The sequence below is a fragment of the Corythoichthys intestinalis genome, chromosome 2 (assembly GCF_030265065.1).
Source record: "Corythoichthys intestinalis isolate RoL2023-P3 chromosome 2, ASM3026506v1, whole genome shotgun sequence".
In the NCBI taxonomy this organism is placed as follows: Eukaryota; Metazoa; Chordata; class Actinopteri; order Syngnathiformes; family Syngnathidae; genus Corythoichthys; species Corythoichthys intestinalis.
In genome coordinates, this window is record NC_080396.1 from 19,971,985 (window position 1) to 20,082,514 (window position 110,530).

Genomic DNA, 110,530 nt, shown 5'->3' on the forward strand with positions numbered 1-110,530 from the left:
CGCCCCGGGAGCCGTGCCATTGAGAAAAGTGTGGGACCCACCTACCGCCTTATTACTGTGGCTACCAGGTTCCCGACTAGCAACCATTACCCAGCACCGTGATGGGATTGTGTGTGCGTGTGTGTGTGTGGGGGGGGCCCGGCTTAGGGCAGCAGGAACACCGTGAGGAGCCAACCGTGATGTCACCCCCTCCAGTAGGTCCCACCCATCCCACAACCTCGGTGTGTGATGCGTTAAAATCAAGGAGGAGCCGGCACGGGACTGTACGGCCCCGTTCTGGCTCACCCCGGAGGTGTGATTACGATACCTCCTGGCCGCATCCTGATGAGGTGTTTCGGGCATGTCCTACTTGGACGAGGCCGCCTAGCTGACCCAGGACACGCTGGGGCGACATGTCTCCCAGCTGGCCTGGGAACACCTTGGGCCCCTTCCAGAAGAGCTGGACGAAGTGGCTGGGGAGATGGAAGTCAGGGCTTCCCTGCTGAAACTGCTGCCCCCGCAACCCAACCTCGGATAAGCGGGAGAAAATGAATGAGTGAATAAACACTTTATCCCCAAAGTATATTTCATGTCAAAAATACCTTATTGGGTGCCACTGATGTCGATAGATGTCCAAACCATTTTAGCTGAGTTCAAATGGATTAGATATAAACCAGAATCAAATTGCATCAAATAGAACAGTATAGAATAAAATAGAATTGAATAAAATAGAAAGCCTTTATTGTCATTGTACAGAGTACAACAAGATTTGAAGCTTCGCCATATCGTGCCCCACATAAAACAATAGTGCAATAAGGCTAATATTAAAAAACAAGTTACAGGGTACACAGGTTGGGAATAAAGTGAATAAATTACTAAAGTGAGGTAGTTGAAATATAACAGTGTGTATATGACAATTTACAGTACTCAAACTAGGAGGCAGATGGCTGACTTGATATGTTAGTGCAAATGAGTTTGTGCATAGATATTAATGTAACAGTGCAAAAATGCTATATTGTAAACGTGCAAATATGCAGTACCCAGATTGAGACGGATGTCAGAGAACATATTTATTAGTGGGATGCACGTGGCAATGTTGTGGCATTAGCAGTGCAATGAGAGTAACATTTAAGTGTAAACTTGAGTTAAGTATTCTGATAGCTCTTGGGAAGAAACGACATTCATTCATTCATTGCTGATTTTCCCAGTCAACATGGATTGGACCTCAATCATCATCAAAGCGTTTTAAGAAGAAAAAAGTTTCATCCAAAATTAACAATAACTTTATCCTATGAATATTACCACTCTATTCTTGAAAATAAATATTTTTTCAATCTGTAAAGGATAATTTCTAACATGAAATCAGATTATTTTAACACTTAAAAATATTCCCCTTGTTGTATTAAATACCGTCAACTCTCTTTTGAATGATAAAAAATAGGGAATTGGAAAGAAATTAGATTGAAAATCAAGGTTTAAAACGTGACATCTTTTATTTTGTAGCACAAAACGGAAGTAAGAAAAGGCTTCATGCTATCTACACGCTTCAATCCCGCAGATTACCATTTGTGTTTGAAGAGAGTGCAGAGATGACTGTCCTGTGAGCAAGTGGCGCCAGAGAGTTAAATTTGCCGCACAAATCTCATGTCAACTTTGGAATTAATGAAAAAGGAATGTCTTGCATCTGGGACATTGTCCTCTGCTTCTCTAAAAAGACGTTTTATTAGAAAGGGAAGAGTGTCTCCAAGGTCCAACTCCAAAGATGTGAACACTGACTGCCAACAGTGCAGGTAAACACTTAATTTTAATCAAACGTTTACTCGCACAGTTTAATTTAAAGGTGATTTTTTAATTTGATTTTCTTTTTTACATTATTTTTCATAAGCTTTAATGTCATTTTGTCAGTTATGCCAAATAATTTGCATTGACAATGCCCAGAATGTTATTTTTCAAGCTATTTTAGCTAGATTTAGCTCATTGATATGTGGCTGAGTGGATCAAATTTGAATATTTAATGTTTACTTTAACCGTGACAGACAAAATGGACAGGATGGTATCGTTTTTGAAGGCAGCAAATGAATTTAAAGGGTAAGACAACACCTGTATCATGAATCTTGCTTAATAATAATAATAATAATTAAAAAAAAAAAATAGAATTTCATTTTTCTGATGTGTATTTGTGGAGAAAAAAACTTACCTAAAACTACCTATTATTATTATTTAGGGCTGCCAAACGCTTAAAAATTTTAATCGAGTTAATCACAGCTTAAAAATTAATTAATCGTAATTCAAACCATCCATAAAATATAGCATATTTTTCCGTAAATTATTGTTGGAATGGAAAGATAAGACACAAGACGGATATATACATTCAACATACTGTACATAAATACTGTATTTGTTTATTATAACAATAAATCAACAAGATGGCATTAACATTATTAACATTCTGTTAAAGCGATCCATGGATAGAAAGACTTGTAGTTCTTAAAAGATAAATCTTAGAACAAGTTATAGAAATTCTATATTAAAACCCCTCTTAATGTTTTAATTTTAATAAAATTTGTAAAATTTTCAATCAAAAAATAAACTAGTCGCTCGCCATTGTTGATGTCAATAATTACACATTGCTCATGGTGCTGAAACCCATAAATTCAGTCGCACACAAGCGCCAGCAGAGGGCGACACAAAACACTAAAAAACACAAGTAACAAGTGGACATTACACTGTGCTGTCATTTTAATCTGTTTGAGCAGGGCATGTGCGTTAATTGCGTCAAATATTGTAACGTGATTCATTCAAAAAATTAATTACCGCCCTTTAACGCGATAATTTTGACAGCCCTATTATTATTTCCAAGAAGTGGCCACCCACACAAAATCAAATGAGAGTATGCCAAATTTCCCGACTCTTCTCATGACATCCTGTAACAAAAATCATCCCGTGCACCTGTATTCGGATCTATCAAAGTTTTAGTGCGTGGATATAACTGACGTCACAAAATGGTTGTGCCTTTAAGCGGTGTCATTTTTGTGTGTGTTTCATTAGTATTTTATTCATGATCAGAAGTTTGAGGAAGTTGAGAATTGCATACTTAAATATTTTGAGCAAGTCTTTCACATGAAGGTCATTTCTACTAGGTGAGTATGTCCCTTTAATAGTGTTTCATCCAATGCGTTATTAGCCTGACGGGCTGTCAGGCTTTGCTTGTCCCACCACCAGGCAAAAACAGTGGTACCAAAGAAAGTATAAACATAGTGACGTCCTGATCCGAAACTCAGTATCGTTGCCCTCTATGGCTATTTTTGTAGCATCGGACAGTATCGGATTTGGTCATAAGCTCGGATCCCATTCAGTAGTCACGCTTTTCGGCTGCTGTAAATCAAAGCACTAGCCAAACATGTCCTGTGTGGGATGACTTCTCTTTGGAAATTAATAATCGTAACAGAGCATCGTGTGATATTTGTAAACAGAGCATTTCTTGATGAGGTACTAACAGGGCTCACTTTAATAGAAAAATTATGATTTCTCATTAACTGACTGCATTTTTCACTGGTGTAAAAATATGGGTAATATACAGTAAGGGTAAGATAAAAATGTAAAATAAATGAATACATAACGAGAGAACATTTCATTTTTTTCCCTTTTCTACGTTAAAAAAAACAAACATTTAAAGTTTCAAAAACAGAATATTTACTGCTTGTTTGTTTTTGTTATTTAAAGGAAAATAACAATGGAGTGTGTTATTAAGAGGCGTAAATAAGGATTTTGACCATTTTTAGGTCTCCAAACAGTATATTGGTTATCAAAATAGATGAGATGAGTCAAATTATCATAGCAGCCCTGGTTTTCCTGCCATTGACAGCGCTAGACGTCCAATCCATTTTGACTGGGAGGTAGCGCCGTCAATGTCAACCACACGAAGCAAGTATTTATTAGAGATAGACTGATATATCAGGCCGATATATGGAAATTTGACGTATATCGGTATCATCTTTTTTTTTAATCCGACTGGCCGATATGAAAAAATTAGGGCTGTCAAACGATTAACATTTTTAATCGAGTTAATTGCAGCTTAAAAATTAATTAATCGTAATTAATCGCAATTAATCGCAATTCAAACCATCTATAAAATATGCCATATTTTTCTGTAAATTATATATATATTCTGTAAAATAAATTGTTGGAATGGAAAGATAAGACACAAGAAGGATATATACATTCAACATACGGTACATAAAGACTGTAGTAGGCATTTCACTCTACTGTCATTTAAATCTGTCTATGCTGTCCTCACTCCGAAGCGTCTACTTTTTCCAAAGCTAGACAGCTAGTGAACGACGCCTTAATAATTAGACTTCTTCCTTCTTCATCTGATTTATTAATAAAATGGCCTCAAACCATTGTCCTCTTTAGACCGTCGTAAAACTACAAAAAGTACACAAGCATTGCATTAGCAACAACGTTAGCTTAGCACGCTATACAGGTTCACTAAACATAAACAAAAAGCGTCTCATACAAAAAAATAGAACATTTCGCTTACTAACATAATATGTACATTCTTTACAACAACCATACTTACGGACAAATCTTGTCCAAGGATCATATAAGCACAACATTATCAGCCCGAGACGTCGTGCAGCCATAATGAACTGGCAAGAAAACAATAAACCATGTCGCAAAGCGACCACAAGAGTTCGCTGTTGGACAGCATAAAAAGCCTTGCTGTAAAACTTACCAAAAGGCAAAATACTTTCTGAGCGGGACATGTGCGTTAATTGCGTCAAATATTTTACCGTGATTAATTTAAAAAATTAATTACCGCGCGTTAACGCGATAATTTTGACAGCCCTAGAAAAAATACATTTGAAATTAGGGATAGGGACTAGGGATTGCTCCAATTTTTAGAGGATCAAAATCTGGTGAAAAGGATCAGGTTTTTAATGATTTATTTTTTAATTTTTTATGTTTTTCTGCTTCATGGTCGTACAGCCTCACTCTCCTTCCTGCTTGTTAAAATGAACTATTAATTAATTAACTGATTGACAGGCATTGAAGCTTTGATCTTGCCAGAGAAGCATGGCTTTTTTACCTTCAAAGACGCCTAATGTGTCAATCATTGTTTAGCTTGTTAAACACCAGTGTGCTGTGGCAACTCATTGTGTGTGTGTGCACGGCTATTCTGACCAGTGAGCGGATTTGAGTGGACTCACTCAATGAAGCATTTAATCAAGACAAGCATTTTTCTACATTATTCTTGTTTAAAAATAATTCGCTTTATAAAGGCAGCACGGTGGGACAGTAACATGTTTAACACTTTTTTTGGGGGGGGACAACACATTTTTTCTGGAGAGCTATTTATTTAACATTTACAAGAGATATTTCTGAGTCTAGGGAATTTAGGCACTTCTGGAGCTATTATTTTTTTTATTTGTGTTATTCAATAAACAAGCTCTAGGCATTTCAATGAAGTTCACCGTTTGCATTATTCAATTTATTTAACGACAGTTTTTACACTAATCGGTATATCACATTTTGCTGCACTCCATTGCAGGTGTTTCATATTCTCCCAATCCGGCAGTGGCCGCACCGTTCAACGGGTTCTGACGGCGTGCCTCCTCTCTTTCCTGGCCTTGCTGGCTTCAGTATCCACTGACCTCAGCTCCAATTTTCAGTTGCTCCACTCCACAGAAGCTGCTTACGAAGCGCTAGCTTCATGCCGGACGGTAGCCATCTTGCACCTGGTCGGTAAGCTGCAAATGATGCGTCACCTGTTAAGCAAAGCTGGAATAGAGACGTTCAACGCCAGTGGTTCTACAGCTGTACTGCCTATGGAGAATCTGTGTGGTGACTTAGATGAGATCCATTGCCATGTTGAGGTGGCTGAATTTTGCCAAGACATTGAAAGGAGTGTCCAAGCATCACTTAATGTTTCATTTGATGCAAATGGAACAAATGAAAACGTCACTTCTTCTCTGAACTTGTTCATCGGAAGGCTTCTAGACATGTGGTCAACAGAAGAAGATACTCTAAACAAAGCTAAACATGACTCAAACTGGAGAAATGTTCTATCTGCAAGACTTCTTCTTTCATTTATAGAGCTCAACTTCCAGTTCATGGACTTCCCATTTATCATAGCTTTTCCTGCCTTTCAGGAGAAGTGGACTTTTGTCGTAATGCACCTGAGCTTTGCTGCTCTCATGACAGAACAACTGCATGACTGCTGGTTAAAGAACATTGATGGAAAGTTCAACACCAGCTTGTATTTCAAAAATACCTTTAACACCAATATTTGGGAGCTCACACATTCGGGCAAAGATCTGCCCGGGTCTCTTGCTGGCCTTCAAGCTCTAAATAACACTCAGCAGTGCTTGTTCGGTCGTGCGCTGCCTCTACTTAAAATGTCCTCTCGCTCAGTGTCTTCAGCCCTTAGTAGGAAGATCAGCTTTCTGACAATCGCCTGCCTCATCTACCCGGTGGTCATGTTCTCCTTCAAGCAAATGACTGAGTGGATTCAAAACTATGCGCACAGTTTGAAAGAGAAGACAGAGGACCTTAGGCGGCAAAGAAAGCTGGCTGAAGATCTTCTACACCAAATGCTGCCAAAGTCTGTCGCTAGACAGCTGCGCCGGCATAAACACGTAGAGGCGGAGAGCTACGAGAAGGTTGGTTTTAGTGTTCTTAACCCCCGATAAAGCGACAGATTTTTTGGTTAATTATAAAAAAATATATATATATCCTCATAAAGACCCAGTGTTCACAATCCACATAGGTGGCTATGACTTCTTGGGGCATGACATGTCTACTATGCCAAATGTTAATATTGTGACCTGGATTACCCAAAATGTAATGTCCCCGTATGTGGACGCCAGGTCTCAATTATCTGCCAATAGGTGAGATTTACGGATGGCAGAGGTTATATAGTGTTTACTGTATGTCTGTTTGTGTTCAAGATAACTCAAGAACAAATAATGGAATTACAGGTAGTCAAAGGTGGGTAGAGAAGCCAAAAATTTAACTCAAGTAGGAGTAGCGTTACTTCAAAATAATATTACTCAAGTAAGAGTAAAAGTAGTCATCAAAAAAATGTACTCAAGTACAAGTAAAAAAGTATCGTGTGAAAATAATACTTAAGTAATGAGTAACATTTTGAGTAACTGCTCATTTTTGTTAGATTCTTTATTAAACAATGGTATTTTTTCTCTCAGCGCAAACTTACCTATATATATATATATATATATATATATATATATAAATATATATATATATATATTAGGGCTGTCAAACGATTACAATTTTTAATCGAGTTAATTACAGCTTAAAAATTAATTAATCGTAATTAATCGCAATTAATCGCAATTCAAACCATCTCTAAAATATGCCATATTTTTCTGTAAATTATTGTTGGAATGGAAAGACACACGACGGATATATACATACAACATACTGTACATAAGTACTGTATTTGTTTATTGTAACAATAAATCCACAAATGGCATTAACATTCTTTCTGTTAAAGTGATCCACGGATAGAAAGACTTGTAGTTCTTAAACGATAAATGTTATAGTTACAAGTTATAGTAATTTTATATTAAAACCCCTCTTCATGTTTTCGTTTTAATAAAATTTATAAAATTTTCAATCAAAAGTAGAGTTAATATAATAATAAGAAGAATAAAAATAACAATAATAAAAATAGAGTGACCAAAGTCTAAGTTTTACGTGTATTTTGCATAGCTATTTTGATATGGAATGCCAGTTCATTTTGCGTTGTTGTTGAACTATGTCAGAATAGGGCCTCATTACTATAGACTGAAGTGCTTCTCTTTTTGTGAACATTATTTTTTTGGGGAGAAATAGGAATATTATTTTTGTTGTGCTTTCACTTAACGATACTTACAGTGAGGAGAACAAGTATTTGATACACTGCCAATGGGTTTTCCCATTGGCAGTGTATCAAATACTTGTTCTCCCCACTGTATGTTTGTTGTGAAGGAGTTGCCAATAAACGGCGCGGTCCAAAGAACGCCTGTGTCCACTCGCCTTTACTGTATAACATATATCTGTACATATCTTACCCAAAATACAACAAGAGACACATAATTGCCACTAAAAGAAAGAAAACTTACTGAAATATGTGTGGAGCACAAATAGCAATTTGCATTGCATTGTTAATACAGCATAAACGTCTCACAACTACTAATTCTCCCACGTTGAGAAGAAATAACATGAGTATGGAACGGCGCTGCCCCCAAGCGGCCGGTGGCATTCTCTTCACTCTTAATGTCCATAAACGGCCTCATTGTAATCTGTTTGAGGCAATATGGGAGATGGCCAAGCGCCAGCAGAGGGCGGCAAAACTCCATAACAACAAGGGAGCGTTTCACTGTTCTGTCATTTAAATCTGTCTGAGCGGGACATCTGCGTTAATTGCGTCAAATATTTTAACGTGATTAATTTAAAAAATTAATTAACGCCCGTTAACGCGTTCATTTTGACAGCCCTATATATATATATATATATATATATATATATATATATATATATATATATATATATATATATATATATATATATATATATATATATATATATATATATTACACACACAGTGGGGCAAATAAGTATTTAGTCAACCACCAATTGTGCAAGTTCTCCTACTTGAAAAGATTAGAGAGGCCTGTAATTGTCAACATGGGTAAACCTCAACCATGAGAGACAGAATGTGGAAAAAAAACAGAAAATCACATTGTTTGATTTTTAAATAATTTATTTCCAAATTACAGTGGAAAATAAGTATTTGGTCACCTACAAACAAGCAAGATTTCTGGCTGTCAAAGAGGTCTAACTTTTTCTAACGAGGTCTAACGAGGCGCCACTCGTTACCTGTATTAATGGCACCTGTTTTAACTCATTATCGGTATAAAAGACACCTATCCACAATCTCAGTCAGTCACACTCCAAACTCCACTATAGCCAAGACCAAAGAGCTGTCGAAGGACACCAGAGACAAAATTGTAGACCTGCACGAGGCTGGGAAGACTGAATCTGCAATAGGTAAAACGCTTGGTGTAAAGAAATCAACTGTGGGAGCAATTGTTAGAAAATGGAAGCCATACAAGACCACTGATAATCTCCCTCGATCTGGGGCTCCATGCAAGATCTCACCCCGTGGCGTCAAAATGATAACAAGAACAGTGAGCAAAAATCCCAGAACCACAAGGGGGGACCTGGTAAATGACCTACAGAGAGCTGGGACCACGGTAACAAAGGCTACTATCAGTAACACAATGCGCCGCCAGGGACTCAAACCCTGCACTGCCAGACGTGTCCCCCCTGCTGAAGAAAGTACACGTTCAGGCCCGACTGCAGTTCGCTAGAGAGCATTTGGATGATCCAGAAGAGGACTGGGAGAATGTGTTATGGTCAGATGAAACCGAAATAAAACTTTATTGGTAGAAACATAAGTTCTCGGGTTTGAAGGAGAAATAATGCTGAATTGCATCCGAAGAACACCATACCCACTGTGAAGCATGGGGGTGGAAACATCATGCTTTGAGGCTGTTTTTCTGCAAAGGGACCAGGACGACTGATCTGTGTAAAGGAAAGAATGAATGGGGCCATGTATCGGGAGATTTTGAGTGAAAATCTCCTTCCATCAGCAAGGGCATTGAAGATGAGACGTGGCTGGGTCTTTCAGCATGACAATGATCCCAAACACACAGCCAGGGCAACAAAGAAGTGGCTTCGTCTGAACCATTTCAAGGTCCTGGAGTTGCCTAGCCAGTCTCCAGATCTCAACCCCATAGAAAATCTGTGGAGGTAGTTGAAAGTCCGTGTTGCCCAACGACAGCCCCAAAACATCACTGCTCTAGAGGAGATCTGCATGGAAGAATGGGCCAAAATACCAGCAACAGTGTGTGAAAAGCTTGTGAAGAGTTACAGAAAACGTTTGGCCTCCGTTATTGCCAACAAAGGGTACATAACAGAGTATTGAGATGAACTTTTGGTATTGACCAAATACTTATTTTCCACCATGATTTGCAAATGAATTATTTAAAAATCAAACAATGTGATTTTCAGTTTTTTTTCCTTCACATTCTATCTCTCATGGTTGAGGTTTACCCATGTTATATATATGTGTATATATGTGTATATATATGTATATATATATATATATACATATATATATATATATATATATATATATATATATATATATATATATATATATATATATATATATACATATTATAGAGAGAGAGTCATTGAGCTATGTAATTTTGAGGTGTGTAAACACTGCTAATTAGTTTTGCGAACACACAATACACTTTCAGTTGGTTCTTATTTTTTCTTTTATTTATAGGTCTTATTTATTTCATTTAATGTAAATGTTTTCGATTCAATTCTAGTTTTTGTCATTTCGTTCGTTTTTGTTCACAATAACCTTGGCACGCACACATTAATAGACTGGAGCAGAGGTGCATGTCATAATGCGTATTTATGACATGCCCACTTCTCGAAAATACAGTTGTTTTTTTTTCTCTACTATTACGAATCACAAAATTAAAATTCTTTGATTTTTTTCCCCTCCAATTTATTAAACAAGATTCTACTGGGTTGCACATGAATAATGTCCCTTTAAACGTCAGAAAAACCTTCACAAGCCTGGAGAAGATTTTTAAGTTTCAGGTCATATTTACATTACAATGTAAATCCTGCCTCTTTTTGAACTCAATGAATTCTCCAGTTGCTGAAAAACCTAGTTGTTGTACTGAGTTCATCTTGAGGTTTTAGTATTGAGACTGCTGTAACAAGGGTACCCTTGGTCATCTGCAGAGATGCGAAATGAGTATGTCTTTGCTCCCTTTGTAGCTATTGTTGGTCTAATTGCCTATAATTGCCCTGTTTCATATTCATCAGAAGATAAAACAAGTTTATCAGGTGAAAATTACATTTGGGTAATATAAGAGGATGCTACAGCTGTGCCAAAAGCAATATGTGCAGATGAGCGCAGGGGGAGAAGAGCTTTAATATTGTGAAATGAACTGAAAGCTTTATTGCAGAGTGATCTTGAATGATCATCAGTTGAAATATAAAAACAACCATTCAGAAATCATGTCCTTATTTCGTCATCTTTGAGGAATAAGGACTGTTAGAAAAAAAATAAACTGAATTGTTTACGGGCACTCCAAAGTCTATGCTCATTTCTCTCTCTCTTCTAGGTGACCATTTTTTTCTCGGACATTGTCGGTTTCACGTCCATCTCCGCCTCCTGTACTCCTCTCCAAGTTGTGGAGATGCTCAACAACCTCTACGTTTGCTTTGACACACGAATCGACTCATATGATGTTTACAAGGTAAAAAATTATGGATGATGTTTTCCGAAATTTCCAGGTTTGCGGTGAATCAGTAACAGGCACACTTTTGCAAAATAGACAATGTTTATTGATTAGAAAATGCAGAATAAATGAGATTTATTGATTACAATCCCACAAGAGCAAGCAAACAAGTATCAACAAATGTCAACGATGACGCTAGATTTACCGTTACAGCAAAACGAAATGTCCCTTAGCAATGAAAATCGCTTACCGTGACAAATGAGCGGGGAGCCAACACACTCAGGTAAGGCGGCGAAGGAAAAAAGCCAGGCGATTCGTACGTGACCCGCTGGTGGACTTCACGGGTCGTCCGGAAATGTCCGGTTTTTGTAGGGACGCGCCCCGCGGAGGCAGAGACGCCAACCTCCGTCTCCGAGCGGCGCGGCCCTGCCCAATGAAAAGCTAATTTTGGTTCAGCCCCCTTGAAAAGGGGCTTTTCACATGGGACAAATGAGCTGTGCTGCAACAGTTGCAACAAATGGTAAATATTATGGGTGCAAGACAACTTATCTCGTGAGATTCCCTTCTAGCTATGGATCCAGGCTTGTAACTATGGGACCCAGGCGTGTAATAAAACAATACTATGGTGCAAAACAAGTTATCTTGTGAGATTCCCTACTCAAGCGCGTCTCCTAACTATGGGAACAAGGTGAAAAACAATAGAAGTTGTTCACAGACATAAAAACAATAGAAGTTGTTACAATCTATGTCACAGAAGCAATCATACATCACAAAAGCATAATGTAATATTTTCCCCCATCAGATGAAAAACATACAAATGCAAATACAAAGCGCCAAAGGTAAGAACCAATTAATTTAGATTCCATTCACCGCCAATCATAGCGGCTCTTCTCATTCCCTTAAAATTATGCACCAGTTATCGTAAAAGGCATGTCGTATATGAGTGGTTCTCCAAAATTTTACAGCAAGTATCACCTAAAAAAAGTTGGCTCACTGACTAACATTATCACTACAATTAACTCATTGGTGGCCATTTACGGCATTATATGTCCAATCCATTTCGACTGGGTCGTTCATGGCGCTGAAATATGAGAATTGCCAATCCCTCTAGTTCAGGGGTGGCCAACCCTGGTCCTCGAGAGCCGCAATCCAGCTTGTTTTCCGTGTCTCCCTCCTCCAACACACCTGAATCAAATTAGCAGGATTGTTATGAGGCAACTGCAGAGCTTGCTGATGAGCTGATCATTTGATTCATGTGTGTTAAAGGAGGGAGACATGGAAAACAAGCTGGATTGCGGCTCTCGAGGACCAGGGTTAGCCACCCCTGCTCTAGTTTAAATGAATTGAACGTTTATTATTCTCAATTCCAGGCAATAAGTTAAACGACGGCTTGAGAATGAACAAATAAGTTAAAAAAAAATTAAAAAGTAAAAAGATAGGGAATAATTTTTTCGTCTTTTGTTTCTGAAGATAGATAAATGGAAAAAATTATTAAAATATAGAAAACACAATATTTTTCCCCTTTTCGTTTTTTTAATTAAAAGAATACAATTACATTTTAAAAATTGTTCAAAAAGAGTATTTAGATTTTTTTTTTAAAAGTGAAGTTAAGTTTAAGTTAACTCTCTAATTCAGGGGTCTAATGGATGTGGCCTGGGGACCAACTGAGGCCTCTGGGAAAATAATTTGTGACCCCCAATTTGAAATCAAAGTGTAATATTAGTGTAACCAGTGCATATTTTGCCATGGGCAATGACATAAATAATATATCAATTAGAATAAAGTATTATATTAAGATAATAATAATAATAATAATAATAATAATAATAAAAAAAAAATCATAATTCAAAATTAAATAATTGAATTAAAAAAGAAAAAAGAGTGGCCAACTTTTGCCCTGGGAATTTCATGTTTTATAGTCTAACTTGGCACAAACAAATGATAACTTCTGGCAGTGTTTTATTAACTATTTAGCCAAAATGAAGTAGAAACATTAGTTCCATTTTGGGGTAATCTTGAGTCTGTTTCTGTTTTCCGAGAACTCTTCTCTAAATGATTTATAGGCATGTGCCGGTATGATATTCTGACGGTATGATTATCTTAAGCAAAATATCACAGTTTCACAGTATCATGATATTGCAATTACAGCTTTAATGTGCTGCTAATGTGTTACTTTAAGATATCTTGGTTTAAACAAAAAAATTAAGAAAACAACTTTTTCTATTGAGCAGAATTTTTTTCGAAACCAATTAGCAAATTGAAACACGAATATAATGTTAAGTTAAAATAAAAAGTTTTTAAAATATATATATAAAAATATAATAAATAAAATAAAAAAATATATATATTATATAAAATAGCCATAAAAAGCCATCCAATGCCTCTCGATGTTTATATGTACGCAGCCGTGTTCCCCAGGAGGATATCGGACGAACCGAGCCAACTGACGACAATGAGCCAACATGAATTGCTGGTCCATAGCACTGCCAATTACCAAGATGGCGAATTGGTAATGTAGGCATTTGTTAGAGCAACGATATTTAATGGAATAAGCGGTGGCATCTCTTTCAGAACTGATATAAGTATTGTGGCAAGCGACATGGGGATGAATTACTGGAGATGAACTTTTTCTTAACACCATGTATTGTACTCAACACAGAGAAGATTTACCATTTGCAGCAACCACTGTGACTCATGGTTGCTCAAATTCCCATCATGCATTTGGGCAGTTAAGAACATTTAAGTCGCTACAGTATCATTTAGTGAAAGCACAAAAAAAATAATATTCCTATCTCTCAAAAATAAAATAATGTTCACAAAAAGAAAAGCACTCAATGCAAAAAGATCTGGCATTCCCAATCAAAATAGCTATGCAAAATAATACTCAAACATTAAGTTTAGCTCAGCAAATACACTAGATGGCAATATTTAGTCACAATATACAAACTATCAAAATTACTATAACTTGTACTCACATTTATCTTTTAAGAATTACAAGTCTTTCTATCCGTGGATCCCTTTCACAGAAAGAATGTTAATGCCGTCTTGTGGATTTATTGTTATAATAAACAAATACAGTACTTATGTACAGTATGTTCAATGTATATATCCGTCTTGTCTTATCTTTCCATTCCAACAATAATTTACAGAAAAATATGGCATATTTTAGAGATGGTTTGAATTGCTATTAATTGCGATTAATTATGATCAATTAATTTTTAAGCTGTGATTAACTCGATTAAAAATTGTAATCGTTTGACAGCCCTAATATATATAAATATATATGGCACCCGAGACCATCACTGACTGTGGGTACTTGACTTCAGGCATTTTGGCATTTCATTCTCCCCAGTCTTCCTCCAAACTCTGGCACCTTGATTTCTGAATGACATGCAAAATTTGCTTTCATCTGAAAAAAGTACTTTGGACCACTGAGCAACAGTCCAGTGCTGCTTCTCTGTAGCCCAGGTCAGGCGCTTCTGCCGCTGTTTCAAGTTTGAAAGTGGCTTGACCTGGGGAATGCAGCACCTGTAGCTTCACAAAAGCAAAACATTGTCTAAAATTCAACTCAAAGTTGAAAAGGAAGATGATTGTCCTTTGGTATCTTCAAATCGGTAATACATGCATGCATTGTAGCCATATTATATTGTTTGCAGAGCGCTGTTGGATATTCGTGTGCAATTTATTTTAGTATTGTGAAAAGCGGGTGTTAAACAGAGGCTTATTTGCCCTTTTAGTTTTGCGGGGATTTATATTAATACACAGGTGCTTTTATTTCCAATACAAAAACTCTAACACACACTGTAGGTGAAATAGAACGCTGTCTTTGTAGTAGCCTAGTAGTAGTACGTAAACTATCCAGCATGCATGTGTAGTGCCATTGTGCAAGCCTTGTATGGAGAAAATGCTCGAGCGTGACAAATTTGGACCGAAATGGCTGTTTTTGAATGGCAAAACCTAAAAAAGATCATCAGCACCCCCTGGTGTGAGTGACTTTCAGCGTCCCTTTGAGCACCACTGTTATATGGTTTAAAAATCATTAGAGAGTCACTGTCCAAAAATGTGTAACTCAGTGGTTCCCTGCCCTTCCAACTAGGTAGAAACAATTGGGGATGCATACATGGTGGTGAGCGGACTCCCCGAGAGGAATGGGGACCGGCACGCTGACGAGATTGCTAAAATGGCTCTGGATCTTGTCGCAGCCGTCCGACAGGTGGCCATCCCTCACATGCCCAACCAGAGGCTGCAACTCCGAGCTGGAATTCACACAGGTCAAGGCATTTTGTTGACTTGGATTTTCTTGTTGCTTTCGCACCAATGACTTTTGTTTGCTTCCTTATCAGGTCCATGTGTGGCAGGAATTGTAGGCTCCAAAATGCCTAGATACTGTCTGTTTGGGGACACGGTGAATACAGCATCAAGAATGGAGTCTACCAGCTTGCGTATGTTGAAATCTAATAAATGTGAAGTCATTGTCAGAATGGACATTTTGAATGTTTGTTTGTCGTATTGTGACAGCTCAAAAAATCCACACTAGTTCCGAAACCTACTTGGCTCTTATCAAAGACTATGCTTATGAGCTGCAGCTTCGTGGAGAAATTGAAGTCAAGGTGAGTGCAATGTAGACAAGTTCAATCTATGATTTAATTTTTTTTTTTTTTTAAAAACTTTTACCGATTCGAATATTTACACGTTTAGTATAGATAGATAGATTTTATTAGTAATACATTCAACGTCCAAATCACAACAACACAACACAGCAATAGATTAAAAACAAAAATAATAAAAAAATAATAAAACAATAACAAGTGGACTTCGATACACCACACTGGATCTCCTAGCGACTGACTTTTAAAAGGCACATACACAAGTGCTTCCAAAACCGTGACTAGCTGTACCGTTTGACTGATAGGACTTGGATTAATTTCGTAAGAAATAGACAACAAATGGATGATCCGATGACAACAATTTTGATAGTCGATGAATGGTTTTGAGACATTGTTCACTTCAAAATTATCCTAATCCTCATTTTTAAAGCCTCTCAGTAATGAAAGTTCTCATTTCATTTATATTTTCAACTTTTATTTATTTGCATTTTCATACAAAAACCACAAAGGGAAAAAAGACGGACTTTAATTTTTATTTTTAATGAAAAAAAAAGTGAAAACAGTAACTCTTTTTAATAAATTAATTACTTTTTTTAAAGAAACAAAGGGAGAAAAATAAATATTAACTTTTTAAATTTTATTTATTCAATTAATTTATAATCTGCTTTTGTTTATTAAAAAAAAAGGCAGCCACTATACTTTAGTTTTACATTTAAAATAATTTGTATTTTAAAAAAGAGAAAGTAAAAAAAAAAAAAAAAATACTGTATATCTATATAAAAAACTTTTAAATATAACTGTGCATTGGATTGTAGTGAGAAACAATACACATGATTTACCGAGATGGGCCGCATAAAATTATTTGGCGGGCCGGATCTGGCCCCCAGAATGCGAGTTTGACACAGTGCACTATACAAGGAAACAACAACAAAAAATAAAATGAAATGTAAAAGAAAAAAATATAATACTTATATGAATATAAATATATACACTTTATATATATATATATATATAAATAATAAATATGTATATATATATATATACTTTTCTGTTAATTTCTTGTTGCTAATGAACTTATTTAATCATTTTTTAAATTAAATTTAATTACATTTAATTTTTAATTGTTTTTTTAAATTCAATAAAACAAAAAGAGAAATACAGTGATACCTCGTTTTTCGCGGTTAATGGGGACCAGAACCCGCCGCGATAAGTAAAAAACCACGAAGTAGCGACCCCCCCCCCCCCCAAAAAAAAACCCCACATTTTTTTGGTGTGTGTTCAATGTATTTATTCAGATTTAGCACTGGAAAGACATACATATAAGACATGTTTGATTAAAAAAATAAAATAAAATAATTGAAAAAAAATACTTTTGTGTCTATATATAATTTTGATGATTTTTAGGCACTTCAAAATCAATAATTAAGATAAGTTCCAAACATGTTACTGTCCAATTGAATTATTTTCAAACAAGAATAAAGTAGAAAAATGCTTGTCCTAATTAAATGCTTCATTGAGTGAGTCCACTCAAATCCGCTCAAGCTGCTAACTTACACACAATTAGTTGCCACAGCAACTGTTTAACAAGTTAAACTATGATTGACGCATGCGGCGCTTTGACGTCTCGGCTTCCAGGCATCTCTGGCAAGATGAAACATTAACGTCCGTCAATCAATGTTAACTTTAATAAGCAACTCCAGTGCACTGCCTGACCAAGAAAAGGAGCAAGAGTGAGAGTGAGATTACGTGATCAGATTGGGACATCTCATCTGTATTTATTTGTTTTTTTTTAATTGGAAAAAAAAACCGCGATGGACTGAGGGCGCAAAGTTTTAAGCGCGAAATAGCGAGGGATCACTGTAGTAAATATTCACTTTCTATCTTGTGAATAAACAATACAATTCATTAATTTATTCATTGTAATTTTTTAAAGGATTTTTAAAAGCATTTTCTGATTTCTGTAGCTACAGAAATTTTGTCAAAATTTTATATTGGTGAAAAACATGACACTTTTGCACTATACAAAGAAATAACTTGAAATTTTGCTCCTGTTAGGGTAAAGGCAAAATGAACACATACTGGTTGATTGGCCATAAGAACTTCAGTGTCCAGAATGACAGTTTGGTTTGCCACTGGAATCCTAACATGGCAAGAAAAAAGAAGACCTTAGCAAGCAGTGATGTCTCCATTGGACACGTGAGTGTGATTTTAATCATTTTACATTAGGCTCAAATCCTTCTAAAATTTGTCCTGTTTTACTAGATACCGTAGCGGTTTTTATATTCAAAACATGCTTCATAATGTAATAAGATAGCATGAATGTTGCATCCTGCCACATTAATTTCCTCTGTGTGATTTCTAAAGTGGTATGAAAACGTATCGGAACCTTTTGGAATTTCTCACATTTCTGCATAAGATCACCATCAAATGTGATCTGATCAAAATCACACAGATGAAAATGCAGTGTCTGCTTTCACTAAAACCACCCAAACATTTATAGGTTTTCATATTTTAATGAGGATAGCATGCAAACAATGACAGACAGAGGATAAATAATTAAGTGAACCCTCTGTCTAAAGAGCCTTAAAGAGCAATTGAAACCAATTTTTACCCAATTTTTTAAGTCAAGTGTGTGCCCAATCACATGAGAGGTTTAAAGCTGCCCTGTCCGCTATAAAACACACACCCAGTAAGAAATGTCTTGATGAGAACCATTGTCTGATGTGCATCATGGCTCGGTCAAAAGAGCTGTCTGAATACCTGTGATCAAGGATTGTTGATTTGTATGAAACTTGGAAAGGATAAAAAAAACATCTCTAAAAGTCTGGATGTTCATAATTCTACAGTCAGAGAAGTCAGAACAGCCAAAAAATAGAGTTGTGCACTGTTGCTTCTCTCCCAAGGAGTGACCGTGATGCCAAGAGTTCAGCGCCGAATACTCAGAGAGGTAAAAAAGAACCCTAGAGTGTCTCCTAAAGACTTAAAGAAATCACTGGCACTGTCCAATATCTCTGTGCACACTTCAACTATATGTAAAACTATGGCCAAGAATGGTGTTCATGGGAGGACTCAGTGGAGGAAACCACTGCTGTCTAAAACAAACATTATTGCTCATTCAATGTTCGTAAAAAGACACTTGGATACTCCACAGACGTTTTGGCAAAATATTTTGTGAACCGATGAAACCAAAGTTGAATTGGTTGGGGGTTAGACATAATGTCATGTGTGGAGGAAAAATGACACAGCTCACCAACAGCAACACCTCATCCCCACCGTGAAGCACGGTGGAGGAAGCATCATGATTTGGGGCTGTTTGCTGCCTCAGGGCCTGGACAACTTGCAATCATGAATGGAAGAATGAATTCAAAAGTTCATCAGGATGTTTTGCAGGAAAACCTGTGGCCGTCTGTCAGACAGTTGAAGCTAAAAAGAGGATGGATGCTGCAACAAGACAAAGATCCAAAACACAGAAGCAAGTCAACTTCAGAATGGTTTCAGAAGAACAAAATACACTTTCTGGAGTGGCCAAGTCAAAGTCCAGACTTGAACCCCATTGAGATAGTGTGCAATGACCTAAAGACAGTGATTCATGCCAGACATCCCGGGAATCTGACTGAACTACAGCCGTTTTGTAGAAAATAATGGGCCAAGATTTCTGATCGATGTGCCAGACTGATCTGTAGCTACAGTGCCCTCCATAATTATTGGCACCCCTGAAAAATATGTTTTTTAGCTTCTATTTTTTTTTTTTTTTTTTTAAATTCAAATAATATGGGGCCTTAATGGAAAAAAGAGAAAAATCCAACCTTAAATACAAGTGCATTCATTCAGTGGGGAAAAAATCCCACATAAAGAAAAAATTATCTGACAACAAATAATGTGTGTCACAATTATTAGAACCCCTGGTGTTAATACTTTGTACAACCCCCTTTTGCCAACAAACAAGGTCTGGGAACTGAGATGGCCATGGGAGGGGTTTGATTTTGTGTCTGGTGAACCATTTCTGTGTAGATTTGGCCATATGTTTAGGGTCATTGTCTTGCTGAAAGACCCAGTGATGACCCATCTTCAGCTTTCGGGCAGAAGGCAACAGATTTTGATTTAAAATGTCCTGGTATTTCAAAGCATTCATGATGCCATGCACCCTAACAAGGTTCCCAGGGCCTTTGGAAGCGAAACAGCCCCACAGCATCACTGACCCACCCCTATACTTCACAGTGGGTATGAGGTGCTTTTCAGCATGCGCATCTTTCGTGGCACGTCAGACCCACTTAGAGTGTTTGTTGCCAAAAAGCTCAATCTTGGTCTTATCTGACCAAAGCACACGGTCCCAGTTGAAGCCTGGGACCGTGTGTATTTTTGTGTGTCTTTCAGCAAGACAATGACCCTAAACATATGGCCAAATCTACACAGAAATGGTCACCAGACACAAAATCAAGCTCCTCCCATGGCCATCTCAGTCCCCAGACCTTGTTTTGTTGGCAAAAGGGGGTTGTACAAAGTATTAACACCAGGGGTGCTAATGATCGTGACACATATTATTTGATGTCAATTAATTTTGTCTCTATGTGGGATTTTTTCCCCCTCTGAATGAATGCACTTGTATTGAAGGTTGGATTTCTCTCTTTTTTCCATTAAGGTCTCATATTATTTGAATTTAAAAAAACTATTAGAAGCTAAAAAACACATCTTTTTCAGGTGTGCCAATAATTATGGAGGGCACTGTACAGGAAGCGTCTGGTTGAAGTTATTGCTGTCAAAGGGGGGGCATAAAATATTAAATGTGGTGGTTCACTTACTTATTTTCCCCCCTTCTGTCATTTTTGCATAGTACCCTCAATAAAATATGAAAACCTATAAATGTTTGGGTGGTTTTAGTTAAAGTAGACAGTTTTTTCATCTGTGTGATTTTGACGAAGATCAGATCACAATAGGTGGTGAATTTTATGCAGAAATGTGAGAAATTCCAAAAGGTTCAGATACTTTTTCATACCACTTTAACCACTTATTTCTAATGATGAGGCAGTATAGTAATGGAATGTATAATTTGTTTTGGTGTTTTGTGTGTCAGTCTTCAGCGACAGTGCAGAGCCTCAGTGAAAACACCACCACACCAGTGCCCAGTCACACACCACCGCATCTTCGATCTGATAAGACCGGCCTAAGCGTGGGGTCTCAGTTGGGCAGCAGCGAATATAAATGTGACATTCTACCTGGCTCCACAAACAACAACAACAACAACCTCAGTCATTATTGGAACTTGTATAAAAGAATAAGGGATTCATAAAGCGTAATCTCTGTATGTATACTTTTGCTTTTCTCTATTGATATTCTCTGCTTTTAAATTATTCTAATTTCCCCCCCTGCGTTGGTTAGGTTGTTTTTGCCCACTAGAGGGACCCGGAGAGCTCCTGAAACAACCACTTAGATGTGTGTCACATTTTCTCTTGTTTCTTTAAAACATCCCCCCCCTAAATGTTGATTTGCTTTTCTCGTAACTAATGATGTTTGATTTCTTGTACACCCACCAATTATCAAATAGGTAGCCTACTGAAATATAGCTTTATTATAATACGTTGCTGTTTTAGAAACGCTGTACTTTTGGATTGGAGAGCATTCATTTTGTAAATGTCTTGCGGATGGATGTTTTTATATTTCATTCATACCTGGTTTTTGGTGTAATAAAAAAAGATATTTCTTCCTCCCCCTGATATTACAATAAATATCAGTTAAAAGATGTGTCTCACCATAAGGAACTCATATAGTATTGATAAAGTTAAGCCACTAACTCTACATACAAACTTGTATATTTCAAAAATGCTTATTAAAAAATGTTGTGTTATTTTTTTAATTGTCATGCTAGTAAAACATAGTAGAAGGTTAAGTGTAAGACATTCACGTTAACATGATAAAATGTGGTTAAACGAACAGTTTGTGCTTACCATTATTTGTTCATGAAAAATCCTGCCAAAAGAGTGATTGCGGTGTGGCATCATGGGAATTGCAGGCATTTGGCTAAGGTGAAACACATCAACCATTTTAAAGACACTCCATAAATGACATTAAAAAATAATAAAGAGATGCATTTTACCTTGTAAAAGTACTGTAAAATACATATACGTATATTTTTACTTTTGTTGGAATTACATCTCATTAAAACTTAAAATTTTGATGTGGGGATAACAAGTGAATGCTAAAAAAAAAAAAAAAAAAGTTAATTAAAAATATAAAGTCCCTGACAAAAGTCTTGTCGCTTATCCATTTTGTAGAAACAACTACTCATAACCTGACTTTTAATTATTCAATTGGTTTCATAAATGGCTCATATGAAAGCTAAGACCCTCCCAAATGATGTTAAATGTACAAAAATATATTTGTTACACTGAAAAAAGATTTATCATTTAATGAAGACATAAAGGTCAAATTTTGCCAAGACAAAAGTTTTGTCGCCTTCAAAAAGTAGTGTGAAAATTGAACAAAAAATGTACTTCAAATACAAAAAATATGTTACATAATATAAGCGAATTAAGTTGTGGTACTGTGAGATCCAAATTTAATATTTTGTATGACTTCCATGGGCTTGAAGGACTGCATCCATGTGGTTCGGCAAGGATTCATACAATTTATTGATGAAGTCATCAGGAACATAAAAGAAAGCAGTCTTGCATGCCTCCCAGAGTTCATCAACATTCTTGGGTTTCGTCTTCCATGCTTCCTTTCATCCTGTTCATGTCTGGTGACTGGGTTGGCCAGTCCTGGAGGATCTTGATCTTCTTTGCCTTGAGGAACTTTGAGGTAGAGATTGAAGTATGCGATGGAGCACCATCCTGTTGCAGAATTTGTCCCTTTTTATGGTTAGAGGCAGAGAAAAGATTTGTTGATATTTCAGAATATTTCTCTCTCGGTGCAGACAATTAAAAAACTGTGTGGCATTGGCCAAGGCCCACAGTCTGTCAAAAGGATAGACGCTGGGAAAAGGTGGATTTTTCAGATGAAGGTAGAGATTGCAGTATGCGATGGAGCACCATCCTGCTGCAGAATTTGTCCCTTTTTATGGTTAGGATTGTAAGGGGCAGCTAAGATTTGTTGATATTTCAGACTATTTATGTTGCCTTCCGCCCTGCAGATCTCTCGCACACCCCCATACTGTATGTAACCCCAGACCATGATTTTGCCACCACCAAACTTCACTGTATTCTGAGTGAATCTCGGATCCATGCGGGCTCCAGTAGGTCTCCTGTAATATTTGCGGCGACTGTGGTGTAATTCAATGGAAGATTCATCTGAAAAATCCACCTCTTGGCACAAAACAGTGAAGCATGGAAGACGGAACCCAAGAGTGAATGCTGATGCCATTTCTGAAACCAATTAAATAATTAAAAGTATTATTATTATTATTAGCAACTGTTTCTACAAAATGGATAAGCGACAAGACTTTTGTCAGGGACTGTAATTTCTTGTGCTGGATCCCATTCAAGACACTTTAAACATATTATTTTTATTCATAGAAATACCATTTATCTTCAAGATGATATTGAAATGTAGAGTATATCCCTTGGACATAAAGGTTGTCAATATCCTGGAATGACCCCGATACTTTTTTTGTATAGCTTTTGCTGTTTGTGTTCTCAGTCGAAAGCCCACTAACAATTTCACATCAAATGCTTGACCAATCAAAATGCAGATAGCCAAAAATGGATTATGATATAGAATGGATTGGATTTTTTTTTTTTTTTTTTTTGCAGAAATTGTTAAATACAAAAGATTCATGACTCAAAGAGGAGTGACTGTAATAAAAAAAAAAAGAGATGCAGTCAAAACAAAGAAAATCAATATGGCGGAAGACACTCAGTTGACTTGAAGTTCCGCTCTGAGACCCCCAATTTGGCCAACTTTAAAATTTGTCCGATATGCATGTGTGATACAACATTGGAAAGCTTAAAATCTCAATTTTATGGAGGAAGAAACATTTTGAACAGGAGGGCATTTTTAGAAAAAAAAAAAAGTTTTTTAAACAGCAAAACCCTATCTGGAGGTGAGAACACACGAGAGCAGAATTACAGACGCCATGACTTAACAAGATATTATCGCGTACTTATCTTGTTTTGATCCAAAAACACCACGTAGCATGTAACACTGAGTGTCAAGACACAGCTGTGAATGGCCAAAGCTGGGTTTTTGGGGATTTTATGTGTGAAACACGGTCATATAACAAGGGTCGCGATGCAGAAATCGCAGACATCAAGGAGTGGTCGAGATTTTCTATTTCATATATTTACCCTTCTAAACTTTTTTCAATTTTTCTTTGTTTGGATCGATTATTTATCATCGAACATATCGGAGAAAATGCGACAGTAACAAAAAAAAAAATACAATTAAGCGATAGTTATGAGGTAGATATCTGTGACATTTTTACAGACGCCATTTTTTTTCATTGTGACATAATTTTTGAAAAAGTTTAAAATATGTGAGTGAATAATTTTTTAAAGTTTTTTTTTTTTTAAATAGCAAACATCAAGTAATAATTCTAAGCTAAAAACGACTGGCATTTTGAATAATAAATATAATTATTTCGTTTTGATGGCTGGGTTAAAACAAAAGCGGTTGCGCGACGTCTGTAAACGGGGGTTTTAAGGGTAAAACGGACAAATTAAAAATAGTTCGGGGGCTTAATGCGCCATGAATCTGCTATGGCAGCATTTAGACATATTGTTCTATCAAACACAACATTTGTTTTGTCTTAAAATAAAGCAGTTTCTTTTAAAGAGGAGTGCAAGAGCAGAAACTGCTTTTTCAGTCTTGTCTGTGTTTTCCGCCATATACAGACAGTATTACATAAATTCTATACTCCTACACTGTAATTTTCCACTCAATAAAAACAGACTGATTTGTCTAGAAGGCTTTCTAAAACGACTCTGTACTTACTTCCTTAGCGCTTAACTTGGGTGTCAGCGGTCGACATGATGTATGTAATACAAGTTGACAAAGCAGTGTGACCATCTTTGTGATGTAACCTACAAATAACACTTCTGTGGTGCTGGTTGTCACATTCATTCATTCAACTACAATAATGACAACGAATGAATCATTGCCACATTTAATCTAAACCTTAAAAGTCTAGGTCTCATTGACAAGATTATACACGGGAAATAGTGAAACAATGCTGTTCTTCATTTTAAGCATTTTTCTCATTGCAATGATTAATTAAAGTTAGTAATAAGGATGAATCGATTTATATATATATATATATATATATTAAAAAAAACAATATTTTTAACTGAGAGCAAGACACCAAGCTGACACCAATTTTAAAATTAAAAAAAAATTATTATTACAATTATTGACGTTGGCTCAGTTCTTGTTTACTTGTTATTTTAGGATAATTATGGGTTTCTTCCTAATGATTTTGGGGCATTTCCAGGCCATGCCTTTTGAACTAGATATAGCCCAAAATATCAATCCAAAGTCTTTTTTTCTTTAAATGTCTAAGGATGAATGAATACAGATTCCCTAAACAGAGGTGTTGCGTCTCATTAGGCAAACCAGGCAATTGCCTAGGGCCCCCAGCCAGCAGGGGCCCCCAGAGGGCCAACAGATTTAGCACACGCAGCTTTACTGCACTTCCGCAGCAACAAGTATAGGGAGTGTTTCAATGCCATGGAATCATTTGGCAGATTATCTAATGATTCTGTTATAAATCCCAATTAGCACTAGCCATATCTCGAAGATTGTACATATCTAAGAAATTTCAATCGGCTATTATTACCACATGATTGTTACAAGACTCAACTAGTACTCACTAGAAAGTCCTTGCCAGGTTTTTTATGTTGATTTTCACAGGCCACCTCATTATTCATGTGACTACTTCAAGAAATGGTTGTTTTTCAAAAAAAGTCTATTAATGGGTCTATCGTATTCCTCTATAAGAAAAATATAACATACTGTATATGCATCTAAAATAACCCTAAACAATTTTATTAGCAAATTTAATACTCATTTCGGTCAGTAGTCCACCAATCAGTGGTTTTTACGGAATAATTTGAATTTGGTGGGTCGTAGGGCCAATCTGACTACTGATTTCACACAAAGGTATATACCTCCGCATCCGATGGTGGTATTTTTGTGTTGCTACTCTTTCTTCTATTGCTCCAAGTCCAACTGTCCCCCTTACTTGCACACGCTCGAAGGTCCCCATGTTGCTTGTTGCCTGGGGCCTCCGGGAACCCTTGCTACGCCTCTGTCCCTAAAGCAGGGGTCAGCAACCCGCAGCTCTAGAGCCGTATGCGGCTCTTTAGCGCCGCCCTAGTGGCTTCCTGCAGCTTTTTCAAAAATGTTTGAAAATGGAAAAAGATGGGGGAAGGATTTTTGAAACTTTTTGTTTTATTATGGTTTCTGTTGGAGGACAAACATGACACATACAATCTAATTGATTAATATTGTACGAAGTGGTCGCAAGCATAATGAGGTCTTCTCCAATCATGAAAGGTTTTTTAGCTTTATCAATACGGTTCGCCATGAGGTATGATGCTCTCAGTGCATTCGCTTTTGTTGCCTCGTTTGCTAGCTTTTAGCCACATATCATGCAGAATAAACTTGGTTGTAGGCTCCTCTTGGTGTCTAGCTGTCCAAAGATGTCGCCGCCCGCAGCACACAGCCATCAGCAGCTCAAGTTACTGTTTACATTGACTGGCGCTGGGCTGCTATAGCTGTGCAAACACCTTAGTAATTGTGGCCAACTCGGATTAGTTGATAGCCGGGGTCCTCAATCAGCGGACCGCGGTCCACGACTGGACCACAGCACACAAACGGGGCAAAAAAAACACTTTTTTTCAACATATCTTATTTGCATGAATAGCCGATCTATCGCTAAATTCTGTTTCATTTTTAGTCAAATATCTTCCATGTTCCCACATCTGTTGTCATCTCTATGACAACGATGCGCTGATTGGCTGAGAGAGTCTGAATGGATGCGATGATTGGCTGAGAGAGCCTGCATGCTGCTAGCTAGCGTGTACGGACCACAGCAGTGTGAAACACGAGTCGCACCCGGCACTTTGCAATCTGTTTACATGAAGACCAGTTGAGGACCGAATCTAACAAAATGGCATGGTCAAAGTTGACCAAGAGAAGAAAAGTAGACAACGAAAATCGCCGTTACAATGAGGAATGGAATGACAAATATGCGTCCATTTTACCAACTGCAAGTACCAAACCTAGCTGCTTAATATGCTTAAAGACAGTTGCTATGATAAAAAGTGGAAATGAGAAACGACATTATGTTAAAGAGCACAGCTCTTTTGAAGATAAGTTTCCTCTTAAATCAGAATTTAGAAGGCAAGAAATTGGTTGAAGCAGTCATATCAAGAGTCAAGCAAGGCTATTGTTAAATCTATGACACAACAACAAATTGCAACGGAGGGCGCTGCAGCTGTGGCTCGTGGGCCGGGTGGGCGGACGCGGTTGGCGGTGGGCGTGGGGTTGTTTGGTGCGTCCCCTCTTGCCTTCCTTGAGGGCCGATTAATGGGTGCGCGGGTGGCCCGGGGTACCACCCTGGATCCCGGGGGGGGTCCGGGGCCCTGGGTTGGCGCCCGCGTGGCATCTCAGCTCGCCTGTGTGGCTGTCGCGCGCCTGGTGGGGCTTGCGTGCGGCGGGATGTGATAGGGCGCGCTTGGGTAGGGGGTCCCGGTGTTGGGATTGGCGATGGGGCAGGGTAGGGTCGGTGGCCAACGGCTTACACTCACAAAGGATTCACATGATTACTGGGTTCTAGATCACAGAGCTGATTTGTGTACACTCTACCCCTTTCAATCACTTAGCTTATAGACACCCCTACCCCCATCCCCCTCTCTCCCTGGTCAACAGGCCCCCACATTGTGTTAACCGGGAATACATCTAGCTGAAGATAGCACCAACATATTAGTAGTTAGTCTAGACGTTCAATGTATTTCTACTTGTAATTTGTGTTTCTTTTCTTTCTTCTATTGTGTTTCTTTTCTTCTGTCCCCCCATAACCCCTTCCTGTTCGCTGCTTTGTCATAATAAACGAGGTATGTTGAATGATCACAATGGGAGTATGTCAGACTCTCATTATGAAACATTAAAACTGTTCAGACTATCCACGCACTTAGACTTCCATTCTCTGTGTCAAACAGCTGAACAGGACAGGTTTAAAAAAAAAATTGCAACGGAGTGCTCACTCAGAGTGTCATGGGTATTGGCCAAACATAAGAAGCCGTTCTCTGATGGAGAAATAATAAAAGAGTGTATAACTGTAGTGATGACTACAAAGTTCAAAGGGAAAGAAAAGGAGGAAATGACAACAAAAATCAAACAAATCTCACTCTCAGATTCATCAACCACAAGACTCACTGAAGTACTGGCCGATGATGTGGGTAAACAGCTTTGTGACCCCCAAATGCCATTTCTCTTATTGAGCAGTGTTTTACAGTTAGAGTTACTGTCAATAATTGTTATGTTTGCACATTAATGACAGTGCTTTTTGTTTATGTTCTGGAAAAGTGACCATAATATGTAATAAAACCAATTCAATTTTTTTACATTAAGAAAACCACTAAATAATTGATTTGCCTTATTATCAGAAATTGGTTTGCATGAATTTAAATATTTCATATACCGTATTATTGCCACGACTCTGGTAATGAAACCTCATTAATTGTTCTCAACAGGATACTTTGGAACAAAAATGCAGTATTTTATGTGCGTGACAAGATATTTTGGAAACCACAGAAATATGTATGTAAAATAAGTTTTTATACATATTTTTTTTCTTTATTTATAAGCAGCCCACATGCAATTATGGTGTGCGATTGTTTTACAGCATACAGTACAATGTCATGGAATATTCAAATAATCCATTACAGTTTTTCAATATAATATCAATATAACATCTGTGAACAAACAGTAGGAGAATCAATGACGTATCCCATAGGAGAGTCTTCTTATCCTGAAAAAAGGTAACACACAAGAACAGAAATCATTATCAATAGCCCTGATGGTAGCATTTATTAACTCATTAGCTGCCAATCATGCCTCTCGGCATCAATGTCAGCCGATGATTAAAGCATCAGTAATAGTGAATAATCTCCTACAAAAATAGAAGGGTGTAATAGTAATTCAGTCAAATTAATGAGTACAGAAAAAGAACTACAAAATTGGTGCATCTGCAATAACTCAAATTTCTTTTACAGAATTATAGATAGAACTTACTCACCTCTACTCGTGTTGCAGCCCAGACCGCTAACGTTCCCTATTCGGTCCATCCTGGCACCGAAGCAGCCCGATGCCCTCTTTCTGGCTGTCAACAGCAGGTCCAGTAGGCGGTTCTTCTGAATCGTGGCCCGGTTCTGGCTCTCAACCACCGGTTGGGATCGTTCTGCCGTCGCGGGTTCTTGGTCCCTGTCCAGCTCCACGTTCCATCCTCGGTTGGACTGGGTGCGTTCCGGTTCTTGGTTCGTCGTTGTGTAGTCTGATTCAGAGGTGTCCTCTTGCGCTGCTTCTGCCAGAGTCTCCTCGAAGCGCTCAAGCAAAGACTGTTGGCAGAGAGCAGCATGGCAATGGAATTATGCAGAGGTGATTGTTTTTATTCCTAGGTATGACCAACAGTTGGCAATTGGCAGTAGTTATTATATGCTCATTTTACTCCTTAACTTGTGTTTTGTTAGTGTGGAGTTTTTCACTGATGTTTTCACGCGAGATGTCAATTTAATAATTTAAAGCACAGGTTCTACACTTGCGGCCTGAGGGCCAGATCTGGCCCGCAACGTCATTTTGTGTGGCCTACGAAAATATGTATGAAATATCACGTTTCTAGCTAAAATAAGATTGATATGAAATTTCTGTTGTCTTGTCAACGTAAGATCGAGGGCTTTAGAAATCAGAGAATATTTACCTTTTTATCATCTTTTTTTTTTTAAATGAATGAATACATTTTTAATTAAAAATATATACTTATTTTTTTCTTTTTAAATGAGAAAATAATATGTTAAAATCATCTTTATGAAAAATATGTAAAATCATTTTTATGAGGAAACATTGTAAATAATTAAGAACACTAAAAGAATAACAATCAAAGAAAATATGTTTTTTCCTTTTGTAAAATTTCTCAATTTTATAAAACAAAATGATAAAAAGGAAAACATTGATTTTTTCCCTATTTTATTTTTTAAATTAAACATCTACATTATAAAAAATGAAGTTGAAGTAAAATCAACACTAGGTAAATTTTAAACCTTTATAGATTTTCTTGGGCTATCAAACGATTAAAATTTTTAATCTAGTTAATTACAGCTTAAAAATTAATTAATCGTAATTCAAACATTTTCTGTAAATTATTTTTGGAATGGAAAGATAAGACACAAGATGGATATATACATTCAACATACGGTACATAAGTACTGTATTTGTTTATTATAACAATAAATAAACAAGATGACATTAACATTATTAACATTATGTTAAAGCGATCCATGGATGGAAAGACTTGTAGTTCTTAAAAGATAAATGTTACAACAAGTTATAGAAATTTTATATTAAAACCCCTCTTAATGTTTTCGTTTTAATAAAATTTGTAAAATTTTTAATCAAAAAATAAACTAGTAGCTCGCCATTGTTGATGTCAATAATTATACAATGCTCATGGGTGCTGAAACCCATAAAAGCAGTCGCACCCAAGCGCCAGCAGAGGGCGACAAAACACCAAAAAACACAAGTAACTAGTGGACATTACACTGTGCTGTCATTTTAATCTGTTTGAGCGGGGCATGTGCGTTAAATGCGTCAAATATTTTAACGTGATTAATTAAAAAAATTAATTACCGCCCGTTAACGCAATAATTTTGACAGCCCTAATATTTTCATAACATTTGAGCTGATATTTTGACTGAACTAGTTGAATTACAACTCTTTTATATCTTGAGAGGGTCTGTATCACTTTCACCATCACTACCGTAATTTTCGGACCATAAACTGCTACTTTTTTCCCTCATTTTGAATCGTGCGGCTATTAGTCCAGTGCGGTTATCAATTGATTTATTTGGGTTATTAGGTAACACTTTATTTGACAGCGGTGTCATAATAGTGACATGACTATCATGGGCATTAATGAATGCTTATGACAGATGTCATTAAGTATCATCCGGCAAATTATATCACTAACTCCATTTATGTCCAGCTTTTACATCTATTCAAAAGTGAGATAATATGCCGGATGACACAAAATGACATCTGTTATAAGCATTCATTAATGCTCATGGCAGTGTCATGTCATAATTACGATGGTCTTATGACAGTTTTATGGCCCCACTGTCAAATAAAGTGTTACCAAATACCAGAGCTTGAAAGTAATGAAACAACTGGAAGAGTAACTGAAGAAATAATTTGCGGAGAACATTATTATTTACATTTGTAGCGCTGCAACGCATGCTAAGAGACATGTTGGACGACAACAGTGTTGACAGCAGGTGGGAGAAGAGGTTGACTGTCTCCTCAAGAGAGCAGTGACGGCCAAATGAAGCTTCTAGAACCAATAAAGCTTTGCAGCCAATTGGTTCAAAGCTTCATGGTGGTTCATTTGGTCTTAAGAGGCTGCTGTCAAATAAAGTGTTCCCGGTTAAAATCGTTTGGTTTGTATATCCCATAATACAATGAGGACAGATGCGGCTTATAGTCCAGTGCGGCTTATCTATGAACAAATGTCGTTTTCGTGTCAGATTTGGTGGGTGGCAGCTTATAGTCCGAAAATTACGATAATTAACTTGTGAGGAGGGTGGCAGGAAACCTGCCACACACAAAAAAAAAACTACAAATGTGCTGACTGCTTTATGGCATACGTCACTTCCCGCTTTCCCCATTTGTTATAAAGACGGAAGTTGATGCGAACGCTTTCGCGCGAATTCTGCAAAGATGGAAGAGCAACAAGAGACCAAAAAGAAAAAGAAAAAGGCAGGTAAAAAGGACACTCAAGAATAAATATTTTGTCCACCTGCATCGCTAAAATCGACCAAAACTGAAAAGTTACCTAGTGTTGCTTTAAAGGCTCAAAAAAGACACATTTTTAATCCAAAATGTGTTTGAATCCAGTGTTGTTAACCTTACTTTAAAAAAGTATTTAATTACAGTTGCAAATTACTTTTCCCTAAAAGTAACTGCGTTAATAACTCAGTGACCTGAAAGTAAGGGTAATTAGTTACTTGGCAAAGTAACTGGTGATAATTTTCATGTTTTTTTCTCAAAAAAAACCCACCAACAACAACAACAAAAAAAACAAGTCACAAAATATGAAGTTGAAAGGGTTTTTGGGACAATTGGCCCTAGCCCAATTCTTTACACTACTAAACTTAACTAGACAAAGGGGTATTGCGGATATTGCGATAACTAGATAGTAACCTTTGCTATATTTGGAAGTCATTTAATTTTGTGACTCAACCGTTAAAATTGTTAAAATTGTTCCCGTAATTGCGTTAGTTCCCTTCTGTCTACTTTCAACATGTGTAAGTTTTAAAACTGTTTAATCATTTAAAGATAGATTTAAGTCAATATTTTGCCAATTTAGGAGCATTTTAGATAAAAAGTTACTGAGGTTCGCTAGGAAGGTTCTCTAAAACAGAGCCTTCCTGAGAAGTCTACTACTTTTAGATGGCGGCTGTTTACTTACGCATCTAGTTCTTTATACATGTTGCTAATGCCGCCGTGTCTGTCATTTGCATCTAGTTCTATATATATATGATATCTACCGTAGCATCATGTGGGCGTAGTATTTAGGCTATTGGCTACAGTCAGGTATCATTGGAGCTACCTAGCATTGCGTTTGCAACGGCGTCACATTTCCCTTGCCTTCTCACCCCTCCTGCTCTGCTCTCTCTTCTCCGTGAGTCCGTCTCGCTCCGACTTTTCTTGCGTCATTCAACCAACATAGTAACGAACAGTAACGCACACTTTTCCCGCCTCAGTAACGATAATGGCGTTGCCAAGATGAGAAAAGTAATTAATTAGATTACTCACTACTGAAAAAAATAACGCCGTTAGTAACCAGTGTTGTTGATAACGGCGTTAGAATATAACGGCGTTACTAACGGCGTTTATTTTTTCAGTAATGAGTAATCTAATTAATTACCTTTCTCATCTTGGCAACGCCGTTACCGTTACTCAGGCGGGAAAGGCGTGCATTACTATGCGTTACTAAGTTGGTTGAATAAAAAAAGTCTGAGAGAGAGGGACTCGCGGAGACGAGAGAGCAGAGCAGGAGTGGGGAAGACGCCGTTGCAAACGCGATGCTAGATGGCTCCTATAATACCTGACTGTAGCCATAGCCTACAAACTACGGCCACATGATTTTAAGGACTACATGCGTTAGTAAACAGCCGCCATCTTAAAGCAGTAGACCTCTCAGGATGGCTCTGATGTAGAGATCCTTCCTAGCGAACCTAAGTAACTTTTTAAAAAATGTTTTATCTAAAATGCTCCTAAATTGGCAAAATCTTGACTTAAATCTATCTTTGATGAAACAGTTTTAAAACTTACACATGTGGAATGTAGACAGAAAGGAACTAATGCAATAACAGGAGCAATTTTAACAACTTTAACGGTTGATTCACAACTTTAAATGACTTCCACACATAGCAAAGGTTACTATCTAGTTATCGCAATACCCTTGTGTCTAATTAAGTGGAGGGTAAAGAATTGGGCTAGGGCCAATTGTCCCCAAACCCTTTAAACTTCACATTGTGTGACCTGTAAAAACATGAAAATTATCATTAGTTACTTTGCCAAGTAACTAATTACTCTTACATTCAGGTAACTGAGTTACTAACGCAATTACTTTTTGGGAGAAGTAATTTGTAACTGTAATTAATTATTTTTTTAAAGTAAAATTAACAACACTGTTAGTAACGCCGTTATATTCTAACACCGTTATTAACAACACTGTTAGAATCATTCATCGACTATTAAAATACTTGTTGATTCATTTGACCACTGATTTGTTGCTGATTAGTCGATGAATGAACCTTTGAAGCAAGCCAAAACTACGATATGGCAATTGTGGCATCCCTGGTTTAAAGACAATGAGAGTAGAGATGTCCGGTCCGATCACGTCATTTTCAAAGTATCGGAATCGGCAAAAAAATATCGGCCATGCCTTTTTTTAATATATATATATTTTTTAATTACATCGTTTTGTAATTGTATTTAACATTACAGACATAATATGTTTCACTCTTCCAGAGTCTATAGTTTAGGCTTAAGGTAGGGTTATCAAATTTATCCTAATAACAGCGGTAATTAATTAAAAAAAAAAAGTATCACGTTAAAATATTCAACATAATTAATGCATGCGCTGCACGACCCGCTCACGCATTGTCTCGCTCGAACTGTAATGGCACCGTTTTACCTATATAGAGAGATAAAAGGCAGCGTAAAATGAGTAGAGTGTATTTTGGCAGCCTTTGGAACCTTTTTTTAATTAGCTAAATCCTTACAATCCCTCTCCCTATGATTAGAAATATCATGGGAAGCAATGTGGGGAAGCAAGGTAGCAATTGATCTTTTTCTTAACACCTTATGTTATTTCCCAACGCAGAGAAGATATATCAATTGGTAGCACTACGCACAGTCATGGTTCCACTTCCCATCATCCATTTGGGCATGGCTACAGTATCATTTACTGAAAGCTCAACAAATACACTAGATGGCAATATTTAGTCACAATATACAAAGTCACAAGTCTTTCTATCTGTAGATCCCTCTCACAGAAAGAATGTTAATAATGTAAATGCCATCTTGAGGATTTATTGTCATAATAAACAAATACAGTACTTATGTACTGTATGTTGAATGTATATATTCGTCCGAGTTTTATTCATTTTTTTCTTAATGCATTGCCAAAATGTATATGATCGGGAAAAATTATCGGGAATGATTGGAATTGAATCGGGAGCAAAAAAAAAGCAATTGGATCGGGAAATATCGGGATCGGCAGATACTCAAACTAAAACGACCGGGAGCAAAAAACCATGATCGGAACAACCCTAAACGAGAGCAATGATTGGAGTCAGCTTTCCTTACAGCCAAACTCAAATTGCTATTCTTTAAATTGGCATCATGCACTCTTAACGAAAATTTAACCCAATGTGTCATGTACAGTATGTTCTGTGACGTGTTCAAACAGACGGATATTCAACCTAAATAATGAATTGTGATTGTGTGATATTATACAACACTAGTGACTGTTGGAAAAAATGTATTTTAAACGATGATTAATGGTAACCCTTACACCCATTTTCTGTATAAACAAGATCAACTTTTCATTTTCCTTTTTTTTCCATTTGTTTGACTGATTCTCTGCATATGAGTCTTACCTTTAGCTGGGCCAAGTCATCAGCAGACGACGTCCTTCCCAAAACGTGGCCACTAACCGCTGTGTATTGACACAGCAGATGCAGAAGGCCCCACAGGACCACAACCCTCATGATATCCTTCAAATGCAAATCGCATGATAACCAACGCCGGAACCTGATTTTATACGCTCACACGCGTACACAATTAGTTGACGGCGTCAATGGCTCCTCCTCTTGCATATCAGCACAAGTGCATTCTAACACTTCGGCACGATAAGTCAGATGTACTTTCAAGTGGTGCTCGGAAGTGACTGCTGTGTGTGTGGGGGTCTACAATATTCATCCTTCCCAGCCAATGGTGGCATGACCTCAGAAGCCATCTCCAAACTGTGAGCTCAGATGTGGTGTTTAGACACAGGAATGCCCTCTGCATGCAGACACGCACCATAGTAGGTAACTGGGATCCTCCGTTCCAGGACATTGACTGGGGTTGGTCGTCATGACCTTGTCAATTGTGAATACAATCTATGACATTCTTTTCCTACTGTTAAATCATAAGGGACACGTTATAATTTTCTCATTATGCCTTGACACATTCACTACCAAAGACATATACAGTGGGGCAAATAAGTACTTAGTCAACCACCAATTGTGCAAGTTCTCCTACTTGAAAAGATTAGAGAGGCCTGTAATTGCCTACATGGGTAAACCTCAACCATGAGAGACAGAATGTGGAAAAAAAAGAGAAAATCACATTGTTTGATTTTTAAAGAATTTATTTCCAAATTATAGTGGAAAATAAGTATTTGGTCACCTACAAACAAGCAAAATTTCTGGCTGGTCTAACTTCTTCTAACGAGGTCTAACGAGGCTCCACTCATTACCTGTATTAATGGCACCTGTTTTAACTCATTATCGGTATAAAAGACACCTGTCCACAACCATAGTCAGTCACACTCCAAACTCCTCTATGGCCAAGACCAAAGACCTGTCGAAGGACACCAGAGACAAAATTGTAGACCTGCACCAGGCTGGGAAGACTGAATCTGCAATAGGTAAAACACTTGGTGTAAAGAAATCAACTGTGGGAGCAATTGTTAGGAAATTGAAGACATACAAGACCACTGATAATCTCCCTCGAACTGGGGCTCCATGCAAGACCTCACCCCGTGGCGTCAAAATGATAACAAGAACGGTGAGCAAAAATCCCAGAACCACACGGGGGGACCTAATGAATGACCTACAGAGAGCTGGGACCACAGTAACAAAGGCTACTATCAGTAACACAATGCGCCGCCAGGGACTCAAATCCTGCACTGCCAGACGTGTCCCCCTGCTGAAGCCAGTACACGTCCAGGCCCTTCTGCGGTTCGCTAGAGAGCATTTGGATGATCCAGAAGAGGACTGGGAGAATGTGTTATGATCAGATGAAACCAAAATAGAACTTTTTGGTAGAAACACAGGTTCTCGTGTTTGGAGGAGAAAGAATACTGAATTGCATCCGAAGAACACCATACCCACTGTGAAACATTGGGGTGGAAACATCATGCTTTGGGGCTGGTTTTCTGCAAAGGGACCAGAACGACTGATCTGTGTAAAGGAAAGAATGAATGGGGCCATGTCTCGAGAGATTTTGAGTGAAAATTTCCTTCCATCAGCAAGGGCATTGAAGATGAGACGTGGCTGGGTCTTTCAGCATGACAATGATCCCAAACACACAGCCAGGGCAACAAAGGAGTGGCTTCATAAGAAGCATTTCAAGGTCCTGGAGTAGCCTAGCCAGTCTCCAGATCTCAACCCCATAGAAAATCTGTGGAGGGAGTTGAACGTCCATGTTGCCCGACCACAGCCCCAAAACATCACTGCTCTAGAGGAGATCTGCATGGAGGAATGGGCCAAAATACCAGCAACAGTGTGTGAAAAGTTTGTGAAGAGTTATCCAAAACGTTTGGCCTCCATTATTGGTTGACTAAATACTTATTTGCCCCACTGTAAACAATGTTGTTAATGATGTTCAACTGCTCATAACTAAAGAACGAAAAACTCTAATCTTGTGACATGATGTTTGGTAGTAAATGAGTTAACTCATTCGCTTTAACTGTCTTAAAGTTACAATGGGAAAAAAAAGTAGATGAACACTTTGGTGTTTTACACATTGTGTTATTCTGAAGCCAATCTGTTGTTGAATTGCTTCTTCTTGAGAAACTTGTCAATTCACGCATTTTTTATAAAAGTTGGTCCAGGGCCAAGGGTAGCAAAGCACCGCATATACTATGGTGATCCCTTCATGATGTTCAGGAAAAAGGTTTTTTGATGTTGTGTGCCCAGCAAAAGAATGATTTAACACCTATTTTACGAAAAGAAAAAGGAAAATAAAAAGAATAACAAAAACAAAAGAAAAATGAATAATGCAGAGCTCAGAATCTGTGTGCTTTTGCCCTAATGAATTTCATGAAATTTTTGTTAGACCAGGAATGTCAACCAGTCCTTAAAGGGCCACAGTGGGTGCTGGATTTCATTCCAACCAAACATGATGGATACCTTTTCACCACTCTGGTGTCTTACAAGTGTAATCAGTTGTTTGTGGTCAGGTGTTGCTTGTTTTAGCAGAAACCTCATTGGTTGAACTGTCAGTGTTGGATCTGTTGGAACAAAGACCAGGACCCACTGCAGTCCTTTGTGGAATCAGTTTGAAACCCTTGATTTAGCCCATCTCTGACGGAAATTAGACTCCCTTCTGTGGTCTATCCATTTTCATCTAACAATTTTTTTTTTTTTTTTTGCTAAGCATTAGCATTATCACTCAAGACCGCACTATCTGAGACCAAAACTTTCCCATGACCATAACTCACCGAGACCAACAGACCGGTCTTGAGCGTTACTACACTACAAGATTAATAACAAGTTTGGAACAAATAAATTCACTTTATTCACAAATTACCGAGATACAAAGCAACTAAAGTGCAATCAAAGTGCCACACAACAAGCATAAGGAGTAAACATACCTACTGAACTTAAAGGGCAGCTGAAGACTTAGCTTCATTAGCGTTTTACTCATCTAAGTTGTGTTGAATGCATCATTCGCTGTCTGAAAATTCAATTACCAAATTTGCATTTGAATTGACCACGTAGTTTTTTAGTTACTTGGGAATTTTGATGTTTTCTTCAGCCCGTCATCTTTGTAAATCTCACTGGAACAGCACCAAGCAAAAGTTCCAGCATCATCACCTTGTCCAATGCAGATTCTTGACTCATAACTGAAAATAACCTTCATCCAGTCATTCACAGTCCATGATTGCCTCTCCTTAGCCCATTGCAGTCTTGTTCTATTCTGTTTAAGTGTCAATAATGGTTTCCTTTTAGCTTTCCTGTATGAAAATCCCATTTCCTTTAGGTGATTTTGCACAGTTCTGTCACATACCTTGACTCCAGCTTCCTCCCATTTCTTCTTCATTTGTCTTGTTGTACATCTTTTGTTTTCAAGACATATGGCCTTTAGTTGTTTGTCATGACCAGGGGTCCCAAAACTTTTTCCTGTGAGGGCGACATAACTTTTCCCTTCTCTGCTGAGGGGCCGGAGTCAGTTTGTAACATAAAAAGTGTGACGATTGCAGGAGTGCCTAAATGTAAAAATTAGAGCTGTCAAAATTATCGCGTTAACGGGCGGTAATTAATTTTTTAAATTAATCACGTTAAAATATTTGACGCAATCAACGCACGTCCCGCTCAGATTTAAATGTCAGTAGTGTGAAATGCCCACTTGTTAATTGTGTTTTATGGAGTTTTGCTGCCCTCTGCTGGCGTTTGGGTGCGACTAATTTTATAGGCTTCAGCACCCATGAGCATTGTGTAAGTAATTATTGACATCAACAATGGCGGGCTACTAGTTTATTTTTTGATTGAAAATTTTACAAATTTTATCAAAACGAAAACATTAAGAGGGGTTTTAACATAAAATTTCTATAACTTGTACTAACATTTATCTTTTAAGAACTACAAGTCTTTCTATCCATGGATCGCTTTAACAGAATGTTAATAATGTTAATGCCATCTTGTTGATTTATTGTTATAATAAACAAATACAGTCCTTATGTACCGTATGTTGAATGTATATATCCATCTTGTGTCTTATCTTTCCATTCCAACAATTTATTTGACAAAATATATACTCCATGTAATTTACAGAAAAATATGGCATATTTTATATATGGTTTCAATTGCGATTAATTGCGATTAATTACGATTAATTAATTTTTAAGCTGTAATTAACTCGATTAAAAATTTTAATCGTTTGACAGCCCTAGTAAAAATGTATTGTTTTTCAGAAAGTCACAATCAATTACCCCTTTCTGGATTATTCACGGAAAAAAGTAAATATAATATAATATAATATAATATAATATAATATAATATAATATAATATAATATAATATAATATAATATAATATAATATAATATAATATAATATAATAACACTATTAATTAAATAGATAATAACCAAATAACCCTCTCAGAGTTCTTCACATAAAAAGGCCAGGAAATAAATAACACTATTGAGGAAAAAAAAAAAAAATCAAAATGCTCTCTGGTATTGTTCAGGGGGCCGGACCAAATGTGGAGGCGGGCCGTATCCAGCTTACGGGCTATAGTTTGGGGACCCCTGGTCATGACGTTTGGATGTCTTCCTCGGTCTACCAGTATGCTTAACTTTAACAACCTTGCCATGCTGTTTGTACTTGGTCCATATTTTTGATACAGCTGACTGTGAACACCCCACATCTTTGGCCACCATATGTGTAGCGTTACCTTGTTCAAGAAGTTTAATAAACCTCTCCTTGGTCTCAAGAGACATCTCTCTTGTTGGAGCCATGATTCTTGTGAATCCACTAGGTCCAGCAGCCCTCCAAGGTGTGATAATTGCACTGTCTTTAACTGCTGAATAACGAGCAAATCTAATCTGAGGCAGGGGCCCAATTAAGGAAAGGAAATTGACTGGGTGTGTCTGTATTTTCTACTCAAAATGGAGAAATTCCATATTTTTTTCTTCAGAATGGAGTGATTCTATATTTATGCCCCTGCACTTGCTCTATAAAAGTAACATTTACTGACCACCACAATGTTTTTTATTCAGTTCTTTTAGTGTTTCTGAATGCCAAGGAGTTGCACTTTTGAACTAATTCATTATTTTTTCAAGCTTCTTAAGCTTCAAGCTTGTTTGTTCTACATAATAAAATGTCTGAGTGAGTGCTCGTCCGAGACTGGTCGTTGCATACTTTTTGCGAGGGGTTGTAGATTTATATAACTACTCGTCTGTTTTGGTTCAGAGAGAAATCTCGATGCAAGATGGCTACCATTCTGCCTTTCGTGAAGTGTCGATCTGCCAACCGGCGTCATCACCGACATCTGCTGTGCCGAGTAAATTGTCGTCATCTGACGCCTCAGGTTCAAACATGTAGGGATTAATTGTCAGTAATATTTCCTGGGAGCCTTTGCTATCACGAAAGAGCGATACTGAATGGTTACATTCGGTGGAAATATCACTGATATTGTTGCTACTGCTATGCTCGCTGTGGATATTCTTCTGTTGCGTTCAGGAATTTACGTCACACTTCCGGGACTGGGAAGGGACTATTAACGGAGCACAAACAAAAACGCAAATTATCCTCGCAGTTGCGTGTTAAAAATGACATGGTTGTTTTGACGAACTCGTCCAAAGTTTATATTTGTAAAACTACACCGAAATCCGAAAAGCTCTTCAGCTGCCCTTTAACAATACTGGGCATAGAATGTGGTAGGGACAGACCGGGACCACGACATGGACAAATCCTGAAAATGAAAGAAGTAACAGGGAAACTAAAATAGTGCTACACTCCTTTCCCAAGATGATGATAGACATCCAATCGTGTAGTGTCCAAACATCCTTCTGCTCTGAATTTAAATGAGTTTATCGTACGTAAATGTCAAATCCATTTGAATTGAAGGTGGCAGAAAATGGACGTTTACTGATTCGCCGCCACCATCCCACTTCAAATAGATTGGATGTCTATAGGCGTCATTGGGAGCCAATGAGTTAAGCAGTGTTTGACCAAGCCATGGTGAAATTTAACATTCAAGTGAGTGCGCAGTATTTTACATTTTTTTAATGGTATTTGTAAAATACCAGCCGATACCACACATCAGAATTGATATCAGGAGCCAAAAGATGGTATCCGTGCAACACTACTTTTTAAAAAGTCTAACCAGTGTGCTGTTAGTGCTCTCCATGGTGCTGAAATAGAATACCTGTACTTTACGCTTTAATCTAAGAAGAACACGTTTCATTGACAGATTGCCCTTGGTCAAATTATAGTTTACCGTGTGATGGTCAGAGTTTGCATATATTTCAAAAGATCATACAACTCAGATAAAAAGCTTGAAAAAAATAATGAATTAGTTCAAAAGTGCAACGCAGAAAGTGCAGGGAAATATATATGTAATCACTCCATTCTGAGGAAAAAAATATGCAATCATGAGAAACAAACAAAGAAATAACAATCAAAACACATCTCTAGTATTTAGTTGCACCACCTTGTGCAGTACAGATATTTGACTCTTGACAAGGTGATGATGCTGGAACCTTTGTTTGGTGACGTTCCAGTGAGATTTACAAAGATGGCTGCATGAAGAAGACATCAAAAATCCCTCAGTCCTTGATGATATGGGGCTGCATGTCAGGCAAAAGCACTGGGGAGATGGCTGTGGTTAAATCTTCAATAAATGCACAAGTTTGCATTGAAATTTTAGACCGCTTTCTTATCTTAAAATATGTCATTTTCCAAGATGACAACGAATCATGCCACAGAGCTAAAACTTTTAAAGCATTCCTTGGAGAAAGACTCATCCAGTCAATATCATGGCCTGCAAATAGCCCAGATCTCAACCCTATTGATAACCTGCGGCAGAAACTGAAAAAAATGGTCCACAGCAAGGCTCCGACCTGCAAGGATGATCTGGCAACTGCAATCAAAGAGAGTCGGCACCAAATTGATGAAGAATACTCATCAAGTCCATGCCTCAGAGACTGCAAGCTGTCATAAAAGTCAGAGGTGGTGCTATGATGTCTTCTTCATGCAGTCATCTTTGTAAATCTCACTGGAACAGCACCAAACAAAATTTCCAGCATCATCAACTTGTCAAGAGTCAAGAATCTGCATTGGACAAGGTGGTGCTACTAAATACTAGAGATGTGTTTTGATTGTTATTTCTTTGTTTGTTTCTCATGATTCCATATTTTTTTCCTCAGAATGGAGTGATTCCATATATATTTCCCTGCACTTGCTCTATAACATTAACATTTACTGACCACCACAATGTTTTCATTCATTTTTTAGTGTTTCTGAATGCTAGAGTTGCACTTTTGAACTAACTCATTATTTTTTTGTCAAGCTTTTTATCTGAGTTTGTTCTATATGATAAAATGTCTCAGTGAGCGCTCATCCGAGAATGGTGATTCCATACTTTTTGCTAGGGGGTGTATTAGTCTAACGACGTCACGGTAGATAATGGAAAACTACTGTAACAGTCCATACGTATGAATGTAAGCGCGAATTAACATTTGTCTATGTCACTATGTACCCTGCAACGGTCGGGTGACCATTTCAGGGTATTTACATGTCTCAACTGCATCTCAACTCGTGTGAAAAGAACACATAAAGTTAATCATGATGTTATGATATTATCTACTGTACTCAAGGGTGTAGGTTTGGTCTCAACAATGGTAGGGACGATATAACAGCAAAACCTACATGTACACTTTTTACTCGGGATGGAACATTAATAAGACCAACAGATTGGGTGAACGGGGGTCAGGGCTACATTTCTCATGAATATGAGCCTAATTAATTGATACGCTAAATCAGGGGTGCTCATTACGTCGATCGCGATCGACCAGTCGATGACGACTCTAGTGTGGGTAGCTCGTGGCAGCAAAAAAAAAAAAAAGTACTTTGTTAATTAAGATTCTGTTGTGTTGTGTGAGCAACACGTTTTTCTAGTGCTATAGTTTTTCGCAGTTTAATTCACATTAACAGTAGAAAAAACAAACGGAAGGACACTTCTCTCTAAGCAGCTTCCTACTCGAGCTTTGCCGGTTAGCAAATTCACACAGTTTAATGTTATGCTAACTCTAATGCAGGTCGGACTTTCAGCAGCAAAATTAGTGGTGTGTTTCCCATGTCCACAACACTGGTGTCTTTTTAAATTAATTACAGTGGCTGCTGCTGGTCGAAAACAACACCTAATATCCCTCCTCTTCGAAGGGGGTGGAGGAGACGGCATGTTGTCGACCTCCATTTCTGTCTGGGCTGTGTGAGTGTGAACATGCGTGCGTCGGGAGTGGGTCAAGTCATCAGCCAATCAAACATGCGTTTGGGGGGAAAAATGGACTGGCACATTCAGCAAGTGAAAAGGGGTAAATGTAAGTTTGAACATAATAGAAATAATTTAATAATGATGGGGTCAATTCTATCCTTATAACATCTTGGAAGACAATCTAAATGACTTGTATAACTGAACTCATTATATCATGCATATAAGGTTGCTTAAAAGTTGGTGGGGACAATTTGAGCATCCTTAAAAGTTGCTAGTGTTATGTCCCTACCATCCCTATGCAAACCTACGCCCTTGACTGTTACTGTATATGTGCTGCTATGGTTTGGTATTTTAATGACTGTTGTTATTGAAGAGTTTGATTGAAAAATACTTCCTATTTGTGGGTATACTTTGCCCAGAAAGAAGTACAAAAGTTGTATAGTTTTCTGAATTATTTCTAATGGTCCCATTCATTTCCAATGGCCGATATCACCAGGAAGCGAATTTAAAAAGTCCCAAAATCTACAGGAAATGAGCCAGAGATGCCCTGAAATTAACAGATATTGATCAAAAATGTAGGTAGACATCCAATTCATTTAAACTGGGAGGACAGGCTGTGAATGCTTATCATTTCAGTGCATGAGTTAACAAGGAAGTGACCTATAAACGCCCCAAAATTAAAAGGAAGTGACCAAAAATCTACAGGAAATGACACACGGGAGAGCAAATTTCTCCTGAAATTGCATTTTCTAATGTTTAGTGACAATGTAGATTTGCCGTCAGTAAAGACTCCAGTTTTCTGCAGTTGTAAACATTTATTGATACATTCATGGGAGAACTTTTTTACATACTTTTAAATAAATACACATGTAAGGCACAAACGACATAATAACTTAAATATTTGGTAATAAATTATGATTAATTAAATGACTTTTCTTAGTAACATTGGCATTCCACGAAGTTGTTGATGATAAGACTTCACAGTCATTTTGAATCTGCAAAGACAACACATCTTTAGTGTTTTTCCAAGTTTTTCAGCAATCCACCAATGAGGACTATGTCATTACTCTCTACTTACTGCGATTGTTAACACTGTTGCAGCCTAGGGAGCTCATGGAACCAATTCGGTCTATACGGCGACCAAAGCAAGCAGAAGCTCTCCTGGTGGAGTCGCTACGGACGCTCTTCAGGTTTTTGGCTGACAGGAACTCCCTGATTGAAGCTTCGTCCAAGGGGTCCTCTACCTGCTGGGCATCAGCTTCTGTGTTTGTGTCATCAACAGGGTTGACTGACCTTTGCTCTGGAAGCAACTCCTCAAATCTGTTAAGGAGAACCTAAAACGCCAAAATGGATATTAATAGGAAGCTAGAATCCATATCAGAGAAAATGTCTGTTCTTAAGCTTACCCTTAATATGTCCATGTCACTGGAGGTCAAGCTAGTGCTAACAGGATAAGTGCTGGATAGCTGAAGGTTGAAGACGCATAAAAGGCCGCAGACAACCCAGGAAGCAAAAGCCATATTTCTTTGTGGAGTATTTGAAACTTTTAGTGATTCTTTGCTAAAGAGCTTGTCAGTGCTGGAGCCCACATGAGCTCTTTTATACAGGAGCTCAAGCCATGAAGGTATGTCAGGAATTGGACTGGCATTCCTGACACCTGGTGCTGATAGCACAAGCTGTCGGAAACGGCTCCCTTTAAAGGGTTGACTCTCAGTCAGACATTCTTATGACATAGTGGCATCCATACACCACCAGAAACAGCCCTAACACGGGACATTGTTGTCACAGAGCTACGGGAAGTAGTAGTAAATGACCACATTGGTGTGAGAGAGACAGATAGTGAAAAAGAGAGAGAGGTTACTAATTTAGGATTACTCTATGTAGCTGTTGACACTTGCCTTAACAAGGGCAAACTGTTTGATTGTTATCAGGGAATGCGGGCAGGCAGGTGGTGTGTGAACCCAAGTGCAGGGAAATAGAGGTGAGGCAGAAAAAGCGGTGCAATAATGTTTTAATTAATGCCAACAAAAAAAAACAAAGAAAATGACCAGGGGATCCAAAAACTCTTAACAAACAAAAATCAGGCTAACAAATCAACTTACTTTCAAAGCAGGACGAGGAACTGGGGGGAAAAACACTGACATGAACGTGGACTTGCACATTGAAAATGTCGCGACAAGGAATGAAAAGAAACTGGGAGCTTATATACACACACAGATAAGGGGTAGCGAGACAACGAGGAACAGGTGGGTGGCACAGGAGGATGCAGATTGGAGGATACACGAGGAGCAGGCACAACAGGTGAAATCAATGGGCAATCACATGGACACACTAGGACAGGGTTCACTAAATCCGGACCTCGGTGCCACATTTCCTGTCGTGTTTTCCATGTCTCTCTCCCCTAACACACCTGAATCAAATGATTATGTCATCAGCAACCTCTCCAGAAGCCTGATAATGATCCTGATTACTTTGATTCAGGTGTGTTGGTGGAGGGAGACATGGAAAACACGACAGGAAAAGTGGCACCGAGGTCCGGATTTAGTGAACCCTGCACTTGGAGGTAACTAACTCAAAACCTAACAGATTGTTCATCATAATCTATACAAATACTGTATTTGGGCTGTAACTAACAGTTTTTTAGACGATCAAATAATTGTAGGGATGCTTATTTTGCTTATGGACAAGTTTCCGAGGTACTTACGCTTTACTTCCGCATTTCTGCCAGCGACTTCCATTTTATACTTTCTCCAACCAAAACAACAGTGGAGCTGGTGTGGAATTGCTCATCAAAATCCCTCAAAAAAGACAAGTTCAATTTGACTACAATTCTGTGTTGCGTCACAGCTGAGACATCATTAGCTTTGCATTAGCTTCAACGATAAAGAAATGGAAAAAACTCATCAACTACAAGTCATACACGGGCTTTTAACACTAAATTTATATATTCAAGTGTTACACGTTTACTGTTCGTTTGTTTACAGGTGGTAAACGCTTTTAGGCAAGGGAAGACAACTTGATGTGCCTCGCAACAACACTTACGTTGATGGACATATATCGAGACTACGTGCATTTTACCTTGATAATGGTAGGCTAGATTTATGCTCCACCTTGGTTAATATTTTTCTAATAATTTTATAAATTGTGAATTATTGACCTGTTTTGCAAAGGCACCAATTGTTTTAAATAAAACAAGAAATGGAATCACGTTGTCCAAGAGTTTTATTGCGATCAGTCTCTGCAATAAAAAAGAATGACATACTATTTATGTTTATACAGTGGGGCAAATGAGTATTTAGTCAACCACTAATTGTGCAAGTTCTCTTGAAATTATTAGAGAGGCCTGTAATTGTCAACATGGGTAAACCTCAACCATGAGAGACAGAATGTGGAAAAAAAAACAGAAAATCTCACTGTTTGATTTTTAACACTAGAAGTCCCAGAATTCTCCTACTAGTCCCAAACAATGGCCGATATGGCCTCCCCCGGAAAACCCAGAGGTGGCAAAAATGATCCAAGTGCTTTTGAATTGGCAAATCGTTGTCGGACAGACAACAGCCGTTCATATGGAAATGCAACCACTAGACATACATTAACTTCAGACAAATGACCACATTTTATACTCCATGCCCCTGATTCAGTCCTTCTAAACCTATAGACACAGTTTCTGCTTTACACTAAAATTGCAGTTCTAAAACGCTTTTTTTTCTTCTTCAAAACAATGTACACATTCGGGCCATTCTTTCTGTCATTATGTGTGGAGTATTGGAGAAGTGAATTAAAAAATGTGTAAAAAGTGTCAAATTTCATAAATAAATGAAATTAAATAAATGTAGCTTGACTTGAACTGACACAAACTATCACATGAGTCATGGAGGAGACGCCAAATCGGCCATTGCTAGGGAATATTAGGAGTGTTTGTCTTGGGAAAGGCCAAGTCGGCCTCTGCTGGGTTTTCTAGTGTTAAAGAATTTATTTGCAAATCATGGTGGAAAATAAGTATTTGGTCAATACCAAAAGTTCATCTCAATACTTTATTATGTACCCTTTGTTGGCAATAACAGAGGCCAAATGTTTTCTCTAACTCTTCACAAGCTTTTCACACACTGTTGCTGGTATTTTGGCCCATTCCTCCATGCAGATCTCCTCTCGAGCAGTGATGTTTTGGGGCTGTCGTTGGGCAACACAGACTTTCAACTCACTCCACAGATATTTCTATGGGGTTGAGATCTGGAGACTGGCTAGGCTACTCCAGGACCTTGAAATGTTTCTTTCGAAGCCTCTCCTTTGTTGCCTTGGCTGTGTGTTTGGGATCATTGTCATGCTGAAAGACCCAGCCACGTCTCATCTTCAATGCCCTTTCTGATGGAAGGAGATTTTCACTCAAAATCTCTCGATACATGGCCCCATTCATTCTTTCCTTTACCCAGATCAGTTGTCCTGGTCCCTTTGCAGAAAAACCGCCCCAAAGCATGATGTTTCCACCCCCATGCTTTACAGTGGGTATGGTGTTCTTCGCATGCAATTCAGTATTCTTTCTCCTCCAAATACGAGAACCTGTGTTTCCACCAAAAAGTTCTATTTTGGTTTCATCTGACCATAACACATCCTCCCAGTCCTCTTCTGGATCATCCAAATGCTCTCTAGTGAACCGCAGTAGGGCCTGGACGTGTACTTTATTCAGCTGGGGGACACGTCTGTCAGTGCAGGATTTGAGTCCCTGGCGGCACATTGTGTTACTGATAGTAGCCTTTGTTACTGTGGTCCCATCTCTCTGTAGGTCATTCACTAGGTCCCTCCGTGTGGTTCTGGGATTTTTGCTCACCGTTCTTGGTATCATTTTGACGCCACGGGTGAGATCTTGCATGGAGCCCCAGATCGAGGGAGATTATTAGTGGTCTTGTATGTCTTCCATTTTCTAATAATTGCTCCCACAGTTGATTTCTTTACACCAAGCATTTTACCTATTGCAGATTCAGTCTTCCCAGCCTGGTGCAGGTCTACAATTTTGTCTCTGGTGTCCTTTGACAGCTCTTTGGTCTTGGCCAGAGTGGAGTTTGGAGTGTGACAGACTGAGGTTGTGAACAGGTGTCTTTTATACTGATAATGAGTTAAAACAGGTGCCATTAATACAGGTAACGAGCGGAGCCTCGTTAGACCTCGTTAGAAGAAGTTAGACCTCTTTGACAGCCAGAAATCTTGCTTGTTTGTAGGTGACCAAATACTTATTTTCCTCCATGATTTGCAAATAAATTCTTTAAAAATCAAACAATGGGATTTTCAGGGTTTTTTTTCTATTTCTGTCTCTCATGGTTGAGGTTTACCCATGTTGACAATTACAGGCCTCTCTAATTTTTTCAAGTAGGAGAACTTGCACAATTGGTGGTTGACTAAATACTTATTTGCCCCACTGTATGTACATGTGCGATGAGCTCATAATACAGTACCATAACTATAACCTAGATGAAAATTACCTAATAGTATTTCATTGTAACAACAAAACCCGTGTCAGCCCTTCTGCATTCAACAACTGTACCATTGTTTGTAATTTCGCCTCATTTTGGTCACTTAAGTGGCGGTGTATCAATCTACACCCCATGTTAACACAGGCTGCACAGATTGTTGGAATTTTGTCAACGAATAATATGCCAGGTGTAGTCGACACAGGTAGCAGGTGTCGGCTATTTTGGATTCAGAGGATATTTACTTGCAGTTACACCAACTGACCACTGAATTGACCTCAAAGAGGATAGCAGGAGAGAGCACACTTGAGGTTGCTATGCAGTTAATCCATCGAAACCAATGCATTCAAGAGAAAGGTACATTTCGGTAGCAGTCCACTGTAGTGACCACTGACCACTATGCAACAGAAGATTAAAAATAATATCAGGAAATCAAGTCGCACAAAATTTGTGTAGTTTTTTTGCACTAAAATTTCCCTATCATTTCCAATGGTCCCATTTATTCCCAATGGGCTAAAATGACATTATATTAACTGGAACTGACTTGTAAAAGCCCCGAAATCTACATGAAGTCACCCAGAAATGCCTGAAAATCAAAAGAAAATTATTTAAAATGTACGGGGAGTAACCCCAGAACACCCCGAAATATGCAGGATATCTCCCCCACGAAGGCAAGTAACCTGTAAGTACACTATAATTACAAGGAAGTGACCCAAAATTAACTCATTACACGCCATTTACAACAATAGACATCCAATTCATTTAAAATGGGAGGACTGTCTGTGAATGCTCACCTTTCAGCGCCCTTGACGGTGCAAGACATCCAATCCATTTTTACTGGGAGGAGTGAATTCGCCCCGAAAATGACACAAAATGACCCAAACTTAATAGTAAGTGACCGAAAACCAGAGACCCATGGGACACAGGGTAAAGCATCTTCATGCTATTTCTCCAGAAATTCCATCTTCTGGTTTATTGTCAAGTCTTAATTTGATCAGATTATGAATAAGATAAAATTTTTAAAAAATTATAAATCAAACTATAAACATACTGCAGTAACGGTTAAATAATTTTGAACTATATACTGCATACGGGGGTGTCATATTATCTTTAAGTGTTTCAAGCTTGTTAATTTCTAGTCAAAACTTTACTTTCTAGAGGCTGAAGGTATATATTTCTTGTTGTTTTTCTTGTGTATCTAATTTTTATGTCCTACTACTCTGTCATTCATGAACCGATCATCTTAAAATTTGGTAACTATTAAGCATGGACCAGTACCTATTGGTCCTTGGAGCCTGATTTTAAAAAATCTGTATCAGGGATGATTGAATCAATTACGGACTTATTGGTTCCTGTGTTGCCTGTAGGTTACGAATTAGCCTATGAAGGACATGCAAGCACAGCCTTCAGCATGTTACGTGCTGAGGCACACTTGAGCTTGTTCTGTAAGGAATTAGCTTTTTGATGCAATTCATTTGAAATTGGCGAATTGCTGCCAGCCCACCAGTGGCGCCTCCAGAAATTTGTCATAGGGGTGGCCAGATGGGGCCACGTCAAATCTTGGGGTGGCACACCAAAACTATAAGCCATAATTTCAGGTTTTCATTCTATTATTGCAGTAAAAAGGCCAGGGGAAAACTGTCAGAAAGACTTAAGGACACGGCTACTGATATACTTTGTTGTATTGTGTAATATTTGATGATACTAATGATTTAATGTGCAATTGTGCTACCTTTTCACGCACACTAAACCATTGCTCGGAGCGCGCAACAGCAGCGGGGCCGGGGCGGGGGGACTACTGTGAAGGTGAAGAGCAGCGGCTTGCCTGGCTGTGCATTTGGGAAGAAATGCATAACTGATGCTACAACAATCTAACGATATGGCGGAAAACACTCAGGTGACTTGAAGTTCCGTTCTGAGACCCCCAATTTGGCCAAATTTCAAAATTGTCCGATATACATGTGTGATACATCAATGGAAAGCTTATAATCTCAATTTTCTGGGGGAGGAAAAATTTTGAACTGGAGGGCATTTTTTTTTTTTTTTAATGTTTTTTAAACAGCAAAACCCTATCTGGAGGTGAGAGCATGTGAGAGCAGAATTACAGACACCATGACTTTAACGAATTATTATCGCGTACTTACCTTGTTTCGATCAGTGGCGCCACCAGGGGGTGGCCAGGCGTGGCCACGGCCACCCCTATAAATTGGTTGTCCACCCCATTGGCCACCCCGCATGCCAGTATATCGTTAGATTGTTGTAGCATCAGTTATGCATTTCATCCCAAATGAATGCATTTATTTTGTTTTGTTAAAAGTAGGGCTGTCAAATTTATCGCGTTAACGGGCCGTAATTAATTTTTTAAGATTAATCACATGAAAATATTTATTGCAATTAACGCATTCGCGCTTTCGCGGTACGACTCATTCACGCATTGCCGCAAACAGCCTACAATGGCGCCGTTTTACTTATATACAGAGATTAGAGCAGACATGTCCAAAGTCCGGCCCGGGGGCCAAATGCGGCCCGTGGTCAAATTTCATCCGGCCCCCAGCCTCTGTCATAAATTCAATAACGTCTGGCCCGCACACAGACTTAATGAGTTGGTCAGCAGCACTGCTACCAGCATATGAAGTAGCTTACACACTAAATGCTGCTCCTCATTTACCCACTAAAAGGCAGCAGCACTCTAAGTAACATTACCTCGTGTGACCCTTTACTTACAATTTTCTAAAATGGCGATAATCAACAAAAAAAAAAAAGCTGACTGCGTTGGCCGACGCTTCAAGGATAGGTGGAAATTTGACTGTTTTTTCACTAAAATACGCAACAACAGTGTCTGCCTCATTTGCAAAGAGACACTCGCTGTTTTTAAAGAGTTCAATGTGAGGCAATATTACCAAACAAGACACACTGACATGTACGACAAGATTACAGGGAAGATACGCAGCGAGAAATTGAAGCAACTTGAAGTTAGTTTGCAAAAGCCCAAGACTCGAAAGAGAACGCCACACAGGCTAGTTGCGAGATTGTTGAAATGATTTTTAAAAAATAATAAAGCAAACGTGACACACAAAATGGCTTGCTAAAATTTGCCTAAATATATTGTTCTACGTAAAGGACGTCAGCCAAGGTCGGCCCCCCACATTTTTACCTCACCAAATCTGGCCCCCTTTGCAAAAAGTTTGGACACCCCTGGATTAGAGGCTGTGTCAATTGAGTGGAGTAGATACAAGCATTCATTGGGGCCGTGCTTTTAACTGGCAAAAGCTTTGTCATCTCTCCCACAGCAACTATAAATATTGTGGGAAGCGACGTGGGGAAGAATGACAGGAGTTGATCTTTTTCTTAACACCCTGTAGTGTACCCAACGCAGAGAAGATATAGCATTTGCAGCCACCACACACAGTCATGGTTGCACCATTTCCCATCATGCATTTGGGCAGAACAGTTAAGTCGCTACAGTATCATTTACTGAAAGCTCAACAAATACACTAGATGACAATATTTAGTCATAATATACAAACTCACAATTTATCTTTTAAGAATTACAAGTCTTTCTATCCGTGGATCCGTTTCACAGAAAGAATGTTAATAATGTTAAAGCCATCTTGTGGATTTATTGTTGTAATAAACAAATACAATACTTATGTACAGTATGTTGAATGTATATATCCGTTTTGTCTTATCTTTCCATTCCAACAATAATTTACAGAAAAATATGGCATATTTTAGAGACGGTTTGAATTGCGGTTAATTACGATTAATTAATTTTTAAGCTGTGATTAACTCAATTAAAAATTTAAATCGTTTGACAGCCCTAGTTAAATGTACACCTTATGCCTAATATATACATAACACAATAAAACAGAATTGTTGTGGAACTCAAAATGTTGACTGGACAGTTATGGACTCTGCACATTAAATCATTAGTAACATCAAATATTACACAATACACCAAAGTATATCAGTAGCCGTGTCCTTAAGTCTATCTGATAGTTTTCCCCTGACCTTTTTACTGCAATAATAGAATGAAAACCTGAAATTATGGCTTTTAGTTTTGGTGTGCCACCCCAAAATTTTAAGTGGCCCCATCTGGCTACCCCTATGAAAAATTTTTGGAGGCGCCACTGGTTTCGATCCAAAAACTCCAAGTAGCATGTATCAGTGAGTGTCAAGACACAGCTGTGAATGGCCACAGCTGGATTTTGGGGGAATTTTATGGGTGAAACATAGTAATATAACAAGGGTCGCGATGCAGAAATCACAGACATCAAGGAGAGGTCGAGATGTTCTTTTTCATATATTTACCATTTTGAATGTTTTTTTTTCAATTTTTCTTTGTTTGGATCGATTATTTATCATCTAACATATTGGGTTAAATGCAAAAGTAACAAAAAAAATATAAATTATAGTATTACATAGTTATGAGGCAGATATCTGTGACTTTTTTACAGACACCAAATATTTATTGTGACATAATTTGTATAAAAGTTTAAAATATGGTGGTGAATAATTTTTTTAAGTCGTTTTTTTTTTTGTTTGTTTTTTGTTAAATGAAATATTGGACATCGAATAATGATTCAAAGCTATAAATGACAGACATTTTGAATAATAAATATAATTACTTACCTTCTTTTTATGGCTGCTTTGAAACAAAAGCGGTTGCGCAACGTCTGTAAACGAGGGTTTCCAGGGTAAAAGGGACAAATTAAAAATGGTACTTAATGGGCCATGAAACTGCTATGGCAGCATATAGTCATTGTTCTATGAAACACAACAGTTCTTTTGGCTTAAGATACAGCAGTTTATTTTATAGAGGGTTGCAAGAGCAGAAACTGCTTTTTCAGTCTTGTCTGTGTTTTCCGCCATATACTGGCAAGCGGGGTGGCCAGTGGGGTGGCCAACAAATTTGTAGGGGGGGCCGTGGCCAAACCTGGCCATCCCCTGGTGGCGCCACTGCAGCCCACCCAGTTCAAATGCATCAGACGAATGGCAGTCAAAGAGAGTGATAAATGAAAAGCACTAAAGTGACTGAGAAAACTGTTTTGAAATATCTGTTAATAATTTTGCTTGCGTGTATATACACATATTTTTGCAAAATATATTGTATGGATGAATGGACGAACAGACACTTCACTTATATGCAAATTTTTTTTACTGCATTACAATATAATTGAAAGCAAACATTTTTTACAGCCCAAAATAATAATAGACAAAGTTCCACACCTTTCAGGAAGTTTACAGTGGTGTGTGAAGCGTTGATCATGGTTTAATACTTGCTGATGGATCGTCATCGCATACACCTGTTGACGGAAGAAAATTATATTACGATAAAGACTAAGAGGAAGATGGATTAGTATCAGCTCCACCCCTTGATAGCAAAATGTTATCATTCCCTCCCATTGACAATGTTAAAGATCAAATCCTTTTCAACTGGGATGGCTGCCATTGAGTGATCATGCTTCACTGCCATTGACGGCAATAGACGTCCCATCCATTTTGACTGGGAGGGATGGCAGCGACTGCTCGATTGCATTACTTGCAGCCATTAAGTTATTTTCTAATTTTATTTATAAAACAATATATATTGAAAAATAATAAATAATACAATGATAATAAAAAAATATTCGATATAAAGTTATAACTAAGACCTGGCATACACTACTGTCACAGTAGTATAACTTTTAACTCAATATCTATACTCCCAAAAATTGCTGGTACTTGGAGTTTCAACACTACATAAATTAAGAAAAAAAAAAGAATAAAAAAAGTCAAATTTTTTAATGAACTCTTTCAGTGCTTCTCCACTATTGGTACCGTAATTTTCATACTATAAGGCGCACCTGACTATAAGCCGCCATACACTAAATTTGACACGAAAACGACATTTGTTCATAGATAAGCCGCACTGGCCTATAAACTGCAGCTGTCCTCACTATATTATTGGATATTTACACCAAAAGATATTAACCGCTATCCATTTATTTTACAGGGGCAACATAAGACTGTCATAAGACCAAATGAACCACCATGAAGCTTTGAACCAATTAGCTGCAAAGCTTCATTGCTTCAAGAAGCTTCATTTGGCCATCAATACTCCCCTGTATTGACAGTCAACCTTTGCGGCCATTCGGCTGTCAACACTGTTGTCATACAACATGCCTCCTAGCGTGCATTACAGCACTATAGATGTAAATAACCATCAAAATTCAATGATATGTGCTAATTATTTCTTCAGTTACTGTTCCAGTTCTTCAGTTACTGTTCCAGTTGTTTCATTAATTGCTCTTTATGGTTTTTGGTAACACTTTATTTGATAGTGGCGTCATAAGGATGTCATAAGACCGTCATAATTATGACATTACACCATCATGGGCATTACTGAATGCTTATGACAGATGACATTAGCTGTCATCCGGCAAATTATGGCACTAACTCCATAATTTGCTGGATGATATTACATAACATCTGCTATAAGCATTCAATAATACTCATGTCCTATTACCTATTAACCCAAATAAATCAACAAAAAGACGCACTGGACTATAAGCTGCAGGATTCAAAATGAGGGAAAAAAGTAGCCGCTTATAGTCTGAAAATCATGGTAATTATTTTCGACAAAATAAAAATCCTCTAATTGCACCCAAATAACAATCAAATCAACATGAAGTGACCCGAAATCAACAGGAAGTAACCTGGAAATGTCTTAAATCACATTCAATTGTTGTGAACCCGCTCATTCAAAATGGACTGGATTGTGTCATCATTAATGGCAGCCTAATTTATACTGTAGTATGTTCGATGAAAAACCTCAATTTTTAGAGCAATTCTGGTTCATCTATTACCGTCATTGGCAGCCATGCAGTTATATAGCTGAAAAAAATGTGAATATGTAAATTTACATCAACAGTTTCCATCTAGCCTACTAATCAACAATACATTTGTACCCTCAACAGCCTAATCCGCTGAATGATCCAATCCTATCCAAGCGTACGCCGAAACAGCTCCTCAGCCCCCCTTTCCTGTAGCGGCTCCAGGACCGCTTGGCGGGTCGGAAGAGGTCTTTGAAAAGGAGGGCAAGGACGTCTGCTTTAACCTCCATTGCCAAGTTGCTGGGGTCAGAGGAGTCCCACGTGTGCCCCTCTGAATCAGCGCTCTTTGACTTGTCTGCATCGCCGCCAAGATCTTGCATCTCCTCTGAAGTGTGAGGAGGCACGTCTTTAAGCTCTTCCAAAATCTGAGTTAAACTCTGGCAAAAGAAAGGATTAAAAAAAAAAATCTATATTTGTATTCTAAAATGAAGAGATCATACCTGTAAATCAGAGGTGGGTTTTCCTCGAGCATAATCAAACACTAAAAGCAGGTTAAAGCAGCAAAATGACAAAGTGAGATTCATGTTTTTTTTCCCCCTTTCTTCTGGAGCGCGACTCAGCCTGTCCTGGTATTGGTGTCGTTGTGGTTCTCAGCATGGCCAGGTGAAGCCTTTATAGGCGACCTGTCAACGTCACCGTGGCTGGAAAATTAATGATGTGTGGTTAATGTTCTAACGGGTGGGTGTACATGGAGACACAAGTCAATGAGAATGGAGACGTTTGTAATGATGTTTGATTATTAGGAAGACAGCCGTGCATCCAGCCATTTGCCATCTGACATGAAAGTTTCCTGAGAAATACTTTGTGAAGAAATCAGAAGGAGCAGAACAATGAGTTAAATTGGATTATTAAATCATACATCACAAATGATAAAAAGAAAACGACCCGGAATTGATCTAAAATCAACAGGAACTCATCCGAAATAATAGTAGATGATCCAGAAATACCTGAAAATCAACAGGAAGTAACCCCAAATTAGCAAAAAGTGACCTAGGAACAGTGTTGTTAATCTTACTGAAAAAAAGTAATTAATTATAGTTACAAATTACTTCTCCCAAAAAGTAATTGCGTTAGTAACTCAATTACCTGAATGTAAGAGTAATTAGTTACTTGGCAAAGTAATTGGTGATAATTACTTTTTTTTTTCCTCAAAAAAAAAAAAAAAAAAAAAACATAGGCCACACTATGTGTTAATGCTAAGTTTTTTTGTGAAGGTTTTTGGTACAATTGGCCCGAGCCCAATTCTTTACCCTAATTTACCCTTCACCCTGAATCAACTGTTAAAAGTTGTTAAAATTGCTCCCATTATTGCATTAGTTCCCTTCTCTCTACTTTTGACAAATGAAAGTTTTAAAACTATTTCATCATTTAAAGATAGATTCAAGTCAAGATTTTGCCGATTTAAAAGTATTTTAGATAAAAAGTTACTTAGGTTCGTTAGGAAGGTTCTCTACAACAGAGCCATAATAAAAGGTCTACTGCTTTAAGATGGCGGCTGTTTACTAACGCATCTAGTGCCGTGTCTGTCATTTTGCATCTAGTTATATCTATATACAGGCTAGGAATGACCATAGGTGGAGTTTGACTTTTGGAGCAGGAGGGCACAACATGTTGATGACCCCGAAACGCAGTGTCAGCAATAAAATTAACTTACAAGAATATTTATAATAATAAGTTGACAATGAGCGTTTTTTGTTTCCCATAATTTTTTAGGGGAATGCTAAATCAGGCTGCTTAGGCAATCCTTTTCGCCAAGATCGTCAACCATGTAATATGGTATACCCGCCGGTGTCATGTCAATGTAGTTAACCCAGTCAAAAATTGTATCCCCTTATTCAATCAAAAAAAAAAAGTTGCTTAAATAAAAAAAGTTGCTTCAATCAAAATATATATTTTCAATTAAAAAAAGTTGATTCAATCCCCCCAAAAAATGTGTTTGAATGCGAAAATAAATTTGAAACAAACAAAAAAAAATGCATGTGAAAGCTATTTTTCTTTGATTTTTTATTTTTATTTTTATTTTTTTGATTGAAGCAACTTTTTTGATTGAAGTAATGTTGATTTGTGTTTGGGCCCCATTTTGGCTAGGACGTTTTTGTCTTTATTATTCAATCAAAAAATAAGTTGCTTCAAAAATTTATATTTTCAAAAGGAAAAATCATTTCAATCAAAAAAAAAGAAACATTTCAATCATAGAAATAAGTTTTTGAATGCGATAAAAAATTTGATTCAAATTTACATCTGAACACTTACTTTTTCATTGAAAAAGTTTTGAAGCAATCCTTTTTGTGTCTGGGCCATATTTTGGGTAGGACATTTGTGTCGAAATCATTCAATTCCCCCAAAAATATTTTCAATCAAAGAAAAAAAATCATTAAAAAAATAAAATTACCCTCCCTAATTTTTTATTTTTGAAAATTATATGCAAAGCAAATGACCGTCTAAGGTGTTAGCCATGCTTCCTCTTTCATCCTACCCAGACATACTCAATGATGTTCATGTCTGGTGACTGGGCTGGCCAGTCCTGGAGGATCTTCATCTTCTTTGCCTTGAGGAACTTTGAGGTAGAGATTGAAGTATGCGATGGAGCACCATCCTGCTGCAGAATTTGTCTCTTTTTATGGTTAGGAATGTAAGAGGCAGCTAAGATTTGTGGATATTTGAAAGTACAAAATAACTATTTTATTCGTGTGTTCTAAAGACAGCAATGTTTCGGAAATGGGATATCACATCCATATAAGGACCTCAGAAGTTAATTGGACTCACTCTGTGGAGTGTTTTTATCGACTGGAACGATTAGCCCAGGACCCCGTGAAGCAGAGCTGACTTGTGGAGGTGTATGGCTGCTAATTGCCATTTCACCAGCCTCTCCACAGGAGAGCTATTATACTAAATGAATTCAGGCCTAAGGGCAGCGTTGTTTTTTTTTTTTTTTTTTTAACAACAAAAAGATTAAGAGTTATAGGCCTGTCACATATCAAAGTACTCAGCCAACAAATGTTGCCTTCTTTGTGAATATTCACTTTCATTATGATTTCTCAATTGATGTTTTTATAGTGTTTGGTTTTTCAAGTTTTGTTTTGGCCTTTCTGTTTGATATTTTTAGGGCAAAGGCGTAGGTTTGCATTGGGACGGTGGGCAGATAACACTACAGTCCCTGACAAAACAATTGCTAATAACCTGACTTTTAATTATCCAATTGGTTTCAGAAATGGCTCATATGAAAGCTAAGACCCTCCCAAATGGTGTTGAATGTACAAAAATATATTTGTTTCACTGAAAAAAGATTTATCATTTAATGAAGGCATAAAATTTGGCTAGACAAAAGTTTTGTCACCTACAGAAAGTAGAGTGAAAATTGAACAAAAAAACGCCCATCCTTTTGACAGGCTGTAGGCCTTGGCAAATGCCACACGGTTTTTTAATTGTCTGCACCGTGAGAGATCTACAGGGTGGAAGGCAACATAAATAGTCTGAAATATTAACAAATCTTAGCTGCCTCTTCCATTCCTAAACATAAAAAGGGACAAATTTTGCAGCAGGATGGTGCTCCATCGCATACTTCAATCTCTACCTCAAAGTTCCTCAAGGCAAAGAAGATCAAGATCCTCCAGGACTGGCCATCCCAGTCACCAGACATGAACAGGATGAAAGAGGAAGCATGGAAGATGAAACCCAAGAATGTTGATGAACTCTGGGAGGCATGCAAGACTGCTTTCTTTGTTCCTGATGACTTCATCAATAAATTGTATGAATCCTTGCCGAAGCCCATGGGAGTCATACAAAATATTAAATTTGGATCTCACAGCACCACTACTTAATTTTCTTATGTTATGTAACATATTTTTGCATTTGAAGTACATTTTTTGTTGTTCAATTTTCACACTACTCTCTGTAGGTGACAAAACTTTTGTCTTGCCAAAATTTGACCTTTAGGTCTTAATTAAATGATTTTTTTTTTCAGTGAAACAAATATATTTTTGTACATTCAACATCATTTGGGAGGGTCTTAGCTTTCATATGAGCCATTTCTGAAAACAATTGAATAATTAAAAGTCAGGTTATTAGCAATAACTTCTACAAAATGGATAAGCGACAAGACTTTTGTCAGGGACTGTAGCAACTTTTCAGGATGCTTAAATTGTCCCCAATAACTATTAAGGAAGGTTATTTGCATTATTTAATGACTTTGGTTAAATAGGTAATTTTGATCGTCTTCCAATATGTTGTAAGGGAATAATTGATCCTAGCATTTAGGGAATTATTTTCATTTCATTTCATTTAAATTATTTTCCAAAAGGATTTTAGTTCCATTGGTTTCTAATTTTCAGTGTTGATGTTAAAATGAAGTGAAATATTTCTGTTCTGACATATCCAAACAATTTTTTTTTTAACTGACTGACATTTAAACCTCTTAACTGTCACTCAGATGAACTGGGCATTGCTCCGGTTCCCCTTCATTAATGTCCTTAATTAGCATTTGAGCAACCCATCATTTAAACAACGGCTTGCGGAAATGAGATTGGGGATGCCTGAAAGGAGTGGCACCCAAATGGCAATGTCACAATTATGTTGGCTCCACCAACATTTAATTGTTAATTACTTTTTAAGAATGAGACACCACGTTTGATGACAGTAGGTCTGCCTCCCTTTGTCCTTTTCAACGCATGTGACAATGCTTGTGCAATAACAGTGTAACAATGGTAACTTCAGGGTTTCCCCTGTGGTTTATATAGAAAGCCTAGCGAGCCGCTTAGCTTTTAAGGGAAAATCCTGAACGTTTACCAGGTAAAACCACTAGTTTATGTTCGAATGGCAACCATATTTAATAGTACTAGTGTACTCAAATGGCTCCAAATCAGCTTAATGGTGACCTATCTCCATTCACCACCGATGGTGAAGAGAAGACACATTTGCTTGAGTGTTAGTACTGGCCTCTGCATGTGAAGAATGTCACACATGATAAATGATGACAAAGACAGCAGGAAAAGCTCATCACCTGTCATCACTGATGTAAATACTCAAGTTATATGAAACAGAACATATTCTGCCAATCTGATTTGCATTTATACAAATAACGCGAACAACAACACCCAAATAAATTAGTCCAATTACCAGAAGTTGTGCCACAAAGTGAGGCTATATCTTCATGAAGAGCAGCTACAAGACAAAGTTGACACCAATAGAAGTGTCATTTCCACTTACTGGTAATCTCTGACCACCTTGCTGAAAATAGCAGCCGACAATTGCTGTCATAAACACTGAGTAAGAGCTGTTAACTGTTAATCTAGCTAGCTCTTGAGTTGTTAGCTTATTGCTAGGTACTCAGGAGGTCTCTTACTGACATTGTTATGGGCAGCTCAGAAGTGCTCATACAACCCCTAGCAAAAAGTATGGAATCACCAGCCTCGGATGAGCACTCACTCAGACATTTTATCATGTAGAACAAACTCATAATAAAAAGCTTGAAAAAATAATGAATTAGTTCAAAAGTGCAACTCTTTAGCATTCATAAACACTAAAAGAAATGAATAAAAACATTGTGGTGGTCAGTAAATGTTAATTTTATAGAGCAAGTGCAGAGAAATATATATGGAATCACTCCATTCTGAGGAAAAAAATATGGAATCATTAGAAACAAACAAAGAAATAATAAAACACATCTCTGGTATTTAGTACCACCATCTCTGGCTTTTATGACAGCTTGCAGTCTCTGAGGCATGGACTGAGTATTTTTTTATCAATTTGGTGCCAACTCTCTTTGATCACAGTTGCCAGATCTTCCTTGCAAGTCGGAGCCTTGCTATGGACCATTTTTTCCCACAATTTCCACCGCAGGATATCAATAGGGTTGAGATCTGGGCTATTTGCAGGCCATGACATTGAATGGATGAGTCTTTCTCCAAGGAATGCTTTGACAGTTTTAGCTCTGTGGTATGATGCATTGTCATATTGGAAAATGACAAACATATTTTCAATTGAAGGGATAAGAAAGCTGTCTTAAATTTAATGTAAACTTTTATGGAAGATTTAACCATAACCATCTCCCCAGGGCCTTTGCCTGACATGCAGCCCCATATCATCAATGACTGAGGGAATTTTGATGTCTTCTTCAGGCAGTCATCTTTGTAAATCTCACTGGAACAGCACAAAACAAAAGTTCCAGCATCATCACCTCGTCAAGAGTCAAGAATCTGCATTGGACAAGGTGTCAAGAGTCAAGAATCTGCATTGGACAAAGGGGGCTGTGTGAGTGTGAACATGCGTGTGTCGGGGGTGGGTCAAGTCATGAGACAATCAAACGTGCGTTTAAGGGGTGAAAAATGGACCGGCACATTCAGCAAGTGAAAAGGGGTAAATGTAAGTTTGAACATATGTGAAAATAATGAATTTAATAATGATGCGGTCAGTTCTATCCTTACAACGTCTTGGAAGACAATCTAAATGACCTGCATAACTGAATTCATTATATCATGCATAATAAGGTTGCTTAAAAGTTGGTGGGGACAATTTAAGCATCCTTAAAAGTTGGTAGTGTTATGTCCCTACCGTCCCTATGCAAACCTACGCCTTTGGTTTTACCACAAGAACAGCATGTAATGCTTAATGGATCATTTATGATACAAATTAGAAAACATATATACATAATTTTCTGAATAAAACGCGCACTTTTTTCCCCAAAATCAACTTGTAAAATCATGGTGCGCATTATACATGCACGGATACATGGATGGAGACAGAAATATATATATATTACATATATAAATATAAACCGATTTTTTTTTTTAATTGACGCGACCACGTTGTGTTGAAGAAACGTATGCGGCGACCAGTTGCTGACCATTACGGTACGTGACGTCACCATTTTGTTTCGGTAATACTTCACTCTAATCGGCCGAATGATTTTGTCTGTGTTGAATTCTGCTTTTTTCACTCTTCGTAAAGCACAGAATTTAGTTTCTTGAATTCATTTGAGTCAACGTTTATTGCAGCTCCGTAACTCGGACCATAACAAACGTAAGCACACACTTCCTGTGTCCGTCAACTATAGCTGTCCCTCGGGAAATCTCAAACCCAAATAACAATAGTTCCTATTGTTACTGTCGTGTTGACAGCGATGTGCTCTCACGGATTTCCGACTTACGTTCTCACTTTCATTTTACCGTATCAATCCATGGAAGAAACATTTATCCATCATGATGAAACGAGCAAGTTATACAGCAGCCTTTAAAAGAAAAGTCACATCTGTTTTGTTTTCTCCTAGATTCTGGTAAGTTGGAGAAGTTGTCAAATCATATTATTACCGTAATTATTGTCAGTTTATGGTAATGTTTTGAACTACCAATGGGCTATGCTTGTGCTGTGTTTCACTAGTCAGTAAAATGACATTTCTGTATCTGTACACGAGCTCTGTTTTCTTGTATTCATCTATTTATTGGTGCTAAAATTAGGGTGCGCGTTATAAATGGGTACAATAATTTCCCCTAGATTTTACAAGGAAATTTGGGGTGCGCATTATACACGGGTGCGCCTTATATTCAGGGAATTACGGTATATTTTTTCAATATTTAAAAATTTTTTTTTTTAATATTTAAAAAAAATGTACCATAATTTCCCGAATATAGTTAAGGAACAAAGTTTTCACATTTAAAAATTTCTGTTGTTTATTTCTGGGATCAGGCATTATAACAAGGAATATGTTCTTAACCTCGTCTTCAGAGAAAATTAAAAAAAAAAAAAAGCCTCCTTTTCTTAAAGATCTGATTAATTTTCCGATGCAGCGCTGTTTTTTTTTTTTTGTGTGTTTTTTTTTTAAATCAAATTAATTCAACAAGCTGCTTTTTTTTGTCTTTTTATGCTGTCCCAGAAACATCTGCAATTGAAACAATCGGAGCTAGCAATCCATGCTGATTGCATGTCAGTATGTCAGCCAAATGAACGTACAACTGGAGTCCAGGAAGGGTGGTTCACTGGGCACATCGACGCGACTCGTCAGACTCCCACTGAGACAAGAGACTCTGGGCAGAAATAACACCGTGGAATAAATGAATAATAAATGTTGTTGGAAACGGATTATGCAACACAAGCCCTTTATTAGGCTTGTTGTTAACACTTATGTATGTAAATTTGACGTTAGTAGATTGTTTTCTTCTTGGAGATGTGTGTTGCAGCCTGGCAGTTTTTTTTTTTTTTAACATGGAGGGTTTGACAGTTGGAGTCCTTTTTTTTCGGGATCAAAGCACCGTTCCGTCCCCATATTTTACACCGGACCGGTGTTCCGGCACGCTTTCACCCCTGCTGCTAAGTCTAACGTGAGCGTAAGCGTATGGGCTCCCACGTTGACATTAGTAAATGACTCATCAGTGGCACCTACAAGTTGGTAAAATAGCACTAATTTTTTAACAGTATTTGGTGTAGCTGCAGCAAGCACTGGCGAACACAGTGGAGTGTGTTGCATTCTGGTACAACTCCAAAAGGAGGACATAGCAAGACTTACTGTACGACTTACTGTACCCAAAACCAAATGACAGATGTAAAACTATACAACCCCTATACATTATTTTATATTATATATATATATATATTATATATATATATGTTAGGGCTGTCAAAATTATCGCGTTAACGCGCGGTAATGAATTTTTAAAATTAATCTCGTTAAAATATTTGACGCAATCAACGCACATGTCCCGCTCAGACTGTATTCTGCCTTTTGGTTAAAGCAAGTTTTTTTGTGCTGTCTAACAGCGAACTCTTGTGGTCGCTTTGCGACATGGTTTATTGCTTTCTTGCCAGTTCAGTATGGCTGCACGACGTCTCGGGCTGACGCCTACGTTGTAATGTTGTGCTTATATGATCCTTGGACAAGATTTGTCCGTAAGTATGGTTGTTGTAAAGAATGTACATATTATGTTAGTAAGCGAAATGTTATATTTTTGTATGAGACGCTTTTTGTTTATGTTTAGTGAACCTGTATAGCGTGCTAAGCTAACGTTGTTGCTAATGCAATGCTTGTGTACTTTTTTTTTTGTAGTTTCACTACGGTCTAAAGAGGACAGTGGTTTGAGGCCATTTTATTAATAAATCAGATGAAAAAGGAAGAAGTCTGATTATTAAGGCGTCGTTTACTAGCTGTCTAGCTTTGGAAAAAGTAGACGTTGGGAGTGAGGACAGCATAGACAGATTTAAATGACAGTAGAGTGAAATGCCCACTACAGTCCTTATGTACCGTATGTTGAATATACATATCCATCTTGTGTCTTATCTTTCCATTCCAACAAATTATTTTACAGAATATATATACAGTGCCTTGCAAAAGTATTCGGCCCCCTTGAATCTTGCAACCTTTCGCCACATTTCAGGCTTCAAACATAAAGATATGAAATTTAATTTTTTTGTCAAGAATCAACAACAAGTGGGACACAATCGTGAAGTGGAACAACATTTATTGGATAATTTAAACTTTTTTAACAAATAAAAAACTGAAAAGTGGGGCGTGCAATATCATTCGGCCCCTTTACTTTCAGTGCAGCAAACTCACTCCAGAAGTTCAGTGAGGATCTCTGAATGATCCAATGTTGTCCTAAATGACCGATGATGATAAATAGAATGCACCTGTGTGTAATCAAGTCGCCGTATAAATGCACCTGCTCTGTGATAGTCTCAGGGTTCTGTTTAAAGTGCAGAGAGCATTATGAAAACCAAGGAACACACCAGGCAGATCCGAGATACTGTTGTGGAGAAGTTTAAAGCCGGATTTGGATACAAAAAGATTTCCCAAGCTTTAAACATCTCAAGGAGCACTGTGCAAGCCATCATATTGAAATGGAAGGAGCATCAGACCACTGCAAATCTACCAAGACCCAGCCGTCCTTCCAAACTTTCTTCTCAAACAAGGAGAAAACTGATCAGAGATGCAGCCAAGAGGCCCATGATCACTCTGGATGAACTGCAGAGATCTACAGCTGAGGTGGGAGAGTCTGTCCATAGGACAACAATCAGTCGTACACTGCACAAATCTGGCCTTTATGGAAGAGTGGCAAGAAGAAAGCAATTTCTCAAAGATATCCATAAAAAGTCTTGTTTAAAGTTTGCCACAAGCCACCTGGGAGACACACCAAACATGTGGAAGAAGGTGCTCTGGTCAGATGAAACCAAAATTGAACTTTTTGGCCACAATGCAAAACGATATGTTTGGCGTAAAAGCAACACAGCTCATCACCCTGAACACACCATCCCCACTGTCAAACATGGTGGTGGCAGCATCATGGTTTGGGCCTGCTTTTCTTCAGCAGGGACAGGGAAGATGGTTAAAATTGACGGGAAGATGGATGCAGCCAAATACAGGAACATTCTGGAAGAAAACCTGTTGGTATCTGCACAAGACCTGAGACTGGGACGGAGATTTATCTTCCAACAGGACAATGATCCAAAACATAAAGCCAAATCTACAATGGAATGGTTCAAAAACAAACGTATCCAGGTGTTAGAATGGCCAAGTCAAAGTCCAGACCTGAATCCAATCGAGAATCTGTGGACAGAGCTGAAGACTGCTGTTCACAAACACTCTCCATCCAACCTCACTGAGCTCGAGCTGTTTTGCAAGGAAGAATGGGCAAGAATGTCAGTCTCTCGATGTGCAAAGCTGATAGAAACATACCCCAAGCGACTTGCAGCTGTAATTGAGGCAAAAGGTGGCGCTACAAAGTATTAACGCAAGGGGGCCGAATAATATTGCACGCCCCACTTTTCAGTTTTTTATTTGTTAAAAAAGTTTAAATTATCCAATAAATTTTGTTCCACTTCACGATTGTGTCCCACTTGTTGTTGATTCTTGACAAAAAATTAAAATTTTATATCTTTATGTTTGAAGCCTGAAATGTGGCGAAAGGTTGCAAGGTTCAAGGGGGCCGAATACTTTTGCAAGGCACTGTATAATTTACAGAAAAATATGGCATATTTTATAGATGGTTTGAATTGCGATTTATTGTGATTAATTACGATTAATTAATTTTTAAGCTGTAATTAACTCGATTAAAAATTTTAATAGTTTGACAGCCCTAATATATATATATATATACATACACATATACGTATGTATTGGTTGGTGCCTTTTGCCTATATATATATTTTTTTATTAATTATTCACTCGCATATTTTACATGTTTAAACAAATTACGTCACAATGAAAAAAATGGTGCCTGTAAATAAGTAACTGATATCTACCTCATAACTATCGTTTAATTGTAGTTTTTTTTTTTTTTGTTACCGTCACATTTCCCCCAATATTTAAGATGATAAATAATTGATCAAAAAATAAAAAGAAAAGAAAGAAAAATAGAAAAAAAAAAACATTTAAAAAGGTAAATATATGAAAACAATCTCGACCACTCCTTGATGTCTGCAACTTCTGCATCGCAACCCTTGTTATATTACCACATTTCACCCATTATATCCCCCAAAAATCCGGCTGTGGCCATTCACAGCTGTGTCTTGACAATCGTTGATACATGCTACATGGAGGTTTTGGATCAAAACAAGGCAAGTATGCGATAATGTCTCGTTAAAATAATGGCGTTTTTAAGTACAGTGGGGCAAATAAGTATTTAGTCAACCACTAATTGTGCAAGTTCTCCCACTTGAAATTATTAGAGAGGCCTATAATTGTCAACATGGTTAAACCTCAACTATGAGAGTCAGAATGGGGGAAAAAAACAGAAAATCACATTGTTTGATTTTTAAAGAATTTATTTGCAAATCATGGTGGAAAATAAGTATTTGGTCAATACCAAAAGTTCATCTCAATACTTTTTTATGTACCCTTTGTTGGCAATAACGGAGGCCAAACATTTTCTGTAACTCTTCACAAGCTTTTCACACACTGTTGCTGGTATTTTGGCCCATTCCTCCATGCAGATCTCCTCTAGAGCGGTGATGTCTTGGGGCTGTCGTTGGGCAACACAGACTTTCAACTTCCTCCACAGATTTTCTACGGGGTTGAGATCTAGAGACTGGCTAGGCCACTCCAGGACTTTGAAATGCTTCTTACGAAGCCACTCCTTTGTTGCCCTGGCTGTGTATTTGGGATCATTGTCATGCTGAAAGACCAAGCCATGTCTCACCTTCAATGACTTTGCTGATTTTCACTCAAAATCTCTCGATACATGGCCCCATTCATTCTTTCCTTTACACAGATCAGTCGCCCTGGTCCCTTGGAGAAAACCAGCCCCAAAGCATGATGTTTCAAACCCCATGCTTCACAGTAGGTATGGTGTTCTTCGGATGCAATTCAGTATTCTCTCCTCCAAACACGAGAACCTGTGTTTCTACCAAAAAGTTCTATTTTGGTTTCATCTGACCAAAACACATTGTCCCAGTCCTCTTCTGGATCATCCAAATGCTCTCTAGCGAACCTCAGACGGGCCTGGACATGTAATGGCTTCAGCAGGGGGACATGTCTGGCAGTGCAGGATTTGAGTCCCTGGCGGTGCATTGTGTTACTGATAGTAGCCTTTGTTACTGTGGTCCCAGCTCTCTGTAGGTCATTCACTAGGTCCCTCTGTCACTGTATGCTCTCTCATGCTCTCACCTCGTTTTTTTTTTTCAAAATGCCCTCCAGCTCAAATTTTTTCTTCCACCAGAAATGAGAGACTTCAAGCTTTCCAATGATGTATTACACATGCATACAGTACAATTTTAAAATTTGGCCAAATTGGGGGTCTCAGAGCGGAACTTCAAGCCCTCTGTGTTTTCCACCATATATATTAGTCAATGCTTACATTAGTCTAACGCATGCGTAAAACCTGCTGTGTTTTACTGTGTTGCCAAAAGCAGTTTGTTTTGCAGTTCTATGATTTTAGGAGGTTTGACCCTCCACTGTGGCAACTTTTACATACCTGTCAATTTATATGATTTCGGCGTAATTTGTACAAGCGAGCAATGATTTTTAAATGTGTACATCGTACGTTCAAAATCTGTAGGTTTTTCGTGCATTTCTTTTTTTTTGTCGATGTTCTGATTTTGTCACCGTTTCGGCAACGAAACAATATGCATTACTATGCATTACTACGTTGGTTGAATGACGCGAGAAAAGCCAGGGACACGGAGAGAGAAGAATGTTTGTTGTGACGTTGTTGCAAACGCGATGCTAGACTAAATGGCTCCAATATTTCCTGACTGTAGCCGGCAGCCTACAATGTACGCCTAGATATCACATGTATATAGAAATACATGCGAAATGACAGACTCGGCGGCGTTAGTAAACAGCCGCCATCTTAAAGCAGTAGACTTCTCAGAAAGGCTCTGTTGTAGTGAACCTTCCTCGCGAACCTAAGTAACTTTTTATCTAAAATACTCCTAAATCGGCAAAATCTTGACTTGAAACTATCTTTAAATGATGAAACAGTTTTAAAACTTTTACATGTCCAAGTAAAGCGAAGTAATTTGTAGCTGTAATTATTTACTTTTTAAAAGTAAGATTAACAACACTGGTCATATAGATGAAGTCTGCAGAATGAAAAGTGATGAAAGCGGAGATTTTATTCTGCCAATTTGTTGCCGAACACAATTTGCCTGCAACTATTGCTGATCACTTCTCAGAATTAGCAAAAGAAATGATCCCTGACTCAAAGATTGCATCGGTACGTTAATTTTATCAATGGACCTTTTTAATTTATAATTGGACACACTATCGAAGTAACCTTCAAGTCAAACTGAATTGCGGGCTGAAATGTCATGAAGTGCAGCCATCAAAAGACATGATAAAAATTGCCAAAAGTGCTACATACAATTACAGGGTGACCCAAAAAAACAGTCCCCAACTCTAATTAGGCCCCGTTTCTTAGTGTTTTGTCCGAATGAAATGAAACTTTGGTCATAACTAGTTTATTATATTCAAAACATCACATCAAAACACTAGGGTCTTTGGCCTTTTTATTTCCGTTCTACAGCATATGTTTTAGATGGCCTCCATTCAGCTCCATGCATTTCTTGAGGCGCAGCACGAAGTTGTCCATGACGTTCTTACAGACTGAATTGGTAATGGCTCTCATCTCCTCCCTGATGGCTTTCTTGAGTTCCGTGATGATTCTGGGTTTCCCTGCGTAGACTCTGTCCTTAAGATAGCCCCAAAGAAAAAAATCTGGGGGGCTTAGGTCCGGGCTATGGGGTGCCCATTCAAAATCAGTCTTGAGACTGATCACTCGGCCTCCCAAGTTCTCTTTCAGCCAATCTCGGGACAGGTTTGAGGTGTGAGAACTTGCTCTGCCTTGCTGGAACCAGAACTTGCTCATTAGCGACGGGTAGATGGTCTGGAGCTCATTCTTGAAGGTTTTGAGGACCTCCACATACCGCTCCTTGGTGACTGTCACTGCTGCGCCAGATTCTTCGATGAAGATTGGTCCAATGATGCCTCTGGCCGAGATTGCAGCCCACACCGTGCACTTAGGAGAGTGCAGGGGCTTGGTGGCTACTTCATTAGATGAAGCCCACTTCCATCTTGATGGAAAGGCGAACTCCAAGACAAATGTCTTCTGGGGGTCCTCCTGAAGTAGCGCCTCAAGAAATGCATGGAGCTAAATGGAGGCCATCTAGCACATATGCTGTAGAATGGAGGAAAAAAGGCCAAAGACCCTAGTGTTTTGATGTGATGTTTTGAATATAATAAACTAGTTTTGACCAAAGTTTCATTTCATTTGAACAAAACACTAAGAAACGGGGCCTAATTAGAGTTGGGGCCCGTTTTTTTTTTTGGGTCACCCTATAACAAAAGTCATTGTTAAATTTTAGTAATCATGATGTAGCTGAAGATATTGATTGTTCTTTGATTGCCCCAGGTTATATGTTATAATATTACCTTTAAATTCATATTACTTTAAAAACGGAGTATTATTTTTGCTTCATATTGCACGCTATATACAAAATTGTAAGATTAGTCACCAATTTGTAAGGGCATATGTCACTATTTGTAAGATTGCCAACGGCCTCGGGTTGACAGGTATGCCTTTATGTCAGGGAGTTCCGGGCTTAGCAGTAATTGTTGGTGCTAGCATGATAGCAGTTGCTGCTAACCACGTTAGACCCGGCAGTAGTTTGGTGCTGGATTCTTTTGCCTTTTAGAAATATTGTAAATACCGTCAAATATTTTTATGTACAATATGAAAAAAAATCGTCTAGTCTTTTTTTATTTTTATATGCACCAGTAACATTGTTTTTTTTTTACCCTAAATGTTGTTTGCATGAAATTTTTGTGTTATGTCATGTGTTTTTGCCTTTGTTTAGATGAAATTTACCTTTAATGTTTAAAGCCATAAAGTTCTGAGGTATAACACGAATAATGTCAATGTTCAAAATGTATCATATTCTGTTAGATATCATGTTATGATATATGCATTGTAATGAAAAACAAAGCTTAGAATGACTATTTAAATACAGTTGTTATAGTGAAAATTGTATTGTGAGGAGTACACTTCAGTCAGTTGTTGCGATTTTTCCTTACTCACAAAATGCCAACAAAGATCTTACATTTTGGTGTTGTGGCTACCTTACTTTGAAGCGGAATGCCATCATCAGTAAATTCCATGGCATTCATCAGCCTTCTTATCTATTCTTGTCATGGACTGATCCCATGCTTCATGCCCTTACATCATGCTTTCCCTCGTGCACTGGAAAGACTAGCATACACATGTGACCCTTCCAGTGGCACCTTTGCACAGATAAGGTTATTTTCACACGGCAGGGATGTTGTTGCATATATTTAGCATTAGCTCATGTTATGTTGAACGTGCATCACCTAAATAAACCCCTAAGTGTTGTGCCTCTTATTTAAATTTTAAAGTTGGAAATCCCTGTTAAAGCAACACTAGGTAACTTTTCAGTTTTGGTTTATTTTAGTGACCCAGGTGGAAAAAAGCGGTAGTGTTTTGCCTTTAGGAAGACTGCGTTTCCCATGAGGACCAGTGCACAGTAAGCCTGAACGATATATCGTTTAAACATCGCCATTGCGATGTGCGCATGCGAAACGGTCCCATCGCAAGGACGTGGGATAGTTTTTTCTTTTTTTTTATCCCACAAACATGCGCTCACACAACCTCCCTCCCTCCCTCTCCCAGCTCTTTGTTCCTTAGTCACTGTGGCACTTGCTTATTAAAATTAACGATGTTGACAGATGGTTGTCTTTGATCTTGCCAGAGATGCTGACTTCACATGTGCCTCATATGTCAATCATCGTTTAACTTGTTAAATAGTTGCTGCGCAAGGATGCGCACACTGGAATGAATGTGTGTGTGTCGAGACCTTCAAGGCAGCCGGACATGTTATGTCGTGGCAACAAATGGTGGAAGTGATCTTGCAGTTATGCCTCCAGAAATTTTTCATAGGGGTGGCCAGGTAGTGCCACTTAAAATCTTGGGGTGGCACATCAAAACTAAAACCCATAATTTCAGGTTTTTATTATGTTGTTGCAGTAAAAAGGAAAGAAGAAAATTATCAGAAAGACTTAAGGACACGCCTACTGATATACTTTGGTGTATTGTGTTATAGTTAATGTAGTGCTGCAACAATTACTCAAGTTAATCGATTAATTGATCGATTCAAATTAAATTTTGCTGCTTCGAGTATTCGTGAGTAAAGTGTTTGCATTTAGTTTTATTGATTTGGGTGGATACATTATCCTCTAGTGGAAACAGTGAATATGACATCTCATTTCACATGGCTGAATCCAGATGCTCCCTGTTAAGACCAACATAAGCTAAGTTTTTGTTTGAGCTAATGTTTTTTTAACCCATTCGTAACTTAGTTAATAGGTATATTTAGCCATTTTTGTGAGAATATGAGTTTGAACGATTTAAGAGCACTGAAAAAAAAAAAAAAGGAAAAAAAAGTTAGCCTTTTATAGCATTGTAGTTAGCAGACATTTGCCATGTAAGTTACCCAGTTGTTCTTTTGTTGGACTTAGATCCTCATTTATTTATTTATTTTTTATACAGTTTGAGGCTCAGCTCAGGTATTTTTATTTTTTATGTTCCTTATCCGATTACTCGATTATTCGAACTAACTAGTTCATCGATTAATCGACTAATAAAATAATCGATAACTGCAGCCCTAATTTAATGTAACTAATGATTTCATGTGCATAGTCCATGACAGTCCAGTCAACATTTTGAGTTCCACAAGAATTCTGTTTTATTGTATTTTGTATATATTAAGCATAAAGTGAACATTTAACAAAAGCGGGGTGGTCAGTGGGGTGGCCAACAAATTTATAGGGGGGCCGTGGCCACCTTCTGGTGGCTCCACTGTGATCTTGAGGAGTTTGTCATTTCTACATGTCACTCCAGGAATCGCAGCCAAGGTAGGTAAACAGAAGCATTTCATAAAGCCAAGCATTTTTCTACTACAGTACTTTATTCTTGTTTTAAAATGATTCGGTGGGACAGTAATGCTTAAAACTGCTCATAATTATTACATCTGAAGTGCTTAAAAACCATTTATTAAATATTTAATATATACACATTTTTTAAAATCATACTTTTGGGAAAAAAAAGTGAAAAACATGTCTTATATGTATCTCTTTCCAATGCTAAATCTGAATAAATACATTGAACACACACCGAAAAAAAAGAAATGGGGGTGGGGGGGGGTGGAGTGGGGGTTGCCACTAACCACGAAAAACGATCACTGTACACTGTAGTCACGGTGAATCATCCAGTCTTTCCAAACACATATTATTATTCATCTAGTGAAAATTTCCTAGATATATATATATATATATATATATTTTTTTTTTTAAGGCTGTCAAAATTATCGCGGTAACGGGCGGTAATTATTTTTTAAAATTAATCACATTAAAATATTTGACGCAATTAACGCACAAATGCCCCGCTCAAAGAGATTAAAATGACAGAACAGTTAAATGTGTATCTGGAGTGTTTTGCGGAGTTTTGGCGCCCTCTGCTGGCGCTTGGGTGCGACTGATTTTATAGGCTTCAGCACCCATGAGCATTGTGTAAGTAATTAATTAATTAAGTAACTTGTACTAACATTTATCTTTTAAGAACTACAAGTCTTTCTCTCCATGGATCGCTTTAACAGAATGTTAATAATGGTAAAGCCATCTTGTTGATTTATTGTTATAATAAACAAATACAGTACTTATGTACCGTATGTTGAATGTATATATTCATCTTGTGTCTTATCTTTCCATTCCAACACTAATTTACAGAAAAATATGGCATATTTGATAGATGGTTTCAATTGCGATTAATTACGATTAATTAATTTTTAAGCTGTAATTAACTTGATTAAAAATTTTAATCGTTTGACACCCCTAAGTATCGCAATATAATATCACAATATGTCGCAAACCCCCAAAAATCGCAACAATAGTCTTTTTTCAATATCGTTCAAGCCTAGCGCACAGTGTGTAAAATCATGATCTCCCGGTCACCTGAAGATGGATTTAATGACATTTCCAGGGGCCTTGTGAAGGATGAATAGTCATGAGGTAATGAATCCAGTAGTGGCTAAATAATAGCATTTGACGATGTTGATAATAAACGTTTGATTTTGTACCGTATTCCCTTCACTGGCCCTTTGAGCCCCCACCTACTCCCCGAACTCGTCAGCGCTGACTAGTTCGGTTTGGGTTCACACCAGCGAGTGAAAATAACGTTTATTTTCGAGTGTCCTTTTATCCTGGTAACCTTCCTTTTTCTTTTTGTCTCCTCGGACAAAACGTTTAGCCTCTATCGTTGCTCTTCCATCTTTGCAGAATTTGCGCAAAAGCGTTTGCATCGACTTCTGTCTTCATAATGAATGGGGACAGGTGGAAGTGGCGTATGCCGTAAAGTAGTCAGCACATTTGTATTTTTTGTGTGTGGCAGGATTCCTGCCACCCTCCTCAAAGTTAGTGTCAGTGAAAGCCATAGAGACCCCATCAAGTGTCATTCAAGTAATTGTCAGTCGACATATCACAAATGTTATGACGATATTTTATAAAGGTTGAAAAGTTACCTAGTGTTGCTTTAAGGTCATGGAATCAAGGCATCAATTGGACTTGGTTCTGTTAAAATATACTTTTAGTGTCAATCACATGCTCAAAATATTCCTCTCATTATTCAAGGTTGTCAGCACATAATCTATTAAAACAAAGTAATGGCTCTTGTCATGACGATGTTATTCACCAGTGGGACGTGTGATCTGAAGCGTAGCTAAGATGCACTTCCTGCCATTATGCATTTCTCACTGCACTTACCAATTGTTTCCCTTGGGCACACTCCTCTCTTCTTCCATCCTGCAATTTCCTTGGGAAAAATATGCATGAACATTTACAAAATACATCCAGTGGGGCAAATAAGTATTTAGTCAACCAGTAATTGTGCAAGTTCTCCCACTTGAAAATATTAGAGAGGTAAACCTCAACCATGAGAGACGTAATGCAGAAAAAAAAAAAACAGAAAATCACATTGTTTGATTTTTAAAGAATTTATTCGCAAATCATGGTGGAAAATAAGTATTTGGTCAATACCAAAAGTTCATCTCAATACTTTGTTATGTATCCTTTGTTGGCAATAATGGAGGCCAAACGTTTTCTGTAACTCTTCACAAGCTTTTCACACAATTTTGCTGGTATTTTGGCCCATTCCTCCATGCAGATCTCCTCAAGAGCAGTGATGTTTTGGGGCTGTCGTTGGGCAACACGGACTTTCAACTTCCTCCACAGATTTTCTATGAGGTTGAGAATGGCTAGGCCACTCCAAGACCTTGAAATGCTTCTTACGAAGCCACTCCTTTGTTGCCTTGGCTGTGTGTTTGGGATCATTGTCATGCTGAAAGGCCCAGCCACGTCTCATCTTCTATGCCTTGCTGATGGAAGGAGATTTTCACTCAAAATCTCTTGATACATGGCCCCATTCATTCTTTCCATTACACAGATCAGTCGTCCTGGTCACTTTGCAGAAAAACAGCCCCAAAGGATGATGTTTCCACCCCCATGCTTCACAGTGGATATAGTGTTCTTTGAATGCAATTCAGTATTCTTTCTCCTCCAAACACAAGAACCTGTGTTTCTACCAAAAAGTTCTATTTTGGTTTCATCTGACCATAAACCATTCTCCCGGTCCTCTTCTGGATCATCCAAATGCTCTCTAGCGAACCGCAGACGGGCCTGGACGTGTACTGGCTTCAGCAGGGGGACACATCTGGCAGTGCAGGATTTGAGTCCCACAGTTGATTTCTTTACACCAAGCGTTTTACCTATTGCAGATTCAGTCTTCCCAGCCTGGTGCAGGTCTACAATTTTGTCTCTGGTGTCCTTCGACAGCTCTTTGGTCTTGGCCATCTTGGAGTTTGAAGTGTGACTGACTGAGCTTGTGGACAGGTGTCTTTTATATCGATAAGTTAAAACAGGTGCCATTAAAACAGGTAACGAGTGGAGCCTCGTTGGACCTCTTTGACAGCCAGAAATCTTGGTTGTTTGTTGGTGACCAAATACTTATTTTCCACTCTAATTTGGAAATAAATTCTTTAAAAATCAAACAATGTGATCCCCCCGTCTCTCATGATTGAGGTTTACCCATGTTGACAATTACAGGCCTCTCTAATCGTTTCAAGTAGGAGAACTATTAACTACTACAATTGGTGGTTGACTAAATACTTAATTTGCCCCACTGTATATATTGATTTTAAAATGTCAGTCCAACATTTGTATCTTAACTATACAACTAAAAAATGCCATTTCTGGAGAAATTTTGTGGGAATGCTTTCATGCTGTTAAGTAAGCTTCCATTGATTTTGAGGCATTTCCTGCTGATTTTGGTGGGTCACTTCTTCCCAATTCAAAGCATGTCCAGGTCATTTTGTATTGATTTCTGGGTCACCTGATTTTGAGGTATTTCCGGGATACCTCCTGTAGATTTTTCAACCATATTAATGACTACCTCTAGAGCAGTGGTTCTTAACCTGGGTTCGATCGAACCCCAGGGGTTCGGTGAGTCAGTCTAAGGGGTTCGGTGAAGGTTAAGACACGCAGGGCCCAATTTTTGGAGGCTGACTAAATCCAGGCAAAGTGGTTTTTTAGACCAGGTTTTGGACTGGTTAGTCCACAATATACAGGTTTTATTCCCGTTATTTCAACTGCTAGTCCTCTATTTGACGGGAGGAGAAGCTAGTTTGCTCAGTGGAAGGTTGACTCTTACTTAGTATGAGGAAATAAAACAGACTTATGGGTACCGTGCACTGCGTCATCATTAAAAGAAAAGAAAAAAAAACATCTGCGTCACATTTTACGCCATGAAAATAGTATGCGGGGCAAGGATGCAATATAATGAGAATGTCGACATGAAAACAAAAATAGAAACACTGTGAAATTAATCGATTTTAACTTAATTTTCCAAAGTGAAAAGCAAATCAAAAGGCAAAATTATTTGTTGTAAATTCACACTGTTTTTTGGATTTGTGAGAAGATTCATGTTATTTTTTTTAACGTAAGACTTTGGCGATCATTTTGTGCAGGGTTTTTCATTAAATTTGATATCATTTGAGATGTAAACATGATAAACTGCACGGTCAAGGTTAATGCAACCAAGCAGGTTTAATATTGAACAATTGAAGATATATTCCTACAAATTTGAATGAAAAATTCTGAAATATGCACATTGGACCAGTCTTGGTTTAATGGTCTGAAGATACTGCAGGCATAAAGATAAAAACATACATTTTGGCCTGTTTAAAAACATGCTGCCTAAACTTAGGTTTGAGCGTTTTAGTTTAGATATCTCGATTTGGAATTGGGGGGGGGGGGGGGGGGGGGGGTCTAATTCCAAAGGGTTTGGTTAACCTGCAACATGATGCAATTATCAGAGAATCCCAAAATTTGAAAAATAAGGTCCTAATGAAACCTTTTTTTCAAATTTGTAAAAAGAACAATCATGTCAATGTCATAATGAATATGTGTAATAAGCGCTCTAATATCTATAACCCTGGCTAAATCCTGTTTTTTTTTTCTCATGGAACCTCCAGATGCATGTGTTGACTTGCATCCATCTTTTTTTTTTTTTTTCCAAAAACAAATGTCAAAATTCTGAATTACTCTCAAAATCATGAAATGTTAGGTGTATCAAATGTGATACATTTGGCAATAAAGGGTTAATGGACGTGTGAAACTCATGGGGTTTGGTACCTTTAGCAAGGTTAAGAACCACTGCTCTAGAGAGTCTTTTGTGGGTTCAAGTTGAAAATTAATCGTTTTCTTGAGTGTTGATTGTGCAATTCGAAATGAATGGGATTGCTTTTGTCATATTTTGGTGAGTTTTTGTGAGTGTTGATTGTGCCATTGGATTGGAATGGGAATGTTTTTTTGGTCAAAAACTGAATGCCATCTTTGTGTTTTGGTTTTTTTTTTTTAATATGTGATTGTGTTTTGGGGATTTTTTTTTATATGTGAATGCGATGAATTGAAAAAAAAAAACAAACAAACTGGTACTAGATTGAATGTTTCTGTTTTGTTGGAAATCCACTGTTTTTTGGGTGAACCACGACTTTTTTTTTTTTGGGAGGAGCAATAAAAATATGCATGCATCCCATCAGTTTTTTGGGGACTTTAGTGTATGAATTATAATTATGAGATGCTTTGGCTTTAGTCAGAGCATTTTTGTAACAATTGAAAGACTATGAACAACATCTAGACAACAAAATACTCATCTTTTTAAAGCAGCAAAGCACAGATGTCTGTGAGACTTGGCATAATGTGTATCATTAAAATCTCTTTAGCAACCCCCGTTCCCCGCAACAGGCCTCCTACCGTGTTCAGATGGGTATTAGCAGCTTGACCTCAGGCTATGACCTTCTCTAACCAAAAGCAGCCCTCAGCAAGCTCTAGCGCACTAAAGCACATCCGACCACCATAACTGCATGATAAAGATAGTTTTCATAATAACATATCTCAAATATCTTCTTCTGGGCAACAATAGTTGACTAACTGCCCAAAACGAGTAAAAATGAAAGAGTAGTCAGGGCTCATGAATTCAGCATTTTTAACACATTTAATAATGAAAAGGCAGTGAAATAAAAATAATTAAAGTAGTTTAAAAACAGTTAAAACACAATTGGGATTTGAACCAAAATAAACAGAATTGATATCCACAAAAATGGAATGGTCAGTTCAGGATGTGATGCACATAAGAAATTAAACTGATCCTATTAAATAGTGATGTAGTGCTGTCGCAGTTTGGCCACCAGGAATTCATGGGTTAAATTATGTCTTGTGATAATGCCAACAATCTGAAATGATCGTAAAATGAACAAGTCAGTGCAAAACAAGCTAAGGTCAACCATTTCAGTAGCAACAATTACAGAGGAGAAAATACGTATTTGAACACCCTGCTATATTGCTCTCCCACTTAGAAATCATGGAAATCTGGAATCTGAAATTTTCATCATCGGTGCATGTCCGCTGTGAGAGAGATAATCTTAAAAAACAAATCCAGAAATCAGAATGCATGATTTATTTGGGGGGGGGGGGGGGGGGATTTATTTGTGTGATACAGCTGCAAAGAAGTATCTGAACACTTGTCTATAAGCTAGAATTCTGACACTGAAAGACCTGTTAGGCCGCCTATTAAAGGGTATGACAACACCTGGGGAAATGCTAATATTCCATCATTTATCCATCAACGCATGCCTTTTGAATTCATATCATGCCACTTCGTGTAATTACACACATCGCAACACTAAGAAAATGATAGAAATTAGGTCGATTGTCAAACTAAAAGGACCCGCCCCCGAGATGCCGGAAATCTAGCATATTGTGTGCATGACGTCAGTATAGGGAAACAACCGGCTCAGTGCTTAGTACTGAATGGCGGCGATGATGGCGGACAATTTTGTTTCTATTTGCAGCGACGAATCCGACGTAACGAACATTCGTCTAATGGTGACGAGGAGAGTTATGAACCTTTCTTTGGTGTTTTGGGTTATCAATTTGAGCCCAAACGAAAGCCAATGCAGCCTAATGAAAGGATCATTGAGGGGAGCAATCACACTGATGAAACACCGGCGGCAACAGACTCACCGAATGGTTTGTTTTGCATTTCTTTTTGTGAAGCTGATACACCGTGACCGCAAAATAAAGTAATGTATAGAATAATTATCATTTAATATGCTATCATCGGTTTCGCTCTGCCAACCGACACAAATATGAATGGGATTAGAGGATTTGTTCTATACATTTTACGAGCGATAATTTATACATGTGTCCAGTCCTATATCCAAGGCGTGATATGTTTTTTATTATAAAAGAGTACTCACTCTGGTCATTTCCCTCCTTTGCTTTGCCTGGGGTGGTGAGGTGGTCTCATCAGAGCCAGTCATCGTCCTCTTTCACCGGGCACCGAATCTGCTTTCAGCAGCAATTTCTTAGCAAAACCTGATTTCATTTGCCCATAGTTCGTATAGCTTTCAGGTGTCAGATGCGCACCACACAAAACCGTGCCGGAGGCTGGGTCTGCAAAATTAGCCCTCTTAACACTGACGAACTTTACTCATTGTCTGCGTAGTCCAGCTCTTTTTCTCGCGTTCGGGAACTCATGGGTACTACATTGCGACAAATGGCTGTTTGTAAACCACATAGCATGACAAGTTTGAACCATTTTAGCGATTTTTTGATAAAACACGAACGCAACTCTCTCGTTGATAAACAATGATGGCACCTGCCTCGACCTTTTGTTTCCTTGTTATGACGTCCCCGCCCCATTCGGCTGTTTCCAGAACACTTTCGGAAATGTTCGTCATTTTCGATCTATTTTCGATAATTGCTCATTAATGTGATTGATTTTTTTGTTAACTTTATCAATATTTGTTATCTTGGCACATAACGGTTCTATTGATGTCTCACACCCCCTTTGCGTTTTCATACCCTATAAAAGTCCACCTCCACTGCATATATTATCCTGAATCGGATGGGCTTGTTTGTGGTCGATAGCAGTATAAAGTAGGGGTGTGCCATCTTAGGCACACCACGATTCGATTACGATTGAGGGTGCTACGATCCGATTATTAAACGATGATCGCGGTTATCGTGATTATCGATGCATCGTACATTACTACTTAATACAGTAGTCAAACAAATTTATGTCAATTATTTATTTAAAATATCCTAATGATTCAACAGGAACGATGGAAACATGCCCATACAACAAAAAGCTGCCCCTAAGCTGCTTTTTTATTTTACTTTTTTTTACAAGAAAGTGCAAAAACACTCCCCATTTTAAAGGGAGTACTTATTTCTCTCAACCATCCAATAAAATTTACACAGGTGGAATGAATTCCACATTTTCTGGAAACAAAGTGTCTTTAGAAATAAGACTTAACCAATATACTTTGTTTTCACAGAATTCTGTACTACTTCGCATGTTTGTAGTGTTACCGCTGTACTTAATCGTGGTTTTACACGTTCTGCATATGAAATACACGTTAGCGAATTAGCTAATTAGCTTAGCGCTCGGCGCTAACTATTAACGTCTCAAAAACTACAACAATAAAGGCTAAACAGTACAAGAGGGTTCGTTTACTCACCTTTATTAGATGCACACGGGTCTTAGCAACACACTCAGGACATTTTTCAATTGAAATGCCTTAAAAACTACTGCTGGACATCTAAATGACAAGGAGCAACGAACTATATCTCTCTTCCCCTCTTGCTCTAAAAAAATAATTTGCGCACAAAAGCACGACCAACGGGTTGCGCTTCTGTTCGTGCCTCTCTCATACACAAATTTATTTTCCAGTCTTTTAAAAAGGAGTAAATCTCTCTCTCAGTAACCAGCAGCATCCATCATAACATGCGCGAGCCTGTTAACGGTGCCAGGCTGCAGACGTGTCTTGAATTTCGTTCTGCTACGAGCGGCTGCCATAAAGTTATGAGGGAAAAACATCGTTTTTGAACCTTTATGAATCGTAATCAATTCGTCACGTGTCGAATCGCGATGCCTGTAATAATCGATTTTTTGGAACTCCTCTAATATAAAGACACCTGTCCACCCCATACAATCAGTAAGACTCAAATTTCTAACATGCTCAAGACCAAAGAGTTATGCAAAGACATGAGAGACAAAATTATTCACCTCCACAAGGCCGGAAAGGGCTACGGAGAAATTGCCAAGCAGCTTGGTGGTATGAGATCCACTGTTGGGCCAATTATTAGAAAATGGAAGAAGCTAAACATGACTGTCAATTTCAATTGGAGTGGAGCCCTATGTAAGATGACACCTTGTGTTGTCTCAGTAATCCTAAGGAAGCCCAGAACTTCACGTGTTTTTCTGCGCATAGGACAGGATGAGTACACTGAATTAAAGAGAGGATGTCTGGGCCCTGTATTGTGAGATTTTGAGTAACAACCTCCTTCCTTCACTCAGAGCATTGAAGATGGGTCGTGACAATGTCAATGACCCGAAGCACACAGCCAGCTCCGTAAGAAGCATAACAAGGTTCTAGCATGGCCTAGCTGGTCACCAGACCCAAACCCAATAGAAAACCTTTGGAGGGCTTTGGCGCAAAGTCCATGTTTCTCAGCGACACCCCAGAAACCTTACTGATGGGTGGGCCAAGATCCCTCCTGCAGAAAGGTTTGACCTCTGTAATTGCAAACAAAGGCTACTGTACCAAACATTAACATTCTTTTTCTCATGTGTTCAAATACTTATCTGCAGCTGTATCACTCAAATAAATCGTAAAAAAAAAATCATACATTGTGATTTCTGGATTTTTCTTTTTAGATCAGGGGTGTCCAAACTTTTTGCAAAGGGGGCCAGATTTGGTGTGGTAAAAATGTGGGGGGCCGACCTTGTCTGACGTCCTTTACGTAGAACAATATATTTAAGCAAATTTTAGCAAGCCATTCTGTGTGTCACATTTGCTTTATTATTTTTTTTTCTGGTGCTGAAACGATTAATCGATTAACTCAAGTATTCGATTAAAGAAAAAAGATTTGAATTAAATTTTGCTGCCTCGAGTATTCGTTTCATTAAAGTGATACACTGCCCTCTAGTCTGCCTCATTTCACATGGCTGAATCCAGCTGCTCCATGGTAAGACCAACATAAGCCAAGTTTTTGTTTGAGTTAATGTTTTTTTTAAATGCAAAAAAAAACTGCTAAATATACCAAAAAACTAAATTATGTTTATTGGTATATTTAGCAGTTTTTTTGTTTTTGAGGGAATATGTGTCTGAACCATTTGTCAAGAGCAAAAAAAAAAAAAAAAAAAAAAAAGGCACCGTTTTATAGCATTTAAGCTAGCAGACTTTTGGCATGTTAGTTAGCCATTGTTCTTTTATTGATCCTTATTTTTTATACCGTTTAAGGCTCAGCTCAGGTATTTTAATTTTTCATGTTCCTTATCCGATTACTCGATTATTCGAACTAACTAGTTCGTCGATTAATCGACTACTAAAATAATCGATAGCTGCAGCCCTAATTTTTTAAAATTAATCATTTCAACAATCTCGCAACTAGCCTTTGTGGCATTCTCTTTCGACTCTCGGGCTCCTGCGAAATACTGCTGCTGTAAAATTAAACTAGCTTCAATTTGCTTCACTTTCTCGCTTTATCTTCCCTGTAATCTTTTCGTACAAGTCAGTGTGTTTTGTTTGGTAATATCGCCTCACACTGAACTCTTTAAAAACAGCGACTGTCTCTTTGCAAATGAGGCAGGCACAGTTGTTGCGTATTTTAGTGAAGAAATAGTCCAATTTCCACCTATAGACCCTACCCACCGACGTCACAAAACCACGTGCTCGCTGTGTGGTTCCGCCCACTTGTCCGTCATTTTGTCTCTGTATTAGCATTGTTTTCAATTGATCGAGGAATTTAAAATGCATTTCATGGAAGACCCGGTGTTTTCTGATGCCGTAAACTCACTGGATGTGTTGCGTAAAAGGCGTTATGTGGAAAAGCTTCGTTCTATACAGTCGCCAGATCCATATTTGATGCCCAAATCGATGTTTTTCGACCCACTGTCTTCGCCCTGTCTGCCTGACATCTGCTACGCTGATATTTACAATTATCTTGTCCACACAAAATCAGCCTATTCCCACGAAAATTTGAAAAACTTCAAGAGCTCGGAGGCTTATAAATACTTCGTTGCTGGTTGGGTGAAACAGGTCCTCGTTCGGCAGGAATCTATCTTGTGCTTGGAAAGGTGAGTTACGAAATTTTCAATTCAAAATCTTTTGTTATTGCTAACATCCACTGTCAAGTCTAATGTATTTCATGTCGTTTGTCAATGGAGTTAAGGCTTTTAATGTTTATATGGTTTAGCGATAGCACTCTCACTACATACATACGTGTATGTTGTCGGCGATTAGCCTAGCAATGATCTTAATTGTGGTTATTTGTCAGCCCCGTAGACAAGGCCAGTTTCTTTCACTTGGTACCAGCTAAATATTATTCAAAAAATAACGATGGTGGAAGAAAGGGGAAGTCACAAACATCTTGAATTTGAAACTATGTCGTACTACGTCGTATGTTGTCGGCGATTAGCCTCGCAATGATCTTAATTGTGGTTATTTGTCAGCTCCGTAGACGAGGCCAGTTTCCTTCACTTGGTACCAGCTAAATATTATTAAAAAAATAACGATGGTGGAAGAAAGGGAAGTCACAAACATCTTGAATTTGAAACTATGTCGTACTACGTCGTATGTTGTCGGCGATTAGCCTCGCAATTATCTTAATTGTGGTTATTTGTCAGCCCAAAACCCTCTAAGTATATCTTAAATGCATCTTACCGGATATAAAATGACTACTACATAGTCTGTGGTGATTTTTTGGTGCCCAGTTTTCACGTCGAATTGCAGCCGTCCATTTCGCTCTCCTCTTTGGATCCCCCGGAATACGGTAAAACTTCAAGTCTCTCCTTCCATCTTCTCTGTTAGTGCAACCAACAGCCACACACGCCTTCACCATTTTGATTATTAATGTTAAGGAGCAGAAAAACACGCCGTAAATAGGAGAAATGTACGTAGCCGTAACAGGTTAACACTATGTTTTGACGGACAAGTGGGCGGTACCATTCAGGAGAGCGGAGCTGTGACGTCACGTGGGTAGGGTCTATACTTGAAGCGTCGGCCGTCGCAGTCAACTTTCTTTTTTTTTTGTTGATTGTCGCCATTTTAGAAAATTGGGAGTAAAGGGTCACACGGGGTAATGTTTCTTAGAGTGCTGCTGTATTTTAGTTGGTAAATGAGGAGCAGCATTTAGTGTGTAAGTTACTTCATATGCTGGTAGCAGTACTGCTGACAAATTTATTAAGTCTGTGTGCGGGCCAGACGTTCATGATTTTTAAAAATTATTTTTATCATTATTTTTTTTTCCCTTCAGGCATGACAAACAAACATAGAGCATTTATATGTGTTTACAATTAATTCAACCAGAAAGGAAAAGGGCTGACTGGAGAAGCCGAAGCTTATTGAAACCCGTCCCCAGTATACCATAAAGGACGCAGAAAATATCAAATATCAATTTTTGACATTCAGATTTCGTAATGATTACAAGTTTTTTTATTTTGTTTTTTATAATAACCATCCCCTCTGATTGTTCATTTTCCCAATAGTCCATAGTCGATCGATGTGCTCGTTATGTTAAATGCGTCCTTCGCCTTCGAGTATCTGTGCAAATTTTCAATTATGACAGAGGCTGGGGGCCGGATGAAATTTGAACACGGGCCGCATTTGGCCCCCGGGCCGGACTTTGGACATGACTGTTTTAGATTATCTCTCTCACAGTGGACATGCACCTACAATGAAAACTTCAGACCCCTCCATAATTTCTAAATGGGAGAACTTGCAAAATAGCAAGGTGTTCAAATACTTATTTTCTTTACTGTAAATACTTACTTCTCCTACAGCGTTGACCACTGGTAAATGCCGTAAACCCATTGTTCTGAACAGGTTAAATACCTGTGAAATGCGGGTGTTTGGCGATACCGTAAATGGACAGGGGTTCATGTAAGGAGTGATATCCTGTTAACAGAAGGGACATTTAACGCACGTATAAACCCAAAACATGATTTTAACATAGGAAGACAATTGGCTGAATGGACTGTACCACAATCATGCGTGGACTTAGCTGGGTTAGATCCAAGTCGTGGATATCGGGGAAGCGCGGGTAATCTTCAGTCATCTCGGCATAGGTTAATCTGGGTTGAGTGGCACTCTGACAGGACATTATATTTCAATTAGAGGTGAAACGAATACTCCAGCAACTCCAGTAACTAGAGTTTAAAAACTGATCTGAGTAATTTTATTCATCTCGAGGAATCGTTTAATTTTGCCAGCATCACGTTTTGTCCGGACTACTTTTAATGCGGGACAACGCGCTGACGTCACGTGCGTAGAGGAAGAAGCAATAAAAAAGAAAACTTCAGCCGACAGCCGCTACAAACTACGCCGACGTTGCTAAAAACTACGCCCGCATGATGCTAGTTTGGTAGCAGGTAGTGTCCGATGCGTCTCATAGATATCGCATGCATTTAGGACTAGATGCGAAATGACAGACTCGGCCGCGTCTGGGCAGTGTTAGGAAACAGCCGCCATCTCTAAGCAGTACATTTCTCATCGCTAATAAATACAACATTACTGTCACTCGGTCACGTAACGTTAGCTCTTCGGAGGGCTAGGTTTCTATTGATTATGACCACTGTCTATGCGTGGCTAACGTGTCTTACATACAGGTTTTATATGATCTGTAAATACACAGCGCTGTAGAGTGATGAGGGTGTAAAATCAAAACATAATAAAGCTAACTGTCAGTTTTGAGTCAGTTGTCAATGCTGAATAAAACACCAAGTAGCACTGGTCCCTAATGTGCTCCAATACAGCAGGTATCATACATTTATTTTGAACAGTGCAAAAACTCAAAATCCTATCAGTACTTGCAGTTTAGACTAACTTAAAACTTAACTAGAACTTAATAATAGCTTGACACAAATGGAAATTATATTGAAACACGTGGGGAAAACACATAGCTTTCAAGTGATGTGTGTTATCTGGCGTAATTACATTTTTAGGTAAGAAATATGTTTTTTTTTTTTTTTTAATAAGATCTAGAAGTTTCTTGAGTGAAAGCAGTGATTTTTTTTTTCTAGTCACATCCGAAATGCAATTGTTGGCTGTTTTCAACAATGTACATAGAAAATAAAAACATTGATTGACTGAAAATGGTTCAATATTGGATTAAATGTCTTTTTTTCCTCATGTATATTTATAATTGCTCTTTACCTAAAAAAAATGTTTTATCCGATTACTCGATAGAATTTTCTGTCGATTACTCGATTACTAAAATATTCGATAGCTGCAGCCCTAATTTCAATCAATATTTCTTTGTATTAAACTGAAATTATTTTGTATCGCACCACTGCCATCATTGTCTTTAGCCGAATTACACAGTTGCATTGCATTACTGACCGGCTGGTTCTCAGCGTAACAAACGCCTCTCATGAGTAGATTGACCAATTGAGAGCGCAGAATGAGGCCGTGAAAAGTAAGAGGTCGAAAACGCTCTTCCATTGTCCACTCCTCACTGGGTGACTGATCTGGGCACAGGTTGGGGTAGGGCACATGCCTGAACATGACAATGCAAAAGAATGATCAATTAAATAAATATTCCTAACCTTCTGTGAGTCAAGTGTGAAATTTATTTTTGTCAAACCTCCGCTCTAACATCTGCTGCAGGAGGTCCTCTCCCTCCTCCGCTGGCTCCACATTGGCCCGTTGCTCATCACAAACGTTCCTCAACTCGCTGGACGGGTACGACTTCATGGATTGGCACCGCCGTCTTTGCTCGCTTGCACGCGATACAACACTGGATTTCTACATGGCAGATGGATGAAACCAGCTTCATTGTAGGCCTTAACCCTTTAAAAGGTTAAGTCATAGATATCACACATAACTAGATGCGAAAAGTTAAGTCGGCAACATTAATAACTGGCTGCCATCTTGCAGCAGAGGACTTCTCTGGTGGGCATTATTGTAAAGGACACAAGGTGAGCAATTTTCAAACTGTTTGCTTTATAACAAACCGTATTAACATGGCTATGATTCAGGCTAGATGTTGGGTAGTATGCAGTTAATTTACTCTATCTCTAATATTTATGAAAAAGCAAAATTGGTTGAAAATTTAGCCATTTATAGTGGGGCTGTCAAAATTATTGCGTTAACGGGCAGTAATTATTTTTTTAAAAATTAATCACGTTAAAATATTTGACGCAATTACCTCACATGCCCAGCTCAAACAGATTAAAATGACAGCACAGTGTCATGTGCACTTGTTACTTGTCTTTTTTGGTGTTTTGACGCCCTCTGCTGGCGCTTGGGTGCGACTGATTTTATGGGTTCAGCACCATGAGCAATGCGTAATTATTGACATCAACAATGGCGAGCTACTAGTTTATTTTTTGATTGAAAATTTTACAAATTTTATTAAAACGAAAACATTAAGAGGGGTTTTAATATAAAATTTCTATAACTTGTACTAACATTTATCTTTTAAGAACTACAAGTCTTTCTATCCATGGATCGCTTTAAGAGAATGTTAATAATGTTAATGCCATCTTGTTGATTTATTGTTATAATAAACAAATACAGTACTTATATACAGTATGTTGAATGTATATATCCGTCTTGTGTCTTATCTTTCCATTCCAACAATAATTTACAGAAAAATATGGCATATTTTATAGATGGTTTGAATTGCGATTAATTACGATTAATTAATTTTTAAGCTGTGATTAACTCAATTGAAAATTTTAATCTTTTGACAGCCCTAATTTATAGCTATTTTAAAGTACATGCTCAATTGACTATAATGTTAATTTTATTGAATGACACTGACACAAAATAGCTTACAAGTGATAACGGACGTCCCGATTGGCGGACAGCGCACATTTTACATCTATTTCAATTTACATGGGATATCTAATGGTCAAGTGACTATTTTTGTTGATTAAAAAAAAAAAAAAAAAACGTAACCCCATAACAACCTGGCATCCATATGCATGGACATCACATTTTTGGTTAAATAATCCACAATTAGACATGTGCCGATTACCGGTTACAAGGTATCCTGTGGTATGAAAACGTCACTGTTTCAAAACCGCAAAAAATTTCCATCAGACCGTCCCTACGGTTTTAGCTATTTGTGTCCCAAAAATGCAGGGAGAAATCCCTCGCTTGCAGCTGCAAGACTCAAACCTCCCCCATCCGGTTGTTGCTCAATGTCAGTGAGTCAGCTGTGATAAAAGTCAAAAGTGAAGGAAATAAAAAAGCTTCAAAAAGCACAATTGCCTTGTTTGCTGTCTGTAAAACTGAACAACTTTGTGTTTACAGTATTAAGGACAGAACAGATCATACTAACAAAGTAAAGTAAAATAAGATGCTGTGAAGTACAATAAGGTACTGTTTATACGATTTAAAAAAACGACTGGAGACAAGATGTGCGGACGAGAGTCCGGCGTTGTAAAGCCGAAACCGCGAAAGTTGAATATGTCATAGCCCAGGGACTATCTGTGTATACAGTAAGGCAAATAAGCATTTAGTCAACCACTAATTGTGCAAGTTCTCCACTTGAAAATATTAGAGAAGCCTGTAATTGTCAACATGGGTAAACCTCAACCATGACAGACAGAATGTGTTAAAAACCCCAGAAAATCACATCGTTTGATTTTTAAAGAATTTATTTGCAAATCATGGTGGAAAATAAGTATTTGGTCAATACCAAAAGTTCATCTCAATACTTTGTTATGTACCCTTTGTTGGCAATAACGGAGGCCAAACATTTTCTGTAACTCTTCACAAGCTTTTCACACACTGTTGCTGGTATTTTGGCCCATTCCTCCATGCAGATCTCTCTAGAGCAGTGATGTTTTGCGGCTGTCGTTGGGCAACACGGACTTTCAACTCCCTCCACAGATTTTCTATGTGGTTGAGATCTGGAGACTGGCTAGGCCACTCCAGGACCTTGAAATGCTTTTTACGAAGCCATTCCTTTGTTGCCCTGGCTGTGTGTTTGGGATCATTGTCATGCTGAAAGACCCAGCCACGTCTCATCTTCAAAGCCCTTGCTGATGGAAGGATATTTTCACTCAAAATCCCTCGATACATGGCCCCATTCATTCTTTCCTTTACACAGATCAGTCGTCCTGGTCCCTTTGCAGAGAAACAGCCCCAAAGCATGATGTTTCCACCCCCATGCTTCACAGTGAGTATGGTGTTCTTCAGATGCAATTCCGTATTCTTTCTCCTCCAAACACGAGAACCTGTCTTTCTACCAAAAAGTTCTATTTTGGTTTCATCTGACCATAACACATTCTCCCAGTCCTCTTCTGGATCATCCAAATGCTCTCTAGCGAACCGCAGACGGACCTGGACGTGTACTGCTTCAGCAGGGGGACACGTCTGACAGTGCAGGATTTTAGTCCCTGGCGGCGCATTGTGTCACTGATAGTAGCCTTTGTTACTGTGGTCCCAGCTCTCTGTAGGTCATTCACTAGGTCCCCCTGTGTGGTTCTGGGATTTTTGCTCACCGTTCTTGTTATCATTTTGACGCCACGGGGTGAGATCTTGCATGGAGCCCCAGATCGAAGGATATTATCAGTGGTCTTGTATGTCTTCCATTTTCTAATAATTGCTCCCACAGTTGATTACTTTACACCAAGCGTTTTACCTATTGCAGATTCAGTCTTCCCAGCCTGGTGCAGGTCTACAATTTTGTCTCTGGTGTCCTTCGACAGCTCTTTGGTCTTGGCCATAGTGGAGTTTGGAGTGTGACTGACTGAGGTTGTGGACAGGTGTCTTTTATATCGATAATGAGTTAAAACAGGTGCCATTCATACAGGTCACAAGTGGAGCCTCGTTAGACCTCGTTAGAAGAAGTTAGACCTCTTTGACAGCCAGAAATCTTGCTTGTTTGTAGGTGACCAAATACTTATTTTCCATTCTAATTTGGAAATAAATTCTTTAAAAATCAAACAATGTGATTTTCTGTTTTTTTTCCACATTCTGTATCTCATGGTTGAGGTTTACCCATGTTGACAATTTCCGGCCACTCTAATCTTTTCAAGTAGGAGAACTTGCACAATTGGTGGTTGACTAAATACTTATTTGTCCCACTGTATATATTTCTTTTTTTATGCCACGAGCTACCCACACTAGCGTTGCAATCGACGTAATGGGCACCCGTGTGTTAAATGAATGCCGTATAAAAAGTTGAATCGGAACGAGCAGTTGCCTAATTGGAAGAGAAAGTACCTTAAAGTGGATGTTGTTGCTGACTAGGATGTTGCCCTTCATGAAGTCTTGCTCGTAGGCTCGATTTTCAGTGACCACAGGGAAGGCGTGGTAAATGGTGGTGCGTAGAATGCTGACTAGAGATTGGACCCGGGTGTGGGGGTACACGTAGGTGAGGTTGGGCTCCATTATGTCACTGGCAATCAACCTGTAACAGATATGACTCATGAATGCAAGTTCCCCCCCCTCCATTTAATCTCTCTTACAGTATTGAACTATGATAATTTTTAAAAAATGTTACTTGGTATACGTTTACATTCGATACATTTAAAAAAAATAAATAAATAAATCTAATAAACTGAGAATAAAAGACAGTCTTTCATAGTAGTCTTTTGTTTCCAATAAAAAAATAGGTTTGCGTTTCGCATATTTATAGCAGCGCTTTGAAAGAAATTGCCCCACAATCAATCAATTTTTCCATCTATTTAATTCTCAAAACAAATGTAAAATTTCCCCTCCTGGCTTTTTGCTCACTAATCTTACTTGTCCATCTCAACCTCCGTCTCCCACTCCAGAAGTGGCACTCCTCTCAGCTGGATGTGAATGTCATAGATACCCTTATTGAACAAATCCCCTGTCCACTTTGCAACCTAGTAGCCAAAATGGAAAATGTCAAAGAAAGACATATCAGGTATAATATTTGTAACGAGGTGTACCATTAGTGTGATCATAATGGGAAGACCATATGTGATTTCATTAGTGGATTCAATAAGGATGACTGTAAGGCTGATGGTCATTCTAACGACGCCTCCCAAGAATGAAGCTGCTCCAATGAGAGCAAAAGTCCCAGCATAGACATCCATTCCCAGTTTCCTGTCAGATAGAAATATAGTGAAAACCAGTTTCAATGTAAATTCTCAGCATTTTTAGATATTGTAAAAAAAGATAACACTTTACACTTTAACAATGTTGGCAACCAAACGTCCAAACGCGGCCCCACAGAGTAGTGATGGGACGAAGAGACCGCTTGGTACTGACACACCGTAGGTCCAACAGGCCAAGAGAAAGTAAAGCAGGAAGAACACTGATAGAGTCACAGGGCTGAAGGTACCTGAATGGTTAGACAGGAGTCAATCATTAGCACCTTAACATGATAACAAAAATGTCAATGCACAGAGCGTCCGTCTGACCATCTTGGTGGAATAATTGGTGGATAGCCGCCTCCTGCGGGTTGAAGAACAAGGTGGCCATATCATTATATGTCTTGTTGGAGCAGAAGTACTGACGGATGGTTGAGTTGATATCCTCATTGACAGAAAGCTGCAAACAAAAATTTTACAAATCATTTCTTATTCAACGACTGAACCATTCATCTGCATGAATGTTAGTTCATTAGGCCGCCATTGACAGTGATAGATTAGACGTCTATGGCCGTCAATGGCACTGAAACATGATCATTCATGTTTTCTGGGATGGTTGTCGCTGAAGTGCATTTTGTGTATTGAGTATTTGATTTTGGAGGGGAATTTTAACATGAAATTACTTAACATATGTAATTACATAGTAATAACATGGTAATAGCATATTATTGCATTGAAAATGTACATTAATTTACTTGCACGAATGTGTTAACTTATGAATTAACTAAGTTAAATCCCTTAGAGAACTTAAGCTAACTAGTTTGCTGGGTTTAAATGAGTTAAGGTTGTTGCACTGCTACTTGAAATATTGTAATGCAGGAGGAAATACTGAGTCCTTTTTTCAAAGTCTTAATAGCAAATCGACTCTTAATATTTTTTTCTTATTTGCATTTTTAAAGCAAAAACAAATGAGAAAAGAACAGTAAATATAGTATTTTTGCTGTTATAGTATCCCTAATTTTTAGCTTTTAATTAAAAGAGGAAAAGTAAATCTTATTTTTTTACACTTAAAAAATATTTATTTATTGAAATTTTATTTAAAAAAAAAAAAACAATTAACAGCATTTTCTTTAATTTATAAAAAGAAAATCTAGTAAATATTAAATTTATTTTAGTCATCTATTTGAAATTTGTATTTATTTTTTTTCAAATAAAAACAAACAAACATTGCAAACCGTCATATGCTATTGTTTAGCCACAACTGCATTCATTACCTTATTAATATTCATCCTTCAAACAGCCACTGGAAAAAGAAATGTCGTTTAATCCTTCTGCAGGCAAATGGGAGATTGATTTTTGATTGACTTATTATTTTACGACACCGTGCGGGTATGTGCTGGTCCTCATGGGAAACGCAGCGCTGGTCCTCATGGGACACGCAGTGTTCCTTAAGGCAAAACACTACCGCTTTTGTCTACCGGCGTCGCTAAAATCGACCAAAACTGAACACTTACCAAGTGTTGCTTTAATTTCAAATTTCAAAACGGTGAAAAAATGGAAATAGTATGATTTCTTTCACCCTTAATTTTTCTTTTACGACAACAGTAATTTGTATTCAATTTAATTAAATAAAAAAATTTTAAAAAATAAAAAAAAAAACGACATGTCGGGCCAGAAGTAACCCCCCGGGCCTTGAGTTTGACACCTATGGAATAGCTGAAGCTTACTGTGGTGTTATGGGTTGTTGGAGAGTACAAGTCCCTGCATTCACCCAACAAAATGGAAGCTCCAAAAACCACCATTGTTGTCACCATGGCAACCAGGAGGCTCTCTAGAACTCTGTAAGAGAGAAAGTTAAACATTTGTAAAGAAAATATTTGAAAAAACAAAGGAATAAAAAGCCATTGTTTGTCAATTTGTATCTATTACCTTATAAATTTGGCCTTGGGGTGGATGTGTCGAATGCGATACTTGGCGAGGTTCTTGTTCATGCAGTTGAAGAGCGCCCCCAGCAGGCCACCCACTATTCCCATCAATACAAAGAAGGCCAAGTCTACTGCAGTCCACAAATGGCAGTTTTTGTCTCCATCTGAACACTTATAGTGAAAACGTTGGATAAATCTGAATCTGGATTATCTTTTTTAGACTCCAAGTATAGTACTATGGTAATTGTACTGTATAAATGAGAACTTTATGACATATTCCAGTTAAATCTTCATGGACAATTTAACTTGACATTTAATTCGTTAGCTGCCACTGAGGGCAGTAGATGTCCAATCCATTTCAACTGTGAGTAACCCTACAAAAGGCTGATGTTAAAAATGTTCAAATTTGGATTATTTTACTTCATTAAAAATAAAACAATGCTAAATATTGACTCCACACACAAGTATTGATTGTTTACGTATTTTACCTTAAATTCTCCAAAGTTGAGCAGACCAGGCAGCTGGAAGGAGCCCCACTTATTAAAGTTTATCCCAGAACGGAAAAAGTTGAGGGTGAATGTAGAAGACATTGAGCAAAAGAGCTGAAACACAAGATTTTAAGAAAGACAGGATGTGTTGGCAAAGATAAAGTGTGGGCACAATATAATGTACTTGACAGTAATGTGTATTTTATTCTTTTATTTCAGGGGTGTCAAACTCACTTTTGTTGCGGGCGGGCCACATTGTAGTTACGGTTTCCTTTGGAAGGCGATGATGTTGGCCAACTAGTGTTGTTTTCGTCAACAATTACGATAATATTTCGTCTACGAACAATTTTTTCATTACGATAACGCCCCAATCACGAGCTAAAAACGTGGCTTGGGAGAACAGAACATAACGAGAGGACAAGGAGACGAAAATGCGAGATAGTTTCTTTCATATGTTCATAATGTGTGACATATTCATATCATACGTGGACTACGTCAGCTTGCATCGTAGCAGTGTTTGGGTCGTGCGATTCATGTGAGATGTGCTACGCCGCTCCCTCACTTTCCTCATCGGAGTTCAGGATATATCTTAAGGTAAGCTGCGCTTCATCTTGCTTGTTTGGAAACACGGTGAGATTTGAGTTTTTATTTAATCTTGGCAAGAGAGAATAGGTAATGTTGCTTGAGCCTTTAAAGGTCTGTGCTGAGTGATCATCAGTCGCTAAATGTTCCGAGTGTTAGCATAGCATTCACGTTAGCATTAGCATTAGCTCCAGAATGGCGAGCAGCAGTGACCAGTCTAAAGCAGAGCCACCTGGCTTTTCTGGTCATTAAGTCTAAAGGATGTTAAATGCTTGGACTTTTTTTCCCCCACATACAGTTAGTGGCTTCTAGTTGATTTAAAGAGCATACGACAGGAGAAAAAAAGTCTTAAATAGCATTACTATGTGAATTAGAATCATATTTTGAGACGATTCGACTATATACAACAATTTAGCAAAGCGCAGATGACGAGAAATTAGTCTTTTAATCTGCCGGTTAGCCACGCCTACCGTTATAGGGCTCGAGCGTCCCCAACAGGTGGATGACATCAGCGGGAGACTGGGCTCATCAGTTTTACTATTCAGCCCATTGAGGGGGAATTATTCCGAATGAGGAAAACACGACGAAGAGAGCCGCAAAATGTCATTGTTTCAGTCTCTCTACTCCAATATTTTTACAGGATATTCTTTTTATCCAAGTATTTTCCCCAATAGCTAAACAAATGGCTTGAGAAGGACCAGTCAGCCCGTCGAGGGGGAACTATTCACAACGAGGAAAACGCGACGAAGAGAGCTGCAAAATGTCATTGTTTCTGTCTCTTCAATATTTTTACAGGATATTCTTTTTATCTAAGTATTTTCCCCAATTGCTAAATAAATGGCATGGTCATGACAAATAACAGTCTTGTACTAAATGGAATATGAAATAATAAAAATGCACTTATTCAGGACGACATGGCAAAATTACTCCATAATAGTCAAAACTGTCCACTTCACCTTTATTGTCGCACCTCCCGAACGATATTTTATAACACCTAAATTGGACATATGTAGTTTGCCTTCCCCGGCTTCGGAGAATGTAAACAAACCAAGAGGCGTGACAGCTAGCCGACATGCTAACCCGAACCGAGTGATGTTTCAAAGTGTTCGAAGCGGAAAATCACACATAACTAGCCCGGATTATTTGACATGACGACTGGGTTGTCGATTGTCTTTGCGGATCGGCAAACCGCCCGGCGGAGAGCAATTTACAGTTCGTTCCCCGGAGGAGGGCGGCTGCAGCTGCTGTGCAGCTAACTTGCAGCTAATGTGCACAAGGAGAGCTTTTTACATGCCTATCAATGATCAAACATAAGTAGTCCTTTATTTAAAGAAAGTTTGTAGTGTTTACTTTGTAATCGCTGTATTAATATTTGACATAATACAAAACAAGATGTTTACTCACTTCCTCGTAAGTCCAATGGTCCCACAGTAGTAGGGCTTGGCCAATATCCACGGTGAATGGGAAGCTTTTGAAACTCCAAAAAGGCGCAAACGCCTCTCCCTAATAAAGCAAGATTTTTCTGCAGCCGTTTGGCTGGCGTGATGCGAAAAATAAACGTATTAATCTGCAAAATCAGCTGAATCCTTAGTCCTCATACACAACAGTAGGCTGTATAGTGAAGAGGAGTCCTTCTCCCGTACACGTCACAGCGCCCTCCTCCTCAATGCAAGACCGAAGCCGGAAGGAAGTCACTCATTTTTATGGCGCGGGATTAAAAAAACTAAATAAATATAGCGATCGCTTCCACACACATCCAAGCGGTCCATATCATTCAGGAGCATAAAATACAGAGTGTATTATGAAATAAACATGCTTTTTCGTGTCACATGCACTTTAATTGAAAATAATGTACAGTACTGATTTTCCTGCTGAGTGTATTATCATCACAGTGCTGGTGTTGTCCTTGTAATATGTGCTCATCTGTCAACGTTCATTAAAAATTGTAGGAAACTTTTATTTTTGGACTAAAATTGAATTTTACAGACGAAAACGTTTTGAGTAACTGTCGACTAAAACTAGACGAAATTAGTATGAGATGTCGTCGGCTAAGACTCGACGAAGACAAAAACCTTTTACTTGTACTTGAGTACATTTTTTGGGTGACTACTTTTACTTGAGTAGTATTATTTTTAAGTAACGCTACTCTTACTTGAGTAAAATGTTTTGGCCACTCTACCTACCTCTGCTAAAATATGACTAAGACAAAAATTGAAATGGCTGCCAAAAACAACACTGTTGCCAACCCATATAAATATTTAGTTAAATATTTATATTATATATTTTTAAAGTGAATAAACAAAACAAAAAACCAAATATTCCTTTTATACAGTATGTTCATTTATTTTTTATTCTTAGAATGTTTAATAAAAAGGGGGGTCAGTAGATATTCTCTTCTTTATTTTTGGATTAGATTAAAAAGAAAAACAAAGTAATAAAGAGTAAATGAGCTTTGTTTTATTTTTAATTAAAAAAAAAAAAAATGTTAAAAATGGCTATTATTCTCGGATTTCTGGACCAAGAAAATTTTACATATACAGTACGGAATTTTAATTTAGTGAAAAAGTCAATGCACGTTATATTTTTGCGGGCCACACCAAATGATGCGGCGGGCTGGATCTCACCAGCTAGGCTGCCAGTTTGACAAATCTGTTCTAGTTATAACTTAATAAAGATGTTGTTGTTTCATAATAAAACGTGTTTAGGAACTTTTGCACCCCCCCCCCCCCCCCCCCGTTTACAGTATATAAATAGAATTTGCATTGAACTACAATTATTTCAACATTGAGGCTCTTGACGATTTTTCCATAAAATTTCCAAGAAAACCGCACATTGCCTGGACCTACCACTTTCCAAGTGAGGGCTTGGTTCCAGAAAGAGGAGCCCTCCTCCAGGCTAAAGAGCGTCCCTCCGATGGGAGCGCCAAAGGCAGCAGCTACTCCGGCAGCAGCACCAGCAGACACAAAGTCTCGCTTGTCCCTTAAAGACAAGATAGGGAAGCTACGAATATGCTATACAGTACAAAAAAAGTATAAAAAACTAACACTAGAAATGAACTCAAACTCATAATTTCAAGAAAAAAATAAGAAGGGCAATCAGCCAGGGTGTTTAGCTCATTGGTCTAAAAATTCAGCTGCCATTTTGGTAGCCTGGATTCAAATCCCACTTAGAGTAATGTATTATTTATATTTACGGTACAAGGAATGTAACGGTACACACAGGCCACGGTTTGGTACGGTTTCGGTACAAGGAAAACAAAAAGGCGTTTTTTATATATCACAGCAATTAAAGGTTATAGTTTGTTCTGTTGGCCAAAACTAAAAAGCAGCTCTTATTAAAGTGCTAAATAGAAAACATAAAACGTATGTATGTGTGGTTGTATTGTTCGAACATTCTTTAATTCACAGTTTATGAAAAATATTATATAAAAAATTATTAAAAAAAAAAAAACCCACTACCCCAAATTTTGAGTGCTGTTGACTTGATTTATTTTTTTAGCTTTGCATTCACATATTTCAAAATTCAAGAGACGTGTTGTTTTTTGTTTATGGTGCAAAAACTAATTAAAACTCAATTGGAGAAAAAAATCTAAACTGAACAAAATTAAAAAACAAATCAATCAAAACTTTTAAAACCTTAGTAGTTCGTATTCACTATAAAAGGTACAGCATTATAACATTGAACTGTAATCATACCTGTCACTCCGGAAGAAGGGAAAATTGAATTTGATTCTCTTAAATGTGATACTCTGAAACTGAAAAATACAACATTTCAAATCACAATAGCGGACAATTGGAAAGAAAATTAGTTAATAATAGTATGGTCACCATACAAGTCAATAATTATTTCACATAAAGATGTTTTAGGCAGAAAAAGGATGTGTGACTATTTTTGTACCTGAGGAAGACCAGCTCCCACAATAGCTCCACTGTGTATCATTGGACCTTCTTTGCCCACAAAAAGACCTGAGTGGACACAAGGAGACAGAAAATCTTCAATCTGCGTAGAAAAGGTACAACACTGTTATACAGCCATAATTAAGCCTGTCGCAATATGCAATAATTCCATTTATCGCGCGGTATATAAAAATGAAGACGGTAATTTTCCCGCTGCGATTTATCGCCTCGCGTGCACGTGCGCGCACGCGTGCGTACGCACTTGCGGCAGATGTGTGGCAGACGTACTTGACAGCGCTGTTTAAAGTTCAGCTTCCTTGTTGCCAACTACGCAACATGCTGGGATGAGGACTCACTCTGTTTTATTGACTTCTGGGTATGTTCGTTTTATATATTTGAGTTTGAGTGACCGTCATTCAATGGAGGGAGGCAGGGCCGAGTGCACTGTCGGCGCACAGCAATGAGTGAGCGGAGTGAGGAAGAGGACGAACCAGTCAGCAAAATGTTTCTGGAGGTTGTTTCAACAAAGATGGCCAACAGAAAAAATCTACATGCTCATTTGAAACACTATCACCCTCTCCAGTTTTCACTGCTTAGTAGGAAAACTGCATCACAACAAGCGGAGCCTCCTCGTCACGTTAATTGACAATTAGAGGTGTTCGCCTGATGTGAGAAATACAGATGACACCGCGCAAAATAGGTTCCCTCACGGAAAGTGAAATCTGCTACATTGCTGAAGAAATGAGACCGTTTAACCTCTGTTTAGTGTTATTTGATACCTTTTGGAGCTAAATTTTTGTTACTGCAACTTAATTAGTCTATTTTTCTCTGTTGTTGTTGAAGTGAAATTACTGTTACTGCAACTTTATACATATGTGCCTAAATGCTTCGGTTATTAAGTGCAATTTTATTTTTTCTCGAAAAAAGACATTTTATTTATTATGTGTTTCTGTGCGGTATTAATATTGTTGTATTTTACTTGAAAGAGGCATGGTCTATTGTTTTTAGGTGTGATTTCTTAAAAGGTATTTTTGAATTTAAAAGAAAACATTTATAGCGTTTAAATGGGTGTTGTTGGTCTATAAATATATACTGTATTCTCACTGCGTTATTGTAAATCGGTTAATTTTTTTTTGGGGGGGGGGGGGGGGGGGGCGCAATAATATCGCATATCGCAATAATTTATGAGATAATTTATCGCCCACTAAAATTTGTTATCGCGACAGGCCTAGCCATAATCATTACAAGCAATATTTTGGTCTCATTGGTAGCTGTAACTAATCGAGGGTGGCGAAGGCTGCTCCAGTGAGATATGCCATTCTACTATTTGTTCATATACAGCCAGAGGGACGTTCACATTTCACGCCTTCAGACTATCGTTGTCAATACACTAACATTTTCAACACTATATCACTACTCAGAAAAATACATTTTTGATACTACATTTAAAAAAATAAATAAAATAAAACACTAAATATATATATATATATATATATATATATATATATATATATATATATATATATATTAACTAGGGCTGTCAAAATTATCGCATTAACGGGCATTAATTAATTTTTAAAATTAATCACGTTAAAATATTTGACGCAATTAACGCACTCCCCCCACTCAGACAGATTTAAATGACAGTACAGTGAACTGCTTGTTAATTGTGTTTTATGGAGTTTTGCCGCCCTCTGCTGGCGCTTGGGTGCAACTGATTTTATAGGCTTCAGTACCCATGAGCATTGTGTAAGTAATTATTGACATCAACAATGGCGGGCTACTAGTTTATTTTTTTGATTGAAAATTTTACAAATTTTATTAAAACGAAAAGATTAAGAGGGGTTTGAATATAAAATTTCTATAACTTGTACTAACATTTTTCTTTTAAGAACTACAAGTCTTTCTATCCATTGATCGCTTTAACAGAATGTTAATGATGTTAATGCCATCTTGTTGATTTATTGTTATAATAAACAAATAGTCCTTATGTACTGTATGTTGAATGTATATATCCATCTTGTGTCTTATCTTTCCATTCCAACAATAATTTACAGAAAAATATGGCATATTTTTTAGATGGTTTGAATTGCAATTAATTGCGATTAATTATGATTAATTAATTTTTAAGCTGTAATTAACTCGATTAAAAATTTTAATCGTTTGACAGCCCTAATATTTACTCTTAAGTGCCATTAGCGACGACAGAAGAAACTAGATTAAAACTCTTGCTATCATCTCTAGTAGAGATCCAATCCAATTGGACTGGGAGGCCTAGCAGCGAATAAACAGTCGTTCATTTCATTTCACACGGATTGGACGTTTAGCACAGTCAAAGGCAGCCAATGAGTCAAAAAATAAAAATGTGCTCTTCCTCTTGCCAAGATGCACCAAATACAACCCCTCGCAAAAAGTCAAGAATCTTCATTGGACATGGTGTCAAGAGTCAAGAATCTTCATTGGACAAGGTGTCAAGAGTCAAGAATCTGCATTGGACAAGGTGATGATGCTGGAACTTTGGTTTGATGCTGTTCCAGTGAGATTTACAAAGATGACTGCCTGAAGAAAACATCAAAATGCCCTCAGTCCTTGATGATATGGGGCTGCATGTCAGGCAAAGCCACAGGGGAGATGGCTGTGGTTAAATCTTCAATAAATGCACATTGAAATTTTAAACAGCTTTCTTATCCCTTCAATTGACAATATGTTTGTCATTTTCCAAGATGACAATGCATTATGCCACAGAGCTAAAACTGTTAAAGCATTCCTTGAGAAAGACTCATCCAGTCAATGTCTTGGCCTCCAAATAGCCCAGAGCCCTATTGAAAACCTGTGGTGGAAATTGAAAAAAAAAAAAGGTCCACAGCAAGGCTCCGACCTGCAAGGATGATCTGGCAACTGCAATCAAAGAGAGTTGGCACCTAGTTGAAAACCAGTGACGTGCGGTCAGGGGAGGCAGGTGAGGCTCTGCCTCACCTGTCATCATGACAAAAAAAATAATTATAGCATCAAATTTATATTAATATTTGTCCATTGCTCTTTATGTATGACTCATTTCAAACATTTTTTATAGCCAAAATCGCTGAATTTGCCTATTTCCTGTTCAAATAAAGAAATAAAACGAGAGGTGCGGCAGCAACAAGTAAAGCCTCACCTCTGATTGCGCAATCCATAACAAACTGGGTTGATATATGGAATTGGAGCGTGCTGGTTGCCGTACATCTGCATGTCGCCATTATAATGTTTCCAGATACGTTTATTTGACCTGATTTTCCACAGTCTGGCTAATGTCTTTAACCCTTAAAATTTAATGTTTGTTAGCGACATATTTAGTTTTGCTGATGGGAAATAAAACCGCTGTGAAAAAGCGCAGGTTGCGGCAGATAGTACTCTGCCGCACTGAAAGGGGGCGTACGTGAAACGGGACTTTCCGTCAAAAGTGGACGCGATTAACTCAACACCGGAGCTAAAAGGTTTGCTTCAAACTACGGGACAGAAGATAACTCGCGCTTTTCAAACGGACTGGTACACCCGAAAAGACTGGCTATGTGGCTGTCCTTCGAAAAATCGGCTTTGCTGCTTTCCCTGCCTTTTCTTCTCAACTTGTGCCAATGTCTGGACTAACACGAGATATTGTGACATTAAAAAACTACCACGAAGCCTCAGCAAACATGAGAGCTCGACCACTCACATTCAAAGCCTGATTGCTTTAAAAACGTTTGGAAGCTCAAGGATCGATTTGGCTTTGACGAACAGCGGAAGCTCAACGGTAGCACCCATAAAGCTAAGGTAAGGGAAATCCGAAAGAGTTTGAAAGACCTCATTAATGCAACCTGCATCCTAGCTAAACAGGAGTTAACATTTCGTGGTAACAATGAGCGTGTAAGCTCTTCTAAAAGTGGCATATATGTAGAACGATTACATGGTTTTGCTGAGAAAGATGAAAGGTTAGCTAGACATTTGGACACATCCACTGTGTTTTCTGGCTTGTCAAATAGAACACAGAACGATCTAATTGAAGCAATCCTCTCCATTGAGGCGGAGAGATTTTTTTTAATGTAAAGGAAAATAAGGAGGACTTTTACAAAAAGGGCGTAGGTTTGCATAGGGACGGTAGGGACATAACACTACCAACTTTTCAGGATGCTAAAATTGTCCCCACCAACGTTTAAGCAACCTTACCTTTTTTGCATGATATAATGTTCAGTTACATAGAGAATTTAGATCTTTCAATAGTTCCATATGTTGTAAGGATAGAATTGACCCTACCATTATTAAGTGAATTATTTTCATTATGTTTATGTTTGCTAATAAAAACCAGACATTTATTCAGGAAGTTTTCAAAATGTTTCTTTAGTAATTTTTGAAAACAAAGGTTTGTATCGAACAGTGTATCATCTGAACCAATGCACGTAAAAGTTATTATCAATAGATAAGTATTTATTTTGCATTGATCATTTTGCCTTTTAATTAATTAGGTTCATATACATGAGAAATGTGGCCCTTTGCCCCCTCCATCCAATCTGTTTGGTCTTATTAATGTCCCGTCCCTAGCAAAAAGTGTACCTACATGCAGGTTATGCTGTTATATCGTCCCTACAAATGTTGAGACCAAACCTATGCCCTTTCAAAGTAACGGCGGTTTTTGTGGTGAAGGACAGAAGCAAGACCAAAAAAAGTTTTCATTTCAATCTTACAAAAAAAAAAGAGCTAAGACTAAGAAACATACAATAGAATATTTAAAAACTAAATTTTGGCCTTAAATAAAATATTCTTTGTTTTTCTTTTCACAGTTTTTGTTTAGCAATCTGTAATAAATTGATTAAAGTATCAGAATTACAAGTTTTAAAAACAACTGAATATTTCACTAAAGGTCAGAATTGAATTCTGTGGTTTTGTACACCACTCTTTACTCTCATTTATGTTGCATGAATTATAGAATTGCGACAGCCAACACATTGAGGGTGTAGAGCAAATGCATGTTATTTTCTTACTTTTACGTATCGATAATATGTACCGTGTGTGCGTGTTTTGTGAAGAATGCTGATGAGATATGAAATAACCAGTAGCCAATTGAATAAGCTACCCTTTTTGGTTTATTTGGAAATCTAACACTAAAGGAGTCAGTGCCTCACCAACCATGAACCTCACCACACGTCACTGTTGAAAACTTTACCCAAAACTTTACCCAAATTGATAAAGAATACTCATCATGTCCATGCCTCTGAGACTGCAAGCCGTCATAAAAGCCAGAGGTGCTACTTAATACTAGAGATGTGTTTTGATTGTTATTTCTTTGTTTGTTTCTCATGATTCCATATTTTTTTCCTCAGAATGGAGTAATTCCATATATTTCCCTGCACTTGCTCTATAAAAGTAACATTTACTGACCACCGCAATATTTTATTTATTTCTTTTAGTGTTTCTGAATGCTAAAGAGTTGCACTTTTGAACTAATTCATTATTTTTTCAAGCTTTTTATCTGAGTTTGTTCTACATGATAAAATGTCTAAGAGAGTGCTCGTCCGAGACTGGTGATTCCATACTTTTTACTAGAGGTTGTAGTTTATCTCTCGTAGATGCTGTTCATTCCCTGTCAGTCCTCTCACTATAAATAAATTTAACATTTAGCACTGTCAATGGCAACCAATTATTTAAAAAGGAAAACGCAAAAATATCCTTCATTACGATCAAGAGTAGTGAAAAATCAAATTTACCACATGACAACAAATTTCTAGTGATCTGTAGTCATGCAAAAACAAATAACCCCGAGTTTCGATACTTTTGTAATCCAATATCGTATCCGTATAGTCCGTAAATTATGGTACTTTACCTCCTGCTACACTAAACACAACTCCAACAGCTTTGCAGAGAAAAGTTTGTAGTCGGACGATACCAGGAATCTTCACTCCATTCAAGTAACTTTTGATTTCCGGAATGCCCGAACCTGCAGCTAAGGGCTGGATAAAAAAAAAAAAAATGTTCCATTACAATTTGAACTGACGTTCGGCTATGCAAATAAAAAGGTATGATCGTGTACATGGAAAATATTTAATGACAAAATTACTGTATGTCTTTTTACCTCAATAAGAACTAGCACACTTGCAATTAAGATGAAGGTCATGTTGAAAGCCAGGAGCTCCAACAGAGACAGAGGAAGGCAGCCTTTTTCACTGCACTCCTCTACAGCTGCGGGATTCAAATTAAGGTAGGAAAACTTCAACACTGTGAGTTACGAGACATTCCACGCAGTATTTTTCCAGTAAATTTATAACAGGAGTGTGAACAAAGTGAATAACAATTCCAGCATAGAACAACCAACATTCACGATGATATACACTGCTGGCCAAAAGTAATGGCACCCTCAGCCTAACACTTGGTAGGACAACCTTTAGACAAAATAATTGCGAACAACCGCTTCCGGTATCCATCAATGAGTTTGTTACATTGCTCTGCTGGAATTTTAGACCATTCTTCTTTGGCCAACTGCTCCAGGTCTCTGAGATTTGAAGGGCGCATTCACCAAACTGCCATTTTCAGATCTCTCCACAGGTGTTGTATGGGATTCAGGTCTGGAGTCATTGCTGGCTACTTTAGAAGTTTCCAGTGCTTTCTCTAAAACCATTTTCTAGTGCTTTTTGAAGTGTGTTTTGAGTCATTGTCCTGCTCATGACCCATGACCTCTGAGGGAGACCTAGCTTTCTCACACTTTACTATTCACAAAACATTATGCAGCAAAATTTGTTGGTATGCTTCAGCCTTCATAATGCCATGCACACGGTGAAGCAGTCCAGTGCCAGATGTAGCAAAGCAACCCCAAAACATAAGGGAACCTCTGCCATGTTTGACTGTGGGGACCGTGTTTTTTTCTTTGAAGGCCTCATTTTTCCCCCCTGTAAAATCTATGTTGATGCCTTTTCCCAAAAAGCATCTACTTTTGTCTCATCTGATCAGAGAACATTCTTCCAAAACGTTTTTGGCTTTCTTAGGTAAGTTTTGGCAAACTCCACCCTGGCTTTTTTTTTACATCTCTGGGTCAGAAATGGGGTCTTCCTGGGTATCCTACCATAGTCCCTTTTCATTCAGACACCGACGGATACTACGTGTTGACACTGTTGTACTCTCGGATTCCAGGACAGCTTGAACTTGTTTGGATGTTAGTCGAGGTTTTTTATCCACCATCAGCACAATCTTTCGTTGAAATCGCTCGTCAATTTTTCATTTCTGTCCACATCTGGGGAGGTTAGCCACAGTGCCATGGGCTTTATAATTATTGATGAAACTGCGCAGGGTAGACACAGGAACATTCAGGTCTTTGGAGATGGACTTGAGATTGCCCTTGCTTCCTCACAATTTTGCTTCTCAAGTCTTCAGACAGTTCTTTGGTCTTCTTTCTTTTCTCCATGCCCAATTTGGTACACACAAGGACATAGGACAGAGGGTGAGTCAACTTTAATCCATTTTAACTGGCTGCTAGTGTGATTTAGTTATTGCCACCACCCGTTATGTGCCACAGGTAAGTAAAAGGTGCTGATAATTACACAAATTAGATAAGTATCATATGATTTTTCAAAGGATGCTTTTAGCCGGCATATTTTTGGAGTTTTGTGTAAAATGATAATCATTTATTTTTTTTTCCATTCTCTTTTGTGTTTTTTCATTGCAAGCACAATAAATGAAGATATTACTACCAAAGCATTTGTAATTGCAATCATTTTCTGGGAGAAATTAAGCATTATCTGACAGAATTGCAGGGGTGCCAATACTTTTGGCCAGCAGTGTACGTACTATATAACAAAATCACATGTAAATTAGAAATGGAGGCTTTCTAAAGGATACAATAACCAACCAAGGAAAACTTGAGTTTGGTGAAGAAGCGTACAAAGTAATCCACAAACAGACCCAGCTAAAAGAAATGACAGGACATACTCGCGCTTATTCAGGTTACTCAAGAGCAAAAAGAAGTGGGAGCGATTGACTTCAGAAGTACAAACCAGCCCAACTGATGCTCCAATTGCAAACACCATCACCCATCGCAGCGCTTCATACTTTTTAGCTTTCTGTTGAAAAGGGAAGAAAGAAACTGAAAAGCAGAACGACTGAAAGCACTTTTCATGATCCGAATCATTTGAAATAGCGTAACAATTCTGATCCAAAAATGTGCAAATAATTGTATAATTCTTTTTGACAAGAAAACCAAGAAACCTGGTATTTTTTTGATGGTAAAAAAATATTGCAGACTGAATACAAAAAATATTCCCAAATATTTTGCAAGTTTCTCTGGCTTGCAGTGCAAATCCCATTTGTCCTGTTTTTTTTTCTGCATCACATGATCCTACATTTGACTTTAGTCATGAGGTTTTATGATAAATTGATACGTTGTCATTTTTAGGCAGAACAAATGTTACTCAGTGCCTTATTGCTTGTCCCTTTACCATTAAATGTGCAAGTTAGGAACCTGAACACATACACACAAACACACAACAGCTATGACTCAACCAAAACATCCTTTACCTTGTTGTCCATCCCTTCCAAAACCTCCGCATAGGGCTCGCTAACACATCGGTCATAATCCAGGCTCTATCAAATGAAATGGTTTAGTCTCAACCATCTGATGACATATAAAGACATGTCGAATTTACTGATGGTTTTCAAGATCTTGCCTCATAGTCCTTCCTTGGCAGAATCTCATCTTCTTCATCCCGGATTTCACCAAGAATTGTCTGCAAAGACAGATGAAAAAACTTTTCGTGACAGGTTGCTAAACAGTGCTCACACAAAAGCATCAATGTGACCGCCTGCCTTTTCAGCATCCACCCAAATGATGCTGCACAATATGCATGTTCTTTGAACCGTGATGAATACAATTAAGGCTCACCGAATTTGTGAGAACAGTGTCGAAACTTGGCAAAATGACTGTACGGCCAAATAACTACATTTATTTTGTCTAATTCGTTGGAAATAAGTTACTTTGAATGATAACACATTGGGTAGCAGAAAGCTGCAGCAGAGCAAGAGGTCCCAAAGCAAAGTTTTAATTCAATTTAAAGCAACAAAGATGGAATCCAAATGCTCCCACATGCAGCTGCACGGATAAACAATTGCAACAATTAATGTCCTACCAATTCCTCAGGCGTACGCGTCTCTTCTTCACTACAACGCCCGCAGCAGAAACAGTTCCTACAACACGCCATCTTCGTTGTTGTGTCATGCTGCATTCAATGCTTTCCGGAAAATTATAGGACTCTAAGCAGAAACGTGAATGCCAGAGGGCTAAATGTGTGCATGACGATAGATGATGTAAAATTAGGCTTTAAAAAATTAGACCAACTATTTACAGTCACGATGAAGTTTGATAAAATAGAGTATTTAACACAACGGCTTGAGTGTGTATTTTCCCGCTGACCATTGAACAGCCCTCCAATGTCACGTGAGTCATTGTTCAAAACGCTACAGCTGTCAGTGGAGCAGGTTGTCATGGGCTATTTTGAAATAAAAGACATAAAAGAACGAGAAAAAAAAGCTTTATTCCTTGGACTAAAATTACATAAATAATTAGAAAAATTAAATAGCTGAAAGTGCCCATAAAAATACATCATTAACCACAGAGTGAAATAATGGAGCAAAGTGCAAAGTTACCATGTATACACACACACACACACACACACACACACACACACACACACACACACACACACACATATATATAAACAATATATATATAAAAGTCTTGTCATTTATCCATTTTGTAGAAACAATTACACAAACAATAACCTGACTTTTAATTATTCAATTGGTTGCAGAAATGGCTCATATGAAAGCTAATACCCTCCCAAATGATGTTGAATGTACAAAAATATATTTGTTTCACTGAAAAAAGATTTAGCATTTAATGAAGACATGAAGGTCAAATTATGGCAAGACAAAAGTTTTGTTGCCTACAGGAAGTCGTGTGAAAATTGAACAAAAAATCTACTTCAAATACAAAAATATGTTACATAACATAAGCGAATTAAGTAGTGGTGCTGTGAAATCCCAATTTAATAGTTTGTATGACTTCCATGGGCTTCGGCAAGGATTCATACAATTTATTGATGAAGTCATCAGGAACATCAAAGAAAGCAGTTTTGCATGCCTCCTAGAGTTCATCAACATTCTTGGGTTTCGTCTTCCATGCTTCCTCTTTCATCCTACCCCAGACATGCTCACTGATGTTCATGTCTGGTGACTGGGCTGGCCAGTCTGGAGGATCTTGATCTTCTTTGCCTTGAGGAACTTTGTGGTAGAGATTAAAGTGTGCGATGGAGCACCATCCTGCAACAGAATTTTTCCCTTTTTATCTATGGTTAGGAATGTAAGAGGCAGCAAAGATGTGTTCATATTTCAGACTATGTTGCCTTCAGGACTTCACTGTTTTGTGGCAAAAGGTGGATTTTTCTGATGAATTTTCTATTGGATTACACCACAGTCCCCACAAATATTGTAGGAAACCTACTGGAGCCAGCATGGGTCCGAGATTCACTCAGAAAACAGTGAAGTTTGGTGGTGGCAAAATCATGGTCTGAGGTTAGATCCAGTATGGGGGTGTGTGAGACATCTGCAGGGTGGAAGGCAACATAAATAAATAACCCTAACCCAAAAAAGTAATTTTTGCTGTGGTAAGAGCCTCAAAATCATGAAGTGTTTCAGACGGGCTCAACTCATAAATATGTGATCGGGAAGTCCGTAGACCAGGGTTCGGCAACCCAAACTGTTGAAAGAGACATATTGGATCAAAAACAAAACAAAACAAATATGTCTGGAGCCGCAAATGATTAAAAGCCTTATAATGAAGGCAACACATGCTATATGTACAATATCTATATCAACTATATTAGCCTACTATGAAAATGAATACCAGTAAGTTGGCTATAAATACATAATGAGCTTTGATCATTAAATATTTATAAAACCTTCAGCGCATCTTACAGAGAATGACACACCACGTGACTACTCTGTTGTACAATGCCGTCTCAAGTTTAACTTCATTACAATATTAATGAATTAGAATCATGTTTGTCCTCCTAAAGAAAGCATATTAAAACAAAAAATATATTTCCCTCCCCCATCTTTTTCCATTTTCAAACATTTTTGAAAAAGCTCTAGAGAGCCACAAGGGCAGCACTAAAGAGCCGCATGCGGCTCCAGAGCTGTGGGTTGCTGACCCCTGCACTTCGGTAACTCAACGTTTAAGATGTGTCAAGGGCAGGGGTCAGGAACCCACAGCTCTTAGAAGCACATCCATAGTGGCTCCTTGTAGCTTTTTTTAAAAATGGAAAAAGATGGGGGAAGAAAATATATTTTTAGTTTTAATATGGTTTCTGTCAGAGGACAAACATGACACAAACATTCTTCTGATGTATTAATATTGCAATGAAGTTAAACTTGAGGCGCCATTTTACAGTCCCTGACAAAAGTCTTGTCGCTTATCCATTTTGTAGAAACAATTGCTAATAACCTGACTTATAATTATTCAATTGGTTTCAGAAATGGCTCATATGAA

At 38.0% G+C, this 110,530-nt stretch overlaps 5 protein-coding genes across 6 annotated transcripts; 1 reads left to right on the forward strand and 4 right to left on the reverse strand.

Moving 5' to 3' along the window:
- The first annotated feature begins 1,550 nt into the window (after positions 1-1,550).
- LOC130931368 (uncharacterized) lies at positions 1,551-22,005 on the forward strand. 2 transcript variants are annotated; one of them, XM_057860125.1, is made up of 9 exons: positions 1,551-1,769; positions 2,016-2,067; positions 5,534-6,644; positions 11,205-11,339; positions 15,418-15,592; positions 15,665-15,763; positions 15,840-15,931; positions 17,984-18,124; positions 21,000-22,005. In XM_057860125.1, the coding sequence occupies exons 2-9, from the start codon at positions 2,021-2,023 to the stop codon at positions 21,213-21,215; spliced, it is 2,016 nt and encodes a 671-aa protein (XP_057716108.1). In that variant the 5' UTR covers positions 1,551-1,769; positions 2,016-2,020; the 3' UTR covers positions 21,216-22,005. The 2 variants fall into 2 exon arrangements, with proteins under 2 accessions (XP_057716108.1, XP_057716098.1); XM_057860115.1 differs by lacking the exon at positions 2,016-2,067.
- A 6,696-nt stretch (positions 22,006-28,701) lies between these two features.
- nppa (natriuretic peptide A) lies at positions 28,702-35,423 on the reverse strand. Its single transcript, XM_057860216.1, has 3 exons — positions 35,302-35,423; positions 29,160-29,478; positions 28,702-28,892 (listed from the first exon to the last, which is right to left on the reverse strand). Exons 1-3 carry the CDS (start codon positions 35,410-35,412, stop codon positions 28,888-28,890), a joined length of 435 nt encoding a protein of 144 aa, XP_057716199.1. The 5' UTR covers positions 35,413-35,423; the 3' UTR covers positions 28,702-28,887.
- Positions 35,424-44,436: 9,013 nt separating this feature from the next.
- nppb (natriuretic peptide B) lies at positions 44,437-45,206 on the reverse strand. The gene is made up of 3 exons (XM_057860228.1): positions 45,036-45,206; positions 44,708-44,963; positions 44,437-44,624 (listed from the first exon to the last, which is right to left on the reverse strand). Exons 1-3 carry the CDS (start codon positions 45,147-45,149, stop codon positions 44,614-44,616), a joined length of 381 nt encoding a protein of 126 aa, XP_057716211.1. The 5' UTR covers positions 45,150-45,206; the 3' UTR covers positions 44,437-44,613.
- Positions 45,207-54,256: 9,050 nt separating this feature from the next.
- Positions 54,257-71,756, reverse strand: nppal (natriuretic peptide A-like). The gene is made up of 4 exons (XM_057860242.1): positions 71,489-71,756; positions 56,407-56,607; positions 56,042-56,343; positions 54,257-54,397 (listed from the first exon to the last, which is right to left on the reverse strand). Exons 2-3 carry the CDS (start codon positions 56,488-56,490, stop codon positions 56,044-56,046), a joined length of 384 nt encoding a protein of 127 aa, XP_057716225.1. The 5' UTR covers positions 56,491-56,607; positions 71,489-71,756; the 3' UTR covers positions 54,257-54,397; positions 56,042-56,043.
- A 7,041-nt stretch (positions 71,757-78,797) lies between these two features.
- Positions 78,798-108,393, reverse strand: clcn6 (chloride channel 6). Its single transcript, XM_057860075.1, has 23 exons — positions 108,111-108,393; positions 107,652-107,711; positions 107,503-107,568; positions 106,983-107,048; positions 106,828-106,894; positions 105,071-105,177; positions 104,822-104,948; positions 98,990-99,057; positions 98,788-98,846; positions 97,939-98,071; positions 94,511-94,624; positions 94,027-94,193; positions 93,825-93,936; positions 92,428-92,557; positions 92,195-92,348; positions 91,954-92,110; positions 91,781-91,887; positions 91,259-91,445; positions 87,663-87,823; positions 87,419-87,575; positions 86,061-86,168; positions 85,850-85,975; positions 78,798-79,243 (listed from the first exon to the last, which is right to left on the reverse strand). The coding sequence occupies exons 1-23, from the start codon at positions 108,204-108,206 to the stop codon at positions 79,163-79,165; spliced, it is 2,610 nt and encodes an 869-aa protein (XP_057716058.1). The 5' UTR covers positions 108,207-108,393; the 3' UTR covers positions 78,798-79,162.
- Positions 108,394-110,530: the final 2,137 nt, after the last annotated feature.

Coding starts and splice junctions, on each gene's coding strand:
- clcn6 (XM_057860075.1), bottom strand. CDS start 108,206: ATGCAGCATGACACAACAACGAAGATGGCGTGTTGTAGGAACTGTTTC. Junction 94,625..97,938: donor AAGCCCTCACTTGGAAAGTG/GTAGGTCCAGGC, acceptor CTTGTGTTTCAG/CTCTTTTGCTCAATGTCTTC. Junction 94,194..94,510: donor TCAACTTTGGAGAATTTAAG/GTAAAATACGTA, acceptor TTTCACTATAAG/TGTTCAGATGGAGACAAAAA.
- nppa (XM_057860216.1), bottom strand. CDS start 35,412: ATGAGGGTTGTGGTCCTGTGGGGCCTTCTGCATCTGCTGTGTCAATAC. Junction 29,479..35,301: donor ATGACTTGGCCCAGCTAAAG/GTAAGACTCATA, acceptor CTCTGCCAACAG/TCTTTGCTTGAGCGCTTCGA.
- nppb (XM_057860228.1), bottom strand. CDS start 45,149: ATGGCTTTTGCTTCCTGGGTTGTCTGCGGCCTTTTATGCGTCTTCAAC. Junction 44,964..45,035: donor GTGACATGGACATATTAAGG/GTAAGCTTAAGA, acceptor TTGGCGTTTTAG/GTTCTCCTTAACAGATTTGA.
- nppal (XM_057860242.1), bottom strand. CDS start 56,490: ATGAATCTCACTTTGTCATTTTGCTGCTTTAACCTGCTTTTAGTGTTT. Junction 56,344..56,406: donor AACCCACCTCTGATTTACAG/GTATGATCTCTT, acceptor TTCTTTTGCCAG/AGTTTAACTCAGATTTTGGA.
- LOC130931368 (XM_057860115.1), top strand. CDS start 1,624: ATGTCAACTTTGGAATTAATGAAAAAGGAATGTCTTGCATCTGGGACA. Junction 15,932..17,983: donor GTGGAGAAATTGAAGTCAAG/GTGAGTGCAATG, acceptor TGCTCCTGTTAG/GGTAAAGGCAAAATGAACAC. Junction 18,125..20,999: donor GTGATGTCTCCATTGGACAC/GTGAGTGTGATT, acceptor TTTGTGTGTCAG/TCTTCAGCGACAGTGCAGAG.